Genomic DNA, 110,153 nt, shown 5'->3' with positions numbered 1-110,153 from the left:
TCGATATTAACGCACTTTGATAAAAAATTGTTTTTTTCAAAGTGCGTTAGCTTGGTTCCAAATTTTAACGCACTTTGAAAATTTTTTTCAAAGTGCGTAATTTTTCAAAGTGCGTTGTAACAAGGCAGTGATTCCTAATAAGCGAGACAAAATTTTCACGAATTGTGGTTATTCCTCTATATAATCCTAAGGAATACTATAATACGCGAGAATTAAATTTTCGCGAGCACACTGTCTCGCGTATCTACGCGAAAATAAAGTTCACGCTAATAAAAAGTGATTTACAGTATATATAAGCTTGCTATTGGATTGAACCCAATACAATTTAAGTTTCTTGATCTATTAATTGATGCAAGTTAAAATATTTGCCAAATGAATGAATAATACATGTATTTGATCCTTTGTAACGGAAGGGAAAAATTGGAGGCGAGGAGAGTCTATAATTGGAATGCTTTGTGTTTACAGTTACCGAGTGTTCTGCATCATTGGTGATGGAGAGAGTGCAGAAGGGTCAATCTGGGAGGCTATGGCCTTCAGCAGCTACTACAAACTGGACAACCTGGTGGCCATCTTTGATGTGAACCGTCTGGGGCAGAGTGAACCTACGAGTCTCCAGCACGATATGGACGTTTACAGGAAGAGGGCTGAGGCTTTTGGGTAAAATGTCAAACAGTGCCTGTGTACAATATTAACATGCTTATAGCAAAGTGCCATGGGTTGCTATAAACGTATAACATATTACATTTAGCGGTGTATTCTATCAAGCGATTTTGGTGGAAAGCAAGTCCATTAAATCAAATACACAGCTAAATGTCTTGTGTATCATATGTTATATCTAGCACATTCTGATGGCACTAAATCAAATTTACGCAAATGTTTTGAAAAATTAATTTCTGCCAAATATTGTACACGCCAAATACAATAAGTTTACAGATTATAGCTTATAGGTCTCTATTCACCCATTTCTTGACTTTTTTTAGCTGGAACACAAGTGTCGTTGACGGCCATGATGTAGAGGCGCTGTGTAAAGCTTTCCATGACGCCAGCACTGTGAAGGGGAGACCCACCTGTATCCTGGCCAAGACCTTCAAAGGCAAAGGAATCCCAGGTGGGCAAGAGCGTTTTAAAAAGACCATTAATCTGGAAAATATACAATTTTTACTCGTCATAAATGCAAAATTAATACAGTCAAAACTGCCGTAGTGACCCACTGTATTAAGCTACTCACTGTCACATATGACCGTAAAAATTCCCCCCAATGCTTTTCCCTATATATTCTACCTGTATTAGACGACCATCTGACTAACGCGACCAACGACCAGTTTTTGGTTCAAAACAACTAAAGACACGTTTTTATATCATTTAATAATTATATAATGCGAGTTTTACGAATAAAACAACATTTAGAAATGAATATTTTTAGCTCTTCTGAGCCAAAGGCTCAAAGAGCTAATGCTATGGCCATTTGTGCGGTGTGCGTCGTGCGGTTTGCGTTAACTTTTTAGAATATGGGCCATAACTCAAGAACCCCTTGGCCAATCAGTGTCAAATTTGTCACAGGGTATCCTTGGCCCAAGGGCTACCATTTATACTAAAATAAGGGTTGGGACCCTAAAACAAGGGGAGATAATCAGGAAAACAAAACCAAAAGTACTGGTTGCTAAAAAATCTTCTTCTCCAGAACCACCAGGCAGATTTTCACCAAACTTACACACAAGGATCAGGATATGTTGAAGATTAAAAATTGTTCGAGGCATGACCCTGGGGCAAAGGGCGTGGTCTCAAGGTCACTTCAAAGTTGACCTAAATTTACCATTAATAAAAATGTTTATATTTTGCTTACTATAAGGACTAGGATCATCAAATCTTGTAAGTTAATGCATCTTAGGACTTCACATCATGTTAACTCAAAAGTAGGTCACGGTGACCTACTTTTTTAATTTTGCGGGCATTTGTTTTCAAATTGATTTTAAGGCATATTTTGGACAGTTTTAGGCCTATGATCATAAAACTTAGTCAGTTGATGCATCTTGGGTCCTTGAACAACGTCAACTTAAAAGTAGGTCACCGTGACCTACTTTTTGAACTTGATGACTTATCCTTTATAAAACATTTAATCCCATTATTTCAGGCACTGAAAGGGTTAGAATCATCAAACCTTGTAAGTTGCTGCATCTTGGGACCTTAAAACATATTTAAGAAAAAGTAGGTCACTGTGACCTACTTTTTGAATTTGGCAGGCAATTGTTTTCAAATTGTTTAAAAGGCATATTTTGATTACCTTCAGACCTACAATCATCAAACTTGGTCAGGAGATGCATCTTGGAACTCTGAAAAATGTCGACCAAAATGTAGGTCACGGTGACCTACTTTTGACATTTTATGGCTAGTTTTAAGTGTCTTAGGTATTTATTGGCGTGGAATCATCAAACTTTGTGAATTTATGCATTTTGGGTTTTCGGAGAGTGACGACCAAAAATTAGGTCACGGTGACCTACTTTTGACATTTTATGGCTATATTTCAGTATCTTAGGTATTTATTGGCTTAGAATCATCAAACTTTGTGAGTTGATGGATTTTAGGTTTTCGGAGAGTGTCAACCAAAAATTAGGTCACGGTGACCTACTTTTGACATTTTATGGCTATATTTAAGTATCTCGGGTACTTATTGGTTTAGAATCATCATACTTTGTCAGTTGATGCATCTTGGGTTTTCTGAGAATGTCGACCAAAAGTAGGTCATGGTGACCTACTTTTGAATATCTCAGGTATTTATTGGCATAGAATTATCAAACTTGGTCAGCAGATGCATCTTGGGACTTCTAAAAAATGTCAACCAAAATGTAGGTCACGATGACCTACTTTCGACATTTCATGGCTATATTTAAGTATCTCCAGTACTTATTGGCTTAGACTCATCAAACTTTGTCAGTTGATGCATCTTTGGTTTTCCAAGAATGTCGACCAAAAAGTAGGTCACAGTGACCTACTTTTGACATTTTATGGCTATATTTAAGTATCTCCGGTTCTTATTGGTTTAGAATCATCATACTTTGTCAGTTGATGCATCTTGGGTTTTCCGAGAATGTCGACCAAAAAGTAGGTCACAGTGACCTACTTTTGAATATCTCAGGTATTTATTGGCTTAGAATTATCAAACTTAGTCAGCAGATGCATCTTGGGACTCTGAAAAATGTTGACTAAAATGTAGGTCACGATGACCTACTTTCGACATTTTATGGCTATATTTAAGTATCTTAGGTATTTATTGGCTTAGAATAATCAAACTTTGTCAGTTGATGCATTTTGGGTTTTTCAAGAATGTAGACCAAAAAGTAGTCCTAATTTGCTAAGAACCATGAAACTTTATCAGGTGATGCAACTTTGGTCTTAGGATACTTAGGGTTAGAGGCTTCAAATACAAGTGATAGGTTGTACAATTTATCAGAAGAGCGATTCAAGGCCCTTGGGCCTCTTGTTACTTACGCTTTGATATTTATTGAGTAAACATTAAAATCTAAAAACATAAACATCACGTTTTTCTGTCCAGTGATCGAGTGCCATTTTGAAAATAGACGTTCGAGGTCGATCCCGATATCATTTCATGCTATAAGGGCCAAATGGATATTCAGCTATAAAACCTGCCTGTTTAACTTTAATTAATAAGTACATGTGTAACTAAATCCTAGATGTTTATTTAGGTGCATTGTGTCACCAATGGGTATGTATACACATGTTAGCTAGCACCCACACCATGTGATAATTGGTCACAAACAGGCAATACGTTGTATTTCCATTAGTGAACTCTTCAGAATTAGAGGCGCGTTTGGTCGTCTGACTGGGACAGCATTGCGGATAATACAGAACATGCCAGTATCAATCCAATTTAAAATGTTTAGTGCATTTGTTATTCTAACTAAAGAATTGAAGAACTAAAAGACATATTTAAAAGAGCGAAACCCTAATTTTATCGTCCATTAATAAAAATACGACATTTCCGAGGTATGTGTATTGACTTTAAATGTACCATTATGATAAATAGATACATACAATCACAAATATATGTAAATTAATATCCTTGTCATCTCTACTCTTGATTTAAATAAAGTCCACAACAATAAAATATTTCATATGCATTTTGTTAGGTTTTGTTCATCGACATTCAACGTGTTGTTTACATGTTTATGTTAAGTTTGTCCCAGAAATCCCGCAAGATATGTACATTCTCCGAATTTTTCACAAAAGAGCGCACTAAGAACTATAACTCTTCAATAGTGGAAATAGAACGTATTAGACACGGTAGTTCAGTAATGAAAAAAAAATACAGTGAAAACTGTCTAATCCGACACCTGAATAATCCGACACACTGTGAATTACGACGTTAAATTTCTTTCCCATTTTGCTATTTTCCATATTTTTAACACTGTGCAATCCGACGCCCTGTCTATTCCGACAAAAAAATTGTCTCCCAGTGTATGTCGGATTAGACAGGTTTCACTGTAATTAGGTTCTATAAATATTTTAGTCATAAATATTATTTAATTTGATACCAAGTGCATAACGAAAATCATGATACAGTTTTAATTCTAATTTTAATTAAGTTATATATAGGCTATCATGTAAGAAAAAAAAACTATTTTAAGGGGAAAAAAACTTTGCAGCTTTTTTATACTGTATGAAAAAATATTAATATTTTTAAATGTTCACAATATTTCCCAATATTCAAAGGGCATGTGCAGATCAAGCAAATTTTTATTTCTTACTGGGACAGTTGTAAAAACATTTTAGAGTTGAGCAGTATACCTATTAAAAAGTGGAAATAAGTAGAAGGTGTTATAAAATATTCAACATTCAACAGACACGTGTAATATTTTTTAGTATTGTATATTTGAACACTGCAGAAAATAAGCAATCTGTATTAAGAGACCACCGGTCATATGTGACCTTTTTTCCTATCGCCGTTGGAAGGTCTCTTAATACAGGTTTGACTGTATATTAGACCAATCAAGTAAATTCACAAATCTCCCATGTTTTAATTTTTTGCAGAAATGTAATTTTTTCTTTATACATGAAGGTGAATGAATGATCTTTGAGTTCAATGAATTTACTGCTTTGCAGAAAAAAATCCTTAACTTACTCATAAATATCAAAAATGGCCAGTTGCTAAAAGGAAAAATCTAAAGAAACATGTATATAAATTCATATGCAAGAAGTTTCATGGTAGAGGTGTTTGTGGCTTATTTTGTACACTTTAAGAGACATCAGCATTGATGTTTTTAGCTCACCTGAGCTGAAAGCTCAAGTGAGCTTTTCTGATCACATTGTGTCCGGCGTCCGTCTGTCTGTCTGTCTGTCTGTAAACTTTTCACGTTTTCGACTTCTTCTCAAGAACCGCTGGGCCAATTTCAACCAAACTTGCCACAAAGTATCCTTGGGTGAAGGGGATTCAAATTTGTTCAAATGAAGGGCCACGCCCTCATTCAAGGGGAGATAATTAGGAATTATTGAAAATTTGGTGGCATATTTTAAAAATCTTCTTCTCAAGAACCACTGTGCCAGGAAGGATGAAACTTATGGGGAAACATCCTCAGGTAGTGTAGATTCAAGTTTGTTCAAATCATGACCCCCGGGGGTAGGGCGGGGCCAAAATGGCCGACCAAAGTTTTACATAGAAATATATAGGAAAATTCTTTAAAAATCTTCTTCTCAAGAATGACAAAGCCATAATTTATCATATTTGTATGGAAGCATGCTCAGGTAGTGTACATTCAAATTTGTTCAAATCATGACCCCCGGGGTAGGGCGGGGCCAAAATGGCCGACCAAAGTTTTACATAGAAATATATAGGAAAATTCTTTAAAAATCTTCTTCTCAAGAATGACAAAGCCATAATTCATCATATTTATATGGAAGCATATTTAGGTAGTGTAGATTCAAATTTGTTCAAATCATGACCCCCGGGGGTAGGGCGGGGTCAAAATGGCCGACCAAAGTTTTACATAGAAATATATAGGAAAATTCTTTAAAAATCTTCTTCTCAAGAATGACAAAGCCATAATTCATCATATTTATATGGAAGCATGCTCAGGTAGTGTAGATTCAAATTTGTTAAAATCATGACCCCCGGGGGAAGTGTGGGGCCAAAATGGCCGACCAAATTTTTACATAGAAATATATAGGAAATTCTTTAAAAATCTTCTTCTCAAGAATGTCAAAGCCATAATTCATCATATTTATATGGAAGCATGCTCAGGTAGTGTAGGTTCAAGTTTGTTCAAATCATGACCCCCAGGGGTAGGGCGGGGCCAAAATGGCCGACCAAAGTTTTACATAGAAATATGTAGGAAAATTCTTTAAAATTCTTCATTTCAAGAATGAGAAAGCCATAATTCATCATATTTATATGGAAGCATGTTTAGGTAGTGTAGATTCAAGTTTGTTCAAATCATGACCCCCGGGGGTAGGGCGGGGCCAAAATGGCCGACCAAATTTTTACATAGAAATATATAGGAAAATTCTTTAAAAATCTTCTTCCCAAGAATGACAAAGCCATTATTCATCATATTTATATGGAAGCATGCTCAGGTAGTGTAGATTCAAATTTGTTCAAATCATGACCCCCAGGGGAAGGGTGGGGCCAAAATTGCTGACCAAATTTTTACATAGAAATATATAGGAAATTCTTTAAAAATCTTCTTCCCAAGAATGACAAAGCCATAATTCATCATATTTATATGGAAGCATGTTTAGGTAGTGTAGATTCAAGTTTGTTCAAATCATGACCCCCGGGGGTAGGGCGGGGCCAAAATGGCCGACCAAAGTTTTACATAGAAACATATAGGAAAATTCTTTAAACATCTTCTCAAGAATGAGAAAGCCATAATTCATCATATTTATATGGAAGCATGCTCAAGTAGTGTAGATTCAAATTTGTTCAAATCGTGACCCCCAGGGGTAGGGCTTGGCCAAAATGGCCGACTTGAGTTTTTAAAGATTATATAGGAACATTCTTTAAAAATCATTTACTAACAAATAGCAAATCCATGATTGGTCATGGGACTACTTTTGGATTTAAACTTTACAATAAAAAGCCATTTTCTACTTTTTCCTACCCTTAGTGCTCAGGTGAGCGATGTGGCCCATGGGCCACTTGTTTAAGTTTTTTTTATACATTATTAAGTATAACATTTTACAGGCATTGAGGACCAAGAGAACTGGCATGGTAAACCCTTATCTGCCAAATCAGAGGCTGCCATTCAGGCCATAATGGAGAACATTGCAAACAAAGGACCCCATGGGCTGACCCCCAAACCCCCCAGTAACCTCGCTAAACCGGTCAATATCTCTAACATCAAGCTGTCCGAACCCCCCACGTACGACAAAGGAGCTACGGTAAGTACTGTAAAATCACACATTTTCGTTGGGGTAAATTTTCATGATTTGAGGAAACACTCTTGGTTTGTGGGGATTTTTTTTATGGATGAAGAATTGTTGAGTAGTTATGTATATAACATTTTACATTCATGGTGGACATGAATTCGTTGTCTTTTCATACTTCGAAAACAATGAAAATTAAACCTCCATGAAAATTTGTAATTTCACAGTATTCTTATCATATCCAGCAGTACCTGGTATTTCACAAACTAAACAGTGATATTGTAAGCAAACATTCTCTACATCAGAAAAATATTTTGCTTGAAAGTGACTCACTTATTTGATAAGGAGAGAATGAAAAACTTTCCATGTTTCCTTGTATGACATATGATTACACCTTTTTTCATTTCATGAATAGGTTGCAACAAGAGCTGCTTATGGAACTGGTCTTGTAAAGCTGGGCAAAAATAATGACAGAGTGATTGCCATGGACGGAGACACAAAAAATTCTACATTTGCCATCAAATTGAAGGTTAGTCCATCTATGAAAACATATTGAACATATATGACATGGAATTGAAACATAATCAAACCATGTATTCTTTTAAAACCAATTGCAAACCTGTATCGTTTTATGAGTTGTGGAAATAAGTGTTTCAAAGTTTATTGTGAGGACTTGAAAATGCTTGTTGAAAATTTTTGCATATTTTGCAATAAAGTTTAAAAACAAAATAATCACAACACAAACAGTTAAAACATTATACCATACTAATCAACAAACTAGCAGATTTTGTTTATCCTTTAACTTCCCAAAAATAACCCCCATGCAGATGCTTAGTTTTAAAAAAAATTGCTAAATTTTAATCTGTTAAAATATACTGTATACAGGGTTATTTTCGCCCTTTTGCTCTTGCGAACTATTTTGCCCCGTTTTAAATTCGCCCAGTCATAGTTTTGTTTAAGAAATTATGCTGTGTAATTTGAATTCGCACCATTTTAAATTCGCCCAATCAGGAAGAGGGCAAAAGGGGCGAAAATAAAACGGGGGCGAAAATTTCCCTGTATACAGTACACATTTGCAATTTATTTGTCAGATCTTGAACAGAGTGATTTCCCCTTATTTTTGTCTCTCTCTCTCTAGGAGGCTTTCCCAGACCGGTTTATCGAGTGCTTCATCGCGGAGCAGAACCTGGTTGGAGTGGGAATCGGTTGTGGCACCAGAGGGAGAACTGTACCCTTCATCTCCACGTTCGCCTGTTTCCTGACCCGAGCCTTCGACCAGATCAGAATGGGAGCCATCTCTCAGACCAACGCCAACTTTGTGGGCTCTCACTCTGGGGTTTCTATTGGTTAGTGGATTTCCTTCTTTTCAAAATTAAATAGACTCATAAGGTTGAAATTAGTGCATGAAGTTTTTTCTCATTTTGTCCTCACCCATAATTATGTCAACTTTCACTTTGTCCTCACCCAGGAAAAGGTCAACTTTCATTTTGTCCTCAGACACCCATGACAAGGTCAATTTTCATTTTGTCCTCACACATCATAACGTCTACTTTCACTTTGTCCTCACACACAATACGGTCTACTTTCACTTTGTCCCCACACAGGTGAAGATGGTCCCTCCCAGATGGCGCTAGAAGACCTGGCCATGTTCCGTACTATCCCTGGGTCCACCGTCTTCTACCCCAGTGATGCCGTGTCTACAGAGAGGGCCATGGAGCTGGCCGCTAACACCCCAGGGGTCTGTTTCATCAGAACCAGTCGTCCCAACACCCCCATCATCTACAGCGCTGACGATAACCTACAGATAGGAAAAGCTAGGGTAAGTGTACCAATACCCCCATTATCTGCAGTGCTGATGATAATCTCATATTGGAAAAGCTAGAGTAAGTAAACCAGTCCCCCTATAATCTACAGTGCTGAGGATAATCTACAGATTGGAAAAGCTAGAGTAAGTAAACCAGTCCCCCTATAATCTACAGTGCTGAGGATAATCTACAGATTGGAAAAGCTAGAGTAAGTAAACCAGTCCCCCTATAATCTACAGTGCTGAGGATAATCTACAGATTGGAAAAGCTAGAGTAAGTAAACCAGTCCCCCTATAATCTACAGTGCTGAGGATAATCTACAGATTGGAAAAGCTAGAGTAAGTAAACCAGTCCCCCTATAATCTACAGTGCTGAGGATAATCTACAGATTGGAAAAGCTAGAGTAAGTAAACCAGTCCCCCTATAATCTACAGTGCTGAGGATAATCTACAGATTGGAAAAGCTAGAGTAAGTAAACCAGTCCCCCTATAATCTACAGTGCTGAGGATAATCTACAGATTGGAAAAGCTAGAGTAAGTAAACCAGTCCCCCTATAATCTACAGTGCTGAGGATAATCTACAGATTGGAAAAGCTAGAGTAAGTAAACCAGTCCCCCTATAATCTACAGTGCTGAGGATAATCTACAGATTGGAAAAGCTAGAGTAAGTAAACCAGTCCCCCTATAATCTACAGTGCTGAGGATAATCTACAGATTGGAAAAGCTAGAGTAAGTAAACCAGTCCCCCTATAATCTACAGTGCTGAGGATAATCTACAGATTGGAAAAGCTAGAGTAAGTAAACCAGTCCCCCTATAATCTACAGTGCTAAGGATAATCTACAGATTGGAAAAGCTAGAGTAAGTAAACCAGTCCCCCTATAATCTACAGTGCTGAGGATAATCTACAGATTGGAAAAGCTAGAGTAAGTAAACCAGTCCCCCTATAATCTACAGTGCTGAGGATAATCTACAGATTGGAAAAGCTAGAGTAAGTAAACCAGTCCCCCTATAATCTACAGTGCTGAGGATAATCTACAGATTGGAAAAGCTAGAGTAAGTAAACCAGTCCCCCTATAATCTACAGTGCTGAGGATAATCTACAGATTGGAAAAGCTAGAGTAAGTAAACCAGTCCCCCTATAATCTACAGTGCTGAGGATAATCTACAGATTGGAAAAGCTAGAGTAAGTAAACCAGTCCCCCTATAATCTACAGTGCTGAGGATAATCTACAGATTGGAAAAGCTAGAGTAAGTAAACCAGTCCCCCTATAATCTACAGTGCTGAGGATAATCTACAGATTGGAAAAGCTAGAGTAAGTAAACCAGTCCCCCTATAATCTACAGTGCTAAGGATAATCTACAGATTGGAAAAGCTAGAGTAAGTAAACCAGTCCCCCTATAATCTACAGTGCTGAGGATAATCTACAGATTGGAAAAGCTAGAGTAAGTAAACCAGTCCCCCTATAATCTACAGTGCTGAGGATAATCTACAGATTGGAAAAGCTAGAGTAAGTAAACCAGTCCCCCTATAATCTACAGTGCTAAGGATAATCTACAGATTGGAAAAGCTAGAGTAAGTAAACCAGTCCCCCTATAATCTACAGTGCTGAGGATAATCTACAGATTGGAAAAGCTAGAGTAAGTAAACCAGTCCCCCTATAATCTACAGTGCTGAGGATAATCTACAGATTGGAAAAGCTAGAGTAAGTATGCATTTGTTATGGATACAACGATATGAAGTAGATATTTTAAAGGGACATAGAGTCAGACTTGAAGTTAATATTTTCTCAAATTGTATAATATTATGAAATATAAGTTATTACACATAGAAATGTAATAAAAAAAGCTTACTTATCTTGAAATTATTGAAACTAAGATTTTCATGATGCATTGGATTGACACATTCTTGCACTTTTATAAAGTAAACTTTTATTCTTAATACTAAGGAAAGTAGACAAGTAGAAATTTTGTTATGTTATAATGAGAAAGACTAGAATCTAGAAATTCAGATAGAAATGTGAGAAAGCAAAACCAGTTCACCAGTTTTGTCAGTCTGTGCTCAGTGATGTGTACAGAGTTTAACAAATTAAACACCTACATGAAAAATGAACTACAGTATTTTTGTAAACAGGGCACATGCACTAACTCTATTGTAATAATTTATGTTGTTAATGCCATGCCTTTAAAAAATAATTCATTATCCAATCAAATTCTGTTTATAGGTGGTCCGTAGCAGTGACAGTGACAAGGTGACTGTGATTGGATGCTGCGTGACCTTGTTCGAGGCCCTTAAGGCTGCAGACAAACTCGCTGTGGACGGAGTCAACATCCGAGTTATCGACCCCTTCACCATTAAACCAATCGATGCAGAACTGATCCGAAAGAACGCCAAAGAAACTGGAGGAAAGATCATAACTGTGGAGGACCATTACCCTGAGGGTAAGCTGACCGGAATTTATCATCTGTAAAATTTGTTCATTCGTATCTTACAAGCATTGTGAAATATGCTAATGAACTGGTCACAAATATTGTTAATGAAATCTTGTGTTAGTTGTATTGAAAATGCAAAGATAAGCAATATTCTTCCATATATAGATATATCAAAGTGTGTTGGAATTACCACCTGCTTTTTCTCTATATATTTTAACCTCAATATGATCTCAAACTGTTGCATATGCCATATCTCATTTTTTTCTCATCCCTCCTCATTGGGATTATAAGGTTTGACTACTGTATAAGTGGAAATTTTGGCGAGACACAAATTTAGCGATTTCTACCTAAGAACTGGTATTTTTGTCCCCCGCTTGAAAAGTGGGGGATATTAATTTGGGTTTGTCCGTCCGTCCGTCTGTCCGTCCGTCCGTCTTTCTGTCTGTCTGTAACGCTTTCGTTTCCACACGATATCTCGAGAACCCTTTGAGCTTTTGCAATGAAATTTAGCATAGCAACTCCCTATGGACTAAAGAAGACCCCTATTGATTTTGAGGTCAAAAAGTCAAAGGTCAAGGTCATAAATAAGCAAATTCTGTCTGTTAAAACACTTTCGTTTCCACACGATATCTCTAGAACCATTTGAGCTATTGCAATGAAATTTTACATAACAACTCCCTGTGGCCTAAAGAAGACCCCTATTGATTTTGAGGTCAAAAGGTCAAAGTTCAAGGTCGTAAATTTATACATTCTGTCTGTGTGTAACACTATCATTTCCGGGCGATATTTCAAAAAGATTTTGAGCTGATGCAATGTAATTTTATACCCAAACTCCCTAGGACGTCTCTCGCCCCTCTCAAAGTGCCCCGCCCCGTTTGTTTTATTAGTATTTATAGTATTACATGTCGCTATTTTTAGCGCAGGGGCATGAGGAGAGTTATTGCGTATAAAACAGGTTCTCAGCGAACTTTATGTTCTTATTACATCTATTAGAACTGTTTAACCCTTGTCCTGCCGGTCGTCGCATTATCGACGACCCAGATAACACCATCACAGTGCCGGTCGTCGATAAAGTGAGAGCGGCCATGTTTTCCGTTCTGTGCCGGTCGTCACTATATCGACTTTGCACACATGACTTTTTCTTTCGTATTTTAACCAATGAAATAAAGGGAATCCATTCATTTCAAAGTTATATACTAAAAATAGATAGATTTTCCAGTAGTTTAATGATATGATTGGCTCTTGATGGGAAATTCCCTTATGTATTCTTAGAAAAAGAAACACGATGATCGCATGCTTTGGGGAAAGTTTGAAAACAAGATGGAGGTCGCGGAGAAGATGCTCGATTGAAATAAGCTTTTACAGTAATAGCAGGCAGATATAAATGTTTTATTTGGTAAAATATATCTAAATTGAGCTTCCGATGAAGAATTCTAATGATTTGATTCCATGGATATGAATATTACGTTGGAGCAATGACTTTTTCGAGGACGCGTGGATCTAAAAGCATTGATGCGCGTCACCAGTTTCAAAGGTGAAAAAAATCGATACAACTGTGCTCCAATGATCGCACAATGATTGACAACTCAAGTTTAATATTTCTAATACCTGTTTTGAAGACGTTTTGGTTAAAAAAAAACTTTACGGCAGATATATTCAAGAAAGAAATGGAGCCACAAAATCGGATTTCCATGTCCATAAAACGGGTGTCAAAAAAGGACTTGTAGCAGTCATAATTTTATGTTTAAAAAATCTGAAAGTATTGCCAGTAGTTACACAAAGGACTCTTACAATATAATAGTTGTGAAAAGTTAATTTGAAATGAAATTTGACATTAAAATACCAATAATTTCTCATTTAAAATATTTTAAATGTAAAATTTTAGTTTTAAGCTTTTGTAGTTTTTTACTGAGTTGAAATATTAAAAAAATTTCTTCACAATTCTCTTCTTTTGTTTTTTATGGAAAAAAGTTGTGTAGATTGTTATCAGGAAATTCAGTTATAAATTGGTGATAATTAAGATAATCTACTGCATATGCAATTTGAGAGAAATTTATAAATCAGCGTGGCACAGTCAGCGGCTGGAGCTCCTTATCAGCTCGGCACTCAGAGATGCTGTTATCTATAGAATCCCTGGCAGGACAAGGGTTAATAAAGGCTAAATAAATCAAACACCATGGATTGTGTAAAATTTTGAGAATACCGAACATGAAAACATGAATATATACATGTATATGACTTCAGTTCTGCATATACTTCATTCCTTGTAAAGCGACACCGTGGTCTAGTGGTTATGTCTCTCGCTTCAAATGTGAGAGGTCACGGGATCGAATCTCGGTCGGACCGTTCTTTTTTTTTTTTTTTTTTTTAAAATACTTTTTTTTTTACTAAATGATTGTATTCAGCATTTAAATGAAAAATTTATGAGGTTATAAAATCATCATTACAGTGTGAGAAATATTCCATATGAAAAAATCTTCTATACACATAATAAAGAATAAGCAATCAAATCTTTATATGCATATTGACATACATGTATTTTATTGTCCCCCGCTTGAAAAGTGGGGGATATTAATTTGGGTTTGTCCGTCCGTCAGTCCGTCCGTCTTTCTGTCTGTCTGTAACGCTTTCGTTTCCACACGATATCTCGAGAACCCTTTGAGCTTTTGCAATGAAATTTAGCATAGCAACTCCCTGTGGACTAAAGAAGACCCCTATTGATTTTGAGGTCAAAAGGTCAAAGGTCAAGGTCATAAATAAGCAAATTCTGTCTGTTAAAACACTTTCGTTTCCACACGATATCTCGAGAACCATTTGAGCTATTGCAATGAAATTTTATATAACAACTCCCTGTGGCCTAATGAAGACCCCTATTGATTTTGAGGTCAAAAGGTCAAAGTTCAAGGTCGTAAATTTATACATTCTGTCTGTATGTAAAACTATCATTTCCGGGCGATATTTCAAGAAGATTTTGAGCTTATGCAATGTAATTTTATACCCAAACTCCCTAGGACGTCTCTCGCCCCTCTCAAAGTGCCCCGCCCCGTTTGTTTTATTAGTATTTATAGTATTACATGTCGCTATTTTTAGCGCAGGGGCATGAGGAGAGTTATTGCGTATAAAACAGGTTCTCGGCGAACTTTATGTTCTTATTACATCTATTAGAACTGTTTAATAAAGGCTAAATAAATCAAACACCATGGATTGTGTAAAATTTTGAGAATACCGAACATGAAAACATGAATATATACATGTATATGACTTCAGTTCTGCATATACTTCATTCCTTGTAAAGCGACACCGTGGTCTAGTGGTTATGTCTCTCGCTTCAAATGTGAGAGGTCACGGGATCGAATCTCGGTCGGACCGTTCTTTTTTTTTTTCTTTTTTTTTTTAAAATACTTTTTTTTTTTTACTAAATGATAGTATTCAGCATGTGAAATGAAAAATTTATGAGGTTATAAAATCATCATTACAGTGTGAGAAATATTCCATATGAAAAAATCTTCTATACACATAATAAAGAATAAGCAATCAAATCTTTATATGCATATTGACATACATGTATTTTATTGTCCCCCGCTTGAAAAGTGGGGGATATTAATTTGGGTTTGTCCGTCCGTCTGTCCGTCCGTCCGTCCGTCTTTCTGTCTGTCTGTAACGCTTTCGTTTCCACACGATATCTCGAGAACCCTTTGAGCTTTTGCAATGAAATTTAGCATAGCAACTCCCTGTGGACTAAAGAAGACCCCTATTGATTTTGAGGTCAAAAGGTCAAAGGTCAAGGTCATAAATAAGCAAATTCTGTCTGTTAAAACACTTTCGTTTCCACACGATATCTCGAGAACCATTTGAGCTATTGCAATGAAATTTTATATAACAACTCCCTGTGGCCTAATGAAGACCCCTATTGATTTTGAGGTCAAAAGGTCAAAGTTCAAGGTCGTTAATTTATACATTCTGTCTGTATGTAAAACTATCATTTCCGGGCGATATTTCAAGAAGATTTTGAGCTTATGCAATGTAATTTTATACTACCAAAACTCCTAGGACGTCTCTCGCCCCTCTCAAAGTGCCCCGCCCCGTTTGTTTTATTAGTATTTATAGTATTACATGTCGCTATTTTTAGCGCAGGGGCATGAGGAGAGTTATTGCGTAAAAAACAGGTTCTCGGCGGACATTATGTTCTTATTACATCTATTAGAACTGTTTAATAAAGGCTAAATAAATCAAACACCATGGATTGTGTAAAATTTTGAGAATACCGAACATGAAAACATGAATATATACATGTATGTGACTTCAATTCTGCATATACTTCACAGCGCGTAAAGCGATTCCGTGGTCTAGTGGTTATGTCTTTCGCTTCAAATGTGAGAGGTCCCAGGATCGAATCTCGGTCGGACCGTTCTTTTTTTTTTTCTTTTTTTTTTTTAAAATACTTTTTTTTTTTTACTAAATGATAGTATTCAGCATGTGAAATGAAAAATTTATGAGGTTATAAAATCATCATTACAGTGTGATAAATATTCCATATGAAAAAATCTTCTATACACATAATAAAGAATAAGCAATCAAATCTTTATATGCATATTGACATACATGTATTTTATTTGCTTCAGTATACATGTATACATTTAATAATTCTACAAATTCAGTCAGGGGGAGCCGACTTTTTCCCTAAGCGGGGGACACGAATTCTCTGAATTAGCTTGTATTTTTAGCGAGAAGTAATTTTAGCGATTTTAAAATGCTTACTTAAGAAGCTATTACAAATAATACACAATTAATTTTTAGCGATATTCAGTTTTAGCGATGTCAGCACCCTCGCTAATACTGCCAAAATTAAATCCTCGCTAAAATTCTACTTATACGGTATACCTGATAAATAAATTTTTGTTATAAGTAGATACAACCCAGAATTTTTTGTTTGCTTTATTACATACACCTAATCTGTACTCTCCTCTATTTCTAGGAGGTCTCGGGGAGGCAGTCTGCTCAGCCGTGGCGTGTTGTCGCGACATCACCGTCAAGAAGCTCGCTGTTCACGAAGTCCCGAGATCTGGCAAGAGTGCGGAACTCCTGGAGAAATACGGAATCAGCGCAAACTGCATCGTCAAGGCCGTCAACCAAATTCTGTCCCAGTAAAATGGTGCTGTAGTACACAAACTCTCCAAATACAAATGCTAGATAGACCTTTATCAAATTTTGTCACATGTATAATGACTTGTACTAGATTTTTCTTGTATTTATAAGTGTATCTCCATGATTATTAGATAATTTAAATAATGTTGTTTGCCAGATAAGCATTTTCTTGTTAACTGATTTGAGTGAGCTAGTGCTATCTCTGTATCTCAGGACAGTTGTTGATCAACAGATGTAATGTTTGTTTTTTGCAAATGATTTTGTCCAAAAACAAAGAAATAAAAGTTTACACAATCAACATGCTTGAAATGGTTGAAATTTTATGTCCTGATCGATTGTCATTTGTGTCAGGTTTGAAGAGGTTAATGAGGGCTGGATTGAGAAGAGTTTAGGATTTTCTGAGCTACGATGTACCAACAACTCTTGAAACTAATTAGAAACGAGACAAAATTGTTATTTGCAACACATTAGATTTGTAACTACATGTACATGTATATGCCTACATTTTTTGTGTGATTCCTCTTGACTGTTATTCCCAATTCGAGTGATTACACACAAAACACATGTATCTATCTGAAAGAACCAAAGTGTATTTGGGCTATAACTCTCAAATGGAGGAAGCTAGTTAGAGGTTGCTACTTAGAACAAAGAATGCTTGTGACATGACCCAATGTCATTTTGGCAAGTTCAAGGTCACCAGCGAACAAAGCTCAATTTATGTCCAGCCTGCAACTTTCTTGTGGAAAACGCTGGAAGTAACTTTACACAAATTACTTATAGTCTGATAATGTATCATGACCTTCAGCCAAGGTCATTATGGCAAGTTTAAGGTCACTAACTGAAAAAAACTAAAAAAAAAATAAATTCAGTTTATTACTCTCTTACGGATAAGTATTTGAAGTTTAGACTCCAAATGAAGATTGTTTATGAGCTTAAAGTATAGCACTTGTCATAGTGGCAAGTTCAAGGTCACTAGCCTTGACCAAAGTCATTGTGGCAAGTTTAAGGTCACTTGGAAAAATGATCGTAAAATGCCAGCTCCATAATTTTCTCATGGAGAAACACATTGCATAGCCATAATCAACCTATGACAACTTTTGGGCAGAGGATGAGTCATTTAAAATTTTTTAAACACGGTCATTTTGGCAAGTTCAAGGCTTGATATGATACTTTGTTGTAGGGGGTATTTGTGAGCTTAAGTGCTCACAATATATCTGTTTATATTAATGAAGCTTGTCACCTAGAATCTCTGCATGCATAGTGAAGATTTATAGAGGTAAAATGTATTTTACTAGACAGTTTGTGATACATGTATATAAGTAATACCCACACATTTCATTTATTACACTAGGAACCAGAAGTCTCTGTCGAGACTGTAGCTCTACTGGTTTATACTTAAAACAAAGGAAAAGTAGCAGTTGCGACTTTAAACTTTAAAAACAGCAATAAATAGAACAAGAGGACCATGGGCCACATTGCTCACCGGAGAAGCTTTGACCATTCTGTTCTTTACCAGATTTCTCCCTTTTAATACATAATGCATCCCCACCCTACCCACTGATCATATTTAGACATTTTGAAATCTACACTACCCCAGGATCCTTCCATGTGCACATAAGTTTCGGTTTTTTTGGCCCAGTGGTTCTTGAGAAGAAGATTTTCAAAGATTTGTCCTATATATTTCTATGTAAAACTTTGATTCCCCATGGTGGCCCCGTGTCCTTCAACCGGGGATCATGATTTGAACAATTTAGAATCTATACTACCTTGGGATACTTCCACATAAGTTTCAGCTTTTCTGGTTCTTGAGAAGAAGATTTTCAAAGATTTTTCCTATATATTTCTATATAAAACTTTGATTCCCCATTGTGGCCCCGCCCATCCCCAGGGAGTCATGATTTGAACAATTTAGAATCTACACTATACCAGGATGCTACCACATAAGTTTCAGCTTTTCTGGCCCAGTGGTTCTTGAGAAGAAGATTTTCAAAGATTTGTTCTATATATTTCTATGTAAAACTTTGATTCCCCATTGTGGCCCCGCCCTTCCCCTGGTGGTCATGATTTGAACAATTTAGAATCTACACTATACCAGGATGCTTCCACATAAGTTTCAGCGTTTCTGGCCCAGTGATTCTTGAGAAGATTTTTAAAGATTTTTCCTATATATTTCTATGTAAAACTTTGATTTCCCATTGTGCCCCCCCCTTCCCCCGGGGTTCATGATTTGAACAATTTAGAATCTACACTACCCCAGGATGCTTCAACACAAGTTACAGCTTTTGTGGCCCAGTAGTTCTTGAGAAGAAGATTTTCAAAGATTTTTCCTATATATTTCTATGTAAAACTTTGATTCCCCATTGTGGCCCCGCCCTTCCCCTAGGGGTCATGATTTGGACAATTTAGAATCTACACTACCCTAGAATGCTTCCACATAAGTTTCAGCTTTTCTGACCCAGTGGTTCTTGAGAAGAAGATTTTTTAATGACCCCACCCTATTTTTGCTTTTCTTGATTATCTCTCCTTGTGAGGGGACTTGGCCCTTTATTTTCACAATTTAAATTCCCCTTCGCCCAAGGATGCTTTGTACCAAGTTTATTCAAAATTGGCCCAGTGGTTCTTGAGAAGAAGTCTAAAATGTAACAAGAGGCCCATGGGCCACATCGCTCACCTGAGAAGCTTTTACCATTCTGTTCTTTACCAGATTTCCCCCTTGTGATACATAATGCATCCCCACCCTATCCCACTGATCATAATTTAAACATTTTGAAATCTACACTACCCCATGATCCTTCTATGGACACATATGTTTCAGCTTTTCTGGCCCACTGATTCCTGAGAAGAAGATTTTCAAAGATTTTTCCTATATATTTCTATGTAAAACTTTGATTCCCTATAATGGCCCCGCCCTTCCCCTGGGGGTCATGATTCCTACAATTTAGAATCTACACTACCCCAGAATGCTTCCACATAAGCTTCACTTTTTCTGGCCCAGTGGTTCTTGAGAAGAAGATTTTCAAAGATTTTTCCTATATATTTCTATATAAAACTTTGATTCCCCATTGTGGCCCCGCCCTTCCCCCGGGGGTCATGATTTGAACAATTTAGAATCTACATTATACCAGGATGTTTCCACATAAGTTTCAGCTTTTCTGGCCCAGTGGTTCTTGAGAAGAAGATTTTCAAAGATTTTCCCTATATATTTCTATGTAAAACTTTGATTCCCCATTGTGGCCCCGCCCTTCTCCCGGGGGTCATGATGTGAACAATTTAGAATCTACATTATACCAGGATGCTTCCACATAAGTTTCAGCTTTTCTGGCCCAGTGGTTCTTGAGAAGAAGATTTTCAAAGATTTTTCCTATATATTTCTATATAAAACTTTGATTCCCCATTGTGGCCCCGCCCTTCCCCCGGGGGTCATGATTTGAACAATTTAGAATCTACATTATACCAGGATGCTTCCACATAAGTTTCAGCTTTACTGGCCCAGTGGTTCTTGAGAAGAAGATTTTTTAATGACCCAACCCTATTTTTGTCTTTTCTTGATTATCTCCCCTTGCGAGGGGATATGTCCCTTCATTTTAACAATTTAAATTCCCCTTCACCCAAGGATGCTTTGTACCAAGTTTGGTCAAAATTGGCCCAGTGGTTCTTGAGAAGAAGTCGAAAATGTGAAAAGTTTACAGACAGACAGACAGACAGACGGACGGACGACGGACAAAATGTGATTAGAAAAGCTCACTTGAGCCCTTGGCTCAGGTGAGCTAAAAACTTTACAGACAGACAGCTAGACAGACGGACGGACAGACGGACAAAATGTGATCAGAAAAGCTCACTAAAATGATCCTTAAAACCGATGCAGAAAATTATGTATCTTAGTGTAGTCTACTTGTATGCAAAGTTATATTGAAATCAGGCCAAAACTGTAGAAGGAGTAGCATTTTGAAAGAATTTCACAGAAATTTTTATCTCTAGTAACCATGGCAACAACGTTCATCGAAATCAACAAGAGGCCCATGGGCTACATCGCTCACCTGAGCACTAAGGGTTGGAAAAAGTAGAAAATGGCTTTTTATTGTAAAGTTTATATCCAAAAGTAGTCCTATAACCAATCATGGATTTGCTATTTTTTAAATGATTTTTAAAGAATTTTCCTATATATATCTTTAAAAAATTTCGTCGGCCATTTTGGCCCCACCTTACCCATGGGGGTCATGATTTGAACAAACTTGAATCTACAATACCTGAGCATGCTTCCATATAAATATGATGAATTATGGCTTTGTCATTCTTGAGAAGATGATTTTTAAAGAATTTTCCTATATATTTCTATGTAAAACTAAATTGGTCGGCCATTTTGGCCCCGCCTTACCCCCGGGGGTCATGATTTGAACAAACTTGAATCTACACTACCTGAGAATGCTTCCATATAAATAAGATGAATTATGGCTTTGTCATTCTTGAGAAGAAGATTTTTAAAGAATTTTCCTATATATTTCTATGTTAAACTTTGGTCGGCCATTTTGGCCCCGCCCTACCCCCGGGGGTCATGATTTGAACAAACTTGAATCTACACTACCTGAGAATGCTTCCATATAAATATGGTGAATTATGGCTTTATCATTCTTGAGAAGAAGATTTTTAAAGAATTTTCCTATATATTTCTATGTTAAACTTTGGTCGGCCATTTTGGCCCCGCCCTACCCCCGGGGGTCATGATTTGAACAAACTTGAATCTACACTACCTGAGGATGCTTCCATATGAATATGATGAATTATGGCTTTGTCATTCTTGAGAAGAAGATGTTTTAAGAATTTTCCTATATATTTCTATGTAAAATTTTGGTCGGCCATTTTGGCCCCGCCCTACCCCCGGGGGTCATGATTTGAACAAACTTGAATCTACGCTACCTGAGCATGCTTCCATATATATATGATGAATTATGGCTTTGTCATTCTTGAGAAGAAGATTTTTAAAGAATTTTCCTATATATTTCTATGTAAAACTTTGGTCGGCCATTTTGGCCCCGCCTTACCCCCGGGGGTCATGATTTGAACAAACTTGAATCTACACTACCTGAGAATGCTTCCATATAAATAAGATGAATTATGGCTTTGTCATTCTTGAGAAGAAGATTTTTAAAGAATTTTCCTATATATTTCTATGTTAAACTTTGGTCGGCCATTTTGGCCCCGCCTTACCCCCGGGGGTCATGATTTGAACAAACTTGAATCTACACTACCTGAGAATGCTTCCATATAAATAAGATGAATTATGGCTTTGTCATTCTTGAGAAGAAGATTTTTAAAGAATTTTCCTATATATTTCTATGTTAAACTTTGGTCGGCCATTTTGGCCCTGCCCTACCCCCGGGGGTCATGATTTGAACAAACGTGAATCTACACTACCTGAGCATGCTTCCATATAAATATGGTGAATTATGGCTTTGTCATTCTTGAGAAGAAGATTTTTAAAGAATTTTCCTATATATTTCTATGTAAAACTTTGGTCGGCCATTTTGGCCCCGCCCTACCCCCGGGGGTCATGATTTGAACAAACTTGAATCTACACTACCTGAGCATGCTTCCATATGAATATGATGAATTATGGCTTTGTCATTCTTGAGAAGAAGATGTTTTAAGAATTTTCCTATATATTTCTATGTAAAATTTTGGTCGGCCATTTTGGCCCCGCCCTACCCCCGGGGGTCATGATTTGAACAAACTTGAATCTACACTACCTGAGCATGCTTCCATATATATATGATGAATCATGGCTTTGTCATTCTTGAGAAGAAGATTTTTAAAGAATTTTCCTATATATTTCTATGTAAAACTTTGGTCGGCCATTTTGGCCCCGCCTTACCCCCGGGGGTCATGATTTGAACAAACTTGAATCTACACTACCTGAGAATGCTTCCATATAAATAAGATGAATTATGGCTTTGTCATTTTTGAGAAGAAGATTTTTAAAGAATTTTCCTTTATATTTCTATGTTAAACTTTGGTCGGCCATTTTGGCCCCGCCCTACCCCCGGGGGTTATGATTTAAACAAACTTGAATCTACACTACCTGAGCATGCTTCCATATAAATATGATGAATTATGGCTTTATCATTCTTGAGAAGAAGATTTTGAAAGAATTTTTCTATATATTTCTATGTAAAACTTTGGTCGGCCATTTTGGCCTCGCCCTACCCCCGGGGGTCATGGTTTGAACAAACTTGAATCTACACTACCTGAGCATGCTTCCATATGAATATGATGAATTATGGCTTTGTCATTCTTGAGAAGAAGATGTTTTAAGAATTTTCCTATATATTTCTATGTAAAACTTTGGTCGGCCATTTTGGCCCCGCCCTACCCCCGGGGGTCATGATTTGAACAAACTTGAATCTACACTACCTGAGGATGTTTCCCCATAAGTTTCATCTTTCCTGGCACAGTGGTTCTTGAGAAGAAGATTTTTAAAATACGCCACCAAATTTTCATTAATTCCCAACTATCTCCCCTTGAATGAAGGCGTGGCCCTTCATTTGAACAAACTCGAATCCCCTTCACCCAAGGATACTTTGTGGCAAGTTTGGTTGAAATTGGCCCAGCGGTTCTTGAGAAGAAGTCGAAAATGTGAAAAGTTTACAGAAAGACAGACGGACAGACAGACAGACGCCGGACAAAATGTGATCAGAAAAGCTCACTTGAGCTTTCAGCTCAGGTGAGCTAAAAACCGATGCACAGAATTATATGTATCTTAGTGTAGTCTAATTGTGTGCCAAGTTATATTGAAATCGGACCAAAACTGTAGGAGGAGTAGCATTTTGAAAGAATTTCACAGAAATTTCTATTTTTATTAACCTCGGCAACACCGTTCATTGAAATCAAAAACCTATGCATAGAATTATGTATCTTAGTGTAGTCTACTTGTGTGCCAAGTTATATTGAAATCAGGCCAAAACTGTAGGAGGAGTAGCATTTTGAAACAATTTTACAGAAATTTCTATTTTTAGTAACCATGGCAACAACGTTCATCGAAATCAAAAACTGATGCACAGAATTACATGTATGTATCTTAGTGTAGTCTAATTGTGTGCCAAGTTATATTGAAATCGGACCAAAACTGTAGGAGGAGTAACATTTTGAAAGAATTTCACAGAAATTTCTATTTTTATTAACCTCGGCAACACCGTTCGTCGAAATCAAAAATATATGCATAGAATTATGTATCTTAGTGTAGTCTACTTGTGTGCCAAGTTATATTGAAATCAGACCAAAACTGTAGGAGGAGTAGTATTTTGAAAGAATTTCAAAGAAATTTCTATTTTTAGTAACCATGGCAACAACGTTCATCGAAATCAAAAACCAATGCACAGAATTATATATCTAAGTGTAGTCTAATTGTGTGCCAAGTTATATTGAAATCGGACCAAATCTGTAGGATGAGTAGCATTTTGAAAAATTGTTTACAGACAGACGGATGGAGGCCAGATGCATTACTATCGCATATGCTCTTTTGGTCTCTGACCAGTAGAGCTAAAAAAGAGAACAAATTGCACTGGTTTAATGTACGAGTAACTTGGGTTTGCAGTTGCAATTCTGAAAAGTACATTAAGATATGGCTTCCAAATCTATTTCCACTATTAGCTTTCAGGCTATAACCAATATTATACTTTAATACTGAGTTAATAGTATTTCAAACTCAGGGTAAATGTACACTGCAGTTACTAAAGGATGATTTATGGGTTGGAGTAATGGATGAATCCTTTATATGACCCAATCTTTTTTTAAGTAAAATTTGTTTTTTTTAAAGATGCAAATTGAGAAACCATGCAAAACATTGTAACTGAAATCAACTTTAATAACTTTTCATTTGCTTCAGGAAAATGGAATAAAGATATGACTTTCCATACAATCTTTTGTTAATTCATTGCTCTTCGACTTGATCAATGTCTGTTCTTTCGTCCAATCAGCCTTCATGGCTTGCCTCTAGACGTAAGGCATGGTCATCTTTAACATGGGGTAGATCTTTTCAAGTCTTGGAGTGTTCTTTCAACTTAACACATCTCTATAAGGTTTTTCTGTTTCAAAATCTAGATTCTGTATCTCTTGTAAACCCTGAAAAACACATGATGACAGAAATATTCAGCCAACAGCCAGAACCCAGAAAGAAGTAAATATACCTTTTCTTTTTTCTTTCCATTTGTTTCAAGACTATACACACATACTGTACAAGTGGAAATTGTAGCGAGACGCAAATTAAGTGATTTGTCCATAAAAGCTGGTATTTTATTTACAGCAAAATGTTATTTTAGCAATTTTAGAATGCTCACCAAAGAAGTTTTTACAAAAAAAAAAACAAAAAAAAAAAAACAATTAATTTTCAGTGATATTCAATTTTAGTGATATTTGCACCTCTGCTTATACATGTAATGCCAAAATTAAATCCCCACTAGAAATTCCGCTTACACAGATCACAATGGTTAGCTTACCTGTAAAACAAGCTTAATATGGGCCTTTATTTTGGCAGCGTCTTTGGTGAAAACGTCTATCTTGTCGTTTATTATGGAGACTTTCTTGTCAATAAAGCTCAGCGCCTCATCATGTGTCATTTCCAGGAAAAATCCATAACCCACGCTCACAAAAATCATGGAGGCATCTGGACTAAAGGGAAAATAAAATTCAAAATAGTCAATTGATTTTCAAAAAGTGTCTCTACAGTCATTTATCACAAAGAATTACAGATTACCAAATTTAACTCTGCGTTTATCCCTTAGCACTTCGCAAAAAAAAAAAAAAAAAAAAAAAATCTGTCACACCTACACATGTGCTTGTACATAGAAGTTACAACCTAGATCCACTTGGGTTTTCAAACCTTCTGCTTTGTAATCTGACTCCTGAAACAAAGAAAATAATAAATTGCACAGGATTATTGATTAAAATAATTTAAAAAAACCCAAGCAATTAAAATACTCGTACATTATGCATTTTTTAAAACTTTGGATGGTCCCTGATAATATAGGCAATCAAAAGCCCTGATCATCCATTTGGAATAAAGTACATGTATCGTTTTTTAACTTTTAAGTAATTTTCTCTTCATCTTTATAGTGTTTCGGGCTATATGGATCACATGTATCACTGTATCAGCCTGGATAGCTCAGTGGTTAGACTACCTGAATAATAATGCAATGGTCATGACCAAGGTTCAACTAATTTCTGTCAAGTTGAATTATAAGACAGCTTTGTTTAGACCAATGTATTAGTTCCAACCAGACACAACTATACCTGAGAGCATGCAAACCCAAAGCGCATGCTGAGTTCGCTTCCTGGCTTTGCTCAGGGTCTGCTTACAGAAATTTTGGGACTGCTCTGGGTGCTTCTTCAGTGCACTTTGGGTTTACTTGGTGTCAACCCTAGTGGATCCCAATCGAATCCGAAAGCAAATTTTATCCCAGAAGGAAAACCCGGGGTGCGCTTTGAGTTTGCATTCTCATACATTGTGTCCAATCGGGACAGTAAATTAAGGCATGAGAGGTTTAGAAAATCCTGCTACATGTAGGACATGTATACAAAATCTTTTGGACAATTAAGCTGGACAAATACTGATGTTTCCCTTCACAATCTCTCTATACTTATGCAATAAGAGTTTGTTCAGCTGTTCAGTGTTCAGCATACATCAGTGGACATGTACCTTTACTCTTTCGATGACAGTCTTTAGCTGTAAATATTCTGCCACTTCTCCATATAATTTGTCTCTCTGATCTAATACTTGACTGAAAATAGAAAAAAAGTATGTTCATTTGCCTACAACTGATTACCAGGTTTTCTGGCACTTTCTGTTATTAACATCATGTGATAAATTAACTGACTTATATACGTTAATTTCATTCAAAATTAAATATTTATCGTTCTTCTATAGACTAACATTTAGCATTTACATTACCTTAGGTCTGTCTTCAATCTTTCATTTAGAAACTGCTCATACTGTTCAACTTTTGATGGGATGCTTGCATCACACATGCTGGTATCAAAAGTAAATTCAGAGTAATTTCCCTTGTTTTACGACAATCAGAATTTACTCTAAATCTTTCAAGTTTCTAAATCCATCTTTAATTTTTGCTAAAAAATATTGTTTTTAAGAAAAAATATTCTGAAAAAAAATATTAAATTAGCTCATTCAACCTTTACCGACCACAATCGGAGTTCCTCGGATGACTCGTACCTCGCCAATCGGAGTTCCTCGGATGACTCGTACCTCGCACATAACCTCGGATGTCAACGGTGATCTACCATCTTGCTGATTCAGTCATGTGATCTTATTTGAATTTCTTTCAAATGTCATACATTTGAAATCGGAGTTATTTTGTGGCACACTCAACAGTTTTTTCTTGCTTTCAAAGCCTGTTAACTTGAGGATGTAATCAAAACCTGCTTACGATAAAGAATTGCATAAATTAAGAAACATTTTCGACGAACGTTATGCAGAGCGAAATATGAAATGAGTGATAAGGCAGTTTCCGGCGGAGAAATGTAAGGATCTGTTGCGTATTCCTCCACCAATATTGGTTTGAATGGAGCGGAGCGGAGTCAGCCGAGGATTGCCGATTGTACCGACCATGTTACCGTCAACGTGACATTTCCGGTCATAGAAATGGCCGAGTTGCTCTTAGACTCGGACATCCGAATTTGGGTGTTTTTACCCATTGTATTGATCACATTTTTCACTGGAATCATAAAACACTATGTAACGATACTTTTATCATCAGAAAAGAAGACTGAACTACAGCAAGTTACTGATAGGTAAGCAGGAACGGGCAATGATATAGTCTCGAATTTCCTCAGTTTTCAGAGTGATCTTTAACAGGTCCAGCACAATACCCCGATAAAGGTATATAGCTTGATAAAGCTATATAGCTTTATCAAGGTATTTAAAATACCTTGATCAAGGTATTCTATGTAATGAAAATTCAAAAAAATTCTTTAAAAATTAATTACTGAAAGTCGAGTTCTGAGTTTTTGTCAGTTTGTCCAGGTTGGGCACACACCCCCAAATGGTCATTTAACCCCCGTTTGGTGGTCAATCGCCCATATCGGCGTCTTTTTTACCTACCAAATGGTGGTCTTTTTTATTCAAGTCCAATTCTTATTAAAATAAAGCAAAAGCGCATTTACTCAGGCATTGGGGAATTTTGATTAACATATTCCTCGCCCATTTAATACAATTTAGTCAATTTTCCATGTGGAATTTCTTTGGAACTTCGTAAAAACGAAACCCATAGTTGTTCGTGACGGCCGAACTATTTGCTCAAACATTACGAAAAATTATTTTGTTGTGTATAGTTCGGTAAAAAATATATTTAAACAAGAGATGTTAGTCTAGAGAAGTAACTTTATAAATGATCTTTCAATCTGCGACTATATAAACCTCTATAAAATCCCGTTAAACATGAGCTCCTTGTATCTTATTCGTATGGTGGGCACTTATTGCTATAATATTCATTTTTTCCTACATTTGAATGTAACATTTATTCTTTATTTTCTTTTAGGATGAAGTTACGATTTCTGTGCGACCCTTTGTGGTTTAGTATGCATATCTATGATGTATCTACTACATTTATTAAATTTTTTTGAATAAAAAATTTACAAAGTGACATTTTGCAATTATTCTTGTTTTTATTCCAAGATTATAGTTTTGGAGCGATTATTTTATCATGAATTCACTGCATATCGTAATTTTGTAAAAGATAAAACCATTGCATACAAAATAAACGGAATGAAAGCGAATTCTTACCCTTCCCCTAATTTTACTTGTTGAAAATTAACATTAATGGGCCTCCATAGTTAAATCAGTCTTTTGACCCAAGTTCGGAAGAGATCGTCATTTTTAATTGGTTAAGATAATTGATTGGTTGCCCGGATGGCAGAAATATGAAGTGATAAACACGATTGATAGGTGCAACTACGCACGAGATGGAGGGAATTTTTCTTTTTAAGTTAAAACACAGAAACGTTACACTTGTTTACATAGGTGACGATTTTGTCAAATATTTGAACAACACTGCGCAAAAATACCCGCGTTGAAATTCTGATTTTTTTTGTTCAAAGTTTAGAAAAATATCTATGTTTTATTCCCCATGAGTTGAAATTATGCGCCATTTCACGTCATTCCAGAGAACTGAACAAAACGATTTTTCTCTCCCATTTGATGGTTAATAAAGACGCTGATATGGGCGATTGACCACCAAACGGGGGTTAAATGACCATTTGGGGGAGTGTGCCCAACCTGTTGTCTACTCGTGCATGAAAAACACTCTGGTATTAAAAAGAAGGCATAAAATAACGTCTCCTCACACGGCACGTTTTTCTACTGATTTGGTTGTGTTTGAGTACTTTACATGCATGGGTAAATTTACTGACAAAAACTCAGAACTCGACTTTCAGTAATTAATTTTTAAAGAATTTTTTTGAATTTTCATTACATAGAATACCTTGAAATGGGAAATCAGCCCAACAATTTTTAGGGTGAACGAACATGGAACCATCTTTAAAATAAATGAATATGGATCACTTCCAATTAAACTAGTTGTTTTGAACCAAATGTTTTAAACCAGTTGGACTGTGCATCGACAAAGAAAGGCTAACTAATTAGCAGACAGATTTTGCAGGCTGATATTATGTGGTAATTGTACTAGTTGTATCAGAAAATTTTTGCAATGTCTGTATGATTTTACAGGGTTCGAAATTAACTTTTTTTAGCACTAGTCCGCACGGACTAGTGACTTCTAGCTTGCACTAGTCCGCAAACTATTCCACTAGTCCGCCCTATAGGATGTAAAAAGAATAAAACAAATCTTAAAATTTTATCAATTAATGCAATGAAATATGTGTCCACACATCAGTTGGAAGCATGTGGTGAAAGAAAGAGGGTTTTCAACTTTCAGAAATCTCCTCATGGTCACGTCTTTGTCAATTGATCACAATCTAGAAAACGCTTTATCGCGGTTGCGTTTCTCGGTTATTTTCAAACATCTAAGAGACTCGGAAATAAAATTAATAAAATGTGAACCGATTCAAGACTTATATCCGGATTTTCACTAGTCCGTACGGACTAGTACCTTACAAAGTCTGCTAGTCCGACACAATTTTTACTTGTCTCGGACTTACGGACATGAGTTAATTTCGAACCCTGATTTTATCTGTTGACAACAGGGTAAAAATGTACAGGTTGGGACATTATTTGTGCATAGAAAAGCTTAAGATAAGAAAGAGTCCTGTATAGATCTGTAATTGTCATCATGATCCATACTTATCATGCTTATAATTTTAAAATGACAAGTGAATCTTTTTTCAGTCATGTGTTGATAAGGAGCAGAATCTTAAGAGAAAATGGAAAATTCATTACAAAACAGGTACAAAGTTCATATAATATTTTGTAAATTTAAAATTGAATCCAAAATTAAAAAGATATCGGAAGCTACAGCCTACAATCGATGTAAAAGGAAAGAAGCATGATGATTGCAATCTTTTTAATTTGTACAGTCTTTATTAAATCTTTTTTTTTGCAGGGGTTTTTAATGAGAAAAAGCTTTTTTAATGCAGAAAATTCAGGATATTTTAAAACAGAAAAGAGGGAATCTACTGCCAAAAATCCAATGACAGGTACAAAGTAGTTTGTTATTATCTTGGATTAAAATCAGTCCTAACATCTAGAAATGGTATGCCCAAAAGATGGCATTTAAAAATAAATAGGTGGAAACAATCCTTTAGCAATACATTTGAGTGATTTGAAAGTAGTTCATATAGATCAATTTTCAAATGATTTTCAAGGGTAATGGAATTGGATTGCAATTCTTTTACATGTTTATTTAGTTTACCGGTAGTTCTGAAATCTAGTAACAAGTGAAGATGAAATTGAGTGGAATTTTTTTTAGAAAAATGTAGAATGAAAGGATTGAGGATAGATAAATTTTAAAGTAAATGATGATTTTAGCCTTTGTCAAAATTCCACTACATATACTTACTTTAGATTCCTCTTCTGTGTGAGAACTTAATTTTTGCAGAACTACACATCTGTCTGCTGGCTTACAAAAAAGTGTGATTCTCATGTACATGTGTAATACATGTACTTGTAGTGATGAGGATAATGTACAACAATAAGCACAGGCTTCCAGATTTTTTATTTCAGACATGCTTACTTTTCTCTTTATTTGTAGATCCCTCAATGATGACAGACATGCTGAAGGGAAATGTCACCAATGTGTTACCTATGATCATTATAGGAGGATGGATTAACTGGGCATTCTCAGGGTTCTTAACAAGTAAGTACTCTGGTTATAATTTGAATTAATAAATACCTTAAGTGCAACATTTATTTTTGAATTAATAAATACCTTAAGTAGAACATTCATATTTTGTATTAATAAATACCTCTTATCAACTGTTACCAGTTGCCCGCGTGGCGCAGTGGTTAGAGCGTCTGCTCTAGAGTCGCGAAGTAAGGAGTCAATCCTTACGTCGCGGGTTCGAATCCCACTGTGGGACGTGGAGACCGGTCCTTCGGATGAGACCGTATAAACCGAGGCCCCGTGTCGCAGTAGGTGCTGGCACGTAAAAGATCCCTCACTGCTCAAAGGCCCTGAGTGCCGAGCATAGGACAAAATTTGTAGCCCTCCACCGGCAAGTGGTGGCGTCTCCATATGAGTGAAAAATTCTCGAGAGGGACATTAAACAACATACAATCAATCAATCAATCAATCAACTGTTACCATACATAAAAATGGATGTTTAAGTTGGTCAAATCAAACATAGATAAAAGTAAGTAATAGGTAAAATTCTTTTAAACTTTACCGTTACAAAAGATAAGGTTGACATATACTTTGTTTGTATTTTACTATAGCCAAAGTTCCATTTCCACTCACTCTACGATTTAAGCCCATGTTACAGAGAGGGGTAGAGCTGGCATCATTAGACGCTTCATGGTGAGATGACCTTGAGTTAAATTTCTTCATTAAATTTATACATATAAGATTTCACAGCATTTCATTTTATTTGATAAAATGACTTAAAAATTTGCAACTCTGTCAATTTTAAAGTTATATTGTTGTTGCATGTATGCAACTTTTTGCTAAAATATGATTTGAATTTTATTTTTAAGGGTCAGTTCAGCATCCTGGTATTTCCTCAATGTCTTTGGATTGAGAAGTTTATATACGCTTATATTAGGACAGGATAATTGTAAGTTGCATCGCAATGTTGTCTGCAAATTACAAAAACAAAAAAAAATATATACATGTATAGAAAAAAAATTGTTTTTTAATAACGAAATTAAGGAAAGACAAATATACAGGAAAAACAAGATTTTTTCTGTAAAATATTTACATTATCATCATATATAGAATTAAGATATGTACATTGTTCATTTTAAAGTAAACTTAAAGAAAAATCTTTATTTGTGGTTTTGCAATTTTTCTAAGAAAATGCTTATAGATGTCTCCATCAGTTCATTACTCAGCATGGTCTTCCATTCACTACTGATGATTATTTTTACAGCGGCTGATCAGACCAAAGCCATGCAGGAGCAGATGTCGGGGGCGGGAATGATGACTCCTCCTGATCCAATGAAAGCCTTCAAAGCGGAGTGGGAGGCGCTAGAGGTCTGTAACCACCAATGGTGTCTTCAGGGGGTGGAGGAAGATTTGATTGACGGGCCAGTGCAACCAGAGACAATTTACATCAAAAACAAATATGCATAATCATTATCCATTCACAAATAGATCCTGAAAGTGATGTAAAGGAACAAGACTTTCTGTTAAAGAATCTGACATCTGGATGTTTTCTTTTTGTTGTCTGATGTGGCATCAGTGTATCCCACAATCATTTCATATTCATGGAAATTCTCTCTTCTCGTTGATATTGGTTGGAGACTTAAAGATTAAGATACCTTGTATTCATTAATACACATTAAATTTATATATTATTAAAAGATCTACTGAATAGGATGATTAGATGGATATTGTCCTAGGCTACCTTTAAAATAAATGAATAAATGTTTTCTATAAAAGAATTCATTAAAAGGTGCAGAAGACTTGAATAAAATCAATGAAATGAAAAAAAAATATTAATAAGAGTTTACTTACTAGTCATCACCAGATCCTGAAATTATTAATAGTCGGAGAAATAAATATTAATTAAATGAGGTGCTTTTGACATTTGTTAAAATGCAACTTGGGAGTAATTTTTAATTGATGTATAATAAAACTCACCAAACTGTGTAGTATTTGTTTGGGCTCTTTTCTGTTTGTATGACTCAGATCTGCCAAATTAGTTTTTATTTTAAATAGTACATACAAAAATTTGCATCAGTATTGTTATTAAAAAAATTAGTTATGTAAATTGAAATTGCTGTATATATAATTTTAAATGATATTTTTATAGAGATTTTTTCAAACCTTATGTTTCCTTTGAGTGAAGCTAGAAATGGAAAAAAGAAAATAGTTGATAACAGAGTAGAAAAAATCTCATTGTTTTCTGGTACAATATCATGATGTTTTTAAGTTTACATACCTCTTGAAATCTTCCATTTTATTACACACACTATCATGATGCCTATTACCACCACCAATGAACTTGTTAACATTGATAATGATATGTAGAAGAATGGAAATGGAGCAGCTCTTTCGTGGAACTGTGGCTTTGTTGGCTCCGTTGACTTTGCTAGATAAACATTAATACACAATATACATTAGATTAAATTAGAGGGTGTTGATGAGAGAGAATAAACTTTCTCTGTGTATGATAAGGACTCTATAAAATTAATCAACATTACAGTTGGATATTTAACATATAGAAAACAATAGTCCGAAAAATCTGACTTTTTCCTGGCTATTTTTGCCTGTGGAAATAGACTTACCAGATAAAACGGTCATATGAGCTATTGCACTTCCTGTGCCACACATGGTCGTGTATCCAGACTCGCAAATGAATTCGGTCGTTCCATTGACTATTTCAACAGTGTATGTTATGATGCTTCTCTGCATTTTGTAACAGCTCTTTGATGTAATGTTTATGGTTTTGATATGTGCTACCCATGGAGTAAAAGTACCATAACCTCCTATTTTAAGGCACCAGCGAATGTTCTGAAATAGATTTTATAGTATGTTATGTTGTTTTCCTCTTTATTGAAAAGATTAGTCATACATGTATATATACTGAGCAAAATAAGTTTAGCAATTGCTTTCCCGTATGTATGATTTAAAAATATTTTTCTTAATTGTTCTATTATGCTTCTTCTTAAAAACAATAGAGATAAAGATAACAAAAGACAGAAATCTTTTTTTTAATTTGACACGCAGAAACCGCATCATCCAACGTTGTGACAATTCAATAAAACAAAAGGTTACGCTCGAACGCACATGGTCCGGGAACAATTTTTTACCAAAAAAAAATTCTTAACATGCTTGTAAAAGAAAACCGGTGAAAAACTGCAAAAACGTCTAATGACAAAAACACCAGGACTTTCCGAAAATGAACGTTAAAGGACTATAGGGATGCTAACAATTGGTTGCTCATAAAAAGATGTCGCTGAACACTTTTTCTTGCAACAGTCCACCAGATGTCGACTATCGAACTGATTCCGAACGACTGAACACGTAATCAATCGCCAGCGCTTAGAACGTCCACGAAAAACGACGGTTAGCAATGATCGTTTAACTGTTACAACGTCGAGACGTTACAGTTTTATGGCTGCTCCTTAAGTTGCAGAAGAGTTATGCCGTTTTACTGGAGTGAGGTTATGCGGACAATTTGTAGGAAACAGGCTACGTTAAGCCATTTTTCGAGCTCAAAGACCTCTCAAAGCAATATCACTTACTCAACGTCATCAGCAATCACGCATCGCAAAGGCACACACCAATCATCTTGGATTCAACAAAAATATTGCCTTTTCTTTGTTATACGAAGAAAATTTAACATTTCAAATGCATTATTAATTATTGGTCTACTGTTTTCTACTTGATATATTAAATACCTTTAATTGCTAAACTTATTTTGCTCAGTACGAGGGGTTATCAAAAAGTTCGTGGATTAAGGCTATAAATTTAGTACTATGTAGCCTGTGCGTTCAAAATTTATATAGAACATAAAACAACAAAATATCAAAAAATGCTGAAAATTTTAGCCTGATACGTTCATTATTTGCCAAATTATTATAAAAAGAAAACGACATGATATGATCACCCGGCGCTGTCGTCGTTATTTTCATGACGTCCGATAACGTCATCGTTTTTTCAATGTCCGCTTCTTCTACTTCATACACTGTTCTGATGAGATTCCTTAGAGCTGAGTAAGGACTTAAACCCGTCTTGTTTATATGACTCTTCAATGTCATGAACAGAGGCCTTCAATGAATATAATATTCCAAATGGATTAATACATTGGGAGAGATCTGCGCTTGATTGTGCACTTGCTGGCATATTTTGCTTTTGGGAGTTCAATATCTACAGCACACAATCAACGTCATTTTTTGACGTGATTGATTTTTCACACCTTGACTGCAAATCGACATTAATTGTGTATCCCTTTTTTCTCTGAATCTATTTTGACATTAAAAGACAAGTATTCTGGATGCATATTATGTACTGTAGCCAGTTTCAACATATTTTAGGTTTATACCAGTTTTTTTCAGGGGCAAAAATTTATAGAATGTTGGAAACAGAAACCCTTCCCCCCTTTTGATGTCATTTCAAGGCCTCATTTGTTTCGACATTCCGTGGAAAATTTACGATAAAATTTCATAGAACTTCAAGAATGAAGTGAAAATTTCATATTTTATTGAACAATTGTGTCCCGACACATACCCGAATTAACGTAATTTTTGGATGTCAAATGATCATATTAAAAGAGTTTTACTCAGTTACACATAGGTCGCAAAAACGTCGTCTTCGAGGTTTTGCCGCCTGGACATACTATTGCTTACAAAAACATAACTTATTTATTAAAAAATAGAATTTATGATTGATGGTTTATTCTTTACATAGAAAAGATGATGCTAACTAGATATTTTAAAATTCATCGATGTACCTTAAGCGGTTTTTATTTTATTACGCTAGTCCACAAACTTTTTGATATAAAAGACCAACGATATTTTTGCTGTAGTTGTCAAAAGCCAGCAAACCATCAATAGTGTCAGGGACCTATATACTAGTACATATATAGGTCCCTGCTAGTGTTCAAAGGGATGTTCTTCGGAAAAGAAACTCGGCTTAAAATATGTACATTAAACGTATATCAGAATCTACATCCGTATAGTACAGTGCCTGGCAATGAGTCATAATTTCATTTTTTTTCACTATATAATGTATTTCTATTCATTGAAGAAACAAGTATACAAGAAATTCACACGAGAATTACGAAAGTCCTAGATCCAAACGTTCAAAAGTTAAAGCCGAGGTTAAAGTTTTTTCGAAAAATAGGTCAAACTCCAAGGTCAAAGTGGTTGGATCCCAAGAGAGGATCTTTTCACAGGGAATACTAAACTAGTTCATATGTGAAGTAAGAAAGCCCTATCTCCAACTTTTCAAAAGAAAATAATGGCCAAGGTTAAAGTTTTGAAATATTTTGCAAAAGTGGATCAAAGTCCAAATTTAAGATGTCAGATATCTTGTTATTCTTATTGTATAGGTATTTTCTCAATAAATACACTTTGAAATACGAAAGCAATAACTCTAAGCAATTAAATAATGGCGAAAGAAAAGTTTTTACAAACAAATTAAACAGACGGACGAACACAGCAAAAACTACTGTATACCAGTATGTCCCGAATCCTAGATAACGATCGCAAGGGCATAAATCAACGTTATTTGTAACTTTTTATTATCTTAAAATGCAAAAAAGTACCATTTCCTCTCATTAATTTATCTGTAAGCATTGAGTAATCCGAGATTCCTCTGACTCTAACCCCTGCTTTTATATTGTGACTTTTACAGGGGTTAAAGTCAGAGGAATCTCAGATTAGCATTGAGGTGCTTTCCAAAAGAAAACCCCTTTTTTACTACAAAATAATAGTTCAATCTCAGATTAGCATTGAGGTGCTTTCCAAAAGAAAACCCCTTTTTTACTACAAAATAATAGTTGCCGATGTGATTTTAAGTAGAAAATTTTTGTTTTCATAATTCCATACCATTTAATTAATTAAACAAACTTTGATCTAAATAATGCACTTTTAAATAAAACCCTCGATTCCTAATTCGTCCATGTTCATAAAAAGTAAGACAAGCAAATTGAAAGAATTATGGTCCCCCTCTTTCGGTGTCTTTGTGGGTGAGATGTCATTTTTTTATGTTTACTTTGGTGTATTTATGAAAAATATGTTCTTTCATTAGGTTCCTATTCCGACAATTATTTAAAAGAAAAATATATCGTCTAAACTCTAAAGAGATAATTCTTTTATTTTTGAAGTGTGTATGAAAAGACCTGCAGCTTAGAATCCCACATCGTGATGTCCCCTTCACACACGAGTTCAATAGTTGTGCCGAAATCCAAGGTTTGGTTGATGATTCTTTGGCTCTTGATGTTCATTTGAATATCACTCATATATTTAGGTGATTCTGTAAAAAAAAAAAATTGTGACAGATTTAAAGATGCAAAATAAAAATTTTATGCCTCGAAAACGAAGATTCGGGGTAAATAGTTTTCACCCGTCAATCCGACTGTTTAATTTTTTCCATTCGTCTATTTTTCCGCAAAAACTTTAACCTTGCCCAAAACTTCTGATTAGCTGAATTTATGACTTTCATAACTTATATGCGTATTTCTTGTGACAAGACCTTTTAACATTTTTGACCTCTTAATTTTGGAGTTTGACCCACTTTTGCAAAAGTTACCAAACTTTAACTTTTGCCATACTGTAGTTCACTATATTTTCGCGAGTTTTCTATTTAACATATAAAGCGAGACAAAATTTTCGTGACCTGTGGTTTCTGTTGTTTAAAAATTTTTTTTATACAAATATAGGCGAGAATAAATATTGGCCAGCAAATAGACTCGCATAATAACTCGAAAAATAAATTATCGCGAATAAAAAGTGATTTTACAGTAGCTTTTTAACATATGGTGTTATGAATTTCATACTTTAAATGTGTACAAATTGTGACAAGATCTTTCAATGGGTATAAATTTTTTCAACAACGTTCAATACGTGTAACTTTATTAAATTATTCAAATAAACTTCACTTAGCAGTCTAGAAAGAATCTACAGTATGTGGCCATAAATGAGTGAAATTTTGTCTTCGACTTTAAAGTGTGACCCACTTTGAAATGCATGTACATAACTTTTAGAAAAGTGAGTACTGGGGCTTTCATATTTAAAGATGTATTTCTTCTTAAAAGGCCGTTGATCAATCGGATTTCGGGTTACAACCTCTTTAGTCTCTTAACTTTGCAGTTTGACTTAAATATTCTAAGAAACTTTAATCTTCGCCATAAATCTAACAAAAACTTAAATATAGGTAACTAAAGTTTACTATGGCTCACCATACCCAGTAGTAAATACTTTGATTTACAAAGAAACTTTACTCTAGAACTTTTTTGAAGATTTAGAGACTTAATATTTCTTATTAAGAAATTTAAAGCATAATCATTGTGTATTTTTTTACCCAGTTGATTTGGCATAGAAATTATTTTCATGTGCATGATGTATAAAGTTAATCTGATTGATTTAATATATCAGATATTTCTAGAAAATCTCAATACCACGCCCAGAAATGTGTAATTTGTAGTCGTTTACCATCAAACTCAATCGGCAGTATTTTACTTTCGTCGATGATTGGAGAAGAAGACTTGTCAACACCAACACATCTACAGAAATATTCTGTAAAATCTCCTGGACATATAATGTTATTTTTCGTAATTAATAATTCCAAAAATGCAATTTCAGGATTTGAAATATTTCCTGCAACATAAACGTTTTGTCGATTTGTCCATATATTTCCTGCTTGGTTGATTGTCACAAGAATATTTGTGTGTGTTGAACGTTGTATTATTTTTAAGGAAGTAACAGCTCTGAACTTGGCTTGGTTCGTTATACTGCATTTAACGTAAATCTTTTGTTCCTCATCGCCACTTCTATAGAATCCTTCTATGTCCACATAAGAATCTGTAAAATCCAGAGATATTTAAAGACTATTTAGTATACTGAAGACATGCGTTTATAAAGTCCATGCATTACAATTCTAACATACACTGTATATAAGAAATCCGAATTACAAACTTATCCATTTTTAGCAACAATGATTTTGTCAATAATCGCGCAAAACTTTTGTTCTTTCATTTCTTTTGAAAAGATATGTAGTTAACTTTCTGTGTCACACTTTTAACATTTACACTTGACTGATATTTATCTGTAATCATAAGGTAGCGGTATAACTATAAAAAATTCAACTTTTTGTGTATTTTATGCTACTTTAAAATAAATCAAATTTTATATGAATAATAAATTTACCTAATGTGTTAAGTTTAACCAAAGCAGGGACAGAGCTTCCAAAACTGTTTGTCACAATGCACTTGTATACCCCGGCACTAGATCGCCGTATCAAAGGAATGACATAAACCGAAGAGTCACCTAGCACAGCCTTTTCTTTAGTCCATGTGTAATTCACCTTCCATGTTGGCTCTATATGTTCAGCAACACATTTAAGTGTGACGTTTTCATCACCTAAGCGTACGTTAACCACCTCTTCAACCACTTTTGCAGATGGTATATCTTAAAAATACGCACTCTTATTTATTAAGTTATGAATGATTAATTCATGAAATATATATTTAAGGAAGTTCATTTCAGCATCAAAAGTTTAGTGCTCAAAAAAAGAAAACATTCTCACACACGACTTCCAGAATCGAACTTGCTGGTTCAGACCATCCTACAGTATTTCGAGCTCGACACTTGTATTCAGCTGCGTGTTTGCTCTCAATCATTCCTACTGTAAAGACTGAACCATTACTGACACTGTAATTCTGACGAGTCCACCGAAATGCAAGATCCTGTAACGGATTTGCATCGATGACTCTACAAATCAGATTAACTCTAGTCTGCCCAAGCAAAACTTTTCTGTATTTGAAATTTGTCTCCACAGAAGGCCGATCTAATAAAAAAAGATCATTATATATTTCTATTTTCTAGGCAAGGTTCTTTCTTTGGTATATCAGATCGATATTTTTCTTCAATATAGATGCATTTCTTTTAAATAATCGTGTCACAGAGATATTTAATTTTTATCTAAATCATGGTATGCACCAAATATGATCATTATGATAAGAATGCAAGCCTTGATCCTAGTTTAATGCATCTTTTGCCAACCTTGTATTTCACAAAGATTTACAGATGGATTTAAATTTTACAGTATATTGTTGCTTTAAAATTTACTAGTCCAATTTCCATGATAATAAAAAAAATCATCTTAAATGTTTCATTGTTTCCTCTTGTCAGACAAAAAAAAATTATTGGTAAGGACTTTCTGGTACATGCCGTGTACCCTTTAAACTGAAAGCTTTTAAATATAAAAAGTGGCGAATTTTTTATATTATATGAAAAGGAAACAATTTCAATTTGGAATGGCCGGATCGTTTACCCAAAAGATATCAATAATTGAAAGAAAACTTACATAAAATGTTGATTGATCTTCTTTTCATTAATGGTTTTTCATTTGTAGAATTTTGAGATGCTAAACACTGAATCAGCGTTCCCTGTAGTATCCTTGTACCTTTTAGATGAAGCATACTGCACACAGAAAATGTACTGTTGTTTAAGTCTTCGATAGAAGTCTTCGTATTCTTTAAAATTTGCCTTTCACCTAGAAACCAAGAAATTGAGGGTACGGGTCTTGAAGGTGATGTACAGCAATTGAATTGAGCAACGTCTCCCTCTTGAATATCAATAATTTGATCCAAAGGCTCGAAAAATAAAAAGTTGACTGAAACTAAGAAATTTATATAAAATATAGAAGAATTTATGTTTTCCTCCTTGAGTTATCTGTTTTAAAATATTTATTTACAAGCATATAATTCAAAGAAATAAATATACCTATAATTTTTATCTTTGAATAGGCGGTGATTTTTATTTGCCCTTTTACAGCCTTACACTCAAGAGCACTGTCATGTTCAGGTTGCATTACTTCCAAACAGAATAAATTCAGATTGAAATCACAGCATGACACATTGACAATACTTTTATAAACCGAGCATTCCTGTAAAATCATGTTTGCGGTAAACACTATAGAAGAGGAAACTTTTATTTCCACTAAGTCGTAGCTTCCATTAACTCTGCATTGTACTCTAGCTCTGTCATTTCCACTCATAATTGAGGGAGACTTCAAAGAAACGTCAAGTTTACCTAGAAGAAATAACATAATTTCTTTATACGTTCTATTCTTCAATTTTCGACTTCGCCTTCATTTAAATAAAAAAATGTAATTTAAGTAGAGATGGTTTACCGTATGAAAAAAACAATAAAGAAAGCAAAATTATGACAGAAAATGCCATGATTTAGTCTATGTTGCATCAAGGTCAACTTATTTTCGTAAACCACTTGGTGACGTCTTATGTAGTTTGAATGCAAAGGATAACATATAAGGTTCAAACGAAATGGGGGAAATGTAATGCTGGCATGTGGGTGTTTCTAGATATATTTTTTTAAATTTGTTAATTAATTGTTTATGGACTCATTTTAGAGGAAATGAACAAAAATGAACTTTATAGCAAAAATAGGAAGTAATAATATGTTTTAGGAAATGTAGAATGATGATGGCCATTTAAAAAAAAAAAAAAAAGAATTATTGCATAAATTCGAAAGTAATGCGTGTATTTGAAAAGTGAATGGACCACATGTACTTAAACTATGAAAGTTGGGTCTCTGTGTTCTGTGAAAAATAAATAATGAAGTTTGTAAACTTTTTGTATCAGAGAAATTAAACATTGGCTTATAATTAAGAGCCGGGTTTAGTATATTGTAAGTAATAAATAATGCCGAGCGACCCTGGCTTTTGTGACTGGGGTTCTATTATACACTTATCCACTGGGTGCGAGAGGGATAGCTCTTTTATCAAACCCGCGACAGAGAACTATTCCTCGAGGGCTTGCCCGAGGGGAATAGTTCCTGTCAAGGGTTTCATAAAAGAGCTATCCCCCTCGCACCCAGTGGATAAGCGTTTTATTATACTGATGTATAACATAATTTCTGAGGTTTGAATTTTTTGGAGTAAGATAATTCTGCAAGAATAATCAGAAATCCTGATGACGTCACAATGCAACTGAAGTCATTATGACATCATCAGTTTAAAGATTTATCGCTGGAAATCAAAATTGGCGGCAACAATTGCATGAAAATTTTCCGAGGGTGGATAGCAAAAACTATACCCCGGGGTATAGCTTTGCTATGCATGGACTATACAGGATAGTTATTTTACCCTCTGAACTTTAGATAGGAAACATTTTAAAAGAAGTATAATAATTTATTTTAAAAAAATGAAATATGTCAGAAAGGACAGTTATAACTTAATGCATATGACTACTGAGAATAGAAATTAAAATTTTAAAGATTTTTTTCCTTTTTGTTTTAATCTATTGGTTTTCAATATGTCTTTTATTTTCTCTATTCAATTACTTCGTTTTAATGGCCAATAAACAGATTCATTGGAATCAGTGAAAGGATTTATGAATAGCTGTATATATATAAAAGAAGGACTTCCTTTGTCATAATGAACATGCATTACGCCTTTGTTGATTTTGTTTATAGTACACATTGTAGAAATCCTAATACTTACGAACACGAATAATGAAGAATTATAAAATAAAAGGACAAGATAGGGTAACAGCCGAATCTGGCCCCTTATTTGATGTAAAAATCAGAACACTGAACACTGAACACAGAGCTCTTACCCTATCTTGTCCTTTGTCAAAATTTATAAAAAAATATTTCATAACAGTCTGTTCATCTTGAATCCACCATATGCATGTATATATTTACTGATTTTATGTTTACTTCATTCTTTTTTTCTTTATATACTTGTCTATTTTTTCACCCCATCCTTACACTTATCACCTTTTACTAAAAGAAATTTATCATATCTTCTAGCCTTATAGAAAAAGCCTGTGGAATTCCCTCCTTCCGTACGGAATGATAACACCCTCTTACTAGAAGAAATTGTAACAGAAGAAGAGACCACTGATAAAAGACTTTTAGAAGAAGAGGCTTCTCACGGAATGACAAATACTTTTAATAAAAAGAGTTGTATATTATAAACAAGTTTAACCTATAAACTTTAACTCTGACCTTCCTTGTTCTTTCATTAAATTTTTAATGATTAAATATAATTTATTATACACTACCTTTACTTATTTTTTTTTAAAATCTCATTACATGATATACACAGTACCTCTAGACTAGCCTTTTTTTAATTTCAATTTTTTACTCTGAATGACGTCATCAAAATCTATGGATTCTTGGTGCTAGGACTCTTTTAAACCCTGAAACAATCAAAGGTAATATTACAGGCCTAATTGTGTTAAATTCTAAAAAAAAAAATCAGTAGAGGCCTTTAGATTTAGTTTCATTTCTGTATTTTTAAATCTACCTCATGTGTGCTAATAAATGTCCACTGACCCCGGTGGCATATTTCAAGGGCATTTTTATATCTGGACTACCATTTGAATCAAACGGGGGGGGGGAGATTTTGGAAACGATAATATTCCTTGAAAAAACATTATCTGTCCTTGAATGGACTGGAAATACCGGGTAAATAATCTATCGATTGTCCCTAAAAATTGCACCCCTCCCCCCATTCAGAATCAAAAGGCCCCCTTATCTTTCCAAATAGACATCCATCCATATGCAAACCTTTTTAATTTATATGTGTAAAGAAATTTCCAACTGTTCAATATGCTATGTTTTAACAGTACTTGGTTTTATTGTTACTGACCAGGCGCGGATCCAGGAATTGATGTTACAATGGGCCCCAAAAGTAGGCAAGGGGTCTGAGGGCCGCCTTGAGGCCCCCAGTTAGTACAGGGCAAGGTCCTGGTGGGGGCCCATGGGGCGAAGCCCCCGGAATCCCTGGATTCTATAGATTTTGTAGGATAAAAATGAGGCCTACCTAGTAGTTTACATTTTGTGATTTACTTTAACTTAGACCATTTTAAGGGGGGGGGGGGCTCTCCGGGTGCCCCCCCCTTAAATCCTCCACTGATGACAAGGCCATTAAACTATAGTTTAATGAACGGAAGCAGCTGTGGCAGAAAAATACATAACCCGCGTAAGCGGGTTCTGTAAATTTTTTCTAAATTTTTAAATCTAATATATTAAATGTTTATTATATAATTTCTTCTACAAAATAAGGCCATTCCAAGTTTTTCTCTGTTTAGCGTCCACCCATATTTCAAAAACCTAGCTACATATTTGCAAAAAACACACAAGTCAAAAAAATAAAACACATATTTCATAGTAAGGCCAAAATAAATAAATTGCTAGATTTTCATCCGATTTTTTTTTTAATCGAGGCGATTGGGCGGCTTTTATTTCATATTTTTTAATTTTTTTTAATTTTGCAAATTTTTTATTGACCTTGTCAATCGGTGTAATTTTATCTACAATACCCGAATAAAAGTCATAGTAAAGGTTCAATTATTGCTTACTTCTCATTATCACCAATTTTTTTCTACCAATGGCCCTTGTTTACAATATGTACGCATGTATAACAGCAATCACCACCTTTTCAGCTGTTTAAAATCATGACGACTTTCGCGGGGTTTAAAACGAAAGTAGAATGGTAGATGAATACCCATCCCGATCAGAATTAAACCGTAGAAAAACAAAAAATAAAAGAAATAAAAGAAATCGAGGAGGGCGGGGATGAGAATCTATGAACATTTTTATTATGGTCTAATAAGAATGATGTAGTTCAAAAGATACAATTTTTTAAAATCTTTTTTTCATAAACAAAGTTATTTTATTCAGCAAAATCAAATTATTAAAAACTGAAACTATTCCAATAATGAAAATTATACAAAAATTTAGAGATATTGCCAGAAGTCACAAATTTTGACCTGAATAATGTATTTTTGGACTCTTAATTCTGTTTGTTTCTCTGACATGGTGTGTCAAAAACCAAGGCGCTAAACATAGAAAAAAAACTTGGAATGGCCCAAATACTAATAAAACATATCTGAATATCATTCTAAATAAATGTTGATTTTTAGGGGGTAAAAATTGTCTCCTCATAATTATATATATACCCTTATACTCCTCTCTCTTTTATAATAGCTTAATATTTACAGTTATGATTAGAAAAAGAAAAAGAACTGTTCAATACCAAGTGTTCCAGCCAAATGGTAGAAAAAAGACTATAACAGTTAAGGTTGGAGGTACAAAGACCGAATCCACCTCCCCCTGCAGCACCCTTTCACCTCCTGCGTGTAAAATACCAGAACCCAGTGTTCCTATTGCTGAGAATAAAAACAAGAAGTCCAGAGGTATTATATAATATATAATAAATTTACTATTATAACTGTTGAGCCATGTATGAACACAAATTTATTACTAAAACTACACAGACATAACAGTGGCAGATTTAAGAAGCTGACCCCCCACCCCCCCACCCCCCCAGCTGTGGTATAAATGTGTTAGAGTCAGATACACATTGAAATGGTTTGTTCCCTTTTTTCACACATTTGAATAACAGGTAATTAAAGAATGTGAAAAATTGGACCAGGTGAGATAATCACTTAATTGCTATAGTCTATACCATACTAAGTAAGTACTAGGTTAAAGGTGAACTTATAGTGAAAAAATAAGAGAATAAATACAAAGTTTAAGCATTTAATATAGTCATTTTATGTTATAATTATCTGATTATATAAGACCTTCTGGGCTTGGGCGTTATTTTCAAATTAATTTTTATTATCTATTTTTTTTTTGTATCTTTAATTCATTTAGTATTTTATCATGATTGAAAAGTAAAAAGATTGAAAAGTATCCTTTTCTTAAGAAATTGGACATAAAAAAATAAATATTAATAATTTATTTTACAAAATATTCAATAAAATCAATTTTTTTTCATGAATATATATAGAATTTTAATAAAATGCTTATAAAATTGTTTTAAACTTCTTAAGAATATTTTAAGCTAAATCAGGTATTCACAGGTAAATCCAGGTAAATCCTAACCAGAAATCAGACTATAATTGAATTGCTATCAAAACACACTTAACACCCATTGTTTATACCTAATTATCAAATGTATGCAAAACGGGAACACACCATTGAAACAGTAAGTGAACTTTATCCTTCAGAAATTAATCCCACCATACGAGTCATGCAAAAAAAAAAATAATAAAAAAACAAGAGGACCATGGGCCACATCGCTCACCTAAGAAGCTTTGACCATTTTGTTCTTTACTAGATTCCCCCCTTGTAATACATATTGTGACCCCACCCTACCCCACTGATCATAATTTAGACAATTTGAAATCTACACTACCCCAGGATGCTTCCACATAAGTTTCAGCTTTTCAAAGATTGTTCAATATATTTCTATGTAAAACTTTGATTCCCTATTGTGGCCCCGCCCTACCCCCCCCCCCCCCCCCCCCCCCCCATTGGTCATGATTTGAACAATTTAGAATCTATACTACCCCAGGATGCTTACACATAAGCTTCAGCTTTTCTGGCCCAGTGGTTCTTGAGAAGAAGATTTTAAAGTTTTTTCCTATATATTTCTATTAAAAACTTGGATTCCCCATTGTGGACCCGCCCTACGCCCGGGGATCATGATTTCTACAATTTAGAATCTACACTACCCCAGGATGCTTCCACATAAGTTTGAGCTTTTCTGGCCCTGTGGTTCTCGAGAATAAGAAGATTTTTAAAGATTTTTCCTATATATTTCTATGTAAAACTTGCATTCCCCATTGTGGACCCGCCCAACCCCCATGGGTCATGATTTGGACAATTTAGAATATACACTACCCCAGGATGCTTCCACATAAGTTTGAGCTTTTCTGGCCCAGTGGTTCTTGAGAAGAAGATTTTTAAAGATTTTTCCTATATATTTCTATGTAAAACTTGGATTCCTCAATGTGGCCTCGCCCAACCCCCAGGGGTCATGATTAGTACAATTTAGAATCTACACTACCCAAGAATGCTTCCACATTAGTTTCAGCTTTTCTGGCCCAGTGGTTCTTGAGAAGAAGATTTTTTAATAAACCCACCCTATTTTTGTCTTTTCTTGATTATCTCCCCTTGTTAAGGGATTTGGCCCTTCCTTTTAACAATTTGAATTCCCCTTCACCTTAGGATGCTTTGTACCAAGTTTGGTCAAAATTGGCCCAGTGGTTCTTGAGAAGAAGTCGAAAATGTGAAAAGTTTACGACGGACAGACAGACGGACGACGGACACAATGTGATCAGAAAAGCTCACTTGAGCCTTCGGCTCAGGTGAACTAAAAATACTTAGCACACTAAAATTTCAAGCATCATCAAAGAGTAGTTGTCAAGAAAAGTTGCAACAAAAATTTGTAACAGATACATAGTCTTAATGTTTCCATTTCTAATTTCTTTCTCTGTGATAACTCTTTGAAAGTTTATAGGGGAGTTTATTTCTTGATAATTCTGCAGTAATGTTAATTAGGCAGGTCGATAAGTCGGGAGCTAAGATGGCTTATATGCATGCAGATCTCATGTGCATCTGTCTCTGTGTCTGACGCTAAGGAGGCCAAATATACATGTAAAACTTGTGCAACTGCCTTTGTGTTTGACGTCAGTGGGCGAGGGCTATTGAAATTGCCATTGGAGTCCTTGTGTAATTTAATCGATTAGTCTGTACATTTTTAAAGTTTAGATCTACAATTTCATTTCACAATGAAATGGAAATATAAGGATTCACTGTCTAATTAGTAAAGTATGCTAGGGACATCAAGGGTAATGAGAAACATGGGATAATTTATGCACAACAGGCTTCACCCCTAATGCAAATTATCTCATGTTTCCCACTATCGTTGATGCCCTGGCATACTACACTAACTAGACAGTGATTCCTTAAGTTAACATGTATACATTTATCCACTGGTTTTTAATTAGATATCAAACCAATGACAGGAAATATTCCTTCAGTCAGCTTTTGATTTAGAGAAATTTCTTTCAATTAATGAGGTCAAGGTCAAACAAAAATTCAAGAAAAATAATGTTGCAGTCCATGGAAAAGCTCTTGGACCTGTGTCAAATCCTTTTGACATTTTTTTTAATAAAATTTTTCAAAACAAACAAAAGTTCTCATCATACATAATCTATCAACAAATGAAATTTGATAAAAAATCTTGAATTGTTTCTTAATTTAAATCGAGTTAAAACACCAATTTAAAAAAAGTGAGGTAAAGTTGAAATGAAATCCCAATTAAGTAAAAAAATATTTAAGAAGATCTACAGTTGAATAGCATTATTGATATTCAACAGCATATAAAATTTGATTACACTAGCTTTCATGAATGTTTCTTTTTTAACACTAATTTGATAAAATTCTGCAAAAGAATGGTTAAGTTCACAATTAATATTGATGTATTTGAATAGCTTTCATCATGTATCTGCATAAGAAGATTGAAAAAAATACATTGATTAGTTTCTTTGAAGCTGATCTCTAAACTGGTCCTGAAAATCTGATGCAGCCGAATACTCTTTTAAAGAAGTTCTCAGACAGATGACATAGAATTCGACATCACCAAGCAAATCAAGCATACCACGATAATTGATCAATTCATATTAATTTATATTGAAAATCTATTTAACCAACAATCTTTCATAATATAGATTACAATGAAACAAAGCAGAGCAGAATAACTGAGTGGACCAGAGTCATGCCTCTGCTTACAAAAGCCCAACTAGAGTCTTTCTGTCCAACAACTAACGACTGCTCCGTATGTCATCAACAACTCACAGAAAAGTTCAGGTGCATCGATTGTATGCGAGATCCAGTCTGCTTGAGCTGCCTGCAGGCTGCACATGGCAGACCTCACTTACATATCTTTGAAGGATGGAAGGTACTAGTTCTTTCCTTCGTTGTCTTCTGTAATGGATAATTATACCATATTAGTACTGCATTATATTTAAAATACTAGTAGACAAAATGTGCTTTGCCTAAATTCTTGGATTGTTAAATTCAAGTTAGAAGATCAGCAAACAAGGAAAGTGAACTGCCTATAGTACAAAAAACATAAAATGAAAATGTCAAAAATATCAAAATTTACTTCATCAAACAATAACCTACATTATTTTAAAAAAGCCTCACAACGATTGAAATTTGTTGCCTATGAAAAAGCCATCAAACAATAAAAAGAATCTTTTTTTTTCTCAAAATCTATGAACATAAACAGAATAAAATTAAATAAAAAGGTAGAATGGACCTTGGATTTAATCTTTCCTTGTTGACTTTTTCTACAGCCATCGCTTCTTTTACGGCTTTCTGTAAGCTTGCATATGTTTAGTTGGTTTCTATATTAAATTCTGCTTTTAGACCTTTTAATTCTAGAAAAGTTCCTTTTTCATCTAACAAGTCTGAGACAAGAGGCCCATGGGCCACATCACTCACCTGAGCACTGTGGCTAGGAAGAAGCAGAATTGGTTCATACTTGAAAAGCTAAAATCCAAAAGAAGTCCAAAGACCAATCATGGCTTTGCTATTCTTGAGAAGATATTTTTAAAGAATTTTCCTACACATTTTGGCCCCGCCCTACCCCTGGGGGTCATGATTTGTACAAACTTGAATCTACACTACTAGAGGATGCTTCCATATAAATATGATCAATTATGGCTTTGCTATTCTTGAGAAGAAGATTTTTTAAGAATTTTCCTATACATTCCTATGTAAAATTTTGGTCGGCCATTTTGGCACCGCCCTACCCCTGGGGGTCATGATTTGTACAAACTTGAATCTACACTACCTGAACATGCTTCCATATAAATATGATCAATTATGGCTTTGCTATTCTTGAGAAGAAGATTTTTAAAGAATTTTCCTATACATTCCTATGTAAAATTTTGGTCGGCCATTTTGGCCCCGCCCTACACCTGGGGGTCATGATTTGAACAAACTTGAATCTACACTACCTGAGGATGCTTCCATATAAATATGATGAATTATGTCTTTGTTATTCTTGAGAAGAAGATTTTTAAAGAATTTTCCTATATATGTCTATGTAAAACTTTGCTCGGCCATTTTCGCCCCGCCCTACCCCTGGCGGTCATGATTTGAACAAACTTGAATCTACACTACCTGAGGATGCTTCCATATAAATATGATCAATTATGGCTATGCTATTCTTGAGAAGAAGATTTCTAAAGAATTTTCCTATACATTTCTATGTAAAACTTTGGTCGTCCATTTTGACCCTGCTTACCCCTGGGGGTCATGATTTGTACAAATTTGAATCTATGCTACCTGAGGATACTTCCATATAAATATGATGAATTATGGTTTGTTATTCTTGAGAAGAAGATTTTTAAAGAATTTTATTATACGTGTACATTCCTATGTAAAATTTTGGTCGGCCATTTTGGCCCCGCCCTACACCTGGGGGTCATGATTTGAACAAACTTGAATCTACACTACCTGAGGATGCTTCCATATAAATATAATCAATTATGGCTTTGTCATTCTTGAGAAGAAGATTTTTAAAGAATTTTCCTATATATAGTTCTATGTAAAACTTTGGTCGGCCATTTTGGCCCCGCCCTACGCCGGGGGTCATGATTTTAACAAACTTGAATCTACACTACCTGAGGATGTTTCCCCATAAGTTTCATCTTTCCTGGCACAGTGGTTCTTGAGAAGAAGATTTTTAAAATATGCCACCAAATTTTCATAAATTCCCAATTATCTCCCCTTGAATGAGGGCCTGGTCCTTCATTTGAAAAATCTTGAATCCCCTTCACCCAAGGATACTTTGTGGCAAGTTTGGTTGAATTTGGCCCAGCGGTTCTTGAGATGAAGTCGAAAATGTGAAAAGTTTACAGACAGACAGACAGACAGACGGACGCCGGACAAAATGTGATCAGAAAAGCTCATTTGAGCCTTTGGCTCAGGTGAGCTAATAAAAATTATTCCATTTATAAACCATTTCATAGTAAAAATGAAATTTCAATTTTTATTAAGGCCTTATATATATATTATATATATATAATTAGATTGTATGTTCCAGTTCACAGAGCAACCCTGAAATATATGAGCTGACTCTAAAAATTTTAAATACCAATATCTTTTTGAAAGTACAGGTAAACAAATCCAGATTTTAAAAAAGACACTGTGATGCACAAAGGAGAATTTTCAAACGAAGATTTCAATTTTTGCATGACCATTGTAAATTTTGTTCGCTTTCAGAAAATTACAGGTTTCAGATCCTAAAAAAAATTAATGGAGAAAAAATGGAGAAAAATATAGGTAAATACAAGATGTGTTAGTGAAACACTAATGCCCCCGTATGGCAACATAGCAAAGATTAAACTATTCTTAAATGCAAATTTAATTAATTGGTACTTAATACCAAAAATAGTGTGTTCTCACAGGAAAACAATTTTAACTTGCCACATAGAATACTTATGTAAAGTTTGAAAGCTCTAGCCCTAACTGTTCAGATGTTATGGCCAAAGTTCAATCTTTTTAAAAAGTAAGTCAAACTCCAAGGTCAAAGGGTCAAATTTATTATTATTGAAAGTTATGAATGGTGTTGTCACAAAGATTAAAACATCTAGTGTATGAAAGCACTTGCCCTAACTTTTTATAAGTTGTGGTCAATGTTTGCATTTTTAAAGTAGGTCAATCTCAAAGGTCAAGGTCAAAGTGCTAAGTATCCAAAAAGATTACATATATTAAGTATGGAAGCCCTATCCCTTACCCTTTAAAAGTTATGGCCAAGGTTAAAGTTTTTCACAAGTACGGAAATCTTCAAGGTCAAGTTCAAAAGGTCACGATTGTAGGTATCCAATGAAAGGTCTTTCAATAAAGATTACATATGTTAAGTGTAAATGTCCTGGTATCTACTGTTCAAAAGATATGGCCAAAGTAAAAAATTAAAATTTTCATGTAAACTCCAAGGTCAAATGTGGTGGTACCCAAAAAGGTCTTGTCACAAGGAATACACATGTGAAAAATGAAAGTCATAGCTCCACTAAATCAAAAGTAATGGGCAAGGTTAAAGTTTTTGTAGACAAACTAACATAGAGACAGACAGAGGGACACGACAAAAACTATATACCCCTGGAAACTTCCTTTACTGGGTCAAAAAAAGTAAATTTTTAAATAGAATCTATCACCTACTTACCTACCCTATTTTTTTAGCTTGGAATTGGAAACACACTATTTTAATTAATTATCTTCACCTAACCATGGTGGCACATTTTTACACAATCAAATACCAATATATAGAACCACATATAATGTTTCTTACATCAATCAGTTTATATTGGCAGATCACTAGGAAAAATTCATTATTCAATATTTTCTCTTTTCCCCCTCAGAATGGGACCTATCTCGGATATGACTGCGAGACTCCCACCTGGAAACGAGAGTCCCATGAATGCAACTCTCTCTATTCAAAAACTTTGGCTGTGGTGGATTCTTTAGGTAATTCCTTTTAGAATAATTTGACTAATGAAGTCCCAGTTACTGATTTTTTCCTGTCTTTGCATTCATTGTTCTGCATTGAACTCACAATATTTACTACTTTAATGAAGGCCGACAACACAAGAGGACAATTCTTTTTTGCCGATGTGAACCAGAGGCTGTTACACTGGTGCGTCATCAACTCTGGCCATCTTCTCCAAAAAACCCTACCATAGCATTTGACTTTGAGCTGATGAAATGGTTTTATGGTTTGTTGTTGGAGGGTCATCTTAGTCTCAGAAGTTTCGTCACAGCCCTTTCCACACCTCAATCCAAACATGAAGTTGGCTATACCAAAAAAGAGGTATTACATGACGGTCATTGTCAAATCTATTTGTACATATAACAGATCAATACAATAAAATATTTAAGTGAATTAAAAGAATATTTTCAAAGCTTCATCATATACCATTAATTAGCCTTTATATTCATCAATCAATTAAGAAATAAAATTTCTCGTGACAATCCAATAACTGATGAATGTCCAGAAAGGATGATGTGACATAACTGCTATCTGGGGCCCCTTTTTCCACGACGAATGATATTTAATGTACAACAATATTGGTAGTTTTCAAACATGAGTGAAGAAATACGACGCCTTTTGAATAGTTTCAATAGTTCAGACATATTTGGCCAGGTTTGTGAAAAAATGTTCTTTTATGGCAAGAGAATGGGCGGTTCTAAGTACAATAGAGGGATATGTGAGTTCGAGAAGACCTTATATGACTATTGCTATTATATCGCACATAGTAATGGTCCAATCCGGTGACAGAACAACAAAACATGCTGGTTTACTATGTTTACATTTTATCACAGACACGTGGTTGAGGTCAATTTACCTGTTATCCTTTTGTATATTTCAAACTTTTATAATGGTTAGCCAAGGCTGTTTATATGTATAATAATATGCATGGATTTTCAGCATTTACTGTTTTTAGGACAAGAAATGCACATGAAACTTGTATTCACTGATACTCGGGAATATGTGTAGTCCTAGGGAATTGCTCACTAAACACGCTACAAAACTTTAATGTAATGTATATTTATCGAATGTTTGTAACTGTATATAAATTTTACTGTGGTCTTGGGAACTGTTCATATGTAGATTTGTGTCTAATCTGTGACTCAAAATTATTAAAAAATATCGGAAAGCAGTAAAATTCCAAGCATGTTTCCATAGTGTTTTTGTGGTACTTGTAACGAATTTCATTTAGCTGATTGGTCAGTTAGAACGTATAGCCAGTGTCTCGATTAGCATATGAATTTATTCTTACGTCAGAAAATCTAGTTCTGTCGATCTGTTCATAATGGGGAAGGCAAGTTAGATTTAACAGTTTTTTTTAAATGGCATGTGAGCGCAGTTAAGTACAATTTTCTCCTTTCACATATAGGTAGATTTCAATAAAATACAGAGACCAGCCAAAGGAGAAAATTGTACCTAACTGGGCTTGTATATTTTAAGGGCTTCAAAGAGTGGGGCGGGGTTAAAATGCAATGGGAATTGGATGTAAACATAATACCCCTGCCCCAATAAAAGAACTATATCTTTCAAATCTTGTTTCTATTTTTGTTATATATATTAGTGATTAGCTACATAAAAAATTTAAGTAAAATTTAGACATTTAATTTTTTGTCAATTTACCTGGGGCCGCAAGTCACCTCATCCTTTAAAAATTGCATGCCATTGTAGAATATATATTTCTCAATATAGTATCTATATTAACAGATTTTGAACGTGTACAAAGTAATGGTTACAGAAACCACAGAGCAATTTAGATATTTTTGGTATCAGCAACAGTATGGTGATGTTGGGCAAATTAAATTAGACAATGGCACAGAATGCCCTGCATGTTTTAAGGTAAATGTTGCACTGGGATCTCTAACATATGTTTTGATGAAATTTTAAATGTTAATACATAAAGAAATATATTATAAACCAATAAAAAAAATTGTATAAATATCCAAAATAAAAAAGACCCTCACACCCAAAGCCCCGTGCATGGGCCACATTAATCATCTGGGCACTATTGCTAGGAAAAATTTTAAAACTTATTTTAATTCAAATGTAAAACCCTGATTGCACCTTTTGGCCTCATCCTGCCTTCCAGTGGTCATTATTTTAACAAACTTGAGTCTTAACTACCTGAGGTTACTCCAGTCAATACAAATATGACCAATCATGGCTTAATTTGCTTTTTTGTGAGGAAAGTTTTTAGAGAGATTTTTTTCTAAATATCTCTATCTAGAAAATTTATTATCCCCTTCAACTTTGAAGATTTTCTCTAGATATTCCCTTTGACATTACCTTGTTCAAATTATGACCCCCAGGGGATTGGCATTGGCATAATTACTCACCTTTTCTCAGTGTTCAATTTTTGTGTTCCGGTTTCTCTGAGTAATGTATTAACTATTCATAAATATTTTAGATGGACACAAAAGTTTTTTCAATGGATGCCGACTTCCAACTTGTGCGTAAAAATTCATCTGGAAAATCTTGGGAACAGCCTAAGCATTCTGGACAATTTTTTCTTGAGCAGGAATCTGTTGACTCTTTTATCAGCAGCCTTCAAAGTACAGCAGCTGAAAAAAATGCACAACCAGTACATGTAAGGATATTTTGTCTATCTTAATACCTCTGAAGAATTGAGTACAATGTATAATCTAATTAAAATTATATGTTAGATCCGCTCACACACTTGCTACACCAGCATCTAACAACATCCCATAGAGGGTCATGTCAGAGGTCAAATTCTATCAACCAATCTAATTGTCGCTGGCATAATCATTGCACATTTGTTGATGTAGTGAAAGCTATTAAGTCTAAAGTTGTTCAGAATTCGACCTCTGACGTGACCCTCTATGCTATGTTGTTTGATGTTAGTGTAGCGAGTATGCAAGCAGATCTAACATCTAATTTTAATCAGATTGGTACAATGTATTGTCACATATACAATTACAATCTAGCTAATATCTGGCTAGCAGTTACAATTATGCTTAATAATTAACCCAGCTTCCTTTTTTGGTAACATATTACAGGCCAGCATTTGTCTTTTATTTCCCATACTTTTTACTCTTTCTCAGTAAACCATGTGTTTTACTAAATGCCAGAGAAAAAAAAATTACACCGTTTTTTTTTTTAAAATATAAGTTTGTACTTCATCAGGCAACTGATTACCATGCCCTATTAAATTTGTTTTTTACATGTACTTTTAAAGTTTTTTTTTTAATTTTTACTCTCTTTTATGAAGGACTGTCATGAATTCCAAGCAGGAAATGCCTTGCGCTCAAAGGTGAAAAACAGCAAACTGTCTGAAACTGCTGTTTTTGGTTCTGTATGTCGTCATGAATTTCCTCATGCATTCTTTAGTCTTCGTCATGGAGAAAGGTTTGTACATTCTTTAGTATTACATGAACATTGTGTTTATTAGATTAAATTCAGAAAATTTATTTGCTTAAACAATAATTTACAGAATAACTGCTAAAATATTTTCAATTTGTCATTGAAAAATGTACTGTTGATAGTTGAGATTGACTTTTATATAACAAACCAATGTGTATGTGTTTGTCAGAATAAACAGGTTTTCCTGTACTATTTTCTTTAATTTAATGCCTAAATATTTGCAGATAATTTTCCTTTCTTGACAGGCTCGGATACCCTATCTTTCTGCTTCAGCACATTCTCCAAACACATCCAGTCCACACAAAAATCCATGTCACATATGACATAGCTTGTGTGCTTGAAAAACATTTAAAGGTATGAAACAACTGATTTAAAATGTCAAGAACTATAATGCATTTATATATCAGTCAATATCAGAACACTTTTTTGTGTTATTGATGGAAATCCTACGGAAGCCCATTTAGGACCTATCAAAAATATTTTTGAATTCGTTATAACGATTTTTAGAATTCGTTATAACGAATTTAATTTGTTATAACAGATTTATTAAAATCGTTATAACGAATTTAATTTGTTATAACAGATTCATTGAATTCGTTATAACTAATTTAATCTGTTATTACAGATTTTTTGAATTCGTTATAACTAATTCAATCTGTTATTACAGATTTGTTGAATTTGTTCTAACGAATTAAATCTGTTATTACAGATTTGTTGAATTCGTTATAACTAATTTAATCTGTTATTACAGATTTGTTGAATTTGTTATAACGAATTTAATCTGTTATCACAGATTTGTTGAATTCGTTATAACGAATTTAATATGTTATTACAGATTTGTTGAATTCGCTATAACCAAATTCTTGAATTGGTTATAACGAATTCAACAAATCTGTAATAACAGATTAAATTCGTTAAAACGAATTCCACAAATCTGTAATAACAAATTAAATTCGTTATAACGAATTTAAGAATCTGTAATAACAAATTAAATTCGTTAAAACCATGAAAACCATCCAATGTAGTGAATCTCTTATTTAATGGGATATATATATGTACCATTTATCTTTACTTACCCATACAAGGAAAGAAAAAATGATCTGAACTGACTACAATATTATATGCATTTGATTTTCGATGTCATGACATAAACAAAAACTTACCTTTAGTTTTTGCATTTTCGTTGATTATAGGTAATGTACAATCCAAGAAAAACTATTGGCTTAGGGCTCTCTGATGGTGAAGGAATTGAACGACTGTGGTCATATCTTGGTGGCTTTTCCAAAATCACGAAGGAGATGACTCCAGAGAATAGAATAGACCTCCTTGTAGATGGTCTTGTAAACTATGGCAAAAAAATTAAGGAAAACTTAGGTAAGCTACATGTACACTGCATATCAATTTGACACAAATCGTTTTCGAAAGAATTTGGATTAAGATCAATAATCCCCCATCAATAATTTCATTTCATTTTTTATCAATATGCCTTAATTTGTACCTTTAAGGACCAATATTTATTCCTCTTTAAGAGTATTTATGTACAATACATGTACATATTTTACTTCAAAGAATTAATATTAAACAAAAAAAAACCTTAAAATAAAGTGCCAGGGATGAACTACTTTGTTTCATATTTAAATATAGTAACTTAATAGTTATTATTGTCAGCTTCATATTATGTATGTAACCCCCGAGGAATGGAAATCACTGTAAGCATGATCACTATAAGAGTGTTTAACTGTATATTACATATATATCCTATCAAAATTCTCAATAAATGTGAATCTAATCTTTCTATACAAAGGTGAAATGTTTCTGCGTAAAGACGCTCGGGCAAAGCAGATCCTAGAGCAAAGTGAGGATCTCCTCAACCAAATCCTCAATCCTTTTCCAGGTAAAATTTAATGATCAGAAAAATATATATAAAATCATAAAAAGGAGTCACATATATTTTATAACTCAATAATGTTTTCTCTTGCATCCTTAATCAGTTAAAGTGAGGGAACATCAAATCTCATTCATCTGTCTGTCTGTCTGTCACAAAAACTTTAATCTTGTCCATTACTTTTGATTTAGTGGAGCCATGACTTTCATGTTCACATGTCTATTCCTTGTGGCAAGACTTCTTTGAGTACCACCAAATTCAACCTTTTGACCTCGACCTTGGAGATTGACCCACTTTTACACAAAAATTCCAAACATTTATTTTGGCCATAGCTTTTGAATGGTAGTACATGTACTAAAACTTTCATATTTCACATATGTAGTTTATGAGGTAAGTCCTTACATTGGATACCAAAAACTTTGATCTTTTGACATGAGAGATTTACATACTTATGAAAAAAATTAACTTTGACCCAAACTTTTGAACAGTGAGGGCTAGGGCTTTCGTACTTCACATATGTAATCCTTATGAGAAACCTTTCATTGGAAAAGAAGAACTTTGACCTTCTAACCTGACCTTGTCCCACATTAATCTTTGCCAAAACTTTTGAAGTGTTAAGTGTAGGGCTTTCATACTTCACATATTTAATCCTTGTGTCAAGACCTTTCATTGGATACTTATAACTTTTACCTTGGAGTTTCATTAAAAACTTTAAACTTGGCCATAACTTTTGAATGGTAAAGACTTAGGCTTTCATACTTAATGTAAGTAATCCTTGTGACAAGACCTTTCATTGGATACCAAGAACTTTGCCCCTTTTACCTTGGAGTTTGACATTCTTTTTAAAATTTTTGTACCAATATATTAAATTTGCATTTAAGAAAAGTGTAATCTTCGCTTGGTTTCAATACAGGGTTATCAGTGCTTCACAAACGCATCTTGTTTCTTTTAACTTTTGATTGAGAAGAGGGCTTTCATATTTGACTTGCATTACCTATGACGAGATTTCCGAGCATGTTATGATTTCTGACTTCTTGACCTTGGCCTTCAAGATTGACCTTTTTTAATTTTGTAATTAATTTATGGTTTCAGAAGTGACAACAGATAGGGTCAAAGAATGGTATGAGGAAGAGAGGCAGCAGCATCAAACAGTTCGCGATAAAGATGCTGGTTCGTAAATGAACATTCTATTACTGCATGTCCGAATATTAGCAATATTTTATGAAGAAAATAAATATAGTATTTTACATTCATACGGCTTTTCTTTAATATTTTTCCATAGGATACACCTGGCAAGAGGATTATGTGATGTTTAGATCAGAACTGAGTAATCTAAAGTATGCATATTTATCTCATCAATTGCTTTGACTTTAATTGAATTTATTTCTAAAATATAAAGGGAAAAATGTATTATTGTTATCATATATCCTTGCAGATTTGAATGTGCCTTACAATCGACAACCAATGTTGACTTAGAAATTAAGTACACCAAGGAAATCAACAGGTAAATTCTATTAAAATACTTCTGATCCTAGTTGATGAATTTAAACATTTCAAGTATGTAGCCTACAACCTAGTCAGGCCATCGCGATCCTTAAAAAGATGTTTATTTGTAATTGCTGCATGGAGAAGAACATTTTTTTCAAAGCGGCATTTTTGTCAGTTTAAGTGGTCAATTTTACCGGTAGCCAGTTCTTATGGGAAACACTGTTTTCACTTTATAGTATTTAAAACCATACCTCTAACAAACTGAGCTGAAACGATATAAAATTTACATGTATAAATTAACTCTTGTTGAATTACCTAAGATGCTATCTGGAAATGTAATATATAGCTTCGTTTAAAAGACAACAGTTTCTAAATACATGTACATAATATGGAGTTGATTAAAAAAAGAAAAAAAAAGAACAATGACATTGGAAGACGTCACGGAGCTGCGAATAGAAATAAAATTTTGCTTTGCATTCTGGAAACTTCTTTAACAAACATTCTTTAAAAATCAGGAAATGTATCAAAAAAATAAGCTGTGTATTTGTATGAAATGGAAAATACAATTTTTGAGTGGTAAAGAGTTTGAAACAGACAATAAGGCCATAATAAATAAATAGCTAGATTCTCCTCCGGATCTTTTTAAAAATTGAGGTGGGTGGGTACCTCAATTGATATCTTTTATTTTTTTCAATTTTGCAGATATTTTCAGGTCCAGTCCAAAGACTATTTCTACCTATGTAGCTATTAAAAGTTAGGTAGGTATTTAAACTTACCCAAAGTAGCTATTTTTACCTACTTTTTGCTATACTTGCATTTTGTGGCCAAAGGCAGCATGGTGAGCACTGAATTTTTCAATACAGTCACACTAATGATGGATATGACAAAAATTTGGCCAAAAAATGAATACTTTGTATACTGTCATTTCACAGGAGTCGGCAATTTTATCAATAAAATAGAAAATAAATGATAAACAGGCAAAAATCCTACCACTGCGCTTCGCGAGCGTAGCTCACTAGTAGTATTTATGCCTGTTTACCATTTATTTTTTAATTATTTATAAAATTGCCGACTCCTGTGGTCATTTTTGCATAGAAACTAATGTAAAATTGCCGATTCAGGATGTAATCAATTTCTGGTTAAAATTTTGTCTTATTCATCATCAGTGTGACTGCATGTATCAAAAAATCAGTCTTTTTGGCCGCAAAATGTAGATAATAAAAAAGTAGGTAAAAATAACTACTTTGGGTAGGTTTGAATACCTACGTAGCTATTAATAGCTACCTATGTAGAAATAGTTTTGGGACTGGACCTGATTTCATTGACCTGGTCAATCGGTGTAATTTTATCTACAATACCCGGAAAAAAAGTCATAGTAAAGGTTCAATTATCTCTTACTTCACATCATTACCAATCTTCTTCAACCAATGACCCTTGTTTAAATATATATACGCATGTATTCACAACAATAACCACCTTTTCAGCTGTCTAAATCATGTCTACTTTCGAGCTCGAGGGATTTAAAAAGTAGATGAATGCTGATCCCGATCAGAATTAAGACGACGAAAAATAGAAATAAAAGAAATCGAGGCGGACAGGATGAGAATCTAGGAATATTTTTATTATGGCCTTAATGGTCTGCAAAGAAACAGATTATAGTTAAGAATCTTGTCAAAACAGTTAAGAACCTCATTAAATGAAATGCTAGTTTCACTATTGCGAAACTATTTACAATATAATTATTCTGTAAAGAATTTGAAAAAAAAACAACTGACAATAATATGACACTGGGAAACATTGTCTACAAAAATAATTTGTATGTTTAATTTCTTTACATATATAGACTTGAGAAGAAAATTACTCTGATAGAAAAAAAGTATGGGGTTCATTGGTCCCCAGATGACCAAGCGTTCAAGGATCATTTGAGTTCGGCAAAGAACAAGAAAGAGATGCTGCTCATAAATATCATGAAAAAAATAATGAACGAGCGAACTTATCTTCTTCAGCTTGTTAAGAAGTACGCAAGTAAGTATTTATGATGTGAATAATGCACATGTATCTATAATCTAAAAGTACAATATTAATGTCCTTTAATTCTCTAGAAGAAATTTGCTTCAAAGAATTTGAATTATATCCCATGTCAAAATGGAAGGCAGTTTGTTGGCAGTTACAAGCCTTCCCAGTTTATTTATTATTCATAAAAATAGACATTTAATCCCCACTTAATACAATAAATAACACAATTAACTCCAAAAAATCGAAAACTATGGTAACTTTTACGATCGGGCTCGATCTACACAATTTACCACCCCAAGTTCGCAAACTTTCCACCTGTTTACTTGAACAAGGCAATAAACCTTCAATAGTTTACTAAAAACAATATAAACTGCAAGAAAACAGGATTCCCTCCATAAATTTATGGTTAATCTACTACAGAAGACCAAATAATATTCTTATTTAATTGTTTATCATTTCAGAGGGACAAAGCATTGCAAAAAAACTAAATAAACAGCTTTCCCAAGCTACAAAAGAGCTACAAAAGAGAATTAAAGAGTACAATTCCATATCTTGCCGAGACACCGTTACCTTGAAAGACCTACCAGCACTGTGCAAAGAAACCCACTCCTCCAACAATGGTGAAATGGATGCATTAAAGGCAGAGGCAGTATCACTTTACTGTCTTATAGAAAGGGCCAAGGAGGAGCGCTGCCTTGTTCTCTCGGAATGCAATGCTGCCATTAACTGGAATATGTCTTTCCATTCCAGCATTGATGAATCAGTAAATGCTGCATTGGAGCCACTCAGAGCCTTCCTCATCAAGGAGGCAATATTTTATGAATATGCTATTAAACATCTACATGCTGTGAGAGCCTTCCTAACTGGAGATTCCTTGGAAATGGATTTTGACTTTAAATATTCCAGTGACTTGTCAGATGCCTTCAATGTTGATGACCTCCTGCAAGAAATTAATAATGATGATATGGAACTAGAGGAAGTCGACAGCGATTTTGAGGAACTTGAAGATGACCTGGATTAAAAATGTACAATGAGTGAAATAAATACATATATTACACTCACAGACCATTATACACAATGAGTTGTCTAATCTTAAGAAATATTTCAAAAGATCATAATAAATGGCTTTTAAGAAATGATACTGACAAGTTTATCATAACTTAAAAAATTCATCAGCTAGTATATTTAAAAGGAATGTATTTAATTAAGTGGATTCATATATAATCTTTGTGAACAATTTTACATAAGGAAATTTCTTAATTGTAAGATTAATATATCCATATCAAATATTAACATATTGTTTTATATTAAACATAATACCATAGACCCTTTCTTGCTAAAACCATGCACTTTATGGTGCAAGATTTTTTGCACAGTTGTAATAGTTTGGGGAATACCTCAATTAGTAGAGCACCTGACTAGAGATACAGGGGTCCTGGGTTCGAATCCAGGTCCAGCCGTAAATTTTCTCCTTTCCTGTTACACAGTATTTAGAATTTCTCCACTTTCCAACTTTAATAAATCGATCATCTACCTTTCACCCCCAATCTCCATACACATTTTTAAACTACTGGTAATTTGTATATTTTATCCTCATATCAACCCATTATAGACGCCTTTACAGGGATAAACTGGCTTGATTTGAAATGTGTGAGGGGATGCAGAAAATTCTAATTCAAGCAAGTATAGGTAGAGACGACTTCTAATAAAGGATGGGATGTGTATAAAATGTACATATTCATTTAAATAATGTGTCTAGAGTTATGGAGGGAAAGGTGAACGATTTACAAAGGTTCAAGTGGAGAAATTCTCCCAACAGTGCACAAAAAATCTTGCGCCATAATTTGCACAATATTTGCAATGTAGCGTTATGGTCAAACTAAGATATAAATTACAGTACTACAGGTAACTTGATGTTGGCACCTTTCATGCTCATTTTTTGTGTATATTATGACTACTCAATTCATGACAGAAAATATTATTCCAATTCTGCTATTCTTACCTGGAATCTACATATTGCAGCATAAATTCTAAATTTTTAAGCCCATATAATCCAAGTTGGGGGGGGGGGCGCTATATGGTTTTTGCAGTGTCCATCTGTCTGTTTATCAGTTAAAACATTAGTGACCTTTCAAATGACATAAATATTTTTTTCAGCTTTTGACCTTGGCCTTAAGGTCAGACGACAATAAATAAAATCAGAAGAGAATGATAAAGGACTAAATGTGATACATGTGAGAGCTAATTTTGGCCCCCTAAAAATCAACAATTTAGAATGATATTTAGATTATGTTTAATTGATTTCTATTTTTTTTTTTAAAGAGATTATATTAGATATTATTTCCAATATATTTTTCTCAATAAAATGCACTCACTGTCTGTAAATGACATGAAAAGTAATGCTATTTTTTCTAGCTAACAAAAAAGCCAAAAATACATGCCTTTTTCTTCACATTTTTTTCTTATGGGAAACATAGAGTGCAGTGTAGAACATACATACTTTTTCTGTCACTAATTAGTATTGATAAGATACATCTTTGGTAATAATATTAAGTTTGTTCTAGACTCTGCTCTATATTTTCTGGAAGAAAAACTGCTTAAAAATAGTTTTATACGTGTCATCTGACCTTTAAGTCTATCATCTACTGTACTTCAGTGTCACCATGGCATGAAAGTGAGGTATTTTGGCCTTCTTATGAAGTTATATATGCTCAATCCACAAAAGTATGAGAAAAAGATTTTCAGTAATGATTTGTAGAGAAATTGAATAATAATTAAATATGTCTTTATGCGACTTTCTGTCTTGCATTTCACAAATGTCTTTCCTTGCATTGCAACGTCTTAGACTATTTTCTATTCTGATTTGTGGAAAATCTTAAGTAAAAATAACTGGAAAAATTTTATATTTCTATGTGACGTTTCCCCTGGGTCTATCCTTGTACTACCCTCTACTTATGAATTTTGGTCCAAAACTCTAGATCAAACTTTTAGGCAAGTCATTAAATGAGAAGTATTTTTCTCTACAACGAAATGTAATATTTCCAACCATTATCATTGCGCAAAGTAAGGATATATATTAGTTTTAATATATTATATCCCAATACACCATGTGACTTAATTAATTGAATAAGAGTCCATGTGTGGTTTTAAATTACTCATTCATTCATGGCACCAAATCCGAGCATAGTCCGAAAAATCTGACGTCTTTCTGGGTTTTTTTTAAGCCTGGCAATAAAAATTTCAAAATCGTAAAAAAGCCAGAAAAACGTCAGATTTTTCGGACTAATCCGAGTAATGATAAATAACAACATACTGGCAATAAACATTACTCTCTTAAAGTGAATTTTCAGCAATTTAACAAATAATTTTAATCCAGTTAGTTTAACACTTGTAGAGACGACTATAAATGGTTGGGAGGTGGATAAAATCTACAGTTCATTATAATATAATACTGTATAACTTAGATGATGGAACTAGAATTAGGGAGTAAAAGATAGTTAATTAATTGACAAATGCTAGTATGTGGAGAAATTCTCACAAAGTGTGCAAAAAATTAATGCGCCCTAAAATCAGAATTAATACAACAATACCCCAAACTGGTCAATCACCTTTAGTCTTTTCACTTTTCAGCAGTAGTCAAAATCTAATTGACGTTTTTCATACTGTTAATCCATTACAATATTTATGCACTGAAATGACGAGTGATTTTCAGGCGTTTTTCCCCGATCCGGGCTGATGCGACCCTTCAGCAGGGCATGCACATTCCTCAATATAGCACCTGATCTGATGTTTTGGATGTCCGTATTTGGATGGGATGGCATTGTCAATTATTTATAAATGTATCATTCAAAAGTAATCACCAAAGTTAAAATTTTAAAAAGTAATATAAAACATCATGGTCAAAGACAATGGGACAAAAGTCATAGCATGCTATAACATCTTGTGACAGGCCTGTGCTAATGCACATGACTATTGACAATTATGAAACTCTTAACCCTTCTTAATAGAAAAAAAGATAAGTCAACTCCAAGTTTAAGGTTGGAGGGACAACCAACCAACCCCTTCCCCCAAATAATATTTTATTTTGAAAGACCTTGTCACAGATTATAAACATGACTATACATGGGTAAAATGAAATCCCTTTCTTTACTTTTCTTTCGACGAATATTATTTTTTAAGTAGGTCAAACTTCATGATCGAGGTCAATCTTAAGGTCATTGGATGAAAACAATATAGTATATTTGGAAAGGTCTTGTCACAGGTAAAATAGTTCATGTGAAATGAATCCTAAGTTCATGAGAAAAAAAAAGAGAATTTGTACACATACATGCTTTAAGAAGACCACTGGCACAAAGTCAATGTTTCTATCCACTGAAGTTTTGTGCCAGATTTGTTTGAAATAAGTATAGTTTACCAATATATATATATAATTATTACATGATTGAATCTATCCTATAAAAAGACTGACATAATTTTTTTTCACGGAATCTAAAATTGATTTAAAAAAACATTTCAAACTGATACTACTAAGAAAGTGTATTTACATTTTAATTCTGCTTCTCTCTTGTATTTGGCGATGTCTTAATTAAATGCAAACAAGTAATGAGTGAATCATATAATAAAACAATTATTGCCCTTCGGGCTCGGTGAATATTGTACTCCTCAGATGGCTAAATCATTGTATTGACCTCAAAAACAGCAATAATTGTATACTATTCCAGACAAGAAGGTAAAACCTATGGATGTGCGATTTTATCGGTAAAGCGGTACATCGGAATTTTTCGTTGCGTGATACGTATCGTGATACGAAGAACTAATTACAGGTCTTTAGGTCCTTATTAGAAATAATTCATTTATTCGTTCAATCTTTCAAATTACAATTACACAAAGTATCTAAAAAAAAAGTAAAAAGTGAAGAGAAGGGCAAAAGTAATTGATTTTATATACATACAAATTTCAAGATAGTAAAATTTTGTATTTCTCGCATATTTTTAGAATAATAATGACTTTTCGTATTTATAAAATCATGGTAAAAACTGCTTTTAAAATATCATGATATTATCGTGATATTGTTGGAAGAAGAATATGGAAATAACGAACAGTATTCAATCTCAACGTCCATTAAACAAATATACAAAATAAGAGCAGAGCAAACACGGACCTCCGAAACATCAGAGGTGGGATCAGGTGCCATGGAAATATCGTAATTTATCGCGATACAAAATTTTTGGCGATACCCATCCCTAGTAAAACCTTTTTGCAGAACACTGTAATTCTAAAGAAATTGACGGAAAACTAGAGAAATGTTTTTGATTGACACGATTATATAATTATGTATCATAGGCCTGACATAAAAGCAATCTACTAAAATTGAGAACTAATTGCTTATATTCCAGAATAAGCAATTAGAAATATGTTTAATGTTTAAATCAATTGGCTATATAATAAATGTATGTATTACTAGTTGGTAAGTTTATAACATGTTACTGTACTTTGTATGTAATTGATAAATACAATGTTGTAGTCATGATGCTTATGGGATGTACGTCCCACGGAATAAAGAACTGAAATATTTATGGATTATGATCGTAAAATACATTCGTTTCATCAGTGAAATATATAATGGAACAATTATTGTGGGGTTTTTTGTCAATACAAGGATTTAACCATCTTCGAAGCAATTACACAATATTCATCAGGTATTAGCTATCTTGGGCTAGTCATATAAGAAACCTTATAAATACTTTATATTCAAAGTTATTATTAATAATGGTACAAAATGTTAATTTAAAGTACTTTGTTATACACAATAAAACTAAAATTGATACCATACCTTCATGTATATTCCGTAGGCAAAAAAGGGACCACGCTACTATACTTAATTAAGTGGAAAACTCATTGAACCTAGTCAATCTATTGAATGGATGGAGCTTTGGCTTTCATATTTCACAGATGTATTCCTTGTGACAAGACCTTTTTTGGGGTTCCACCATATATTACCTCCCGAACTTTCATACTTCACATTAGCTGCATATATATATATATATATATATATATATATATATATATATATATATATATATATATATATATATATATATATATATATATATATATATATATATATATATATATATTTGACCATAATGCTACAGATCATGTAATGCAAAAAAAAAAAATGTGCAATTTAGAGAGCAAATGTATTTTTTGCACACTTTTTGTGAGAATTTATCCACATACTAGCATTGGTCAATTAATTAACTATCTTTTACCCCCCCCCCCTAATTCCAGGTACATTATCTTAAGTTATACAGTATCATATTATAATGGACTGTAGATTTTATCCACCTCCCAGCCATTTATACAATGAAGTGCATTGAAGTGGTAAAATTTTCCATTTGATTGAAACGTTCTGAGATCTTTTTTTGAACGTAAATTACACAATAACGACACGTTCATTTTTCATCATGGTTATTGGATTTAGCATAGCACATGTATGAGTCGAACACGTGCTTACTCGGTGTTTATATGTAGGCCGTCAATTTCATTGGCTATTTTATTTATAGAAAAGCTGTTCTTCAGGTATTCGATTGAATCATTTAACCGATTTTTTTTCTTTCGGAAGAAATAGGCGTATCTAAAAATAGCTCAAAACGTTCCATCCAAAAGGAAAATCTTACCACTTCAATGCGTTTCATTGTAGTCGTCTCTACGCGTGATAAACTCGAGCTCACTGGATTAAAATCATTTGTTAAATTGCTGAAAATCACTTGAAGCGAGTTTACTGACCGTAGAGACAACTAGAAATGGTTAGAAGGTAGATAAAATATACACATTGGCAACAAAATGTATCTTAAATGAGGGAGTGAAGGGATGTTGGCTGATCAATGCTAGAAAGGGAAAAAATTATCCCCAATATTGCGCAAAATATATTGCTCCCTAAATTGCACCTTTAATTTTGCATTACAAGATCTGTTGCATTATAGACAAAGACAAATCACCATGGACAAATATATAAAACCATTAGGCTACAGATCTGCAGCTGACTTCACTTGTGTATTTATTAATTAGTCCAGTGATACGGGCGAGGGCTATAGGTTTTCCCTGCTTCTGTCCGTCCGTCCCTGTCTGACTGTCAGCCTGTCCTATTTGGTTTTCCGCTTCTTTATTTCTAAACACATGCAGATGTGGAGCTGAATTTAAGTATATGAGTGTATCTTGATAAGTTACAGATTAAGATTGGATTTCATTTGGCTTCATTGATTTTTGACAGAATTGTGACATTTTTTAATTAAGCCAGAAAATAAATTTTGCATACTGTATTGTAAAGTGACAATTCCTAAATAAAAATGGGAACGCGGAAGAGACATGTACTGTTTATGCAATACTCTCAGAATGCTTGTTTTGACCAAACCTTTCAGATGGTATAAATATTTTTGACCTTTGACTTTGACCTAAGAGTTTGACCCACATTTAAAAAAAATTGAGCCTTGGAACTGAACTTTTGAGCAGACACTATATGGTACATGTAATACTCAAATTTTAATTGAAAAAAAGCATCTATTTTTTATTAAATTCTGAGTTTTTTTTTTATTGGGGGGGGGGGGTTCAAATGTTAAGATGACTAGTATTGAAATGAAACTTAACCAGTAATAAAAAAAAATGTTAAGTCCACAGGCTTCAAAGTGTCATAGGTTTTTCAATAACACAGGGCTTTAATGTTAAATCTTATTTGCCATTACATGTATTAGTGTTTGACTATGACGGAATTCACCATACATTACCATTTAATTGCAATTCCGGCAAAGAAATTTACAACATGGAATCCGGCCAATACAAAATAAATGCAATGGAAAAAAGTGTAACAAAACATTTATTGACTGTGCTCATGGCATAATTCTGTTTTGTTCACACATGGAACTTCTATTGTCAAATAATTTATGAGTATACAAGGCCAACAATAGAAAATAATTTCTGTATGTATTTAAACCAAACTGTCAAAATTGTTCCTACCAATTAATTTTTTTAAAACATCAATAAAGATTTCAAAGTGTGATTTTTATGACTGTTCAATACTGAAAACCATAAATGAATAAATAAAAAAAATAATAAATATCCAGTTTGAAAAATGCGGGTTAGAGTACATCAAACAAAAATATTTTTTGATAATGGCCTGATATTCCCAAATACACTGTAAGTGATAGTTGTACAAGCAAACATCAATAATTTTTCTGTTTTTTATTGTGTTAGAAGTACGTGACACAGCATTATATATCTTCTATTATTCAAATAATTTTCATGAAATGAAACAATCAAACATATATACACTTTACATGAGAAAAGATAAGCTCATTTTATAACTTAATACTGGTAATCAGATACAATGTACAAATTAATGAAAATATAAGACAATAAATAAGTCAATATACAAATATATAGATGTAGCTGATAATAAAGACAAGGACATCTACAATGATAAAAATTACTGACAATTGGCTAATTATAATTTTTTTCCCCAAATTCTTCTTAAAAAAACAGGTAAAGATGGTGATAGTTTAAAATGTAAATGTACGCCTGCATGAATATTGAAGAGAATTTGTAAATACTATAATTCAATTCTGAACACATTGAGTAGAAATCAGAGCTATAAAAAGTAAAAAGATCCTGGATATTTTCAGGGCTCATACCTGATAAACCTGATGAGTTATGTGCAAAGGAAAAAAATACATAGTGACAACTTTTACTTCCGATCAATCATATTTGATTTCTGTTTTTCATGAACAAATAGAAATTACATCCTAAACATGCAGATTAATTCACATATGTCTTCAACTTTAACTTCAGAATAGGGGATACAAATAATTCTTGTCATTTTTTTTGTCGAATAACATTTAACTTAAGTCCTGATTGTATTTAGAAAAATGGAAAGTTTAAGTGCATATTATATTTAATTTTTCAACAGACACTTTTTTTTATAAAAAAAATATTCAAATTACACATGTTTCATGTGCCACTTCATGTTTTTCTCAATTTTATGTAATAATAAGATATTAGAGCCGTTACAAAAAAAAAAACTTTGCTAAAATAAAAAAAAATGTGAGAAGTTATCTGTTTTGTGCATCATCATTCCTAGTAAGTTGTACGTTCTCAATATGTCGTAAACTTTTGAACATTTTCAGCTTTTTCTCTGGAACATCTGAGCCAATTTCAACCAATTTTGGCACATGAAATATATGGGTTAAGGGAAACAAAATTGTGAATTAAAAAGTCCTTGCCTCCCAAAACTAAATAATGCCTAAGTGTATAGTTATGTCATGATGAGCATAATGCTTTCAAAATTGTGAATGCCTTGGCATCTAGTTTAAAACATGGACAAAATTCAATCATTGGAAAGTTGTTGCATGATGCTCAGCTGACCTATCAGGCCTTTGGGCCTCTTTTTAATTGTTAAAAATGGAAGCTAGCATACAGTAAAAATGCACTCTATATATCTTGTTCTAAAAGTAAATGGGCTGGAATATTTTCTTTGGGCTCCCAGGTGAGGTCTTTGGGATCATCATAGCCCAACCACTTGACCAAATACTCTGTTTTGTTTTTTCTTTTTCTTTGTTTCAGGATTTTATCAACATAATACTCTTTTTCTGTAATTAGAATTTAGACAATAAACTAGGGAGCAAGTAAATCTTTTTATACCATTTTGGAAATCATTGAAACTTATAAATAGAAATAAATAAATATTTTAAATATTATGAAATCCTGACCTGAAAATTTCTGTTTTTTGTTTTTTTTTGCATTTTTTTTACTCTGTCCAGCATTTTTCTCTGAAAAGATGAAATAAATGTAATTAATTATTCCAATGAAAGTCTTTGGATCAGAAAATAAATCATCAGCTAAATCACATATGATACTGTTAAATTATCTACTTCATACATTACATTAATTAAAAACATATGACTTGTTATGCCTTAATTAATTAATGCTTCGATAAATAAATTATTTTAACACAATTACCTGGCGTTTTTTCAGCTACTCCTGCCTTTCTTTTCACTGTAAATCAATAGAAATAGGAACACATCAATATTACAAAAATGAATTTTATCTGTATATTTTTTTTTTACTGTGCCCAGCATTGTTCTCTGAAAAAAATGAAAGAAATGTATTGACAGGGACAATAAAGTATTCCAACGAAAGTATTTTTTAAGAGGGGAAGTATTATACTGAAAATTTTATTGTTTGTTAACATAAAAAAAATAAAATGTTGCATTTAACGGTATTTGAACCGGGGGCCTTTAGCGTTGAACTTAATGATTCCACTTGACAGAGATTTTACATATATTTAAATTTGTATGAGATTTAGAATTTTGGTATTTACTGAAATAGTTTATTTTTATTAGTTGTTAAAATTTTAAGTTCTTATTAAAAGTATTCTCATATTTTGGAAAAAGTTAAGCTTGGAAATAATTGTGAATATTTTTCGTGATGTCACATGGGACACAGTGTTGCATGCTGGTCATTTCTTGTGCCTTAGCGGCTAGGAATGCGGGTGGTTTCGCTCCGATTACGTGTTCGCGCCGAGTGGTTTCGCACCGATCACTTGTTCGCGCCGAGTGGATTCGCCCCGCATGTATATTATATATATTAGCTTTGAAGTTTTCAAAAATTTCTATCTGTATGAGTGCTTAAATGAAGAATATTATTCTATTTTCGAATTACTGATGTGTCTGTATTGAAAGATTGATTGCCTTTGAAGTTTCCTTGTTCTACATAATTTAATATTGTAAATAAACTGAAAAACAATGACAACCTTCATTGAAAAATCAACGCGATTTGTGAAATTAATATATATATTTTAATATCCAGTCCTAAATTATTCCAAATAAGACAGTCAAATCTGTTCAAATAGTTATAATTTGGCTAAAAATGGCCTCACAAAATGTATTAACACAAATTGGGATAATTATCCCACATAACACGACATTAACGCTTGGGTTTAATTAATTACAAGCTACCTGACAGGTAATCGGGGGGAAGCCATTCTGTATACTACCCATACCTGTAGATAAATGGGGCGAAACCACTCGGCGCGATACCACTCGGCGCGAACACGTAATCGGCGCGAAACCACCCTACACCGCGGCTAGCAATTATTGGCGGAAAATTATGAGGGTGAAACCGTGAATGACAGAATGTAAGTAGAATTTTGTCATAATTGCAATTAGCATTGTGTATGTAACAAATAAGTATTCAAATATTATAAACATGCATGGAGAAGTATTTTGAACTTAATTTAAAGATATTTTTCATTTGTAAATAGTCTCTCTAATGAAGTTTGTTCATTGTTTACATGAGATGTTGTAGTACTCATGAGTTTAAAATAATTGTAAGTTTTTTTTAATCATATAAATATCTTTAGTTGTGTATTTTTTTTATCCTTGAATAGATGCAATCATGAACCAGATGATGTTAAACACCACATTGCTGTAAACGCCAGATATGCCCCTGCTTAGGTAATGTTTATAGGGTAAAGTGATCGTGAGTCGGACACCTCTAGGTTTTCTTTTTGTATGCATAAGATTCATAATAAATTTTGATAGTGTCCGACTTAACATCGAATAGCAAAAATTTACTGTCAGACTCAAGATCAAATTGAGTCACTGCACCCAAACTTAATTTCTTCGAAAAAGAATTAAATTAAATATTTCATAAACAATTTATAATTGTGTATTTACGATGTTTACTGCATAGTTTAAGCCTAATTTCAACTTTCAAATTAAATTCTTTTCCACGATGTGATAAGTTCCAAGCATTTGATTTATCGAAATTTTACCGAGCAGGTCTTCGAATTCCCCTGTGATTAGTAAGTGCTTCCTAAGGTCAAACGTCATGAACACAGCAACATCGTCTTTCGATAAAGAAAGACAACTCTTAATAGATTAAGAATTACTTGATTCAGTCAATCACAAAATAGGGTGGATTCATTATCGGAAGTCTGTTAAAAATAGCGTCAAAATTGTCAGACTCTAGATCGTGTCCGACACAAGATCACTTTACCCTAGTCCAATCCACACTTTGCAAAAGTTGTTTCCTTTTGCGAGGTCAAAAGCTCAAAAGAACAGTGTTTTCCCTTTATTTAAAAGTAAAGGGTAAGAAATCAGTAGTAGCTCTATTAATTCTTCATAAGTGGAATAATGAACATTGAACACAATCATTGTGTTACAATTTGGATAAAGAAATAAATCATCAGTTTAATTATCTATGATACTGTTAAATTATTCTACTTCATACATTACAGTAATTATAAACCATATTAATTGATATACCTTATACCTATATAAGGCCAAAATAAAATTATAGTTTGTTTGGAATTGCCGCTCGCCTCCTTGAAATACCCCAGCTCAAAAAATTTTATTGGCAAAATATTGGAAATATTTTTTTACCGTCCTATGTCTGACTTCGCTTTTTACAAGTTAATTCGTTCTTCGAAATAGATTTTTGTAGTCGGGTTTGAGCTTCCATAAATTTAACAACACGGGTCAATAAAACGCTTTCTTCTTAGTATTTATGATATAGGGAATTAATGTAGGTGGCCATTTGACAAAATGAAAGCCGCCAAAATGTCAGACCAAGTTGGATCATTAGATGTGAAAACATTCAAGCGTCGAAGACCAGAACATTTATGCATCTTCATAAAAATAAAAGGTGAATAAAAAATTAAATGGAATGATACACCGATACCTGAAAAGAGCTTTTGTAATAGATTGCCCTTTGAACTTGTTAGGAAAAGTCTGTCATGTTGAAGTTATAGATGATTGCACAGTTCCAGGCTTCCATGTTAAAAAATTACACAGGTCAGAAATGTTTATTCCAAAACACAAAAGAAAAAATGTTGTCAATATGACAAGTCTTTGAAACCTAATGTTAAAACTGATTCGTGGTGAACACTGACTTTAGAAATACCAAGCACCCCCTCCCGTTTTTCCACACAACATTCCAACTAATTTTGTGTGGTTCTCATACTTTGTAAAGGTTGTCTTAACGAAGGGTTAAATTTCAATGAGAAATGCTATGAAATACAGTCATGAAATTGTTTTAAAAAGATTTATGAAGAAATTGTTCTAAAAAGATTTTTTAAATAAAGAAAAAAGTTTGACGCTGACATTTGACTTTTAATAGATAAGAAAATCTAACATCAAAGAAAGATTGATACTTGAGTACCGTTCTGTATATATTTTAATTAGACAAAAATGAAATTAATCAAATAAAAGAAAGAGGGAAATTAAGGAAAATCACCACTGTTCATTGTGTAAAAAAAAAAAAAATAAATAAATTCCCTCCCTCCCTCCTGGGTCTGATAACACCCAGGCGGCAATTCCAAACATTTTTTTGAGGATGGCCTAAATTAAATATTTTTACACAATTACCTGCCACTACTTCAGCTACTTCTGCCTTGCCTTGCTCTGCATTTGAAACAGAAAATAAATCATCAGTTTAATTATCTATGATACTGTTAAATTATTCTACTTCATTCATTACAGTTATTATAAACCATATTAATTGATATACCTAATACCTATATAAATAAAATATTTTTACACAATTACCTGCCACTACTTCAGCTACTTCTGCCTTGCCTTGTTCTGCATTTGAAACAGAAAATAAATCATCAGTTTAATTATTTATGATACTGTTAAATTATTCTACTTCATTCATTACAGTTATTATAAACCATATTAATTGATATACCTAATACCTATATAAATAAAATATTTTTACACAATTACCTGGCACTACTTCAGCTACTTCTGCCTTGCCTTGCTCTGCATGTGAAACAGAAAATAAATCATCAGTTTAATTATTTATGATTAGGTCATCCTTAAAAAATTGTTTGTTTGGATCGAATTTGTGCCTGTGGGGATTTTTTTTTTAACTGAAGAAATTTTTTTGATTTTTTATAAAAATCTCAGTATACAGTAAATACATTTTCTGACAATTAAGAAAAATACACAAATTTTACATAGATCTGACATATATTTAAGTGTTTCATATGGTGAATGTGATACATGTAATGGGCAAAAAATTCCATTAAATAAAAAAAAATCTTCCTACTTTTGGTCCATAAATTTTTTTCAGGAGGGGACATTTTAAGAAGGCGAGAGGCAATTCCAGACAAACTAAAATTTTAATTTTGCCTCCAAAGGTTGATATACCTTAATCATGTTAATGCTTAAATACTATAAAGGCACAAATTTTTTGGGGGATAAAATTTCGTTGATTTGTTATCTAAAAGATTTTCATGGGCATTAAATTTCATTGTTTTGAAAGTAACCCTGTTCAGTGTATAGTCATTTAAATTTTGTAAGGGATTTAATTTCGTTGAAAATTGTTAACAACGAAATAAACAAAATTTAATCCCCCAAGAATATTTATGCTTTTACAGTAAATAAATTATTTTAACACAATTACCTGGCGTTTTTTCAGCTACTCCTGTCTTTTTTCTCACTGTAAATCAATAGAAATAGGAAAACATCAATATTACAAAAGTGAAATCTCGATATTTTTTAGCTCACCTGAGCCAAAGGCTCAAGTGAGCTTTTCTGATCAAAATTTTTCCGTCATCTTTGTTGTGCCGTCATTTTTGTTGTCAAAAACTTTTTACATTTTCATCAGGTCTGGACGATTTCTAAATATGGAAGTCAAGAACGATAACCGAAAGTTGCTAAAAATGTACATCAAGTACACGTAATTATTTTTCTGTCCAATCAAACAACAGCATTTTTTCACACCCCAAAACATAAATTATAAATTAATGTAATTATAAACCATATTAATTGATATACATAATACCTATATAAATAAAATATTTTAACACAGTTACCTTGAATTTTTTCAGCCAGTTCTGTCTTTCTTTTCACTATTGAACACATCAATGTAAAAAATTTAAATATTAATTTAGAAAAAGTGATTTACAATACATGTAGATAACAAAGAGTGAGATCAGGTGCCTGGGAGGAGTGAGCATCTCTTTTGACTGGTCACACCAGCTGTATTGATCAGTTAGACAGAGCGTTCATTCGGAATACGAAAAACATCTAAATGCTTTAAAAATTGTACTTGTAGCAGTATGCATTTAAGCTTTGAATACATTGGAAGATAGTAAGAACCATATAGAGATGAAGTTTGGTGCTAGGGCAATATTATTGCATTCATATCAATTACTTCAAAAATAGAGTTGACAATGAAATAGTTGAAATCTCATTTGTCATAAAATTAAGTTTTTTATAGGACAGTAGTCATACACCATGATAGAATTACTAAATCTTGTGCATGTTGTGTCCAGAAAATTTCTTTACTTACATGTCTGCTCCAATTCTTTCATAATTTTGGTGGTTGATAGGTATTCCTCCAACAATTCCACCTCATTTACTTCCTCTATAAAAATGAATGAATAAATATGTATGCGACTCCAAATTGAAGTAAAATTAAAGAAGAGAAGAATTATTTGACTTCCTAAGTGAAATAAAATGTCCATGATATTTGTGATATCACCATAATTTTGTGATATCTGATTTAGATAAAATGCTTCTAAGTATCAAAACAGATTTTAAATAATGATGTGATTTTGACCAACCTAATTCTTTTTCACCCAAGCCAAGATCCATCAAGAGTGCTGAAGTAGAGTCATCTGTTTCGTAAAATATTTTCAATTTGAGTAATAACAAATAAGTAACGATTTTGAATTGATGAGAGAGAGAGAGAGAGAGAGAGAGAGAGAGGGTGTGTTTGTGTGAGAGGTCTTTAGCAGAGATAGAATAAACAGATGTAAATATCAAATATATTGAAGCCTATTTTGGATCTATCAAAAAATAAATTTGAGTTCAATATTACACATTGTCAAAATTGTAAGAAAGAATTTGATTTGTTATAACAATTTCTTGAATTCATTTTAATGAATTAATTTGTTGTAACAAATTCTAAAATTTGTTATAGCGAATTAAGGCAGTCATTTATAATCAAATTTGACTATTTAGGCCTATATAAATGTATTTATGAATTTGTTATAATGGATTCAAAAAATTTTTTTTTAACAAATTTGATTTGTTATAACAAATTTGAAATAACATCTCAAAGGGCCCTGCTTTCAACAATGAACATGAAAATGTAAGGTAGTATAAAATAATTTTAACAATGATGATCATAAAAAAAAAATTCAGGAATATACATGAACATGTCATTAAATCTAAACCATTTTTGTGTTGAGGATTGATTTGATCCTGTAAATTTAAATTTACCTCCTGCAGACTCAGTTGCTTCAGGGCTACATGTAGTCTTGGTACTCATGTCATTGAGCACTTGTGAATCTGTGGGGGTGAAAAAGGTAAATTTTTCTGTTACAGGTCAGTTCAATTCATATAAAGAATGACATATTGGCGATTTCATTTTGATAATTAACAATACATGTAAATAGAGTTAGAGTAAAATAAATTTTATAAAGGAGCATTGATAAAAAACTTTCCCATATACCTGCTACAGAGTCGGCTTCAGGGCACGGGGGGTCCAAAGAATATTCTGCTGCTGTCTTTTGAACAGGTTCAACACTATGCATTTATATGATTTTATTTTATTTTCTTGAATTGAATGAAATTAGATATTTTAAAATCACAATCAAATAAGAATAAATAAACCACATGAATTTATCCATTGACTATCAGTATCATCATCCATGTTCAGTCATCTTTTTAAACATTTACAATTCCATGATCATCTTATTGGGTAGTGTCAAGTTTGTTCAATTAAGATAGTGTTAAGTTTGTTCAATTCAGGTAGTGTCAATTTTATTTAAATCATATCATATTGGATATAGGGTGACACTACATTTTGTGATAGAATTTTAAATAGGTTTTTTGAATAATCTATAATCTATACAGGGCTTCTTTTGCCCTGACAAATTTTTTACCTTTTAAGGGTGCAAACAATTTTGCCCTAGATGTTTTGATTTAGCCCTGACCCAATTTAACAGATTTTTATGAATTTGCTCTGTTTTAATTCCAGCCACTTATGATGAGGATGAAAGCCTTGCATGCAAATATAAAACAGAAGTAAAATTTTCCATGCCTACTGTGAGTATCTTTAGAGAATCATTTGACCAAGAAGGATCACACTTATTTGGAAAGCATTGTATATTTTTATCATCTAAAAGTTATATATTTTAGCTTCATTGAATAGGAGAAAATGTAAATGCACTGTTATACAAGATGTATTAAATAATTATACTGTAACTATTCAGAAGTATATCAGCAAAAGAGTTAATGTTCATTATAATGTGAAACAATTTACAGAATAAGTACTTACAGTTTTTCAAATTTTATAGCCTCCTTGTTGTCTATAATTTTGAGGAGGTCCTCTTTATGCATGCAGCTTGGATCTTTGAATATGTTGACTGGAAGTCCAGAAAGATGGAAACCATAAGGTATGTTGCATATGATTTTCTTGTAGGGTGGAGCATTACCAGAGCCACCAGCTGAGACTAATATTGAAAGTAAAGGATAACAAGTAATAAAACAAGAAAACTTCAAACAGAGGGCAGGAAAGAGAGGGTCAATGATTAAAGAAAGTATTGAGAAGACCAATTAGTAAGGAAAATATCGGCCATAACATACTTAAGAATGTGCAAGTTGGATTTTATAATTGGAAAAAAAATCATTGTAAAACTTACTCTTTGCTCCATGGGGATCCAAGTTAGAATAGGTCCTCAGTACCCCTTTGCTTGTCTTAAAAGGTGACTAAATGGGGTGGTTCTTAGGTTGAGACCGTATAAACCAAGGCCCCATGTCACAACAGGTGTGGCACGATAAAGATCCTTCCCTGCTCAAAGGCCGTAAGTGCTGAGCATAGGCCTAAATTTGCAGCCCTTCACCAGCAATGGTGATTTCTACATATCAGTGAAATATTCTGGAGAGGGACGTTAAACGGTATGCAATCAATCAAACTTACTCCAAGCGTGAGAGAAAATTTTGCGTACTTCTTCTTTTAGGCTTGAACAACTGTCTTCACTTTTAGTTTTTCTGTCAGCTATGTAAATTGGAAATATTATCAATGTTGATATGTAAAATAAAATAATTATTTAAAAGTTGTAAAAGGGTTTAATACTTTTAGTGTTAAAAAATACTTACCTGGTCTTCCACAGGTGGCAAAATGGAATTCTTCTTGCCTTCTTATGTCGGAGAAGTATGTTAATCCATTTGGGGATCCAAATATGGTAGGTTTACCTTCATAAAATGCCAAGCCACCAATTTCAACGCCAAGCCCACTGAGGAGTTTACACTTAAAAAAATAAAATAACTAAGGTAAGTCTGTACTTAACAATTTTTTTTTGGTCAAACTGATGATAATTTTTTGATTTGAATACCTTGAATAAGTCATAAACTTACTTAAACACCTATAAAAGACACACCTCTAAAAATTCAACAGCTAAAATTAAACATAAAAAAGTGTGATATCATATTTTATTTAGCCATGCACCAAATCACATAATATATTAATTGTTATTTTATATGCCATTTTTAGCTCTACTGGTCAGAGACCAGAAGAGCTTATGCGATAGTAATGCGTCCAGCGTCCGTCTGTCTGTCCAGCTGTCTAGCTATCTGTCTGTCCGTTTGTCTGTAAACAATTTTTGAAAATGCTACTCCTCCTACAGTTTTGGTCTAATTTGAATATAACTTGGCACACAAGTAGAATGCACCACGATACATAATTCTGGACATGGGTTTTTGATTTTGATGAACGGTGTTGCCGTGGTTACTAAAAATAGAAATTTCTGTGAAATTCTTTCAAATTGCTTTTCCTCCTACAGTTTTGGTCTGATTTCAGTATAACTTGGCATACAAGTAGAATACACTAAGATACATTATTCTGAGTATCGGTTTATGATTTCGATGAACGGTGTTGCTGTGGTTAATAAAAATAGAAATTTCTGTGAAATTCTTTCAAAATGCTACTCCTCCCACAGTCTTGGTCTGATTTCAGTATAACTTGGCACACAAGTAGAATACTCTAAGATACATAAATCTTTATATTGGTTTTTGATTTAATGAACGGTGTTGTCCTGGTTAAGAAAAATAGAAATATCTGTAAAATTGTTTCGAAATGCTACTCCTCGTACCGTTTTGGTCTGATTTCAATATAACTTGGCACACAAGTAGACTACACTAAGAACATAAAGAGACTTTATCAAAGATCATTATTCTATTTATTGCTATTGTGAGGCTTCAAATCCCAGCTGCTTTAGTACTTTTCTCTTCCTTTCTATAAGTTCAAACCAGTAGAGCTTCAGTCTCGACAGAGACTTCTGGTTTCCTTTAAAGTAAAAAGAATTATATGTTATTTAGAATTTTATGTCTGTGTAGGTAGTAAATGCTAAAAAAATTAAATAAATAAATAAGGACAACAGAATCAAAATGTGATGTTGATAAGTGTTTTATGAAACACATAGGTGTCTTTAAGTATGGGAAGATTTTGATCTACATTAATTCCAATGAAAAAGTATGACTGGGAAAATTTAACCTTGCTGATGATGATTATATAAGAAGGGAGAATTAAGTGACACGTAAAACTGTGAATTGTGACCCATTGGGTCCTTTTTAGCTCAACTGAGCTTTAACCTGAGCTGAAAGCTCAAGGGAGCTTTTCTGATCACATTTTGTCCGGCGTCTGTCTGTCCGTCAAACTGTAAACTTTTCATATTTTCCACTTCTTCTCAAGAACCGCTGGGCCAATTTCAACCAAACTTGCCACAAAGTATACTTGGGTGAAGGGGATTCAAATTTGTTCAAATGAATGGCTAGGCCCTCATTCAAGGGGAGATAATTGGGAATTAATGAAGATTTGGTGGCATATTTTAAAAATCTTCTTCTCAAGAACCACTGTGCCAGGAGAGATGAAACTTATGGGGAAACATGCTCAGGTAGTGTAGATTAAAATTTGTTCAAATCGTAACCCCTGGAGGTGGCGGGGCCATAATGGCCTATCAAAGTTTTACATAGAAATATATAGGAAATTCTTTAAAAATCTTCTTCCCAAGAATGAAAAAGCCATAATTCATCATATTTATATGGAAGCATGCTCAGGTAGTGTAGATTCAAGTTTGTTCAAATCATGACCCCCATGGTTAGGGCGGGGCCAAAATGGCAGACCAAAGTTTTACATAGAAATATATAGGAAAATTCTTCAAACATCTTCTCAAGAATGACAAAGCCAAAATTCATCATATTTATATGGAAGCATGTTCAAGTAGTGTTTATTCAAATTTGTTTAAATCATGACTCCCAGGGTTAGGGCGGGGTAAAAATGGCCCACCAAAGTTTTTGAAGATATATATAGGAAAATTCTTTAAAAATCATTTTCTAAAAAATAGCAAATCTATGATTGGTCATGGGTCTTCTTTTGGATTTAAACTTTCCAATAAGAAACCATTTTCTACTTTTTCCTACCTTTAGTGCTGAGGTGAGCGGTGTGGCCCATGGGCCTCTTGTTTCTATTAACAGTTGAATGTGCTCTAATAAATGAACTGAACTTACTGAATGGGTGATAGATTTCAAGTTCCTGGTTATGAATTTGTCTTTATCTAAACCACTTGTTATTCCCTTCCTTTCCTCGGATGCCTTTAGAGAGAAGTCATTTTTCTGCTCAGGAGATAATGATCTCCAGGAGGCTGATATGTGCCTTAAATAAGATTCCTTGGACATAGATCCTGTGAAAAAATAAAGAATGAATGAATTTATAACCTTGATCTTTATGAACTATAATAAAATAATGATCTTGCTAGGGGAGTTATGGTTTAAAGGTTCATTGCAAAAGCTCTAAGGGTTCTTAAGATATCTGATGGAAACATAAGTGTTACGGACAAACAGAATTACATTTAATGATGGAGGAATGGAAGGACCAAATTTAATATTTCCCAATTTCAGATGGGGACATGAATAAATAATTCAGACCTAGGTTTATACGGTCTCGTTTGAAGGACCAATATCCAATTCCCTAAATGGGATTGGAACCTGCAATGTAAGGATTGACTCCTTATTTCATGACTCCAGAGAATATACTCTAACCACTGGGCTATGCTAGTGAATGTTTTTTTATATGGTATGAATAACTTTAACTAAGTGTACATGATTTCATGCATCATGATTGTGTTACATTTTCTGTTTTTATTATACCTCCGCTTGAAAAGCGGGAGGGTATATAGTCACAGCTCACAGTACCTCTAGTTGTTTATTATATTTTGTGACCATGAATATGGGTCCTCTCAAAAGTTAAAGAGACCGAGGGTTCATTGAGAAATATGATGATGTAAATTGTAAATTATTAATTTTATATAATGATGATCAAAATTAAGCACCAAACTAGAGGTACTGTGAGCGATGAACTCAATAAATTATACCCCCGCCTCCATATTAATGGCAAAGTCCATGTTTTGCTGTAGCAGGGAAACCCAAAATATGTGTCGGATCAAAAACTAAAATAGGAGGTGCACAATGGCTATATGTAATAAAGATTCTTTGAAACTTTCATCAAATTTCATTCAGTGGTATGAGAGGAGTTGCAGATAAGAGATGGGTACCCCAAAGAGTAACAGATGGAAGGTCGGATGGAATTACCGATTACTATATACCCTCCCACTTTTCCATCATGGGGTATAATATGTATTTTTTTGCATATATGTTCACAAGTTTTAAACAATGTATAATGTCTTCCAACACACCTCTTTGAATGGTTTTGGCAAACACACTATAGGCACTTGGGCCTCTTATAGTCTTTACAGAGGCATTAGGCTGAGTGATGTCCTTCCTCCTCCTGTTACCTATCCAGTTCTGCAAAAAGTTTAGCTCAATATAAAAAAGTAATGAAAATTGTAATATACCGTATTCGTCTATAAAAATTTCATGCTGCAGTTTGTAAATTGTAATTGTAAAATAACAACTTAAGTATAATGCACATATTTTTTTTTTTAAAGAAGATTTTGACCCTTAAGTAATCAGGACAAGTGCTTAATTAGAAGACAATTTAAATTAACTAAGTATTTCTTTCATTGTACAAGCATATACATGTATGGAAATTACGTGTCAGAAAAAGTTCAAATTATTTTCAGTTTGAATGAAAGTTTGTGCACTGGGTTAGGAGTTATATTCATATTTATAACTACAAAGCTGTAGCTCTCCAAAAAATATGTTGACAGACTGGAGAGTTACAGTGTCTGCCATTGAAAAAAACTCTATTTTTGCGCACAAAAAAGTGTATGGGGTTGTGGATTCTTCCAAATTCAATTGCACAGTAGCTATATTTCAAAATCGTCCTTACTCCACTATCAAGTACATGTACTCTTATAGTTTACATCTGTACGAAGCCAACTTGACCGAATCATATATTGAAAAACAAAATGGTAGTAAAATAGGCAAAATTTTTGATGAAATAAATTTCAGGGACAGGAAGGCTGTTATAAACAACTAGGATTCTATGAATTTAAATTTTATTTCTGATCAAAATTTGTTCGTTGTCTGTCGTCGTCTTTGTTGTCATGGTCGTTTTTTAACTTTTCAAATTTTCATCATCTCAAGAACCACTGGACCAGTTTCAACCAAACTTGGCACAAAGTATCCTTGGGTAAAAGGGATTAAGGTTTATTCAAATGCAGAGCAACACCCTTTTCCAAGGGGAGATAATTATGAATTAGTGAAAAATTAATGGCATTTTAAAAAATCTTCTTATCAAGAACCACTGGGCAAGGAGAGATGAAACTCATGTGGAATCATCCTCAGGTAGTATAGATTCAAGGTTGTTCAAATCATGACCCCTGGAGCTAGGGTGGGGCCATAATGGCCGTTATAAGTTTTACATAGGTATATATAGAAAATAATCTTTAAAAATCGTCTTCTCAAGAAACAATGGGCCAGGAAAGATAAAACTAATGTGGAATCATCCTCAGATTCAAGTTTGAACAAATCATGACCCGGGGGGGTAGGGTGGGGGCAAAATGGGCGATCAAAGTTTTTCATAGGAATAAATAGGGAAATTTTTTAAAATCTTCTTTTCAAGTACTTCAGAGCCATGATTGGTGATATTTATATGGAATCATTCTCAGGTAGTGTAGATTGTAGTTTGTTCAAATCATGACCCCCTGGGAGGTTAAAATTTAAGCCCCCCCCCCCTTTAGCTCAGTAAACTTTAGTTCTGATCTGGTGCTTTTTCCTAGCCAGTGTGCTCAGGTGAGCGCTGTGGCCACAGGGCTTCTTGTTTTATATCTAACTCATTTAAAATACCATGAAAAAGAAACCAAAGTGGCTTAAAGAATAGAAAAAATCAAAATTTTTAAAATTTTGGAAAGACTTTGATCATTGATCTTGAATAAATTTCAAGGTTAAGGGCCACATCGCAATTAACTCCATGCCTCTACTACTTTTCATTCTAAAGTTATAATTTTTAATATACAAGTGCAAGGAAGTTAAAGGGCAATAACTCATAGAAGGGGTCATCAGATCCTTTCACACTTTTAACCTGAAGATGTGATTGAAAAACCTTAAGACATCATTGAAGGTTTCGTGTCTCTATGGTCTACAGTTTCTATAACAAGGATTTTCATACAAAGGGCAAATCTGGGCAATAACTTTTAAAAGGGTCAATCTTAGGGGACAAGAATAATACCTTGGAAATACTTTTAAGAGTACATATTAAGGATAAACAGACAAATAGTATATCTTTAAAGACAAAAGAGATATTAAAAAGGTTAATTTCTCATTTTTGGAAAGACCTTGAGATTTGTATTAATTTTAAAGACAAAGGTCAATAAATTTTGTGCAGTTGTTACCATGGCTCTATGACTTCACGTTTTGAAAATTTTTAATTATTTGTAAAATTAAAAGATTTTGTCTTTTTTTCAATTTCATGATGTGATCAATTGATTGGCTTGCTTGATAATTTGCAAAAAATAATCATGCAAGCCAATAGATTGATCATCATGACGAAATTAAAAATCTGACAGTTATTCCTCATATTTACATGCTTTGACTTCTAACAATCCACATGCTCCAAGTCGTGCTTCCGTTTAGCTCTTTGTCCCACCCTGCATGTCTTTTTTTGATCTGCGCCCATGCATTGATAGGGAAATAAAGTACATTTACAATTTGTAATTTTATCTTGGACAAAGACATTGGAAATGTAAATATTTCGTAATGAATAGGTTGAAATGTAGTCTCAAGTGGTCATGGACATTGCCAAAGGTTTCAAATCTCTGCAGTTTATGGTTTCAAAGAAGTTAGCAATAACAAGCATTTCTTGCATTAGGGGTAATAGCTTCAGAAGGGGTCAAAGATCAAATATGGGAGGTTATATCATGAACTATAAAGTTGTTTTAATAAGTCTTATGCTTTCCAAACATCTCCAGAAACAAAATAATAATAAACATAAGCATTTCAAGAGATCTCTCCACAGGATGGTGGAAAGACTTATTTATAAGTATAGTGCTTTATTTGGTAACAATGAAAGGATATGTTAGTAAGAGACAGTAATATTTTGAGATGAACGTTTCAAAACATGTAGAAAAAAATTGAGAAACTGAGCACACTTTTTTGTGTACAACAAATGTGAAGTTTTTTTAAGGGGTGGGACTGTAGCTCTGCGGTCTGCCAAATATAATGATTTTGCAAACATATATTTATATATATGTAGATTGCTATGTACGCATTTGTACATGTAAACATTACCATTATCTTTTCTACAGGAACTTGAAGCTTCTTAGAGGACTCTAAAACCATTGGATCACTCTGTGAAGCAACTTTCATGCCCTCTCTGTACTGAGACTCCAAAAAGGAAGAATCTTCTGATGAAAAGGATACCTTTTCCATGATCTTAATAAAATTAACAAGAACCATATATACTTTAGGTAATTTTACCTGCTTGAAATTTGAAGAGAATCTTCTCTGCAGTATGCCATATGGTGGGATACATTTATGTATGTAATCTGATGTCAACTTCCTGTTTGTCTGTGCATCTGTCTGTTTCATACAAAACAAATTTTCGTTGCAGTTTTCTCAGCAACTACTCATTGCAGATGCTTACAATTTTAACAGAATCTTCTCTGAGGCATGCAATACAGTGGGATACATTTATGTTCAAATCCAATGTCAACTTCCTGTTTGTAATCTGTCCGTTTAATTCAAAACAAATTTCATCGCAGTTTTCTCAGCAACTACTCGTAGCCGATGCTTGAAATTTTAACACAATCTCTTCTGATGCAAGACATATGGTGGGATATACATGTATGTTTGTTAAAATCTGATGTCAACTTCCTATTTGTCTGTGTGTCTGTCCGTTTCATATACAGTATATAACAAATCCTCATTAACTAACTTGGAGATGCTTGAAATTTTAGTAAACTCTATGTTGAGGCATGCCATATGGTGGGATTAATTTTTATAGGAATCTGATGTCAACTTCATATTTTCCTGTGCATTTGCCTGTAATTGAACTTGTGTATATTAACATGATAGTGTTCATTCACATCAGAGCAGGGGTATTAGTAGTGAGCATTGGCTCACATATTTCTTGTTTATGCTAATCTAATATAAGAATTTATGTTTGCAAAAAACATATAGCAAGTATTTAATGATTGAATACTAATTTTTCAATGCAATGATATAAAGTAAAAAAAATGCATTCACATTGTTGATAAGTTTATGATTGAATATGTAAAATGTTATAATATGTTCAAAACTTTCATGATAACATTTCTCCTAAAAAGCCTAGAAAAAAAATATGTTTGTTTCTGCTTTCAGGGTGAAAAAATGTAGGGTAGGTAGGTAGGTAGGCAATTTTTTTTTGAATTTTTTTTACTTCTTTATTCAAAAGGTGTATAGAAGTAACATCAATGACAAGACATGGTGTTTTCAAGCATTTTTGTGACTTAAACTTATAATAGAAAGGTGACTTAAACTTCTTTCTGGCTTGAAAAGCTTGCAAAGCTGAGGAGGTTATAAGTCCCTGGTTGAAATCTTGCACTTCAAGGGACAAAAGCATTAAAAAAAAATTGGGGTTCGCACTATAAATTAGGGTGGGTCGGGAAAGCGGAAACAAACATTTTTTTCTAGGCCTAAGACTTAAGTAAGTATTTGAAAATAAGCATTGTTGATCAATTTATGGTAGCATTTAATGAATTTCACCCCAGTAATATCTTGATTAAAGAAAAATAGTGTTTTGTTTTTAGCATAACAAAATGTGTTTTTATTTTGAAATTAAATGATTATAATAAATATAGCTTGTTGCAAATTATTCATTTCTATTTGAATAGGTGAATTCAATTGTGAACATATTTATAATAGATAATTTAACTCTGAAATAGTTGAATTTGAATGTGAATTACTTTAAAGTATGGGTTAATAAAGATAAAACACCTACAAAAATTACATTTGTTTAAAGATTTCAAAACAATTTAATATTGATTTAAACTACATGTACTTTGAATATTTCAAAATTTTAAAAATCGATTTTTGTTCAATTTGTATGTGGAATTTTTCCATTCAGAGTTGAAACAGGAAGATATAAAGGAGAATCACTAGAAGATAGATTATTTATTTTTTAAGTAGTAGTAAGAATAAGGGGAGATAATCAAGAAAAGGCAAAAATAGGGTGGGGTCTTGTAAAAATTTCTCAAGAACCACTGGACCAGAAAAGGTTAAACTTATGTAAGCATCCTGGGGTAGTGTTGATTCTAAATTGTTCAAATCATGACCCCCCAGGGTTAGGCAGGGCTATAATTGGGAATCAAAGTTTTACTTGGAAATATATAGGAAAATTATTTTATAAATCTTCTCCTCAAGAATGACTGGGCCAGAGAAGCTGAACTTCATATGGGAATCATCCTGGGTTAATGCAAATTTAAATTATTCAAATCATGACGACTTGGTTTGGGGATGGGAGGGGGACACAATAAGGTCTCGAAGTTTTTCGGAGAAATATACAGAAAACATCTTTTAAAATCTTCTCTTCAAGACTCACTGTGCCAGAAAAGCTGAAAATTATGTGGAAGGTTCCTGGGATAGTGTAGATTTTTAAATTGTTGAAATCATGACCCCTTGGGGTAGGGGGTGGGGATGGGGGGTAACAATATGTATTACAAGGGGGAAAACTAGGAATAAAACAGCATGGTCAAAGCTTCTCGGATGAGCAATATGGCCCATGGGACTCTTGCTTTTAATAGGCATTGTCCCTTCATATCCTATACATGCTACAGTACCAGGTCAACAAATATATACTTTTTGAAAAAATATAATAGTCTTGTCATTGCAGTATATAGCAGCGTGATTTTCTTTACTTTATATATATTGTATTATTATAACATAATTTGTGATGCTTATATGTCATTGTGAACTATTAACGGCATCAGAAATAAACAGGATTTCTTATCTACTATAGATTAAAATTGATGATAGTGATAACACTACAAAAAATCCATTTTTGTGGGTATGACTTCCAAGACTCTACAAAGAACCCCCTCCCACACCACCCCCTTCAAGAGAGTACTACTAAACAGAGAACCCTAATGATTTTAGGTTATCAATTTATTGACTGTAAATAAAATATTTATATTTTAAATAACTTATTATATCATGCTAAAACAAAATTAGAATTAAAATATAATTTTTGACAAGTTTTTTTGCTTATTTTAACACATTATTATAATATTTCTTAAGACTTCTTTACAGCTTTTGTAAGAAAACAAGTGAAAAATTAATGTTTCAGATCAGAGTAAATGGTTAAGAATTAGACCTATCATTAAATTAATTTAAAAAAAAAATATGAAAAAAATTTGTAAAATTACGTGATAACATTTAATATTTCGATTTATACAATGTTTTGAAATTCAATCGGGATCGGGATGTCATAAAACATTTCACAATCTATTACGTGGTCTTTCTAGTGTAAACTTTTCAATTGATTTATGTACAAAATATAATTTATTTTATTTAGTAAAAACAACCACTTATGCTTAAGAGGTATCAAAATTCCCCATATAAACTTTGAGTTCTCTGTTTCTTTTATCAACCTCTTTTGATTGTGTACGAATGCTTCAAAGAGATCTTTAGTATTCATTCTCTAGCACACCCTGTAACCGAATATATACTTTTTTTGTACATTATAATAATTGTGGTTTAGTAGGACGGCCTTTAAGATTTAACTTATAAGGACCTGTAATTGTTTTTATAGTAATCAACTTATTTGATCAGATACAACATCGTAATTTGGTTTTGAGTGGGGAAAGTCCACTAAAGGGAAATGGTGCAAATTTGCAGATAGACCATTATGGATTATATATTGCATTCAAATATTGCAGGTTACTGTTTATTAATATTTTGTATGTTTTCAGAAACCTATGGTGAAATGTGAATCATTTCTTCCTCTTATGATTCTTTTTTTTTTTTTTTTTGCATCCATTCAATAGTAATTACTGGGCCATTTCAGCATGGGTTAGGGAAAAGGGAGAGTGAGATCAGATTGTGAAGTGTTTTGTTTGCTAAGAGACTTTAAAATAAGTATGAAGGGGAAATTCATTTAATTTTATATGGTAAAAGAACTGGAATGAAAACCATAGGAAGGTTTTTGTCTCGCCTGCGACGAATGTCGCGAAGCGAGACATAGCGACCATAGATTCCGTCGTCGTCGTCGTCGTCGTCGGCGTCCAACTTTTGGTTAACCCAAATGTCAAAGTTTTATAAACTGCAATAACTTTCTCAAATTTTATTCAGTCTTCTTGAAATTTGGACACAATATTCAGTATGGATAAAAATTTATATCCCAAGTATGATTTTGAAAAAAAAAATTCAAATTTTTCCGTATTTTTTCCTTAAGTTGGACTTAGTTTTTTCATGATAATTTATGGTGAAGACCTATATTCCAGCAACTATAAGTTATAGGGATATGATAATTAGTCAGTGGATACATCATGGGTAACCACAAACGTCAGTACCAGAATTAGGTCATCTTGACCTACATTTTTCTGCATGAGTGACTTTGGTTAAATTTTTGGTGGAGGTCCATATCTCAGCATCTATAACTTATAATGGCATGATGATTTGTCATTGTACAGGTTATAAGTAACCAACAACATCAGTACCAGAATTAGGTCATTTTGACCTACATTTTTCTGCATGAATGACTTTGGTTAAATTGATAATGGAGGTTCATATTTCAGCAACTATAACTTATAGTGGCATGATAGTTAGTCAGTGGATACATCATGGGTAACCACAAACGCCTGTACCAGAATTAGGTCATCTTGACCTACATTTTTCCGCATGAGTGACTTTGCATAAATTTATGGTGGAGGTCCATATCTCAGCAACTATAACTTATAGTGGCATGATAATTTGTCAGTGGATACATCATGGGTAACCACAAACGCCTGTACCAGAATTAGGTCATCTTGACCTACATTTTTCCGCATGAGTGACTTTGCATAAATTTATGGTGGAGGTCCATATCTCAGCAACTATAACTTATAGTGGCATGATAATTTGTCAGTCTACACATCATGGGTAACCAACAATATCAGTACCATAATTAGGTAATCTTCACCTACATTTTCTGCATGAATGACTTGATACATATACAGTGGATTTGATTTCAAAATGCAAGTTCAAATTATTGCGACTCATAACACGTTGCAATATTCGCAATAATAAAAACATCACAATAATTTGTGAATTTACAGGGTATATGTATATATATATAAATGCCAATATAATCGCCAAGGGATTAGATATTAAGTCAGCTGTTCCATTTCTTTATTATTGTATTTTTGAGTTATTCCTTCTGAAATGTCAATAAATGCTTCAGTTTATCAGACAATCATTTCTTACTAACCACAGCGACAGCAGGCGAGACACAGGGTTGCGGGCAACCCTTACGTACTTTTTTAACAGGGACTTTTAATCTGTGAACTTTTGGGAAATTAGCTTGGGATATGTGAAATAGCTACAATCTCATTCAGAATTATGGTTCCACTAAAGGAGTAAGTGTTGTAATGTAGAGAAGGGAAGGATAACTGGGTAGATGTTGGAATAACTTTTATTCTTGACTTTTCTAATTTATTGCTAAATTGGCATAGAAAGAATTCCAAGTAAAGTAGTTTTAAATTCTATCTTTTCCAAGAACATTAATAAAATATTTCCAATTTTTTTTTAAAGAGCTGTTCCAGATTTAAGATGATAGGTGTTTAACATGTTTCAGTTTTAAAAAATGAGTTAGCTAAGAATGAAAATTAAAGGTGTTTCCTTTTGAAGTTAAAGATAAAATTTAGGCCAGGCTTTGGAGAAGTTAGAAAAGAATTTGAGATGGAAAAATGTTTTCTTTGCCAAAAAAAGGGGGGGGGGGCGGGGTCCGAGGCTTATGCATTAATTATAATGAAAACAATTTATTAATATTAGTAAGGGTCATCTGATAATTGATTTATGGATTTTTAAAACAATATTACAGAATACATGTATTCCACTGCCCGGTAAAGTGGGGAGGGGGGGGGGGGGTATGGGCCCCGTTCCGGAATAAGGGCTGGAAAATCCCTGTATTTTAAATTTCCATATAGGCCATGCTTGTATATGTGTAGAATATAAGTTGTGTTAGCTGCAATAATGTAGGTCTCTCAGATTTTTTAAAATCTGATGTTTTCTGGAAAAGGGGGGGGGGGGGCTACATAATATGCAGTTAACATTGAATAAAAGGGAAAAAATAAGTTTAAATTGTATGGATTGTATTATAAAACTTCTATGGTAGGAAAAACATTGGATGATCATGAGTTACTAAAAAGTTTGACCAGATAATACACAACCTTGATTTTAGACTCAAGTTTTGTATAGATGCTTCGATAAAATCAAATCAACTTTTACTTTATATTGTATAGTTCGAATCAAAAAAGTTTAATTTACCTTATTTATCCAATAATTAGGTTCAATGTAAGGTCCATAAATTTATATACAGTGGCTGCTGATGATGAAGGTCAAGAGATAAAAAGGACAGAGTGGTGGTTTTGGAAGACGATCCCGATTTAATGAGTTAGGTCATGTTAACAAGGAATATTTTTGTACATTTCTTCAAAGCAAATTTGAAATAAAGAGTGATCAAGGGAGTAAAAAAAGATGTTTTTTTTAATAAGATTAAAAAAAAATTATTAATGATATGTGTATTTCAAAATATTAACAAAGCCCCAAGGTGGGGTACCATCTAGTATTAAATCTAATGTAAATTTTATAGCTCTGTTTAGTAAATAAAAACAACACACATCAATAAAGGTATTTTTTTAAAAAGTGTTTTAATATTAATAATTATGAAAATAGTATAAAGTTCATGAGATGTGGTCTACATGACTAATTTGTATCGGGATCGCTCTATTAATGGTGACCAGTGGGCATTTTAAAAAAAATAATAAAAAGGCTAGTCTAGAGGTACTATGTATATCATATAATGAGATTTTAAAAAAAAATAAGTAAAGGTAGTGTATAATAAATTATATTTAATCATTAAAAATTTAATGAAAGAACAAGGAAGGTCAGAGTTAAAGTTTATAGGTTAAACTTGTTTATAATATACAACTCTTTTTATTAAAAGTATTTGTCATTCCGTGAGAAGCCTCTTCTTCTAAAAGTCTTTTATCAGTGGTCTCTTCTTCTGTTACAATTTCTTCTAGTAAGAGGGTGTTATCATTCCGTACGGAAGGAGGGAATTCCACAGGCTTTTTCTATAAGGCTAGAAGATATGATAAATTTCTTTTAGTAAAAGGTGATAAGTGTAAGGATCGGGTGATTTTTTACCCTTGACTGTAATTTTTGTTTGTACATATGTAAATACCTCTTGTACCAGTGATCTGGTTTAAAGTGAATAAAGAATAGAAATGATAAAGAGTGTCGAATTCAAGTGAAAACAGTGTTCGTGGATTGATGTGTGTCACTTCTTTACAGTGTTGTTACGACAAATCACGATTCAGCAAAGAATATGCAAAAGTTAAAGGTAAATCCTGAAATTAGAAGCATACTTAGATTTGACAATCTTAGCAAAACTTAGGCGGTTGGTAGAGTTCACTTTAGCATGTCTTAACTTTTTTAAACACATATCTAAAAATATTAAAAGGCGAATTTCGATGTTTAAACATTACTCCATTCAAATCATGCATGCATGAAAGAAAAAGAATATTTCTACTTAAGAGTGTCATAAGAATTTTAGTTTTTTATCGGGGGGGGGGGGGGGAGGCTTGTTACTTATCACTAAATTCAATATCACTCTCAACATTTGCATGACAAATATGTAGATTCATGATTATATTTTGCGGACGCTTTTTTAATTACTCGTGGGTGGTAGGTTAAAATCACTAATTATTACTAGTATTAAATTCAACATTATAATAATTATATATTTGTATGTCAGTAGTTCTCTTTTAAAATATTAGATAAAGTGTAGATTTTAAAAATCAGAAAAAAAATTATTTTGAATTAGACAATGTTGACTGGAAGAGACAACAAAGAGAATGATAATGAGATTAAATGTACAACGCAACTAGCGCAGATTATGGACAGTTCACTACATAGAGAGAGAGAGAGAGAGAGAGAGAGAGAGAGAGAGAGAGAGACAGAGACAGAGAGAGAGAGGATCCTAAAGTTTTTCTCGGAGGCGGGGGTGTCAAAACCCTCTGAAATATTGTGACAAAAACCATAAACAAAAAAATAAACGAAACCAAACAAACAAACAAGCAAACAAAAAGTGGAAAGGGAAACTAGCCAATGTTGAAAACCAAACCATGTTCCTCTAATTAGATGGAAGGGCCGCTTCAATGTTATATATTGGCTACTCTGTTACAAAAACTAGTTCTAACTGTAACGGGGACCGTTACAGATATTCCCCAAACGCTCCCCAACTCCCTTTTTGTGCCATTTCCTTTTAAACTTTTTTTTTTAGATATGCTCAGTATCGCAGGATTTCAAAAAAAGAATTTTAAAAGCTACAACTATATCAACTTTTTGTCATTTGACGCATTGCACGCAAACGCACGTGCATGCATATGCAAGGTGATCATGGCATGTTGTCTAAACTTTTAACATATCTTTATATTCCAAGAATAAAAAAAGTCATAAAAATATAAATGTTACCGTTTTTCAAGTACATAGTTCATTTTTCGCATGCAAGCACGTCCTTGCATTCAATTTTGACAGTAGTATCATATAGAATTCCATTATACCTAGTATTCATATTCTAAATTTCATCCTTTTCTGTTGAGAAACAAGAAAGTTAGAGGCATTTAAAGATTCGACCAATCAGATTGCAGCACACGTAAATTTACGTGCTTTCATGATAATTCTTATGTATCATGTTGAAGATCTTCAAAATGTATGACTATGTTCAAAATTTCAAAGGATTGTGACGTAAAACAAGAAAGATATTGAGACATAAGTTTCAGGAAATCAGAGCGAAGCGCACGTACATGCGCGGGAGATTTTGCTATATAGACCATATCATCTTGTTGATACTACTAATATATCCATGCATTTTGAGTTTCAAAACATTTCATAAAAAATAGAAAAGTTACGGCAATAAACATTATATTGATCATTTCACGTGTTGCACGTGCGCGCTCTTGCAAGCACGTGCGCGCAAAATGACCTTTGTTCGGCAATTCTACATAACATGCTTACTGACCCTAAAAAGGTTTCACCTAAGTCGGATGTGTAGTTTACAAGATCACTCGAGAACAAAATTTTCCATGGAAGATGATTGATTGATTGTATACTGTTTAACGTCCCTCTCCAGAATATTTCACTGATATGGAGACGTCACCATTGCCGGTGAAGGGGTGCAAATTTAGGCCTATGCTCGGCACTTACGGCCTTTGAGCAGGGAGGGATCTTTATCGTGCCACACCTGCTGTGACACGGGGCCTCGGTTTATACGGTCTCATCCGAAGGACCGCCCCATTTAGTCGCCTTTTACGACAAGCAAGGGGGTACTGAGGACCTATTCTAACCCGGATCCCCACGGGGCTCCATGGAAGAAAAATAACTAGAAAGTCTGCCATTGCAAGCAATAGCTTATGTCGTCCCGAACTGGACAAGACTTCAATTTTTTTCATCACTAAAACAATACCTATTATAGCTAAGCTTGGAAAAACCATCAACTCGTATCAGTCCTTTCAGTACTTTGATTTAAAAATCAAAGTTAAAGAATTTTCAATTTTCACCTGTTTCCATTTAAACCACTGACAATTTCAATTTTTAAATTCAATGAGCACAATTACAGATACTAATCATTACATCAATAAAATTTCATGAAGAATGTTCAAGGGACCAGAGAATACACTCGCCGACAAAATTCGTCGCTTTTTGCAGGTTTCCATGGCAACGGTAGCCATTTTGAAACTGAATGATCACACAACACAAGTACAACCAGTGATCCTCCTTTGAGGAAAGTTTCAGGAGTGTTGTCCCAGCCATCTCTGAGAAACAGCTTGTATAACAAAAACATGCGTAATCGCAATATGTCGGCCCGACTTCGATCTGATAGTAAGAAACAGAGTAAAAACAATTTAATATGTTCCCCAACAGATGGGGTCGATTACTTTCAAAAGTAATCGATTACTGAGTAAATTACAATTACTTTGGATTTTAAAGTAATCAATTACAAGCTGATTACAGACATATTTTAAAGTAATCAATTACATCTGATTACTTTTTATTCATGTAATCATGATTATTTATGATTACTATAGATTATATTAAATCCGCTTCATCCGAAACTCGCACATATTATCTTAAACAATAAAAGTATGTCATTACATAGATGATATATAAAAAATAATTATAAGATTGATTTAATAGTTCATTACAACAATCCTAACATGGAAAACATAGACCAAAAACCTTGTTGACAAACAGCAGTTCCTGACGGGAAGTTAAGATACCTTTGAAAAAAAATACTTTTATCGGTTATATATCTAATTATGAAGAGAATTCAAACCCGAGTATTTTTTTTTCCATTAGTAGAATCCTAAGTCATGATATATCTTTTAAAAATTAAGAAATTAACTGAATATAATCCATAGCAATTTTTATATTAATATGCATATTTACAGAATAAAGGAAAATCAGATATTTTTAAAGATTTTTTAAAAAGGGAGTTTAGTAACGAGGGCTAGAATATTGCCCGTGTACACTTTGTTGTGGGAAAAATGCTCGGGTTTGTTCTTCATGAGTTATACATTTAAGCGATAAATTTAATTTCATATCATAAGATAGAGTGTCAGTACCCCATAACAACAGATGTGTGTCTATTAGAATCGATTCATCTAGTTTAAAAAGTTTGTCAAAAAGATTATTTCTTTCTCTTACATATCTTTTACAAACAAAGAAAAAATGATATACATCCTCATTCTGACCACAAATACATTTAGGAGATTCAATAATATTCCTTCTATAAAGATAATAATTTAGTAAACAGTTGTGTCTTAATTTAGTGTGTATAATATTGATAATAAGCTTACCAAACGAAAAATATTTCGGGGGCTTATTTATTATATCGGTGATATTCTTTTTAAAAGTATTAATAGACGTTGCTTCTCTGACTTCTAATTTCAATGAGTTCCATTTACGAACAGTGTCGGGTACAAAAGATTTTTTGTAAAGTTCTAATCTACTGATTGGTATCTTGTAATCTTGACTGTTCCGAGTATTGTGCGAAGAAACAGTTTTTATTTTAGAGGGAATGATACTGCTTAAGTACTCAGGTACTTGATTATTGTGAATTTTGTACATTGTAATAAGCTTAGCAGTATGACGACGTTTGCCTAAAGGTTCGCACCCTGTCTCTAAGTAGAGAGATTCTTTTGATGCTAAAATTGCTAAACCTGTGACTATTCTTGCGGCACTTAACTGAACCTTTTCTAACCTATCCATATCAGATAAAGTACAACCGTCCCATACGACGGACGCATATTCAAGGGTTGGTCTAATAAACGTAATATACATTTTAGATAAATTTTTCCTGCCAAGGGTAAATTTAAGTTTCTTTAAGAGGCCTAATTTTTTGTATGCATTGCTTACAATATTACTGATATGTTCAGACCAGCCCAAATCTTTAGAAAAAAGCAAACCAAGATGACGATGGGTCGTAACATAATCCAGTTGACTCCCTTGAAAATATAATTTGGGATATTCTTCTACATATTTCTTTGTAAAAAATACAACTTTTGTTTTAGACGGATTAAATTTCAATAACCATTTATCTGACCAGTCACTCAGTATTTTCAGATCATGATTCAAAACAATTTCAATGTTTCTAATATACAAATCAGAATGTTGTGATGAGTTGTCGTCAGCGAACAATCTACATATTGATAACATATTGGTTGCTACATCATTAATGTAAATAAGAAATAAAAGTGGTACTAATACTGACCCTTGAGGCACTCCAGCATTGGTATGTAAAATTGACGAAAGCTTATCTTTAAACATTACCCTTTGAGATCTGTCACATAGATAACTTGTAAACCATTGTAAAAGATTTCCACTGATACCATATGACTGAAGTTTAAAAACTCAGAAGAGAAACTGGACTGTAATTACTAGCTAAAGTCGGATCGTCTTTCTTAAATAGAGGCAATACATGCGCTGTTTACCAGTTGCTTGGAAATGTTTTTTTCTGAAAGTGATCTATTTTAAAAAAGCATGCATAAGGGTTTTGATATTGTAAATTTAGTACACTTTAACATTCGATGACTTATGTTGTCTGGACCGGTAGCCTTATTAACATTCAAAATCGAAATAATATCGAGAACCTCTTGAATTTGTATTTGAATATCAGAAATATTCAATTTTTACTTTCTATATTTGAAACTGATGAAAAATTTCTAATATTCATTGTTTCTATTTTGTCTGTATCTGAGAAGGCTAGTTTGGACTCTCCATTTTCGTAGTTTTGTAATGGGGGAATTTCTTTTGTTGCTTTCACTTTGAATAAATCTCTCATCAATTTCCGGTAAAGTTTACTGCTTTTGCTACTATCATTCAAAGCGATTTCAACATTGTCGTAGTAATTAGTTATCGCGTATTTTTTCATGTTATTATGTTCCCCAAACGAAGTTGGGGAACATATTGTTTTTACTCTGTTTCTTATTATTATTATTCTTATTATTATTATTATTATTTTTCTTCCTGGGAAAATCTTTTCCGCGAGTGTTCTTGTAAACTACACATCAGACTTAAGTGAAACCTTTTTAGGGTAAGTAGGCATGTTATGTAGATTTGCGGAATCAAGGTCATTTTGCGCGCACGTGCTTGCAAGAGCGCGCACGTGCAAAACTTAAAATGACCAATATATAATGGATATAACCTTACCTTTTTTATTTTGTGACGAAATGTTTTGAAACTTATAATGTAAGGATATATTAGTAGTATGCACAAGATGACATGGTCAAAATAGCAAGATCGCACGTGCATGCACGTGCACTTCGCTTTGATTGGCTGAAACTAAAGTCTCAATATCTTTTTCTGTTTTTTGATAAAATCATTTGAAATTTTGAACATAGTCATACATTAGACAGATCTACAGCCTGTAGTATAAGATTTTTCATGAAAGCATGTGCATGCACATGTGCTTGCATGAGCTCGCACGTGCAACACGAGAAATGTCCAATATAATTGATACAGACGTAACTATTTAAATTATTGATAAAAATGATTTGAAATTCATATTATAAGTATATATTAGAAGGATAGACAAAATGACATGGTCAAAAAAGTACGATCTCACGCGCATGCACGTGCGCTTCGCTCTGATTGGCTGAAACTAAAGTCTCAATATCTTTCTTGTTTCTTGTCAAAATCCTTTGAAGTTTTGAACATAGACCAACATTATAAAGATCTACAGCATGATATATAAGAATTTTCATGAAAGCATGCGCATGCCCGCGTGCTGCAATCTGATTGGCTGAAACTTTAAATGGCTATATCTCCTTTGTTTTTTGACGAAATGCTTTGAAATTTAAAATATAGTCATGCATTACGATATACTACAATATGATGTGGAAAAACAATCATGAAATCACGCGCATGCACGTGTGCTGCAATCTGATTGGCTTAAACTTGAAATGCCTATAACTCCCTTGTTTTTCAAACAAACAGGATGGGATTTAGAATATAGATAGATATAAGGGACTCCTACAAGAAGGTATGGTCATCATGCACGTGCACGCACGTGCGTGCATTTGGAACGAGTGAAATGAAAAATACGTTTGAAAGAGTGATTTTCATACTTTTGGACTGAATGTTTTAATATATAGTATATTAAGATATGTAGATAGTGTAGACAAGATGATATGATCATAACGCACATGCATTCACATGCGCACGGGTGCAATGCTAAAATTTGAATATAATTGGTATCCTTCTGAGAAAACGTTGTTAAAGTCAAAAATGCACAGAGTTTGTCTTATTTAATGAAGCTTACAGGGAATATGGCACCAAAAGGAGTTGGGGAGCGTTTGGGGAACATCTGTAACGGTTCCCGTTACAATTAGCACTAGTTAACTCTGTTACGGACTTGCCTAAATTGTGCCCAATCGGCGTCTTTCTTTGTTCTTAAGGCTTTGTTACGTAAGCGATCTCTAGTCCTCATAGTTCTACGCAGCACGGAATAATACCAAGGCTTGTCACGGGGCCGTATAGTTATAGTTTTTTCGGGTACACATTCGCGAACACATGATATGAATTTTCAGGTAAAATTTTCAACAGCCACATCGATATTTTGAGCATTGTTTACTAAACATTCCCAACCACAATTATCAATTAGAGAATTTAATTTATCAAAATCTGCGTCTTTATAAACCCAAATACATGCATTACGTTTATATGCTTGATTGAGATTAAAGTCAAAAGCAAGAGAAATATAAGTAGCCTTATGGTCACTAACGGTCAAGTCTACTTTGAGTGTGCCAGATTCGTACGTGTACCTTTAAACCTGGTGATGAAAGAATTACAGGGGCATAGTATCCGGGGGGGGGGGGGGCAGGGGGGGCCTGGCCCCCCCACTTTTTTTCCCAACCATACTTACACTATAGGAAATGTTAATTCAAAGCCTGCAAGCCCCCCCCCCCACTTTTAGAAATGTACTGAAAATGTAGTATAAGAATTGGTACTAAAAGTAGTACGAAATAGGATTTTCGACTTCGGGCAAATTTTCCTTTTTTGTTTTTTTTTTTGTTTTTTTTTTGCTTGTCAACTTTTTCAGGTAAGTAAAAAAATTTTTTTCTCTGCCTGCCCCCCCCCCCCCACTTTCAAAAACGATGCTACGCCACTGAATTAGGTCAATGAGTGTGTTCGACATGTTTGTTATTCTCATGGGTTCGTTGATATTGTTGACAAGAATATTACTGGACATTATATCATGAATTATGTGTGTGCGTGGAATACTTTAAAGATCTACATTTAGATCACCTACTATTATTATATTGTCTGAGATTTCTCCGACCTTTTCTATACACCAGGATAAATTTGTCCAGAACATGCCATCGCTGTGCGGAGGGCGATACACACAACAAAGAAATAATTACAGGTTTCCAACCAAATACATTCGGTACTGGCTGGTTCGAATTCAGGACGTCTATGTGCTCGTAATAAATCGGATAGATATATCATTACCCCTCCTCCCAAACTGTTTCGGTCAGCACGATATATAGTTTTAAATCCATCTAGCTTTAAACATTAATATCAAGATGTGTTTCTGTAAAACAGTGTATATCAAAATCATGTACTATTGTGTTTTAATACGCTATCTTGTTCCTAATACTGCGAATGTTCAAGTGAATAATGTCAAGGACATTGAATATAGTAGGTCCCGGGTTAACCTCGATGTCACCGCAAACAAGTAGAATGAACATAAAAAATTGGAAATAAAAATTGATGAAAATTGAATAATTGTTTATATAGATGTTTCAATGCTAACGAGTAAAAACCAGTAATTGAGGACTTGCATGTGTTATAAAAAAAATATAAAATTGAAAACGCTGATCATAACACGCTTGAATACACATCTGCACGAAAAGTAAAAGTTTCCGATTGCAGCAGGAAATTGTTCAATTGAATTAGCCATTGTCAAGGATAAATCGTTTGTAAATTCTGACAGAAAAAGCATGGCTGCAATCGGACGCTTTTTTAGTGTATGGGTATTGGGTTAAGTAAGACTTCATCGAATCCATTGAAGACAATAAAAATACAAATATGTGACAACTAACTGTATAATGTTATATATTTGGTTATAACTGTATAACTAACTGTAATAATATGTGTGAAAATAACATAATAAATGTATGTACCTGAGTGCGAAACAAACGGCAAACAACAATGTAAAAAGGCAACTAAATGCTGCACTTGTGTAATGCATTAAAAAATAAACATTTGATAAGTGCTGAAAGAATTTGCATAAAAAAGGCACATTGAGGATATTTGATCCTCAAGCAAACAAAATTCAACAGAGGAATATGTACAAAACATCTGAGTTGTCAACATCACAAGGAAGATATTGAAATAGAAAGTGTACATCATGCAACTAGTGTACAAAAAGCCTCCTCACGAATGATATGATTGTCATTGTTCAAGTCATAAACTTTGATCTTGCTGTTTGAGGGAGTGGGGTCTGTCAGCTTACATCCGCGACTGCACTCTCTACCATCGGCTCATACATTCACGTGTCTGAGAGAGGAACGAAAGACAACTCTGCATGGGAGATTGCCGCGACTGTACTCGGCACTGCTGGTACCGGACATCCACGACTGTAACTGTTCACTAATATCAGAAACGGAATGCGAGAGCAATATTTATTCCGGATTGTTTATACTGAACTATATGTTGTGAAGTGCCGATTGTTTTTGAATGCATGAATGAAAAATTAAATCTACTTTATGGAAGGCTGTGATCGCCATAAGGTAACGATAAGTGGCTTAGAGAATATACCGCGAAAAATATGATAGACTAGACTATGCATAAAATCCATGGGCATCGGAAGCAAATTGAAAGGGGGCTAAACCAACAAAAAAGATAATTTCCACTTTTAATTCAGTGCATATATATAATGTCTACTTTTGCAAAAAAAGGGGGGGGGGGGGGGGCTCCCGCTCCCCCCATGCCCCCCGGTTCCGATGTCTATGAAATCCATTGTATGGACCGCTGTTATTAAAGAAATTAAGGCACGTTAACTACAACGTGTATATCTATGACAGTATACAAGTGCCTGATTAATAAAATTTGTGACTTTATCTGTGCAGTACATATACACACTACCGTTTTTATTTAGACTTAATTCAATCAAAGTGCAATTAACGCTAATATCCTTACATTACCCATGAGAGTGATACCTGATACAAACGATATCAGCAGTGTTGAGGGAAGGATCCAAAACTTTTAAAGATTTGAAATTAAAAAAATATGTTTATAGAACAATATAAGCTAATTCTTTTTCTTTGGGGGGGGGGGGGGTGGGGGTGTGGGCATGATTTCAATATGCTCAATCAATAATAATGATGAATTTGAAGGAAACACCAATATAATAATAGATAATAAACAAAAATGAATAAACACAGTTATATAAAAAAAAGAAATAAGAATAAATGTTGGATTATTTTGTAAAACTAATAATTTTATGCTAGAAAGTATTGGTCACAATATTATTATATTTACCTCTTTCATTGACCAGGCAAGTAGTGTTTTTCTTCCAGAGTTTGTTTTGCATCAATATATTATCTTACGAAATATACGGGTGGAATCGGCTGATTCGCGGGGTTTCCATGTGTTTATAAACATCTCGAGTACACCCGCCGAGGAAATATATCCTCCTGTGTCCTGAAAAAGATTAGTTCCTGCCAAACCTTTATTTATTTACAAAACACAGGCACTTGTTTCGTAAAAAAATTTAAACCGTAGTATAATTATATTGAGTTCGAGGACAATATGTGTTTTGTCGGACCCAGTAACTGTCTGCCAGAGGCCGTTAGGCAGTTTGATTCGAGGGTCGACAAAACGAGGTTATACCTTTCAATTTAATTATTTTTTTTTGTCTTATAAGCAACATCCTTGACTGAACCTGTCTTATAAACAACACCCCTGACTGTACCTGTGCAATGTACACACTTTATACTACATCCCTGACTGTACCTGTGCAATATACACACTTTATACTACATCCCTGACTGTACCTGTGCTTTATAAACAACATCCCTGACTGTACCTGTGCTTTATAAACAACATCCCTGACTGTACCTGTGTTTTATGAACAACATCCCTGACTGTACCTGTGCAATATACACACTTTATACTACATCCCTGACTGTACCTGTGCTTTATAAACAACATACCTGACTGTACCTGTGTTTTATAAACAACATCCCTGACTGTACATGTGTTTTATAAACAACATCCCTGACTGTACCTGTGTTTTATAAACAACATCCCTGACTGTACCTGTGTTTTATAAACAACATCTCTGACTGTACCTGTGCTTTATAAACAACATCCCTGACTGTACCTGTGCTTTATAAACAACACCCCTGACTGTACCTGTGCAATGTACACACTTTATACTACATCCCTGACTGTACCTGTGCAATGTACACACTTTATACTACAAATGTACATCCCTGACTGTACCTGTGCTTTATACACAACATCCCTGACTGTACCTGTGCTTTATAAACAACATCCCTGACTGTACCTGTGTTTTATAAACAACATCCCTGACTGTACCTGTGCTTTATAAACAACATCCCTGACTGTACCTGTGTTTTATAAACAACATCCCTGACTGTACCTGTGCTTTATAAACAACATCCCTGACTGTACCTGTGTTTTATAAACAACATCCCTGACTGTACCTGTGCTTTATAAACAACATCCCTGACTGTACCTGTGTAATATAAACAACATCCCTGACTGTACCTGTGTAATATAAACAACATCCCTGACTGTACCTGTGCTTTATTAACAACATCCCTGACTGTACCTGTGCCTTACAAACAACATCCTTGACTGTACTGAATATACACACTTTATTCTACATCACTGACTGTACCTGTGCTTTATAAACAACATCCCTGACTGTACCTGTGCTTTATAAACAACATCCCTGACTGTACCTGTGCTTTATAAACAACATCCCTGACTGTACTTGTCTTTATAAACAACATCCATGACTGTATCTGTGCAATATACATGCTTTACTTTACATCCCTGACTGTACCTGTGCTACATAAACAACATCCCTTACTGTACCTGTGCTACATAAACAACATCCCTGACTGTACCTGTGCAATATACACTCTGCATTCTACATGTGCTTTATAAACTACATCCATGACTGTATCTGTACAATGTACACAATTTTTTTACAATCCATGACTTTGCATGTGTAATATGCAGTTATTCCCACTTTATTCTACATCCCTGACTGAACCTGTGCCTTATAAACAACATCCCCGACTGTACCTGTGCTTTATAAACAACATCCCTGACTGTACCTGTGTAATATATATACTTAATACTACATCCCTGACTGTACCTGTGTAATATATATACTTAATACTACATCCCTGACTGTACCTGTGCTTTATAAACAACATCCCTGACTGTACCTCTGCTTTATAAACAACATCCCTGACTGTACTTGTGTATTATAAACAACATCCCTGACTGTACCTGTGCTTTACAAACATCATCCCTGACTGTACCTATGCTTTATAAACAACATCCCTAACTGTACCTGTACAATGTACACAATTTATTACACATCCATGACTTTGCGTGTGCAATAAGCAGTTATACACACTTTATTCTACATCCCTGACTGTACATGTGCCTTACAAACAACATTCACGACTGTACCTGTTCTATATACACATTTTATTCAACATCAATTAATGTACATGTATTTGTGCTAAATGAATAACATGTAACATCTGATTTCATTTTATTTTAAAGTATGATTTTGCACTAGATTAGGTAATATGTATTACTGAACGTATCCTGTTTTAACTTGAAATTCAACTCATAGAAGTTACTTAGATGAAATCAAAGAATAAAATGTAAACCCAGTACACTTAACTGTTCATCAGCTTAATTCTCCTTTTTGATTAGAAGATAAAGACCAGTTTACTATTTAGATGCTGATCCAGAATCGACAAATAAGTCGGTTGTATATAGCGTACAATACATACAATATTCTTTTGGTTACCAATAAAATATGTTCAAAACAAAACAAAATATTCATACAATACATGACTGGAAAACATTTAAATATTAACAATTTGTTTTGTTTTGTTTTTTTCAAAAATTTATGCTAGTTATAAAGTCACCTTTACAAAGTCTTTGCATCAAAGGCTATGATTAAATGAGAAGACTAACTGCACTATCGCATTTTGGGCACACAGCGTTTTATATTTTTTTTCATTTTAGATCTCATTGGACAAAAAGTGAGCACAAATTGTCTAAATAACAATGTATACGTGTATTATAAAAAATACATATTATAACAGTTAATTGGATAATTGTAATGTAGTGCTGGCAGTTTGAAATAGTGTAGCAGAAAGGAAGCAAGTTATATGCTGTGTACCTAAACCAGAATGTCTGAATGAATAGTATCTAGTTCACGTATATGAAATATGATACACTTTTATGAAAGGGAAATTTATAGTTGCATTATTTCCTACAATAAAACAACCTCATTTTAGAATAGCTGACACTATAGATAATGTCAAACATTAACCATGCAATTTTAAAAGTAATGAGATGGACTCTCTAACTGCAAGTTAATTAATCAACGAAAATTTCCAAGCCTTCTAAGCCTTCTTTCCTGGTCTATCTTCTCATGTTTTCGAGCTGCAATTAACAATAAGAAAAACTTAATCTTCACGTAGCAGCTCTGGAAACACCGTCGTTAACTTAAAAAGGATGCATATTTTATTAACTGTGACTCAGATGAAAGGTGGAAGATAATTGGTATTACAGTTATAGGTATATATTTATATTAGTTATAGTTTTATCTGAAGATAATTTTAATGTTTTGAACATTTTACCAAAAATACATGATCCTTGTTTTAAACAGATAAATATTACCTACCGTACTAAATATTTTTTTATGATTTTATTTTAATTCCAATTGAAATTGTTGAATTTGGACACAAACATTACAAATTCCTGCAGTGAATTGAATTACTTTTTTTTCAGGCAAGACAATTAAATTTAATTTCACTTCAAAATTTCCCACATGAATTAAAAAAATATTAGAGTAAAATAACATACATTTCAGATAGGTAAGTTTTATTGAAAAAAGTAGGGATAATTTCAGGGATAGATAGGGATAGGTCCTTTAGGTAGTTTTTGTATTTTCCCTGACTAGCTAGATTAATGTTAGTATAATTCCTTACTTTGTCTTTAATTGACTCTTCTGTGCTCTTGGATCTTTCATTAGCCATTTCGTATGTTATTCCAGTGGTGTCCATGATCAAAAAATTGATAATTTCCTTGACAAGAACGTGTATTATATAATCTTTGGCAGATCTACAAATATCGATTTTGAAGAATAATTTTGTAATTAGGGATAACATAAGCACAAAGTTTTCTTCATTTTTCACCGTTAACAATATTCTGTATTTATCAGGCAATATTAAAGATAGACTTACACTTCGTTTGATTTGAATATATCCTCCAGTATTTCATTGTCACTCAAACCAGCAATTGACAACCATCAATCAGTGTATATCTTTCCAGGACTATACAAATTATATAACTGATATCGATACATGTAGGTTCAAGGAAGTAAAATTGTTTAGAAATACACCAAATACATTTTATCCCTATCTTTAATTTTAAAAAAAGAAATTTAGTAGAAAATATTACACTTACGTTAGTTTTTTAACCATAAATCGATTTATTAATTCCTGCATCAACAGTTCCTGTTGCTGTAAAAACAATATTAAATAAACATGACAAGTGGCAATAATAAACAACAACAAAATTGATTTAATTTTTACAAAGTAATAGCTGGAAAGCTGTGTAGGTGAAATGAGAATTTTAAAAAAAATATGAGCGTTTTACTTTTACATCGAAGTATTGTTTCCCGAACCCATAATTTCGTCTCTCGTTTAGCAGAAATCTGTTTATGTCCAAGATAAATTGGTGGTGCCTTTGGTGGTCTTCCTCATCGCTTCAAAGAATATATGTATTATGTGAATAGGAGAGAGAAAGTTGTTGGCTGATTGGCAAGCAATCATTCTCGAAGAATTATTTAATATCAGAATTGAATAGAATTCGTACAAATAGTTACAATCTTAAATGCAATATATAATCACGATATATATAGGAGCATCCGAAGTTACATGTATTCTCTAAAATCTTGTACTTACCATTCATTATTTGAGCAATTGATAATTTCCCATGTCAAGTTCTGTATCTGGTTTATCTGGACAGAAATTAACAAATCACATCATTGAAAGTCAAAATAATTACATGTAATGTAAAATACAACACAAATGTGAAACATTGATTGATCAAATCTTTTTTTAAAATACATTATATATTTTCTTCAATGGTTTCAAAGGTAAAACATCGAAGAATATAACACTAATACCTACCTTTTCATGAAAAGACTTCATGGTTATTTCTAAAATTTAAATAAAAAAAATAATATTCTGAAGCAATAGAGATGGATATTTTTGGAATGTACTCATTTGCATGAAAACATTAAATTTAATTGAAACTGTGTAAGTACTACGAATTAAGCCTTTTAGAAGAAAGAGTATTTTAAGGCAAGAAATATCTTTCACTTTAAATAAGATTGAATAAAAAACAGCTGAAAAAGGTTTTAAATTGTTGTCTCCATTAACCTTAATAGGCATAATGTACAGATTCAATTTTCGTAAGTATCATCTATGTAATATTGACTTATGCACAAACGTTCTTCGTCGTCAATAACTGTATCGTCATCATCTCTACCTTGGTTCGATGTGCCTTCCTCGCTCATACATTCTTCATCGTGAATTACTGTATCGTCATCGTCTCTACCTTGGTTCGATGTGCCTTCCTCGCTCCTACATTCTTCATCGTCTATTACTGTACAGTCTTCGTCTCTACCTTGGTTCGAAGGAATTTCCTCGCACACATGCTCTTTGCTGTCATTCGCCCTACTTCTTTCGTCTCTAAAATATACAAAAAGGGGGACCTATGGTTCACAGACGGTTTTCATGCTAAAAACTAATTTTTATGGTATATATCATTTAAATTTGTGGGGTCACTTTTGGATTACTTGAATTTTAAAGGTTCGTTGGACTAAGGTATGATTTTAATATACATGTAATAAGGCATGCATGTATAATATACTGAGAAACTATTTGTTATCTAGGTTTCATCAACAAAATTGTACCCGATAACTATCTCAATTGATGTTTGAGTTTGATGGATGACGTTTCCATGGTAAGTTTGAAATTTCTGTAAATTACTTTTAAAAAGCTTCACGTACAGTTGCAATCTTACAACAAAAAGAGACTAAATGAGGAATCCTTATTTTATTCATTGCTATCGCAAACTGTTCATTTTTAATCAACTTTTCTGTAAGTTATAAGTACAAACCAGTAGAGATACGGTTTCGACGAAGGATTTTGGTTTACTCATGCCAATATATTTCAGCACTCACAGTATTTCTTATAAAAGAATTTTTTTAGCTATAAATTTATAGATACTACTAGCATTGCCAAGTCAACATAACTGCACGTGCAAAGCTATTTTAAATACAGTTTCTACGAATAAATACCTTTTCATGACTCCAGTGCCTGGGTAGTAAAATGAGCTGTACTTTCTTTTCTGAAAAAAAAAAAAACTTTAAAACATCTTTTCCCAAAAAATATTGGTCCAGGAAATGATTAGAAAGTATACAAGAATCTCCGCTCGATCGATCGATCGATCGATCGATCGAGAGAGAGAGAGAGAGAGAGAGAGAGAGAGAGAGAGAGAGAGAGAGAAAAAGAGAGCGAACCTTTTTGGGTTTAGGTCTCAACTCGTAAGTTTTCCCCTGTAACATAGAAAAAAAAATGCACGTCACGTCAGTACTGTCTTTCTGCAATATCTTACATGCAATAGCCGATAAATTAAAAAAAACAAGTTTCGAACTAGATAAATGAATGTAATTACAATTCGTGAGTAAGAAGGCGATTTGGTTTTCTTCTTCTTTGGGTATCCACTGATTTCCGAAGAGATCGAATATGTTCTTTCCTAAACGAAAAAAAAGAAAAATTAAACATTTGTATTTTTAATGTCATGTAAGATCTCAATGTCCAATATAGTGTACAAGTTTTTAAAATGTGTTTACCATATCTGTCATTTCCTTTGCTTGATCTGTACCCATTGCTCCTTTCAACGTGTCCTCTTCAATCTTTGAAAAAAAATGTTAAAAAAATAACCTGGTAGTTATACTTGTATAAAAATCACAAACACATTTTAATTTCACACGTTTGTTTCATTTTATATAATGCTAAATGGAAACTTCAATTTTTATTTGTTTTTACCGTATCTGTCATTTCTTTTGCTTGATCTGTACCCAACGTTCCTTGCCACGTGTCCTCTTCCATCTTTGAGAAAATCTGTTAAAAAATACCTGGTCATTATACTTGTATATCAAACCCAAACACATTTTAATTTCACACGTTTGTTTCATTTTATAAAATTTTGAATGTAAACTTCAATTTTTTTTTATGTTTTTACCGTATCTGTCATTTCTTTTGCTTGGTCTGTACCCATCGTTCCTTTCAACGTTTCCTCTTCCATCTTTGTCTGAAAAAAATATTTAAAAAATACCTGGTAGTTATAC

General features: G+C 33.6%; 6 protein-coding genes and 3 long non-coding RNA genes across 13 annotated transcripts in view; 5 read left to right on the top strand and 4 right to left on the bottom strand.

Moving 5' to 3' along the window:
- LOC134262631 (transketolase-like protein 2) overlaps nt 1–17,055 on the top strand; it is a gene marked incomplete at its 5' end in the record, with an annotated part of 19,050 nt that extends 1,995 nt beyond the window's left edge. The window contains 8 exons of the mRNA XM_062745005.1: nt 466–657; nt 981–1,108; nt 7,196–7,392; nt 7,793–7,906; nt 8,516–8,723; nt 8,982–9,196; nt 11,405–11,621; nt 16,588–17,055. Coding sequence (XP_062600989.1) covers nt 466–657; nt 981–1,108; nt 7,196–7,392; nt 7,793–7,906; nt 8,516–8,723; nt 8,982–9,196; nt 11,405–11,621; nt 16,588–16,760 — 1,444 coding nt within the window. The remainder of the gene's footprint in view (nt 1–465; nt 658–980; nt 1,109–7,195; nt 7,393–7,792; nt 7,907–8,515; nt 8,724–8,981; nt 9,197–11,404; nt 11,622–16,587) is intronic.
- Nucleotides 17,056–24,664: 7,609 nt separating this feature from the next.
- LOC134262627 (protein UXT homolog) lies at nt 24,665–26,887 on the bottom strand. Its single transcript, XM_062745001.1, has 5 exons — nt 26,698–26,887; nt 26,446–26,527; nt 25,578–25,651; nt 25,247–25,418; nt 24,665–24,872 (listed from the first exon to the last, which is right to left on the bottom strand). Exons 1-5 carry the CDS (start codon nt 26,772–26,774, stop codon nt 24,807–24,809), a joined length of 471 nt encoding a protein of 156 aa, XP_062600985.1. The 5' UTR covers nt 26,775–26,887; the 3' UTR covers nt 24,665–24,806.
- Nucleotides 26,888–27,391: 504 nt separating this feature from the next.
- LOC134262635 (ER membrane protein complex subunit 3-like) lies at nt 27,392–33,027 on the top strand. Its single transcript, XM_062745010.1, has 7 exons — nt 27,392–27,554; nt 30,106–30,163; nt 30,320–30,413; nt 30,968–31,072; nt 31,651–31,732; nt 31,909–31,988; nt 32,304–33,027. The coding sequence occupies exons 1-7, from the start codon at nt 27,406–27,408 to the stop codon at nt 32,504–32,506; spliced, it is 771 nt and encodes a 256-aa protein (XP_062600994.1). The 5' UTR covers nt 27,392–27,405; the 3' UTR covers nt 32,507–33,027.
- On the bottom strand, nt 32,539–39,722 carry LOC134262629 (uncharacterized). The gene is made up of 10 exons (XM_062745003.1): nt 39,629–39,722; nt 39,250–39,510; nt 38,536–38,904; nt 37,224–37,357; nt 33,664–33,889; nt 33,318–33,467; nt 33,203–33,224; nt 33,017–33,066; nt 32,891–32,906; nt 32,539–32,677 (listed from the first exon to the last, which is right to left on the bottom strand). The coding sequence occupies exons 1-10, from the start codon at nt 39,720–39,722 to the stop codon at nt 32,563–32,565; spliced, it is 1,437 nt and encodes a 478-aa protein (XP_062600987.1). The 3' UTR covers nt 32,539–32,562.
- Nucleotides 39,723–42,868: 3,146 nt separating this feature from the next.
- On the top strand, nt 42,869–56,218 carry LOC134262632 (uncharacterized). Of its 2 annotated transcripts, XM_062745007.1 has the most exons (9): nt 42,869–43,283; nt 45,075–45,269; nt 48,597–48,826; nt 52,299–52,404; nt 52,515–52,747; nt 54,170–54,301; nt 54,870–55,049; nt 55,692–55,828; nt 56,089–56,218. In XM_062745007.1, exons 2-9 carry the CDS (start codon nt 45,077–45,079, stop codon nt 56,201–56,203), a joined length of 1,326 nt encoding a protein of 441 aa, XP_062600991.1. In that variant the 5' UTR covers nt 42,869–43,283; nt 45,075–45,076; the 3' UTR covers nt 56,204–56,218. The 2 variants fall into 2 exon arrangements, with proteins under 2 accessions (XP_062600991.1, XP_062600990.1); XM_062745006.1 differs by lacking the exon at nt 42,869–43,283 and having other exon boundaries at nt 44,002–45,269.
- LOC134262634 (uncharacterized) lies at nt 45,319–60,722 on the bottom strand. Of its 3 annotated transcripts, none has more exons than XR_009991052.1 (5): nt 60,615–60,722; nt 57,007–57,188; nt 54,799–55,023; nt 52,229–52,731; nt 45,319–48,852 (listed from the first exon to the last, which is right to left on the bottom strand). It is a non-coding gene; the product is annotated as an uncharacterized LOC134262634 (long non-coding RNA). The 3 variants fall into 3 exon arrangements; XR_009991051.1 differs by having other exon boundaries at nt 60,693–60,722; XR_009991053.1 differs by having other exon boundaries at nt 52,493–52,731; nt 60,693–60,722.
- On the top strand, nt 57,092–63,297 carry LOC134262633 (uncharacterized). Its single transcript, XM_062745009.1, has 7 exons — nt 57,092–57,217; nt 57,648–57,737; nt 58,821–58,898; nt 59,011–59,065; nt 59,164–59,232; nt 61,060–61,241; nt 61,694–63,297. The coding sequence occupies exons 1-7, from the start codon at nt 57,142–57,144 to the stop codon at nt 62,251–62,253; spliced, it is 1,110 nt and encodes a 369-aa protein (XP_062600993.1). The 5' UTR covers nt 57,092–57,141; the 3' UTR covers nt 62,254–63,297.
- A 9,068-nt stretch (nt 63,298–72,365) lies between these two features.
- Nucleotides 72,366–87,441, top strand: LOC134262626 (uncharacterized). 2 transcript variants are annotated; one of them, XR_009991049.1, is made up of 6 exons: nt 72,366–72,420; nt 72,673–72,739; nt 78,282–78,349; nt 78,601–78,699; nt 79,417–79,576; nt 86,005–87,441. It is a non-coding gene; the product is annotated as an uncharacterized LOC134262626 (long non-coding RNA). The 2 variants fall into 2 exon arrangements; XR_009991050.1 differs by lacking the exons at nt 72,366–72,420; nt 72,673–72,739 and adding an exon at nt 73,834–73,931.
- Nucleotides 76,108–76,916, bottom strand: LOC134262625 (uncharacterized). Its single transcript, XR_009991048.1, has 3 exons — nt 76,861–76,916; nt 76,587–76,661; nt 76,108–76,143 (listed from the first exon to the last, which is right to left on the bottom strand). It is a non-coding gene; the product is annotated as an uncharacterized LOC134262625 (long non-coding RNA).
- Nucleotides 87,442–110,153: the final 22,712 nt, after the last annotated feature.

This window comes from Saccostrea cucullata, unplaced genomic scaffold (genome assembly GCF_032062105.1).
Source record: "Saccostrea cucullata isolate Sc308-1 unplaced genomic scaffold, CSIRO_AGI_Scuc_v1 ctg831, whole genome shotgun sequence".
Taxonomy (NCBI): domain Eukaryota; kingdom Metazoa; phylum Mollusca; class Bivalvia; order Ostreida; family Ostreidae; genus Saccostrea; species Saccostrea cuccullata.
The sequence above is the reverse complement of the archived record's forward strand: the minus strand, read 5'-3'. Positions and strand labels throughout refer to the sequence as shown.

Coding starts and splice junctions, on each gene's coding strand:
- LOC134262627 (XM_062745001.1), bottom strand. CDS start 26,774: ATGTGTGATGCAAGCATCCCATCAAAAGTTGAACAGTATGAGCAGTTT. Junction 25,652..26,445: donor CTGTCATCGAAAGAGTAAAG/GTACATGTCCAC, acceptor TCTTTGTTTCAG/GAGTCAGATTACAAAGCAGA. Junction 25,419..25,577: donor TTCTATGTACAAGCACATGT/GTAGGTGTGACA, acceptor TTTTCCCTTTAG/TCCAGATGCCTCCATGATTT.
- LOC134262629 (XM_062745003.1), bottom strand. CDS start 39,722: ATGATTGAGAGCAAACACGCAGCTGAATACAAGTGTCGAGCTCGAAAT. Junction 38,905..39,249: donor GGTTAAACTTAACACATTAG/GTAAATTTATTA, acceptor TGGATTTTACAG/ATTCTTATGTGGACATAGAA. Junction 33,468..33,663: donor TCATATGACCGTTTTATCTG/GTAAGTCTATTT, acceptor ATGTTTATCTAG/CAAAGTCAACGGAGCCAACA.
- LOC134262632 (XM_062745007.1), top strand. CDS start 45,077: ATGATTAGAAAAAGAAAAAGAACTGTTCAATACCAAGTGTTCCAGCCA. Junction 54,302..54,869: donor AATGCCCTGCATGTTTTAAG/GTAAATGTTGCA, acceptor TAAATATTTTAG/ATGGACACAAAAGTTTTTTC. Junction 55,829..56,088: donor AGTCTTCGTCATGGAGAAAG/GTTTGTACATTC, acceptor CTTTCTTGACAG/GCTCGGATACCCTATCTTTC.
- LOC134262633 (XM_062745009.1), top strand. CDS start 57,142: ATGACTCCAGAGAATAGAATAGACCTCCTTGTAGATGGTCTTGTAAAC. Junction 57,738..58,820: donor AATCCTCAATCCTTTTCCAG/GTAAAATTTAAT, acceptor TTATGGTTTCAG/AAGTGACAACAGATAGGGTC. Junction 59,066..59,163: donor TCAGAACTGAGTAATCTAAA/GTATGCATATTT, acceptor ATATCCTTGCAG/ATTTGAATGTGCCTTACAAT.
- LOC134262635 (XM_062745010.1), top strand. CDS start 27,406: ATGGCCGAGTTGCTCTTAGACTCGGACATCCGAATTTGGGTGTTTTTA. Junction 30,164..30,319: donor GAAAATTCATTACAAAACAG/GTACAAAGTTCA, acceptor TTTTTTTTGCAG/GGGTTTTTAATGAGAAAAAG. Junction 31,989..32,303: donor TATATTAGGACAGGATAATT/GTAAGTTGCATC, acceptor TTATTTTTACAG/CGGCTGATCAGACCAAAGCC.